The sequence below is a fragment of the Tiliqua scincoides genome, chromosome 4, assembly GCF_035046505.1.
Source record: "Tiliqua scincoides isolate rTilSci1 chromosome 4, rTilSci1.hap2, whole genome shotgun sequence".
Lineage (NCBI taxonomy): Eukaryota > Metazoa > Chordata > Lepidosauria > Squamata > Scincidae > Tiliqua > Tiliqua scincoides.
The window spans coordinates 46,409,116-46,553,294 of record NC_089824.1 but is presented as its reverse complement, the minus strand read 5'-3'; the positions used below and the strand labels follow the sequence as shown (position 1 = coordinate 46,553,294).

General features: G+C 41.9%; 1 protein-coding gene across 2 annotated transcripts; it reads right to left on the bottom strand.

Annotated features, from left to right (window-relative positions):
• Positions 1-34,858: 34,858 nt before the first annotated feature.
• On the bottom strand, positions 34,859-103,002 carry RB1CC1 (RB1 inducible coiled-coil 1). 2 transcript variants are annotated; one of them, XM_066623788.1, is made up of 24 exons: positions 102,801-103,002; positions 91,034-91,155; positions 88,756-88,885; positions 86,325-86,451; positions 86,077-86,247; positions 79,979-80,181; positions 76,379-76,814; positions 75,093-75,263; positions 70,152-70,336; positions 69,447-69,633; positions 68,375-68,456; positions 67,194-67,255; positions 65,795-65,898; positions 64,672-64,801; positions 53,530-55,442; positions 47,668-47,821; positions 45,720-45,828; positions 45,377-45,617; positions 43,577-43,631; positions 41,614-41,661; positions 39,678-39,736; positions 38,156-38,292; positions 37,249-37,319; positions 34,859-35,836 (listed from the first exon to the last, which is right to left on the bottom strand). In XM_066623788.1, exons 3-24 carry the CDS (start codon positions 88,824-88,826, stop codon positions 35,759-35,761), a joined length of 4,794 nt encoding a protein of 1,597 aa, XP_066479885.1. In that variant the 5' UTR covers positions 88,827-88,885; positions 91,034-91,155; positions 102,801-103,002; the 3' UTR covers positions 34,859-35,758. The 2 variants fall into 2 exon arrangements, with proteins under 2 accessions (XP_066479885.1, XP_066479886.1); XM_066623789.1 differs by having other exon boundaries at positions 38,165-38,292.
• Between the last annotated feature and the right edge of the window lie 41,177 nt (positions 103,003-144,179).

The window sequence follows — 144,179 nt, the reverse complement described above, 5'->3', positions numbered from 1 at the left end:
TAAACGTCATGACGCAATGCAGGATTATTTCCAGATTTGAAGGGACTCTTGGCAAATCAACCTTTGATGAGCATCTTCCAAGGCCCCCACACCCTTTACCAGAATTGCGTATCAAACAACTCAGTCACAGTGGAGCTGAGTTACACAAACCATCTTTATATGTTGCAGAATGAATCAGGAGAAGTAACTGGTCCTGGCCACTTCAATTGAGAGACATAAAACAGCAGCAGTACATGGAAAGTGTCTAATGAGCAGTTTCTAGTCAAAGCAGAAGAGAGCACCCCATCAGCTTTTAAACTGGGAACTTAACAGGTAAGCACTTCCCCTACTGATGGGTATGAACCAACTCATGCATACTGTTAGTGTATAGGTCTAGTTCACATGCCTTTATCCTTCCATGGTGGTAATACAGGTTTCTTTCCATTTTGGGAGACCAGCAACAGCATCAACAGCCTTCTGTACAGCTGCTGCTTGTCACAATTTCCACCCACGATGTCCCATGTAGCAATTCTAGATGACAGACTTTGATGGGAGAGGGGGAACATGATGAACTGCAGTCAGCAACCAGAATGCTGCTGCCACCAACTCACTGTGAATAAATTTCTCAGCCACTGCCCAAGAGAGGGGGATAAAGGGGGGTATTTGTACTCAGGCCCAGGGTCAAAAGTGGGGCCCAGATATTTCCTGAGATCTTACATATTCTGATTGCACCCAGATTTGCTGCCTGTATGAGATGCTGGGGGCCCTATGGCAGATGTTGGCTGTTGCTGCCACAAGCCATATGTGCCAGGTCAAAGAATGCATAATAACACTCCTTAACATAGTGTCAAATCTGGGAGGAAACTGACCTACTACAGTAGTTTTTTGGTGTGTAGATCCACTTACTGGAAAGGAGCTCAAGGACACAGTTGAGGGACTACAGCTGCTGCAGAAGTACGTTTTGGTACACACATGACACGTTCCATTCTAGTGTAAACCTAAATACAATGATGCTAATTTTCTGCAATGATTTCCCATATTTAAAATATTTTAGAGAGACTTAGGAGTGTGGGCTGGGCTGGGCTCCACAATGGGAAGCCTGATAGACCTGGACTCCAAAGACTTTTCCAGCTGTCATCACCTGCTCTGTTTTGCCCACTCTCCCTTTGGGAAGGGGCCCTAAAGAAAGTTTGTACCCTCTGCTAAAATTCCCCTTGGAGGCCCTGTAGCCTTCCAGTGTGCCAGACTTGTTTTTGATGTAGGAGACTAGGGACCCAATCCTATCCCACTTTCCAGCACAGGTGCAACCACAATGTAGCCTCGAGGTAAGGGAACAAATGTTCCCATACCTTGAGGAGGCCTCTGTGACTGCTTCCCTAACACAGGAAGCAGTGCATACCCCATTGGCACAGCAGCACTGGCACTGGAAAGTTGGATAGGATTGGGGCCTAGCCTGGCTATCCATTTGTAATTCATTACTGCAGTGCAACACTGATGCACTGGCTTCCACAACATTTAGCTGTTCTCAGTAGCCTTTGTACTAGTAAGTTGTGAGCAAGCTGTTGCTAGTATTTTTCTTTACCTTCTCTTCTCCTTGCTTTGCAACTCATTGCAGCTTGACCAGAATTTGGTAAACAGGCCATCTAAATGGATGATACAACCCATGTGTTGCTTATATCTAGTCTTCCCATATTATCCTTGTTAAAAAATGGCTGCAAAGGAAGGCTCTATAAACATATGAGTTCATAGATCCTATCTATAAACTCATTCACTGAAGTATTCATGGGTACGATCACATTCAAATAAAAAATAAAATATAATACAATACAACCTTGAATTTTACACAGATATTATCCCTTTTATAAAACAATGCCAAATCCTCAGTCTGGCATTTTTTTCCCTAACAGCTGGGATGGAACTGTTTCTATCTTTTGTCCAATCTCACTAATGAGAGAAGGCTATATAGCTGGTGCAGATCTGAATAGACCTATGGGGCAGGCAGGGTTGTTCCCCAGGGAAAGGGCACAAATGTCCTAATGCCAACTCCCCCCCCCCCCAATGGGATACAGTGGACCCTCACTGGTACTACTGTATCACCACACGGGGAATTGGGTAAGCATGGAACCCTAATGGGACGTGAATGGAGAGCACACCATGAAGGTAATATAAGATACTTTGTACGCAAGAGCACTTGGCATCCTTCTGCTTTGGCTGCAGGGGTGTTACAAGAGTTGGAACAACCCCAACAGTTTGCATTAGAAGTAGGCACACCTTTTGAAGCAGTGGGGCAATAAGGCCATAAATATAATCTTCAGGGCTTATTGTATTTTATGTATCTTTGACAATGTCCCTGTTGGAGAAGGAGAAAGAAGTAAGGGAAATGTCAGAATTTAGGTAGGCTAAATCAGAATTTCCTTGATTTGCAAAATCTTATCTAAAGGAGTTATCTGAAGGTGAAGATAACACGAGCCTACAAAATTGAGGGTCAGAAAAGTTTTTCCCAAACTTTATGGTGGTTTGATATGAATTTGGGGTGCCGATTTCAAAAATGGCATCCGTTTTGCCCTATCATGTCTAATTTTGGAGATATAGTATAGCCTCATTAGTGAATGGTTCAAGCAGCTTCCTCATGAGGAAGCCATGGTGTAGCTTGGCTACAAACGGATGCCATTTTTGGAATCAGCACCCCAAATATACCCAGGAATTAGTGTAACATTTAAGGAAGCAAAATGTGTGTTGGCCTGTGTAATTAGGCACCTTTTCATCACCTCCTGAAACAGTTAGGCTGTACTTAATATAGAGAGCTACTCTAAAAACTTGATATGTTTGTATCTAACAGTCACATAAAAAAAAAAAATTATCTCTTCTGCTTCTGCTTCTCCCTGGAGCCATTCATGGAACTTTTTGCATGTGATTTGGAGGGGGAGAGCTTCTCCACCCTATCCCACACTACATCAAATAGTCCCATAACCTTCAAAAATAGCTTGCGGTGGGTGAGGCAAGGAAGCAACAAATTTTGCTTACATAAAGTTCTGCATTTAGTTGTTAGGATTCAACCATACGTTCTACTCAGCCATCATAATGGCTCACAGCTACTTCTCTTTGCTTTTTGAAATAATTACAGTGGAAGGTAATATATAGGAATAAATGTGGCTTTGCCCCCCCTAGAAGAAAGGAAAGGAAAGGGGAAAATGCATTTAAAGGCTGACAGCTCAACCCTATCTAATCCCCCCTGCCCTCCCCTTCTGTAAGGGTAAGTCTTGCCTCACAAACCTTATAGAATTCTTTGAAAAGGTCAACAGGCATGTGGATGTGGGAGAACCCATGGACATTATATATCTGGACTTTCAGAAGGCGTTCGACATGGTCCCTCACCAAAGGCTACTGAAAAAAACTCCATAGTCAGGGAATTAGAGGGCAGGTCCTCTCGTGGACTGAGAACTGGTTGAAGACCAGGAAACAGAGAGTGGGTGTCAATGGGCAATTTTCACAATGCGGAGAGTTGAAAAGCGGTGTGCCCCAAGGATCTGTCCTGGGATCGGTGCTCTTCAACCTGTTCATAAATGACCTGGAGACAGGGTTGAGCAGTGAGGTGGCTAAGTTTGCGGATGACACTAAATTTTTCCGAGTGGTGAAGACCAGAAGTGATTGTGAGGAGCTCCAGAAGGATCTCTCCATACTGGCAGAATGGGCAGCAAAATGGCAGATGTGTTTCAATGTCAGTAAGTATAAAGTCATGCACAATGGGGCAAAAAATCAAAACTTCACATATAGGCTGATGGGTTCTGAGCTGTCTGTAACAGATCAGGAGAGAGATCTTGGGGTGGTGGTGGACAGGTTGATTAAAGTGTCGACTCAATGTGCGACAGCAGTGAAGAAGGCCAATTCTATGCTTGGGATCATTAGAAAAGGTATTGAGAACAAAACAGCTAATATTGTAATGCTGTTGTACAAATCGATAGTAAGGCCACACCTGGAGTATTGCATCCAGTTCTGGTCGCTGCATCTCAAAAAGGACATAGTGGAAATGGAAAAGGTGCAAAAGAGAGCGACTAAGATGATTACTGGGCTGGGGCACCTTCCTTATGAGGAAAGGCTACGGCGTTTGGGCCTCTTCAGCCTAGAAAAGAAGCGCCTTAGGGGGGACATGATTGAGACATACAAAATTATGCAGGGGATGGACAGAGTGGATAAAGAGATGCTCTTTACACTCTCACGTAACACCAGAACGAGGGGACATCCACAAAAATTGAGTTTTGGGAGGGTTAGGACAGACAAAAGAAAATATTTCTTTACTCAGCGTGTGGTTGGTCTGTGGAACTCCTTACCACAGGATGTGGTGATGGCATCTGGCCTGGATGCCTTTAAAAGGGGATTGGACAAGTTTCTGGAGGAAAAATCCATTATGGGTTACAAGCTATGACGTGTATGTGCAACCTCCTGTTTTTAGAAGGGCTATGTCAGAATGCCAGATGCAAGGGAGAGCACCAGGATGTAGGTCTCTTGTTATCTGGTGTGCTCCCTGAGGCATTTGGTGGGCCACTGTGAGATACAGGAAGCTGGACTAGATGGGCCTATGGCCTGATCCAGTGGGGCTGTTTTTATGTTCTTATGTACTGAAGGAGGGTGAATTGGTAGCATCAGCACCTGCCAAATCCTAACCCCCTTCCTGGCCTCAATACCCCCAACCCAAGTCCACGCAGACTTGCACCAGCAGCCCAGACTCTCACGGGTCTGAATAGACTTGGCGATTGGCAGCGGCTTACCCCTTCCCTCAAGGAGGCCTCCAAAGGTCGAAACCTCCCTGTGGGATACAGCAGGTGCACGTTGGCATTACCACATAGGGAATTAGTTAGGATTGGGCTGTTAATTTGTTTTTAAAAAATATACAAGAGATAAGTATCAGATATAGTGTAATAATGCAAGAAGTGACTGTCAGTTGTCATTTGCAAGAGAAGATTAAAGCTTTTGAAAAATATATTACATGGGGAAGTGTCCATGAAGGGCCTTTGTTTGACACATAGTGGTTATTTATTTGCTTATTTATACCCCATTTTATCTTCCTAATGGGCATTCAAAGCAGTTATCCAAAACTGTACATAGCCATAAGGAAACTGTACATGTGAATTGTTCACATGTACCATTACAGCTACTGTAGTGATGCATGCTATGCATGAGCAAAAAACACTGGCCCTGCCCCATCTATATTCCTTTTAAGAAGTCTGTGCTGGTGCATGGCACTGTGTTGCATGGCAATCACCCCACGGGGCTACTTGGATCTGCACCAGCGAAATCTGCACCAGCTGGCGCTGATCTTAGAAGCCCCAGTATCATACTAGGCTGGCCTGGAGGGGGGTTAGAATCTGGCCTAAGTCTCCAAGGTTAGTTCCACACACACCCACGCCCAGCCCTGATCTGCCAACTGGTCTGCCCTCCCCTATCGCAAAACATTCTCGTTCCTCCCTCCCGCCACCCTCTCTGTTTCAGGATTGCAGTCCAAGTTCATCTCGTTATTAGTGTATGCACAGGCAGGAGGTCTGGTCTAGAGGGTAGAGCCTCTGTCTGCCTGAAGATAACATCCACAAGGTCGCCAGTTCGAGGCCACCGACACCGTGCGACCTTGAAGCAGCTGACAAGCTGAAGCCGAGCTATATTCCATCTGCTCTGAGCGTGGGAAGATGGAGGCCAGAATGTGAAGCCAGATCGGAATGAAACACCTGAATGTAGCGGTTCTTGAAAGAAAGAACCTTCTTTCAATTGTAAAAATCCCTATTTAATAAGGGATTTAAATAAGCTTGCCTATGTAAACCGCCTTGAATAAAGTCTTGAATAAAGACCAAGAAAGGTGGTATATAAATACCTGTTGTTGTTGTTATTTTTTTAATTATTATTATGTACAAAATATATGTTGCAATTGTTGTGCTTTTTTTAGTACAAGAGCAAACAGAACAAAAACCAGTAAAAGCCACTGATCCCAGTTGTCCTCTTTTGCAGTGCTAGGGCTGATTTAAAGCAGGGTCCATAAAACACTTGATAAAGCCCCATAGGGCTCCAAACATCTTATGTTCTATGCTTGATATTTTTGTTTTTTTTAATCATAGTAGATGATTAATCCTCACAGTTTAATCATTAGAAATAAATGTATCAATGCACGTTGAGTAATGAATTAGCTTGTGTTGTGGAATTTCTCATGGTCATACTAAAAAAAGCACTATGCTCCATGGTAAGCGCATCAAATGCATCCTTAAGAGGTAATGTCAGCTAGAGTGCCATCCAGAATGAGTCATCATTAGACCATTGCCCCAATCAATTTCAGTGACGTGATGAGCAGTCTAATGCATGAACACAATGTGCACAGGCACCCATCATCATTATCCTTGCCTTCTCCAGTTGTTGAAAGAACAGGTCAGTTGGTAAGCAGCACAGGTAGAAGAGAACATGAGGAAGTGGGAGGCAGAGCTGATCTGCCCCTTGAGTGGCCAGAATGTTCAGGCCAGTCTTACTGACTGTCATGAGCAAAATGCAAGTGTCCAGCCCTCATGGAAAAACAATAAAGTCTTGATGCGCCATAAAGACTTGGAGTTGCAGCTACGGTTCCCCTTCCTCGGATCAAGGACTTTTTTCACCAGAGCAAGGATGCTGTGGATGCTACCCCAACCAGTTTGTTTCTGCTTAAATTTTTATGCATTACAGTTTGTTTTATCAGATGCATCCGATCCTTCCTATTTGGCAGGCATATATACAAAGATGAGAATTTAGAAAGGCAAACAAATGTCAAGGGTGGGATCAACATGTGATTGGGTGGAAGAGGTACACTTGGTCGCCATTATGTGCAGTGATGATTCACCATGACAGTAAGGGCAGAGAAAGCAGTCTCCCTGGCACCGCTATAGCTGGTACAAATTGATCCATGCAGGCAGATCAGTCCAGGGAAGGGGGTTGGATTTGGCATGCAATGCCATCACCAACCCATCCCTCTCCCGGGCCCAATCCACCCATCCCTTGCCCCACCTCCTCCCTGTTCCGCCCTCCCCCACGCTGTTCCACCTCCTGCATCAGTCTAACCTGCTCCAACAAGGGACCAGTGCATCAGCAGTTTGGTGTCCAGCTCTTTACAACTGCTTTTCAGCAGCTGGTGCCAGTGGAATGCATGTTCCACTGGTTCAGCAGTCTGATAGGATCAGGCTGTCAGATTACCTTTTGTTCTACATAGATATTTTATCAATTTAGGAAATCCCTAAAGTGGTTCTAAGGAATAAACTATAATTATTCCAAAACATGAATTGATATTTTCTATAGAAAAGCATTTTCAGAAGGAGCCCATTTTGAGCAGAAAAGAGATGTCAGGGAAGGGTGCACTCAACCTGTTCCCTGCTGGCTGTGTTTCTGCTCTAAATCACCCTCCCAGCTGTTCTACCCTCTGCTGGATTCCAGACATGAGCAAACATATGCTTGGAACTCTATGAAAGAAATAGCAGCAGAGGGAGAGGCCATCTGGAGTAGAAAAATGAATGATAGTGGTGAGCATCCCACTTTGCTAATCAAAACAGGGTCTCTTCAGAAGCTGATTTTCATTACAAGAAGCAGCTACCAAGTCTCTTTCACATGTGTTTTCAACTTTTCCCTTCCAACTGAAATCAGGGGAACATGCTTGGATTTGGAACAAGTATTTACCATTGTAAGTATATACTGCACTTTTAGACTCTGACCCAGTAGTAGTGTCAGCCAGGTCGGTCTCTGGCTCAGGGTCCAGACCCATAAGATGGCACACCTGACCAGGACAAAGCCCCCTTTGCAGCAGTAGTGAACAATAGGCCATCAGGGAACAGATGAGGGACCCTGTGGGGGGCCTAATGCAAGACTTAGCCCCAGAGTCCCCGGCAATCTGGTACCATCACAGATCTACATTCTACTCAACTCCTTCACCTTAACTCTCATTTTAAATGTATTTATTTATTTATTTATTAGATTTGTATTCCGCCTTTCTCCCCGAAGGGCACCCAAGGTGGCTAAATCACTACAGTGCTTTGAAACATGCCTCAAAATGTTCACAGTTTAAACCATCTATTACATGTTTAAACAGTGGCATACGTTACTGATTAGTTTAAGCCATTTATTCTACTGATAAGCATTGACCATCGCTGCTAGGTTATCCAAAAGGATGTGTTTCCATCTGCAGGAACGTTTTCCTTACCAGCCAGACTAATTGAGGAATAAATCCATAGAAATCCAGAGAACTGAGATCAGTTAATCTTTGACTGTCTGCCAAGGTCAAACATATGTCAGGGCCCAAATGATGTTGTTGGAATGACCTAAATCTGTTCTTAGCAAGATACATTGCTAATTAATGGAATATCAACTATTTCTGTGCAGTTGGAGGAATAGAGGGTGGGGGAGCGAGATGAAACAACCACACTGCACAGGAAGGTTGCATTCATTCAAAGGCTACACAATTCATTCTATTCCCCTAACATTTTATGGTTAGGCTTACCAGTGTCAGTGCTAGGTTTCTGGGGGATTGGGGCAAAGACCTGCATTCGGCCTCCCCTATGATATGTTGGACCCCAATAGTTTCACTATGTACTAGTCAAATCTCATTTGGAATACGGTTTTGGGTCACATTTTGACCACTACCACATTTTAAGGGCGGCACTGAAAAACTGAAGAAGGTTCCGGAGGCAACTAAAAGAGGAGGAGATCATCTGGAATCATCTGGAAATGAAGTCCTGTGAGGAATAGCTAAAAGATATTGGTATGTTTAGCCTGGAAAAGGAGTCTAAGGGGAGGTATGATAGTTCTCTTCAAGTATCTGAAGAGCTGGAAAGGACGTTCTTTCAATTCTTTGTAATGGGAGGATTAGAAGCAATTGGTTGAAACTACAGGAAAGTAGATTAAAGCTAGACATGAGAATTTTATAACTGTAAGAGCTGCCCAGCCCTGGAACAGTCTGCATTGTGCAGTTATGGGCTCTTCCTCCCTCCTTGGAGATTTTCAAGTAGAGGCTGGTTGGCCACTGTCAGGGATGGCCAACTGTCAGAGATCCCCCTGTCAGGAACAGGGGCTTTGGACTTGATGACCTCCAAGATCCATTCAGCTCTGACGTTTTATTATTCTACAAAAATATCTAGACATTAAGAACTCCTTTTCTCAGAAAATAATATGAAAATGCAAGCTCCGGTTAAACAAGCAGGTTTTTCAGTCTGGTCCAATAAATGGTTCTGACAATAAAATGAAATAAATATTGTGTGGAAACTCTTTAATTTAAGGCTGTTTGATAGGACCGTTGATTACCGAAGTACATTAAGAAAAAGTGATGGAACACAATGACCCAATAAAGAGTCTCACTCAATAGTCCTTAATCAGAGCCCCCCTCTCCACATGAGCACATTGGGTTCAGGAAAAACAAATGAGGAAAGGTTACTTTTTATACCACATAAAAAGAAAGGGAAAAGAGATCGTTCCTTTAAGTCCTGATAGTAAATCCTAAAACAGAAAGTCTGCCTGGGAGGAACAATTTTATGTTATAACTTTGCAAAGCGAAACTATTCTCACATTTTTAGGAGGACCAAAAATGTTCATCCTTTTCTCTTCAGTGCTCCAACTTCTCCGGAAATCCTCAGTCTCTCTTCCTGTAGTTTTACTCTTTTTTCCCCCAGGCATCAGAATTAGGAATCAATTTGGTCTAATTACATTTGAAATGTTTTGGCATGCTCTTGATTTTTAATGCATGTGAGTTACAGACTGCGTGCAATAAGCCTCACCAACAAATTGGATCCCTGACCCTGTCGCTACCATTATCCATCCGTGCAACCTCAAAAGTGGTCCTTGTGATGCTTCATCATGATCTCATGACGATGATGATCCACAGCAGTTGTTTACAAGCTGAGATGCTCTGCAGCTGAAACTCAAAGTCTTTCACCTAGCTAGCAGAAATAATCAAAAATGGGTACTGAAATTCCATGTGCGTGACCAGAAATTGCTACAAGGTAATTTTGTTATTTTTTCAGATGATTCCAGAACATGATTTGTGATTTTACACTTGCACCACAATTGTCCATGCACCCCCCAATAAACACGCAAGACACAGATATGGGTGAATGGGCCACTTTTATTAAGGTTAGCTACAGAGGGGGGAAAAATGTGAGATCTGCAGACACAAAGAAGGACAGTCCATAGTGCGGAAGTTAACTCACAGAAGGGGCATCAGCTGATTGCCTGATCACCAGGTGGGCATTCCCCCCTTGACTCCAAGCCAGGTCCCAGCCAGGACCATGCAAGCTTATCACTGTCAACCCTGTAAGGGGAAGTTGCAGCCAGACTGCAGAAGCCTGTCCCAAGCCAGAAAGCATTTGAGGCAGTCCGCGCAATCCAGGCCAGAGCCTACCCTCCAGCCCCCTCGTGCTGGTGAGTAATGGGAAGTAGGTTCCTGCCTTGCCTTTGCTAACATCAGGGTGCACACCGAGAGCCACCTTCAAGCTTTCGTGACCCACACTAACCTGAAAGACAAAAGTGATCAGGTGAGTAAAGCAAGAGTTAGACACAAAACCACCCACAGTCTGAGGTATGTGAAAAAAACTGCCTACCCCCAGCCAATTAGGCAGACAGGAAAATTCCTACCCAGGCCCTCAATGGTGGCCAGCCAGGACCAGATAACGGGATGGCCGGCAGGGATCCAAAACTGCAAACAGAATGGTTGAGGGCTAGAAGGCCAGACAGACATGAAAGCCAAGTCATGACTCCACTGCCCACCAATGAATTTAAATTATGAAGTCTTATGCGATGGTGAGACTGGATAAAGTTGTGGTGAGATGCAGTGGGAAATGGGATAGCTTTGTCTGTTATGGACCAAGTGATGCTTGGTTCATACAGTGGTGTAGCTGGCAGGGGGTGGGGGGGCAGTCCGCCCCAGGTACCACCCTTGGGGGTGTAACACCACAAATGCCCCAACATTGCTAACATCGCAGAGGTTACGAATAACCCTGTCATGTTATACCTTTGGATGTGGAATTTCCAGTGGAATGCAATGCAAAAAACCGGATTGAAATATCTCCTTTTCATCAAAAGTTACGGTCAAAAACCTGAAAACCAAAAAAATGCATTGAACCCTATGGAAAATGAAACTGAGCCATATTGTGCGTTTACTTGCGAGTAGGCAAATGTGCCATAGTTCGTCGGAAAGGGCAGGCTGAGCGGAATCCAATGACACCAGAATGGTTCCTATCCAATGAAAGCAGCTCCCCAAAAACACCAAAGAAGGAAGTCCCTCCGTCCAAGCAGACGAATGTATTGAGCCCTATGGAAAGCGAAAGTAAACCACACGGTTGCGTTTATTCATAAGTAAGCAAATGTGCCTTGGCTCCTGGTCAAGTCAGGCAAGAGGAATGCAAGGCTAGTTGCATGGTCCCCATCTGATGAAAGTGGAGCCGCCTTGGGTGCCCTTCGGGGAGAAAAGCGGAATATAAATCAAATAAATAAATAAATAAGTGGCGCTCAACAAATGCTCCAGAAGGCAGCACCCCTCCCCCCCAAAGAATAAAGAGGCTTGAACTGGTAAGGTGGGCACTGGGGAGGGCTGAAAATCTCACTGATTTATCTGTGGGGAGGGTGTTATTGCAGACAGCAACCCCCCCCCCCAAAAAAAAAAGAATGAACCAGAGGCTTGAGCTGGTAAGGTGGGCACTGAGGAGGGCTGAAAATCTCACTGATTTTTTTTTGGGGGGGGGGGTGTTATTGCAGGCAGGCTACAGAGAAAATTCACTTGGTGGAACAGGGCTGGCTTCCCCTTCTTTATCTGTTTTTCTTTAATTTAATTATTTATAATTATTTTATTTTGCTTGATGATGTCACTTCCAGCCATGACATCACTTCCGGTGGGTCATGGACACATTGTCATTCTAAAAAGTGGGTCCCAGTGTTAAAAGTTTGAGAACCACTGCCTTAACTCAAAACAGGCCAATGAGACATCCGGGGGGGGGGGTGACACCCTAGTGACCAAAATTCTGGAAATCGTGGCTTTTAGGAATAATACCATCATGTTATATACCAGGTGTGCCCGAACCCCATCCCTAGGGCCAGTTGCGGCCCTCGGGGACTCCCAATCTGGCCCTCAGGGAGCCCCCAGACTCCAATGAGCCTCTGGCCCTCCAGAGCCTGGTCTGTGGGCACAAAATGACCACCATACCAGTAGCAGTTATCATGGTGTCTGATAGCAAAGAGTCTGGCAGATTGCAGTGGTTACAGTTATTTGGATGCTGACTAGCTGGTAGACTCGAGTCAGTCCCACCGTCAGTTATGTTTCAGTTCTATGGTAGTACTTCTTGCTGGATGGAGGGTTCAGAGCCCTGCTGGCCCAAATGTGAGCAGGTTGCATCTATGGTGGACTGCTGAACGAGCAAGAGGCAAAGAATGGGAAAAGCTGATTGTGTGCAATACTCAGTGAGACAAGATGGTTGGCAAAGGAAGTAGACAGGCCAGAGATAATGCAATTCACAGTGAAGATACAGTCAAGAGAATCATTGCCCAAGGCAATAACTTGGGAGGATCAGTCCAAAAGGGAGGTCAAAGAGGAGGCTGAGGAGAAGAGGAGGGAGGCAGCTGGGTCTGGGAACATCAATGTTGAATTCACCAAGGAGTAAGGTGAGGATGCTGTAGTGAGGAAGAAGGTGAGCCAAGCAGTGTTTGAAATAAGAGGTGAGCAAAGCTGGTGGGAGGTGACGTCGGATGACGCCACATGGATACAGAAAGGAAAATGCAGAATTCTGTATGCAGAATAGGTGACTCTGTAGTTATTTTTAAATAATATTTTAGACCTAAACTAGAAAATATTTCTGATTAATATGGGCTAAATCAAGCTTTTGTGAAACTTTTGATACTGTGCTTTTCAAAAGAGAAAGCAGATGTGGGTGCACATAAACTTTTTTCCCATGTTCCCTTAGAACCACCTGAGCATGTATGAACTTCACTGGTCCATTTTAAGGCACCTGGGGCTTTAAGTCAGGAAAGTTTTTCCCCCCTATTCTTTTTAAATAGTTACTAGACCGTGCATTTCTAAAACTTGCTTTTCAGTTCACTACAGTGCTCTCAGCTGTCCAAGCAACAAATGCTGTAAGATCTGACGTGTTTTGTGGTGAACGGAGATCGGATGTTTATAAGCTGCTAAATAGAGCTTTTTTCCACCTGGGATGATTTGCCAGATTCATGCTGACTAATGGTGTCTTTAAAAAATGATGCAGGTATGTTTATTAGCTTGTATGCACTCTTGGCAATCTAACAGAACGAAGGCAAGCAGCAGAGCAGTTCTGGTGGCCAACCATGATGCTACGAGGAGATCCATTTTTTTGGAAGCTGCCACACATCTGGCATTTGCTAGCTAAACTGAAACTGGGTGCTCACAAGGAGAAAGGAGCCCAGCAGAAGCCACTCGCCAATGGGTTGTCTTTCATCCTGTTTCAAGAAAAGTTCCAATTCAACGGAGGATTTCATTTACACAGGAAAAAATTATATGGTAGAATTCAAATCTATACAAACACTCTCACACTTGAGCAGCCTGATTCTGAAACAAAGGATGCCCCAACTCCTTGTAATGCTTGACATATGCATATTGTCAAAGACAGTGCAGATGTCTACAGTTATGTTTCTTACCCCAGGGCCGGCCCAAGGCCCCCCTGGTGCATAAGACAAAATGCTGCCTCCACTTTAACTGTGTGCCAACCTCTGCTCTTCTTACTCCCTGGACTGGAAAAGGAAAAGGGGGATGGAAAAGGAAGTACAGAGAAGAGTGGTAGGCTAGAGAAGGGCCTGTGAGAGGAAGTTTATCAGGGGATACAAAGGTTTTGGGGACTCCTTTTGGGGGTACAATGATTCTTTTGGGCCCTGACCCTTCTTCATTGGATCATAATTTCTATGAATCACAATATATAAAACTATATTGGCTTACCCAAAATGTGAATACTAGTCTTCACACAATGCATGCAAACATTTTCTGAGATCCCAGGAAATTTCCAGCTCCTGGGATCTTCGGCCCCTTTTTGACCCTGGGTCCAGGTGTGATGTACCCTTTACACCCCACTTTTCATGGGCACTGGTGAGATCAGAAAATGAAAAACCTCAGGAAGTTTTTTGGCCCTCTCCTTTGGTCCCTGGGTCCCCTTTTTGACCCTGGGTCTGGGTACAAGTTACCCCCTCCACCCCCTCTCATGGATCCTGGCAGCGAATGGATGCCTGCCACCGCTGCAGGCTTCAGAAAGCCCTCCAGAAGTGACTGGAGTGCAGCTCCGGTCACCTCTGGAGGGCTTAGGTGGGGCTAAGACTGAGGGACCCACATTGAGCCAGATCTGCGGATATAGAGGCCCACCTGTACTGCAAAAGAATGAAGATCTGAGGGCTGGATATTTTTGTATTGTATTGGCAACCTTCAGTCTCGAAAGACTATGGTAACGTGCTCTGAAAGGTGGTTCTGGCACAGCGTCTAGTGTGGCTGAAAAGGCCAATCCAGGAGTGACAATCCCTTCCACACCGGGAGCAAGTGCAGTCTGTCCCTGGTCTGTCTCCCTGGCTATGGGCCTTCCTTCTTTGCCTCTTAGCCTCAGACTGTTGGCAAAGTGTCTCTTCAAACTGGGAAAGGCCATGCTGCACAGCCTGCCTCCAAGCGGGCCACTCAGAGGCCAGGGTTTCCCACTTGTTGAGGTCCATCCCTAAGGCCTTCAGATCCCTCTTGCAGATGTCCTTGTATCGCAGCTGTGGTCTACCTGTAGGGCACTTTCCTTGCACGAGTTCTCCATAGAGGAGATCCTTTGGGATCCGGCCATCATCCATTCTCACGAGATGACCAAGCCAACGCAGGCGTCTCTGTTTCAGCAGTGAATACATGCTAGGGATTCCAGCACGTTCCAGGACTGTGTTGTTTGGAACTTTGTCCTGCCAGGTGATGCCGAGGATGCGTCGGAGGCAGCGCATGTGGAAAGCGCTCAGTTTCCTCTCCTGTTGTGAGCGAAGAGTCCATGACTCGCTGCAGTACAGAAGTGTACTCAGGACGCAAGCTCTGTAGACCTGGATCTTGGTATGTTCCGTCAGCTTCTTGTTGGACCAGACTCTCTTTGTGAGTCTGGAAAACGTGGTAGCTGCTTTACCGATGCACTTGTTTAGCTCGGTATCGAGAGAATGAGTGTCGGAGATCGTTGAGCCAAGGTACACAAAGTCATGGACAACCTCCAGTTCATGCTCAGAGATTGTAATGCAGGGAGGTGAGTCCACATCCTGAACCATGACCTGTGTTTTCTTCAGGCTGATTGTCAGTCCAAAATCTTGGCAGGCCTTGCTAAAACGATCCATGAGCTGCTGGAGATCTTTGGCAGAGTGGGTAGTGACAGCTGCATCGTCGGCAAAGAGGAAGTCACGCAGACATTTCAGCTGGACTTTGGATTTTGCTCTCAGTCTGGAGAGGTTGAAGAGCTTTCCGTCTGATCTGGTCCGGAGATAGATGCCTTCTGTTGCAGTTCCAAAGGCCTGCTTCAGCAGGACAGCGAAGAAAATCCCAAACAAGGTTGGTGCAAGAACACAGCCCTGCTTCACTCCGCTTCGGATGTCAAAAGGCTGGATATTATTCTCTACTAATATAGTAATTTTAATCTTTAGGCTATGATATTGAACTGTAGGTCTTTCTATGACCGACTGATAGACCTATGAGTCCATGTAGACTTGCTGCAACAAAATCAGAGCCATGGGGCTTATTTTTATAAAATAAGGTTCACTGGGCCTTGGCATTTTGCAGTCAAACATGGGGCATCTTGTTCTATTTATTGTGCATGTAGTAATGATGTGATTAGCACTTCCATTTGCTGCTTTCAAGGCAAACAAATCACGTAAGTAAAATGGTTGATCGCCCACAGATGGCTTGTTGTGTGATGATTTGGCACTTAAAATAAAGCATCCGAAGACTGGCAAAGGCGTGTCAAAATAACGACATTTCAACCTGTATGGTATTTGCTGGACACTTACAAATAACCCAAGGATTCACACATGTGGGCTGGGTTCATAACTCCATGTTTCACTGAGTAACAAACACAGTAGGTAAAACTCATAGATTCAATAGAACAGCAGATTCCACATAACTAGCTACTAAGTGAAGCCTAACTAAAAATTCATTTATGGCCCAATGCAGTGTTAGCCAGTTTGGTGTTGCAGCATCAGCAGCGAGGGAAGAAGACTAGGACTGGACTGTTAAGCTGCAATCCTATCTACACTTTCCTGGGTGAAAGCCCCACCGAACACATTGGGACACACTTCTGAGTCGACATGCATAGGATTGTGCCATTAGGCACATTCAATATACCTAACATAAATGCTGAAAGAATATCATTTTTTTCAGAGGGATTTATGAGCTACATGCATCTTTCACTGTATACAGGGGTTATGTTCTTAGATGCTAGATCGTATATTGAAATTGCATAAATTAAAATTACTTTTCCCATAGCAACCAATGTAATTTGTATACATTAGGGCACGGGTACCCAAACCCTGGCCCTCGGGCCACTTGCCAATCCCCAGGGAGCCCCCAGTCTCCAATGAGCCTCTTGGCCCTCCAGAGACTTGCTGGAACCCATGCTGGCCTGATGCAACTGCTCTCAGCGTGATGGCCAACTGTTCAACCTCTCGCGTGAGCTGTGGTACGAGGTCTCCCTCCACTGCTTGCTGTTTCGTATCTGTGGTGTAGCAGCGGCAGCAAAGGAAAGGCTGGCCTTGCTTCGTACAAGGCATTTTATAGGCCTTGAGCTATTGCAAGACTATCATTCATTCATATAAGTTCCATCTCTAATAGATCATTTATGTAAATTTATTCAAATTTGAAACATAAATTAATTCTTTTTTTCCTGGCCCCCGACACAGTGTCAGAGGGATGATGTGGCCCTCTTGCCAAAAAGTTTGGACACTCACTTTGATCACTGGCAATTACAGAGGGAGGCTACTGGCAGTAGAACAGCAAAGCTGCTGTAGATGGCTGAGATAATTTGTTATCAAATGTCAGATCTCTCAATGTTTTGGAGAAGTAAGATAACAGTGTCTTCTGCATGACTTTCATTTTTTTTTCTTTGCAAGATTTCCCCGTAGCACTGCATAGTGAAGCCCACATTCCTGCTCACTTTTGAGCTATGTTTGCTGTTTATATTGCCTTCATCTAAAAAAACCAAAGCACTCTCAAACTGAGGGCACAATCCTAACCAGGTCTACTCAGAAGTAAGTCCTATTTTGTTCAATGGGGCTTACTGTCAGGAAAATGTGGTTAAGATTGCAGCCTGAGTGCCACTCCGGAGGTGTGGACAAAATAAGCATGGCTTGTGTGTGTGAAATGGCCCAAAGAGGGATGGTTTGGATCAGTGGCGTAGCTAAGGGGGTGCATGGGGTAGCAATTGCACCGGGCATCAAGCTGAGTTTGACACTAGTAACCAAAAATTGTGAAAATCTTGATATGAATGAATACCATCATGTTTTATATCTTTGGAAAGGTAATTTAATCCAAAGTGCAATGAAACAAACGGCACTGGAATATCAGTTTTCTATCAAAAGTTATGGCCAATAAACCAGAAAATGAAAACACAACTGCCTTGTGGAACAAAAAGTGAATTTGCTTAATTCCAAACAGACCTATGAGACTGTTTGTTCTGAGTGCAAATGAGATGTTATTATGATTCAGCATGGAACCAATAACTTCTTATTTATTTACTTAATTAAATTTAATTTTGTCATGCAGGAGGGGGCTACAAAATCTTCTTGGTTGCAAGGTAGATGCCTTAGCTATGCCACTAACTGGGGGGAGGCAGCAGAGCAAGTGGGTGGTGAGCTGCTGGGGGGAGAAGGTGGGTTCCTTCCAATTTTCACTTTTTAAAAAGCCTGGGTGTGATGTTACTTTCGGTTGTGACATCACTTCCGGGGCAACATTTTGAGCTTGGCACCCTGCTACACGATCATTAGCTACGCCACTGGTTTGGATACTCTGATACAAGGTACCAACTTAAACATAAAGGAGCTAGAGTCTCCAGTTATCGAATCTCAGGGAGCTGGTCAACAAAAGATGACTGTCCACAAAAGTGATGCTTATCAGAGAACACTGTGCTGGGAAAGAAGGCTCAGTGATCTGGCTCAGAATAAGACAACTTCATATGTTTGGTGACTGAACTGTCCCTGGTGAGATTAGACAAATCAAAGAGGATGAAATATAGTAGAACCCACACAATCCATCTGCAACAAATCAGACAAGTAAGTCTCTCAGCTGTTTCAAGATTTTCCTTGGCTGTCTTAGATGAAACTCGGAATGATACATGTCAATGAAAATAAACACTTGGCATCTATGTTCTGCTTAATTGTGATGAAATGTCACTGCTTGATAACACAGAGACCAGATAACATTTAATCTAGTAAGTTATAAATGCAGTCTAGTAAATTTATAATCTTTTAAATTTGTTGAAGTGAATCAACAAACCACCAAAACAGAGGTGGTATCTTTTGTTTTGGCCCTTTCTGTTCAAAGTATACATGAACTAAAAAGCTACACCTTGTTGCTGTTCGTCGGTATGCTGTAGAAAACAAAACAAAACTACTTTGTACAAAGTTATCAGTGCCAGAACCTGAAGTATTTCCTTGCAGCCATGCACAGCAATATACAGTAATGTGGCTGATGTTATGCTTTAGATATATTGTTTCCTTTGAAGAATCCCACCTTGATTTAATTTGTACTTTACAATTAGCGTGACTTCTACTCAACAATCAAACTAAAAGTTATATTAGTTGCAAGATGAGCCCTGCTGGTCAAAGGTTTATTTAGCATAGCATCCAGTTGCTGGCCAGATGTCTCTGGGAAGTGCACAAGCCATGGTGCCAACTGGACCCTATTTACCCAAGAAAAAAAGCTTACATTAGAAAGAATAGGAGCATTTCCTTGTTAGTATGAGATGGGCCCTCATTACAAATGGGGGTCACAGTGGATTGTACAGCGAAAGCCCCCCAGATCCCAATATGGATCTGAACCATCTGCATAGGCTACTTGCACAAGAGTTTAGTCTGGTGATTATTGGTAGCCTACTTCGGAGGCACTGTGAGGTTCTTTGGACCACTCATGCATGTCAGCTGTTGGACAGTTCAGAAACTTCCTGCTCAGGTGTTTTTGGGGGACTGTGTTCATCAGATCAGGAACATTCTGGTGGCGTTAGATTCCTCTTGGCTTGCCCTTCACAATAGACCAAGGCATGTCTATCTACTCATGAGTAAACGCATGGTATCACTGTTTCACTTTCCATAGGGTTCACTGCATTTTGATGGTTTGCTATCAGCTTGTCAGTTGCAGCTTTACAACCCACCCACCATCAGGTTGTGACCCACCAAGTGAGCCATGACCCACAGTTTGAGAAACCCTGCTCTAGAAGTATTGCTAATTTCCCCAATTTGGTTCAATTTGATTTACTGTTTGAGTGAGTTATTGCAGAGACTCTGCAGTGACCACTTAGGGAGATTGTGCAGTGCACTGACATTCTATACCTGAGTTACGTGCTCAAGTGTTTATCAATTTGCTGAAGAACATTTCCAGTTCTTTCAAAAGCAAATAAATATTGTGTTGCTCACAAAGCTCTTGAAAAAGCTCTTAGAGAAGGGTAGTTCAGTGGAATACCACATGTCTTTCCTGCAGATAATTGCTGGTTCAATTCCTGACCAGGGCTGTTCCTACAATGAATTAGCATGAAGCAGTCTGCTTCAGGTTGCAGACCGTGGGTCATTCTCAGGGACAGCACAATGGCCTACCGTACCCAGCATCTTCCATTATGGATGGTCTGAAGGCAGTGCCAGGGTCTGGAGCACCTACAGACCAAGCTCAGTTGCTTTCACCACACTTGTGAGTGCATGCTTGCTTGTACCCCCCCAAACCAGATCCCACAGGACCAGACCCCCCCAAAAACACCTGTAAACTAGAAAAAGATGCAGCAAAGACAACATTCTAGCAAGTGTCATTCTTGCAGTCATTTCAGCAATTTGATAGGAAACCTGTACCTGGTGAATTTCCCTTTTTATGGAATTCTGAAAAGTAAAATTCAGGAAGGGCAGGAAGTCTGGTCTAGAGGGTAGAGCCTCTGTTAGCCCAAAGATAACATCAGAAGGTCACCAGTTCGAGGACACCGGCAGCAGCTGAGAATGGCGAAACCTTGAAGCAGCTGACAAGCCCAGCTGAGTGATTCCACCTGCTCTTGGTGTGAGCAAGAAGTGTCTTGGCTGCCCTCCATGTGAGAGATGGAGCTGCTTGCCAGCTTGCCTGGGAGAACTGGAGGCCAGAAGTGAGACCAAACCAGGAAGATCCATTCTGAAATGTTGTTGGTTCTTGAAAGAGAGAACCTCTATGATTGTAAAAATCCCCTTGAGGGATTTAGAAACACCTGCCTACGTGAACCTCCTTGAATAAAGTCAGAGGAGTAATCCGATGACCAGAAAGGCGGTATATAAATACCTAGTTGTTATTATTATTATTATTATTATTATTATTAAAAGAGACCTTTCAAGGCATTGACCAGATAGTCATATACTGGAGGCACAGAGGAAACTGTATACTGCACTAAAATGCCATACCTGAGCACTGTAAATTTGTCTCTTCCAGTTCCACAATTTCTAATCCTGAAACCAGACACTTCCCATGAATTTCCAGATCTTTCTCTTCTGCAGCATTCATGACAACTAGAAACTTTTGTAACTGTCAAGCAATAAGCCTACCTGGCCATATGGTGTATGTCTACAGGTCTCCGAGGGCTCTACCTGTTTGTCTCATTGGCTGCCACAGGATTCATGAGAGTCAATGTGGTTCTCCTCTTCCCCTGTTAACCACTGGGAAGGGAAGAAAGGAGGAAATACTTCAAAACATCTTCCTCCCTTTTCTCCTCAGGGCCAATATCTTCCAGCCTATGATCCTTTCACCTGGAAGCATTATAAGGTGAAAATTTAACAAGGAGAAGGGCTACACCCTGTGGAGAGCTACTACTGATCCAGCTCCCAAGTAAGTCAGGTTGAAGGGAAAGGTGAAGTGAGTTGGGATGAGTTGGGGTGGGGAAACACAGAATAGTGAGCTGTAGCGGGACAGACAGGAGGGTGGGGAAGGGAAAATGGGATGGGCAAGGGCGAGGTGGGGAGAAGAGGCAAACAGACTGGGGGTAGTGAAGTATGCATATACACATGAGAAGGGGATCCCAAACTAGTGCAGTAACTGATAATCATATTTTGGGGCATCAACTTAATGACTACAAGATCATGGGATATCTCCTGTGTTAGCCTAGCTACGACTTGAAGTTTTATAATGTGTGCAAGTTAACTGACTGCTCTTATAATGGCCTGGACTGCAGGTGGTGGAAATGTCAGTGGTTCACCTCCAAATAACATTGGCAGGATCAATGCATGTGCCAATGCCAACTCTAAAGGTCAGAACCCTCCTTATACTGCTGGAGCCCAACAACAGTCTATGTCAATAATTGGCTGTCCAATAATTATAAGAGCAAAGCCCTTGCAAAGCATACTTCAGCATCTGAACACCCATCTCAGACATAGCTGATCATAACACGTTCATTTGCTTTCCTTATCTCTGGTCATTAGCATTTTATTAATATCACTTGGAACTGAATGAATCAATCTCTTCTTGACTTTAATAACTGCCAGGAATTGATTAAAGGAAATTCTTACAAAAGAGAGGAGAAAGACTTTCTATTCAGCAAACGCACAGATACACTATGTCTCCACATCATATCTATTGCTCATTTGGGTTTTGTGCTTTTTTTTTTTTTTAATAGTCCAGTACTTCAGGAAAACAGAGAGCAGATTGGTCTTCCTAATTCATTTGGAGGTGTTGAATAGGATTTAGGGAAGAAAAGAAGCTAATAAGTGTAAAATACTAAGCATTCAGAATAGAGGCAAAAAAAAAAAAAAGGCAGAAAATAGATTAGTGACAAGGAAAAAAATGGCCAAAGAAGTGGGAAAAAATGTGCAAATGGCATGCTCTAAAGTGTCCGCTTAGCACAAAAAGGATCCAGATTTTCAATTGGTCACATGATATAATTAATCTGCGTAATAAAGGATACTATTATGCTGAGATCCCCGGCTGCTGGAGTCTGCTGGGCAAACCCTATTGCTTCAAAGTGGGACGAACCAGCCTATGACTACAAACTGAGAGAGTACCTTCCTGAGATTGTAAAAGATGAGGTTCCAAAGAAACCTGCAGAGATCTCAAAGCAGCCAGCTCTCTCCTGTCCTGGGACAGTAATTTCATTCATGTGTGTATTCTTGGCTAGCCTAGTGGTATGGAGGGCATGTGTGTGAATGAATGAGAATGCAGGTTGCTTAATAAACTCCCCATTCCCTCTGAGCTAATAAGGCAGCTTATTACTCCAGTGTTTCTCAAACTGTGGGTCGGGACCCACTAGGTGGGTCCCCATTCATTTCAATATTTTATTTTTAATACACTAGACTTGATGCTACCATGGCATGTGACTGCATTTGGGGAAATGTTACAGATCTGTACTTTTAACAAGGTACTATGTGTATCTTTTTAACAATGATAGTAAATGGTACTGACTCCTGGGTAAGTGTGGGTAGGATAGCAGCCTAGGATTGTTAAAATTTTCCTGCTTGATGATGTCACTTCCAGTCATGACATCACTTCTGGTGGGTCCTGACAGATTCTCATTCTAAAAAAGTGGGTCCCGGTGCTAAATGTGTGAGAACTACTGTATATAAAGCTCTATTACTTTACTATAATCGATAAAGCATTTTTGAATTGGCATAACTGTCTGGAGAGGAGTTTTCTCCCCAGTTAGTACATCAGATTTTCCTTTTCCTCTCTCCGCTTTTGTAGTGCTGAAGTGGGTGGGCCTGATCAACCTGCCTGCCTCTTCCCTTCGGACAGGCTCTGTTGGGCTTTGGGCTTGTTTTGGCTCTGACGTAACAACCCAAACTACTTTCTGAATAAAGAACAATTCAGATTATTGAATTCAAGGTATTCAGAATACCTTCAGAGACATGATATCAGAAAATAGGCAGTCTTGTTAGGAGCAGGTTATAAGATGTAGTGAGTCTCAAGAAGAGGAATAATTAGAATTTGGGATTATGCCTATAAGCAAGGATGGGCAAGTCACTCCTGTTTTGAAACTGGAAGTGACTCAGGACTGGTGTCTCTCTCTGTTTGTGTGCGCTTCCTTTTTTTTTTTTTCTTTTTTGCCCCAAAGACCTCATGGAGGATCCAGAAGCCAATTTAGACTGATGCAATCCCCCTTCTTTAATTTAGTTAATTTAAATTGTTGACACTAGCAGGGATTAGAATTTATGCCCCTCCCCATCTCTAACCCAGAGCAATTACAGACTGACTTAGTCCACTGGGCCATTCATAAGAACATAAGAACATAAGAACAGCCCCACTGGATCAGGCCATAGGCCCATCTAGTCCAGCTTCCTGTATCTCACAGCGGCCCACCAAATGCCCCAGGGAGCACACCAGATTCAAAGCCCTACTGTCTACCAAAACAAAGGGATATAGCTCCCAAAAGGCAGATATTTCAACAGAACTATTCATAGAGAGGCAGGAAATTCAGCCACAATTAAAAAAACACACAACAGGCTTGGTGTCACCACATAATGGATTGCTCTTCCTATTTAGCAAAGTAATCCCTCTGCTTTTAAATTGATTTCCTGCTTTATGAATTGGTTCCTTTACCTCAGGAGTTGGAAAGCCAATTTGGTGTAAAATCCTTCCTTCATTGAATTGGCCAGTAATTTACTCCTACTAGTGAATCTGATTCCCTGGTAGCTGCATCTGACTCATTTCTTGAAAAGACTCTGCCTTAAGCCAAACAGAGTCCCAAAAAGGCTAACTGCCACCTATTAAGACTTGAGCATGAGTTGAGTCAAAGGGAGCAGGGACTTGGGTCCGACTCAAGTCTTGTCACGTGGCTCTGACATATCCCAGCCTGTAAGAATAAATTGTGTCGGCCTTTTCTTGCAAGGGAACCCATCAAAAAGAGAGCTATGCTGTAAAGTCAATCTATTCATGAAGTCAGATGGGAAAAGGCAACTGGATGCTGCAATTTTAGTTCAAGAGATGCTAGCAGGGGTTTGAGGTGATCTGAGGAATGTAGCTGCAACAAGAGGAGTTTTGTAAGACTGGATCTCGTGGGAAGCATGATGCAAGAGGCAGGCAAGAGTTGGCTGACAGCCAAGAAAAGATCAAGAGCTAACCTAGAAGCTCTTATAGCCATCCTGGGTAACCAGGGATGAATTGAAAGCTGTGAGTAAAACCAACAACTGACAGTTTGCAAGAATTATTCAATTCATTTCCATTATTTTTTTACCTAAGTTTCTTTTATTGTGAATTTCAAGGTTTTCATTTATCCCCTCTTTCAAACAAATAGTTGTTTAAGTTTGGGCAGCAGAGCTTTTGGTGCTTGCTTCCTGGGAGCCACCATTTTCCCCCAGAATGTCCTTGACTGTAGGCATGCATCCAGACATTCTAGATGAAAGACACTGAAGCCACCAGGAGACCACTGCTGAAACTGGCTCTACTCCTGAAGTTCAAACGCCTTGTTGTTTAAAGGAAGACAACAAATGGGAATAACGGATGACAATGAAAATGGATAGTCAGGTCACATTCAGGGTTCTTTACGCTTGTTTGGTAACAAATGAAAAAAATGTATAACTCCTTTCAAGCAAAGAGTTCAAGTATTATTTATTAGATTTGTATTCCGCCTTTCTCCGCGAAGGGCACCCAAGGCGGTGAAGTAGTTAATAAAGTAGTTAACTGTTCAGAGAGATGATGTGTTCATGGCAGTCTTTGGCCATAGTTTGTTTTCTGAACAGTTCATTGACCCTTGTTGCAAGTGAACAAGAGTTTAGGGCCTGAATAGGCATCTGATTGCAATTCTAGGTGGATATTTTCATCTGTGGCTTGTTTTTGTCCACACAGTTGACAGGGTTCCTTTTTCCTGCCCCATCACCGATGATTTCAGCCTTTCCCACCACTTCAAGTGATATTTAGTAGGGAATCCACTGAGGGTGAGGCGTTAGGATTTTCATCTAATCCTACACTTGTGTGACATTATGCTAGAAATCCAGTGTTGCTTGTAGGGAAGGGAACTCACATCTGACAGTTGAGAAACTCTCAGGGGAATAAAATCAAGTCAAGACTCTCTTATGTGTGCATTTGCAACTCTGTTTTATATTTGCTTGTGGGTGGTGTGTGCTTGCTTGCTTTTTTTTTTGCTGCTTCCACAACTTGACTTGTTTCTCAAAAAATGGCTCTTGACAAGAAGTGACAGCCTTCCATTATGACTCACATGCAACTCAAGGCAAGGAGGCAGTGACTCAGTGCTCAACTCGAGATTCGGCATTGTGACTCCAGGACATCCTTGGTTGCTGGTATAGGCATGCCCACGTATCTGTGGGGGTTCTGATCTGGAATCCCATGTGGATACGTGAATCCACGGATATGGGTTCAGAATCTGCTGGGCTCATAAGGACTGAAAATAGCGAAAAAACGCTACTTCTGGTTTCTCTATGAAAACAAGAAATGACATTTTGAATGCTTTAAAAATGGTTTCCTCAGGCTGTCCTATGCCTTATAAGGCATTAAAAATGTCACTTCTGGTGTTCATGGAGAAACCGGAAGTAGCTTTTTTATTTTATTTTTTGCTATTTTTAGTTATTCAGAGCTTAGCCGCAAACAGATGCATGTGGCCTCTGCTGGGCTAAGAAGACCATGAGGAGGAGAGGGGAGCAAATCAGCAGATATGGGATCCATGGATCAGAGGTGTAGCTAGGTCATTTGACACCCGGGGCCCATAAATTTTTGTCACCCCATACGACATAATTAATTATATTATTAATTAATTTATTTATTAACTATCAATTAATTCACATTTTAATACCACCCTTCCTCTAAGCAGCTCAGGGTGGTGTACATGGTTCCTCCCCTTATTTTGTCCTCACAACAATCCTGTGAGGTAGGTGAGACTGAGAGATAGTAATAGTCATGACGTGAAATTAATTATAATAATGGCCAGAAAATAAATGCAGTGAATGTTTCCCCACAAGCAATGGATGAAATTCTGCATCAAATGGTATATAACATGATGGTATTATTCCTAAAAGCCACAATTTCTAGAGTTTTGATCACTAGGGTGGCTCCCCTCCCCCCCCCCCGGATGTCTCCGGGGGGGAAGTGTTTTGAGTTAAGGCAGTGGTTTTGAGTTAAGGCAGTGGTTCTCAAACTTTTAGCACTGGGACCTACTTTTTAGAATCTGTCCAGGACCCACTGGAAGTGATGTCATGGCTGGAAGTGACATCATCAAGAAAAATAAAATTATAAATAATTAAATTAATTAAGGGGAAGCCAGCCCTGTTCCACCAAGTGAATTTTCTCTGTAGCCTGCCTGCAAGAACCCCCCCCCCAAAAAAAAAAAAAATATCAGTGAGGATTTCAGCCCTCCCCAGTGCCCAGTTCAGTGTAAATTCTTATATTTCAAGCATAGCACTATCAGGACCCACCTGGCTTTACAGGTCTTAAAACAAATAAAATGGACCTTACCAGCTGAAGCCTGTTTTATTCTTGGGGGGGGGGGGGGTGCTGCCTTCTGGAGCATTTACTGAGCCCACTTTCATCAGATTGGGAATATGCAGCTAGCCTTGCATTCCCCTTTGCCTGACTCGACCAGGAGCCAAGGCACATTTGCTTACTCATGAGTAAACACAACCTTGTGGCTTACTTTCTCTTTCCATAGGGCTCAATACATTCGTCTGCTTGGAGGGAGGGACTTCCTTCTTGGGTGTTTTTGGGGGGCTGCTTTCATTGGATAGGAACCATTCTGGTGTCATTGGATTCCTCTCAGCCTGCCCTTTCCGATAAACTATGGCAAGTTCGCCTACTCGCAAGTAAACGTGCGATATGGCTCATTTTCCATAGGGTTCCATGCATTTTTTTTTGGTTCAGGTTTTTTGGCCATAACCTTTGATGGAAAAGCGATATTTCAATCTAGATTTTTGCATTGCATTCCGCTGGAAATTCTGCATCCAACGGTATATGGCATAATGGGGTTACTCCTAACCTTCACAATGTTAGCAATGTTGGGGTATTTGTGGTGTTACACCCCCCCAAGGTTGGTACCCGGGGCGGACTGGCCCCCTAGCTACGCTACTGCCATGGATACAGGCCCTCTCCCATATAACTAAAGGAACTGAGGGCCTAATCCTATCCAACTTTCCAGCATTAAGGCAATGCAGCCCCGAAGTATGAAATTATTCTCTTACCTTGAGGAGGCAACTGGAAAGTTGGATAGGATTGGGCCCTGCATCTGTTTACAGCTGTAATATCATTCAGCAACACTGAATATTGTCTTTCATTAACACCATCTGTCATCAGAGTGCCCAAACTGAAAAGAATCAGAACAGGGTTTTTTACCCAAGCGTTCAAAAGAAATCACATGGGCTGAGTGGAGTAGCTGGGAGAAGGGTTTTAGAGTATGTTTTAATTTATTGCCTTCCTATTGGCAACATGTTTAAAAATCTTAAAAATATAAAGCTTGAATAAATATACTTTTTAAATCTTGAAACCCTGTAGAGTGAGTGGTCATCAGCTATGGCTACAAAACAAACAAAATGATTTGTTTATGAATTCATATCTAATTAAGGATACTCTTTTTTCAAGGTGTTAAATTATTTCTCAGTCAGAGGGAAGCAAGGTAATGAATTTAACAGAGTCCATTAGGCCTCTATTTTGCAAAACAAAAACAAAACCCAAAAGAAACCCAATACCTCTGTTCCATCTTTTACCTTAAATAAACCAAGAGATTCCTTTGAATGTCCTAAAATATTCCCCGTAGAGTTTGTTCAGCGTTTGTAGACATTATGCTACTGAAATAGCAGTTTATAAACAGGCTTTTAATTTATACCATTCCTTTGCAGATTTGATAATAATTCTCCTTCAAATAGAATGGAATTTCAGTATGCTATTTTATTTGTGTTGGATCTTATTAAATATATCTTCCACCGGAAAGTATTATGACACATGTGAATGCTTTAACTTAATTAAATTGATGCAACACTTTTGTAAGCCATTTGTAAACTAAAATGTTTTCTTGATTCAAAAGAGTAAGGTCAAATCAGCCGGAACATGAATCATTTCTTTGGACTTTGCACATGTGGATTTTCAAGTAGAAACAGCAGCTGTGGGAAGAGGGTGATGAAAACTGGGAATGTGGCAAGTAGAGGGTTTTTAACCCTTTACCTTATACTCTATTTAGTATTTAGTGAGCCATTTAGTTATTTGATTTTTCTCTGTAAACCGCTTTGTGAACTTTTAGTTGAAAAGCAGTATATAAATACTGTTAATAATGTTAATAGTGTTAATAATAATAATACTATGGTCCCCGTGGAAATCGCCAACACTCCACCCCATCCCTAGAAGGGAAACTGTCATCGGTGCTGAGGGCAGCTTCTATTTTGAGGCACAGATTATTCGTGAGAGGCATTTTCACTGGGATTGTGGTGTGGATGAAGAAAATCTTCCTCCCTCACCCCAAGCCCAGCAGAGTCCTTGGGAGCTGCTGGTCCCAGTTGAAAAGAATAGATTTGTAATGGCCAGTGAGGCACTTACAGTCAATTCTGGTTTAGCCAACATTGCCTTCCCAAGAGAACAAAGATGATCATGTAGAAAACCATGTCTATAGTGTGGATATAAACTTGAAAGTACCTCAGAGGTTAATGTCAAGGTTTACTAGTAAAAATAGATGTACATGCAAAAAGTATTTGTGTTTCGAATGGCAGCTGGTTCTCAGTAGAGAACCTAGTACGAATCTGGTTTGGCTACATTTGGATGTTACTCAATTTCGAGACATAACCACTGTCCTGGCCATGTCAGGGAAGACTTCTTAATGATTGAAAGAGTCCTTCCAGATGGACTACTGGTAGTCCCAACCAGTCATTGCTTTTCAGCTTGCACTCCCCACATGTGAGTCCACACCACAGCCCGGGAGGTACAATGTGTTTTGGGAACACAGTTGGAACACTGACCTTCCTCCCTGAGCCCCTCCTGTTTTTGTTGTGGTCTGTTGCATCCAGATGAAACAGTAGTGTTAACAACCCATGTGGCTATTGTGCTGATGTACGGCTGTCCTCTTTATAAACATATTTTACCTATTCATAAATGTGACAATTTAAGCATGAGAAAAATAAAGGTGGATAATAGATGGGCAATCTCGAGTGAACCCTTTAAATAGCTAACAAAGCACAACAGCTCCTAGATCAGTCTATGCTGATGGGACAAGTACCCCAGTCCTAATTGCCACCGCCCCCTCCCCCACCAGCATAACTAGCATTGCAACACTGGAGAACTCTTTACTGCTGTTATAAAGCAACCTCCACTGACACGCACTGCAGGCTTACCAGGTGCTGACTGTTCAAGGGACACCTGCCTGAGCAGGTAAGTCTTGAGGGAGGTGGGGAAGGGACAGGGGAGTGGGCAAAACAGGACTTGGAAGAGGGTGGAGGGGCCTAGGAGCGGGGCAGGATTGGCAGCAGCAGCATATGCAGAATCCCAAACCCCATCCTTCATGGAGCAATGTGCCAGTGATTGCACTGGTGTAGACTCAAGTTGACCCATATTAGCTACTGGGGCTTACCCCAGGGCAAGGAAATAAATGTTCCCTTATCCTGAGACCACTAGCAACCACAGGATTCAGCGGAAGCCATGCCATCACTGTGGGGGGATTTAGGTAGAATTGGGCTGTCTATAATATCCAGTCTGATATTCATGCTGTGCCATGAAGCACTGACACCTCAATTTACCATTTCTACTCTTCAGGCTGGATTTAAATAAGGTTCAGATACACAAAGATATTAGAGGGAGAAAAAACTGCTGGGTGAATTTTAGAGTGCTCAGGCAAATCTCAAAACAGACGGCATTAGGGGAATGAGTTGCAGATACAAAGGTATTACAGAGGAAGTCGCAACATCTATTCTTAGGTTACTTAAACCTTTCCTTTACAAGATGTCAGGGGGGGAAATGTGGAGAGTCCTCATGTCCATGCCTCTTATTGAATGACCCAAGACAAATGATTCTCAGCAAATGAGTTGAGAAGTGATTGAGATCAGAATTCTGTGTGAAAGGAGATGACATTTACAGCGAGGAACATCTTTTCTACGAGGCTGCTAAGGTTTGCCTCGTAGAATGGTGAGGCAGTAGTCCAGAAATGACAACTAAATAATTCACCATGTGCTTTCTTACAACTGTGAGTCAGGGCATGATGCAGACAAAAAAATCTAGTTGAAAATTGATTGATACAAAAATGAAGAGATAAAGCTAAGTCAATCATAGCTTTACCAAGGTAAATCACTTACCCTCAGGTATCCATCAGTAAAGACTGATAGGGTCATTGTCAAAATGGATAGAAGAACAGGATACTCTATAAAATAACAGGCTATCTTGCCCTATATTTGAATCAACAAAACACTTTAGATCATATAAGAAAAGGGGGCAATTTCCCCTCTCCCTTCCATGTCATCCTGCTGCTAAGGTTTGCCTGATCTTCCGGAATATATTTTTTTAAAACAAGTGCTTTGTTATTAAGAGATACATGTCAATTTTTTTGTTTATTACAAACAATTCAAAACAGTAGTTCATGCATGCAAAGAAAATTTAAAAAGAATGGGGGGGAGTGTAGATATGAATAAACACACACCCAACCAATACCCAATTTTTTCCCCAATAGTGTAAATAGCTGAGCAGTATCTTGGACCGTATTCCAATACGGAACAAATAAACACCATTTTTGTACAAAAATCAATTTAATTGATTTAATTTATGGCGCAATCCTAACCCCTTATGTCAGTGGTTCCCAGCACTGACATAAGGGCAATGCAGCTCTGAGGTAAGGGAACAAACATTCCCTTGCTTTGAGGCCTCCGTGAGTGACACCCAACTGCAGAATGCAGCACATGACCCATTGGCACCGCTATGCCAGTGCTGGAAAACACTGTCATAAGGGGTTAGGATTGCGCCCTTAATCAATTAAGTTATTTTGAACATATGGACTGTCCCAGGTTTGCAACAGTCATTCGTGATCAGTTGGGGCAAATGGGCGTCTCTCCCCCCACTTAGAACTAATTGCTAGTTTCACTATTGCCAAGGAGTGGTCAATTCTAAATCATCTTATGCCACAGAAGCTTTTGAGTCAAGTAAGAAGCAACAGGTTTAAATGGTATCGCTGTTTTGAAACTCGGGTGACACGGTTGCTGCCAAAATAGCTTCTGTGTGGACACGGCTTCACTTGGCAGCCATAGCACATGCAAGCAGTACACACATCCTGACATTATGGCTGTGAAACTGAGCCCTGAAAGTAGTTTCTCTGCAGCAGTCACATCACCAGGGTAACACATACATTCAGAATTATCCTTACTGGAGGATGAAAGACAGACAATATGGAGTTATTCTCAAACAGCATCACAAGACAAAGATCAGATGCCAGAATGACAAGTTTCATACATGATAATTGAAATTTTTCTTGTTTTAAACAAGGGAACTTTGTGGTGCACTATATGGAATCAGTTGCTGTGAGATGGTCAATGGAATTTTCAAGTGCATCATTTCGAGTACAGTCCAAGTTGAAGATCTTAGTCAGAGATAAATCCAATAAAAACATCTAGTACTGCAATGGAAACTCCAAGAACGAACATCACTCAGAAGAATGTGAACTCTTAATCATTCTATTGAGTCAGATATACACATTTTTTTCTCTCAAGAATTTTCCATACGTATTTATTATGAATATTTAAACAGATTACAAAAAGAAAGTATTGCCAGGAACAGATGAGAGAGACTACATCATAAGGCGGCTCTGGAGAATCATCCCCAACACCACACTACTCCTTGATGACAACACAGCAGAGCGAGCCTCCTTGTCAGACCACATAGTCCATGCTGTATTCAGCACAGGTTAGGAGGCAGCTGGAGGTTTCCTCAGGTAAGGGGATCTCTGCCAGCTCACTAGTTGGTGGAGCAGCCTGGTGTAATGATGGCTGGCCTGGGAGAGGGGTTAGGATACGTGATTTGCTGATTTCCTCCCTGGCATGACCTGGCCCCCCTTCTACTCTCCCAGCCCCTGTGCCACTCAGTGCTAAATTCACCTCTGCTGGCTACCCTGTGTCTGCATGCAGTAATCCTACACCAACACTGCTTACCTGCATACGTACCTTATGGCATACTTGTGACACCTTTTGTTGGCACAGTTATTGCTGTGCTGGTGGAGTACCGAGATAGTATTGCACAGCCACTCTCTAAATTGGGAGGGACTGAACAGAAAAGTATGGAGGAGCTTGGTGGGCTGGAACACTAGCTCCACTTCACCTCTTCTTTTTCCAATCTGGGGAGCAGGAGCAGCAGCAGTGGGGTTGGGTAGCCCCCTCAATCTGTTTCTTGAGCTGACTGGTTCAAAGATGGCCTCATGAATGGGCCAACCCTGGAGATTCGGTACTTTACCTCATCTGTTTGAAAAGACTCACCATGAAGCTGCAGAAAAATAGCTATGCAGAAACAGCTCTGCTGGTTAGGGATATCGTCACAAAACAGAGAATGAAAGTGCCACAATCCACATTGGCCTAACCTTAAACAAAATCATCCATGAGAACAACATAAATGAAATCAGCAATGTCATCAACAACAGTATTTCCTCAATTGCATGAAATATATTTTATGATGCAAATATTAAAATATACAATTAATCTACTTGACCAATTGATAACAAGCCATTTAAACATCATTCAGTATCTACAACAAGACCCTAAGTGTACACAATCACAAGCATTGAATAATATATGACTGTAAATCTGAAGGAATCTTTTTGGTGTGTTTTGAATTATGTAGATTTTAAAACATGTCCAAGGGCATCAAAGCATTTTAATATATGTTACATTTTTCAGAAGTCTGATTAGAGTACACTGTCATGACTGACCAAGTAGGTCAGTCATGGTTAATTGATGGAGGCAAATGAAAAGTATGTAAACAAAATTAATGAGGAATGTAAGACATAGGTTTACGGTGAATAACAGAATTACATGTGGATGTCATAAATATGATCCTTTCTTCCTGTGTTCATTGTAATAGACACAGGAATAATCAATCATTTGTAACTTCCCATAATTAATTTTCATTGCATTGGTGTTGCAGGAGGATATTAGCATCACTCAAATGTGATGTCCACCATGTAGTTCTTGGATAGACAGATAACTGGATAGATTTATCTAATTATGCACACATATAGTAATAGCAATTAAATGGAAACATTATTGTACGTGGGAACAAAGGCTGAGATTAAATGAGTTTGTGTTATGAGATAAGGAAGCAGTTATAACATTAAAGAATGAATGACAAAATTTACAGCAAAATCCTACATGCATTTCAGTTCACTGAGCTTGTGCAGTACGACATAAATACACTTCTACATTCTATCGCCATTGTCTACTACTTCTGTCGCAAAAAGCATAATGGTGACAAGGTGATTACTTACTGTTTTAGTTCAAACAAAATAATGGAAAGAACTTATTGTGTAATTTAGTAAACCTTCTCACTGAGGGTGTGCTGTTTATTCAAATTATGAAGATGTAGAGGTAACTGTGTTATGCAGCTGGACGAAACAAGGAAGCAGTACATAGCACTCATACTTCCATAAGCGAACCAGGGTACGATATCCAACAAGTATGTAAACTAAATATTTTTCACATGACTGCTCAAAATCATTACTGAATATGTTAGGGTTTTGTTTGACAGAATTTCCATTATAAATACACACAAAGATTATAAAATGAAACAGATGACAAATATTCCTGAAAAACCAAGGCCATTGTAGGGTGTTTCTATTTTAAAAGTATGACTTAATATTCCTGAAGTTCTTCTGGGAGGCAAGAGTAAGTAAGGAAAAAGTTCTCTTTTCAGGAGCAGCATGTACCAGAAACCTATATGAAAAGCTAAAAGTAATTTGGGTGTAATGTAAAGGAATGGCTTCAAAAATTGTGAAGTGTGCTGACAGGTGATGTGCCCATACTACATGCCTGATTCCACTTCTTCACTTTCCACGTAAATGTATAAATAGGGTTATGTGAGGCTTCAGATGCCCTCCTCCACACAAGTACCCTATCAGAACATACAGAGAACATACAAAAATGGAAGCATACAGTACTCACTTATTCAATTATAAACAATGTTCATGCATATATAATCCAATTACGGCTTGTCGCACTAAGATTTGTGATTATTCTATCTTTGCACGATGATAGGATATGCGACATGTGTTCACCATCATGTATCTCTTACTAATGGCAGTGAAAATGTTTGAGCCTTTTTGCAAGGAGCATAAGGTGGTACATAGAGGGAAATCACATACATGCTCACAAAGTCACAGGAAAAAGTAAATGTGGAATGCTGAATTGCTCCTTAGCCACACAATGACTAGGATTTCTAAACACTTAAAAAACTAAAGCTATCTTTACATCCATTTTCAATGGCTTCTCTACAGAAAAACAGAACAAGTCAGAAAAATACAACTTTAAAAGAAAAATTGTTCCAGCAAAAACACTATTTTTGCCTTGTCTCAAACAATTTATTTGAACCATTTTACCAAGATGTTTTGTGTGCAAACATGAATTATTATTTAAATTATGAGATGAACCATACACTGAAAATTTCAAATGCTTTTTTTCCTGAATACAGGCATTTTTTTATATTCATACAAACTATCGTATACATTTAAATTTAAAATTTACAAGAACAGTCTTGGATAGAACTGCCAAATTATATTGGCATTTAAAAAGCATGCAGACCAGTGAGACATTTACAGGTTCAAATTTTTATTGTTTTAAAATTCTACATGTCTTTTACAATACAATAATTTGTTACTTAAATGACCTTTTTATAGTTAATGTACAATGGATTCTTTTTTTCCTGAACCTCAGCCATGAAATACAGTTTCATCAATATGATTTTTTTTTAAATAGATTAATACAAGACTTCTCTGTGGTTTGGGAAGGTTCAGGCGCTTCATTTATAAATACAACAGCAAAGCAACTCTGATCAATCCTCCACGCGTCTGAAGACTGCAGGTTTACCTATGTCTGATTCATACCAGCCTCGCAAGTTACATTTTTCTTTACTCTCTCTTTTGTATTAAAGGGGTTTTAATGCAATGAAGCAAGTTGCAGTAGTTACCTTTTCATCTACTGAGGCAAACTCATGTGGAAGAAAATTATGATTATCTGCATGCAATGAACACTCCTCTTTAAATAGATGATGAATTTATACATATTATAAAGAATCTGTTAAAGAGTGCAAGTAACTTTGATAATAATTTCACAAAAGGACATATGCTGGTAATAATGGTAGCTAACATTTAACACCTAATATGAACTAATGCATATTTAACAGGCAATTAACATGGCTAGTAAATAAGCCATGATACACAGGATTTGCCCTTTCAGAAATGAACTCATTTGGTCCACACTTCTAAAGTTATCCGGGTAAAAAATTGGAACAGTTAGGTCGGATGTTGTGATGAAATTCTTGTTTCTAAAATGTAACACATTAAAAAGAAAAATATATATATATATATTATATATTGTGGAGCACTGTCATGTGACCTCAGTATAAAAGGATGATGGCCTGCTACTTGGAGTGACATATGAGCACTGAAGGCTAAGCCAGAAAAAATGTGATGAATTGTGATTCCATCATGTGTTATACTTTCTTATTCCACGGCACTGCTTTTACTCTGTAGAATTTTGTACCCAGAGGAACTTTAAATCTGTTTTGGGCCTAAGCAAAACACAAACAAACAAACAAGATTATTTCAAACTATGTATCAGAACTGGTCAGCAAGTTAGGCTAAGAGTGTAATCCTAGAGTGGAGGCTTCTGGGTGTCGCAAGCATGCCATAAAGCATGTTCATGCCACTATAGCAGTCAGGGAGGCCAAGGATGCGTGCTTGCCTCCTTGCACAAGATCCAGCATCAGCAGTGGTTAAGTCTGTGCCGGTAGCGGGTTGCTGGCATGGGGCTTGACAAGAGTGGGCTGATGGGTGGGGCGAGACCAGCCTTTGACATTTAGGCCTGATCCTAATCCCCATCCTGAGCACCCCAGCCTTATGCCGGGTTGCTCAGATCTGTACCAGTGATTTCGCTGGTGTGAATCCAAGTAGCTGAGGTGGCTGGGGCGTTACTCAAGGTAAGGGGACATAAGCCCCCTCACTTTGAGTTGCACCAGGCCCACCTCCAACCCTGTGCTGGATATAGCGCAGGTCAGCCAGCCTGCCTATTCCAGTGCAGGTGAGAATTGGGCTGCAAGCTTTCTAGTCTGCAAAAACTTTTTCAATGGTGGTGGAATTTCACACTCTTACAACACATACTTCTTAGGTAATTGCAGCACGCATACCTTTTGATGACTCTCAATAATGGTAGCACCATAACTCATGCCAGCACTACAACTGCACCTATGACATGAATCAAATCTCCAACACTCTCAGTGGACAATTCTCCTGTTGATGTGCACATGAAATTCATATATATGCATGGAAAATACTGCAATCTGAAAGTACTTTAACAGGTAAAAGTGCTTTTAGACTGCAAAGTTGACCAAGTAATGTTTTACAAAGGAACAGGACTAGGGGTGACAAACTTGAACTCATTTTTATCTATCTAACAATTGTTAACTTTCTTTTGGCCTTGACAAGGGTCCCCTATGCAGACCAGAATCAGCTAAAAACAAATAATCACACAATCAACCTAACATTAAATACATATCCACCCACAGCACTTCAGTGAGTATCTTCACTGAGTACCTCAGTGGCTTGCCTGGCCCTCATAATGCCTTTTAAAGGCATAAAAATGTCACTTCCTGTTTTGTTGAAAAACCTGTAATCGCTTTTTCTGTTCAACAGTCATTCTGAGCCCCCAGAAGCGGCAGGAGGATGCTGCTACAGAGGTAAGAAGAGCCTCCAGAGGCAAGAGGAATACAGCTCCCCTTGTGACTCCAAGCAGTGTATCTGCAGTTTCCAATATTCGTGAGGAGTTCAGGAACAGAACCCCCATGGATACCAGGGCACCACTGTATTTTACTTGAACAGGAATATCTGTAAAGCTAGTATTCAAACAAGAAAAAAAAAAAGATACTGGTATTCTCTTAACAAATTTCAGTGAACCATACTGAAACAGACATTAATCCTCTCTTACCTTTTTTGCCTGACAATATTCTTTTTCCATTACTTTTCCTAACACCCAGGGTCTTCGAGATGTACCTGAAGCTAGAGGGAAGATTTTCATTACTCATGGCACAATGACTACAAAAAGTATTTAAAACAATTCAAACGAAAAAAAACCACCATGCACACAATTGTCCAAGGCCAGCTACCTAGCAGCATCTTCATTTTAACTGTTTTGACCTGAGATCAATCTTAGTGTAAAGGTAGTCCTTAGCGTACACAACAGAAAGCTAATATGTGTCAAAATAAAAAAGGCTTCATACACATGGTGCTATTTGCATGCTACAAGCACACTGCTGTTTTGCTCCTATTGCACACTGACACCATTTTCACAGTTGGCAGATACAGTGTCATAATCTTGCACAACGGAGAAGCCTTTCTAATAATATGAACATGTATATTGTGGCATAATCTTGTGACACTGTGGCATGAAGACTGGTGTGCTCCCATGGTGGGCAGAAGGACAAAATAATCCGGTCAAACTCAGACATGATGGCAGGTGAATCATGGCAGATAGTCTACTTCCAGTTCAGTCACTATGACAACATCACATGAAACATGATTCTTAGGATGCTTTACTACCATGGGCACACATGCATTTAAGTGACACATATTCTTCTTATTCTATGCAGCATTTATATTTTAGGTTAACACGCTGTATAAAAAACATTTTGATTTCTAACACACTGCCATGATACAGAACATTTAATTTGGCCAAAGTTATTCTATAAATTGCAATATAATGTTGATTATTATATTGCTATATATATGTATATATATTACAGTTACAAAAACCTCAGACAACATTAAAATATTTTACTCTTTTCTGAATATTCTAAATTCATTGTAAGGACACACTCGAATATAATGACACTTACCACACTCACCTGGTTTGAGATCCAGTGCAGTGAGAGATTCCGAATGTAAGAAATACAAAGTTGGGCTAACAGTAAATAATACATAGTTGTCATGACGTTCATCCAAAATAATGAGAACCAAATCGCCAACCTGAAAACTGGATAAAAGAACAGGGCTCATTACTACTTAATTGAATTTTCCCTTGAAACACAGAGAAAAAATGGAACTGTATCATTCCTTATATAGTGTAATAAGTATATACAGGGTAACCCAAAAGTAGGTGGACAGTAGGTGGAATAAATGTTATCATTTTCTGTCCACCTACTTTTGGGTCACCCTGTATGTATTTCTTATCTATGCAAGTCAGCCCTCCTTAGTCGTGGGTTTAGGACCTGCTGATTTGACCCAACGTGGGTCAGGAGGGCCTCACTGTACATCCTGGATGCGACCAGAAGACTCTTCCGGTTGCATCGGGAGGGAGGGGTTCTGAGGCATGGGGAGGCTGCATGCAACCTACCCATACCTCAGAAGGCTGCTGGAGCCTTTTGAAAGGCATTTCTGGTTTTTCACTAAGCCAGGCCTCAGGCAGGCCTTCTGAAGTACAAGGAGGCTGTGCGCGACCTTCCCACACCTCAGAACACCTCTGGACATGAAGGCACTTCTGGTTGTGTTTGACTAAAACCTGTGGATAAGCAAATTTGCAGGTCCTCTGATACCCACGACCCACGGATTCACTTATCTGCAAGTTTTAGTATCCATGGGGTGTCCTGGTATGGATCCTTTGTGTATAATCAGGGCCATTATTGAACAGTAATGTCTGTTATAACATGGATCCAGAAGTGCCCTGGCCACAGCTTTCAGGTTTGAAATGAAAAATACTCCCTTCAGGATGGAAAAGGCAACTGCAGAAGCAGGGCATATATACAGCTATGCACACATTATGTTGTATGCATGCACAACCGGTACACAGAGACTGCTGATCTGTATGTATGTACATCACATTATGTTAAAAAATGCGTACAACACTTCACACAATCTGTACTTTATAACCTGAGCAGACTAATCAGGGTTCACTTAATGTACAGTAATTCACAGAAAAACATGCGCCCACATTTAAACATACAATTTAATATGCAAATATTCCTTACATGTGAACATGCAATCCACAAACAATCCTGAATGGTTTAATTCTCAGATCATGACTCCATTGATAAAACAAAGCAAGGCATTTCCATATACTCAAATTTAGTTTTAACGTTAGGAAATTATCTAGGCCAGAACAAACTACAGAGTAGCTTCCGTGACATCATAAAAAAGAAGCAGCATGGGCAAGTCACTCTGTTTGTCCTTTCTACTTTAAGAAATTATATAAACAAGGGGCAGAATATTAACCCACTCAACAGCCTTCAGTTGCATGGTTTTCAAAATGTATTCAAGATTTACTAAAATTATCTACTGCAATAAGAATGAAAAAGACATTCAAATTTATTTTACCAAATTCAACAACATTTTTACTTGACAATTATCAACATTCATACTTACTCTCTGATAGCTATTTTTTCAGAATGCCTAAGAGACACTGAAGACATGCTTTGCGACATCTGTAAAAAGGGGAAAACACGATGATCCTCTAATTCAGGCAAATTGAGATACAATACACTTTAGGCATAGGGCAATTAGGGACAACCTCATATACTAGTGTGAAACATCAGATAAAGATCACCCACCTCTGTTTTTGTACGATTTTTTGGGTCTCCACTAGTAGACCAAAGTTGGTCTGCTTTCAAAAATATTGTTTTGAGTTGATTTATAACCCAGGAAATATGAGGTCTGGGTAATGGGCAAATGATTAAATAAGAGCACTTCATCACACATTTAGTTCATTATTACTGATTTTTAAGCAGTCCCAGGGCTGGCTGAGAAAGCATATGTCACAATGAGTGACACCAGTTTTTCTCGTTGTACATCATACATGCTAGATCACAACTTTATTTACAAACATGAATATGAATTCATATGGACGTTTGTATAAATTTGCACTTTAAAAGCAGAAAAAGCTGTCTTCCAGCCACTCTGACCATCCTGATAGCATGACAAGATGGTTAAAGGATATGAAGGGGCAACCAGTCTATGCTAAACAATTCTGAAATTAACTTCAGGTACTGAGCAGTACTCATAGGGAGCATACAACTGAATGTGTATGCCTTTTTGACACTCCCTCGCCTTTCAGAATCTCTTCTAATCTACAGCATTTAAAGCAAAGTGTCTTCTGTGGGCTTAGTCACAAAGAAAACATGCTCAGAGCAGAAGAGATTGGTTTCTTTACTTCATCAGACACTGAGTGTCCTAAAATAGCTCAGACAACTTAATCAATGGAAAACCAAATTTAAAATCCTTGGGTTCACAGTACAGAACTTCAGTTGAAAGGAGAACATAACTTGTTAGGAACATCTGACATAAATTCAGGATGTTATAGTAACGTAAATGAAAAGAGGAAGCTTTTGTTGATAATATCTTGCAGTGGCTCCGCCTCCTCTGAATGCAGACATGGTTTTGGCTGCTTCCAAAACTAAGCAGTTGTTACAATTACTAACAGAATGAAAAATCTGGATTTTAGTTATGCTTATGTAATGATTAAATTCCTATTTTTCCCTGTGAAACTTGTTTAAGTCATTGCTGAAAGTTCTTTGAAACTATACATCAAGCTCTCAGACCACTTCTTCTAGTTTTGATGGTGTCAAATTTTGCAAAAATGAACTAAATACTGACTTTCTCATAAGAGAATATCAAGTAACCAAGTTTACAGCCCAGTCCTAACCTGTGCTGGCACAGTGATGCTAAGTGGCTCACACAGTTTCCAGCACAGGTTAGCAGCAGGCTGGATATCTCCTCGGGGTAATGGAACATTTATTCCCCTGTGTAAAGACCCAGACTGCCCAATGGGGCTTCTCGGATCTGTGCCAGAGATGTCACTGGCACAAGTCCAAGAAGTCTCGTGTAAGGCCTCCAGGCCCAAGAGGAGATAGGATATTGCAGAAGACTCTGCCACTGATCCCACCCTCCAGACCTGATCTGTCCTCCGCCCCAAAATGCCCCACATCTCCAATGGAACTACAACTGGTAAAGGTTGCTCCCCCTGTATATTGATCAATGCTTTTTTTTTTTTTTAAAAGAGAGACAATGATTGTTGAAATGGCTTATATCATATGGTTTCCTTCCTCCTATGGTAGACATCCTTGTGGAGTCCTTCCACAGGAAGAACAGAAACCTGAGGATACCTGCCTTGATTTTAAAAAATCAACATAACCTAAAGTTTTTACTCTCTTTTGAGTTAAATAGCTTCCCATTGATATGTTTTGTTAGGTATAATATTTAAGTCCTGCAAAGAATGGCTAATGTTGGTAATTGAAGTTACCTTTGAAGTCACTAAATTTTTGCAAATTTTAATCAATCAATATGAATTAACAATTGCACTTACCAATCTTTGATTAAGCCTCTTATTTTCCTCCTCTTTCAACTGCAATGTCTATTAAACAAATTAGCTTCAGTTTTTATTTAAATATGGCTTGATGCATATATATGTAAAATTTCATTATTTTAGATGCAAGAAGTTCAATACACATCTATCTGTGTACACATGCAGAGAATATGGATGTGATCTATAATGTGACAAATATCTATAAGCCTAAGACCGTCAGGTTGGCGTGTGAGTGTGGAATGAATGGTCCATAAAAAGCATTAAGTTAATCTGTGCACAGGCTTTGACAATGTGGAAAATACAAGGATTTGTTTCCCTAACTATCAATATGGGCTGGCTAGGTAACATGTGCAATGGGGCTTAAAAACCAGGCACCTTTTTCTTTTCTTTTATTAGGTTGATCAGCACATAAGCCATACACCTAAAGTCTTAAAATCACATTGAAACAATATTTGGCTACATCCACAACACACTCTTTACAAAGACTACTTAACTGTAGTTTCAATTTTAAGGAGTCAGAAAACAGAAAATTATGCATCCATTTCTTTAAGAATCTATCTCGTACTACAGTATATTTTGGGCACCAGAAAAAAAATATGCAGGGGGGTACCTAATTCAATTAAAGGACAGTCACAATGACACTGCTCAGGAGGTATCCTTTGAACCAGGCACCTTTCTGTATCAACCTATGTAAAGCACATCCAGTGTTGTATGAAAGGCAGTGGCTACCCAGAGTCTAAGGTAGAAGCTTTCCTGAGTCCTATTACTCAGTATCTTTTTGACTGTAGATGGTGAGGATTGAACCGGTGGCATTCTGCAAATAAAGCATGTGCTCTGCAACTGAGTTCTTCTGGTCCTGCCCCCAGTTTCTTAACCATATGTGGAACAGGTAAGATTATTTGATATATTTCCAGTTTTAGAAGGACCCAAGTTAAATAAGTCTAACCATCATAACAGAAAAGGTAGCAGTAAATGGCTATTGTGAAATCTAAGCATCAAACAGGATAAATTCTCAGTCATCCCACTGCAGGGGCACTTACCCTGTGGTGAGGGCTTCCTTGGGAACCGGGCAGTGGGGCAGCTGAAGAATGGGGCTCCAATGCCTGGGGAAAGTGCAGGCTGGCCAGCTAGCTGGGGAGGCAGCAGCCCCAGCCGCTTTGGAGCCTCGAAGTTGCAGGCTGTCACTGCCCGCTCCCCAGGGTCCTCTCAAAGTCAGCCAGACTGACCTCTTACCCCCAAGGGAATTCCAAGGGGCTCGCCCTCAGCAAGCTAGCTCTCTAGGAGAAGCTCTCCAGGGCCTGGGTCACCACCACAAACCCCAAGCAGTCCCCTGCACCCCACCTGTGCTTTGGGAAGCCCCATCCCCATTCTGTGATGATGCTGAGGGGCAGCCCATCCCTTACTGGGGGGTCTTCTCCTGCCTAACCTGCCTAACAGAGGGCGCTCTTCACCATATTACTGGGTTCAGAGACTGAGACACAACTTATGCTGAGCACCATCCTTTCAGGGTCCCTGTGATGGAACAGCCAATGACTGTAAAGTCGTTAACTCAATTAAATCGCATTTCCAAGCCCATCTTCACAGCCCCTTTCCTTCTTCACCTCCCAGGTAAGACAGCAGCCACCCGAACAACACAGGCAATAGCTCCGCTCCCCGGGGCCACCCAAAGGATGGACATCACAAGAGGAAGCAGTGGCAATTTTACGTAACATGACACACTGTCAGTGCAGCAATGCTTAAAAATACATTTGCTAAAGAAAAGACATCGGGACTAATTTGATTTTAAATGTTTTTCTGCCTGGTCATCAGAATAAGCGTGAACTTCCACATAGTTCAGGGTGACCTCTTCCCTTGAGAGAGAGACAGAGTAAGTGTTCCCTATGACGGCAGTACATTTATACATCTAATCACAGACTGCTAATCATAGAAGTACTTCATAAATAAAAAGAGAGGTACTACTCACTTTTTCTAGCATCATTATTCTCTGTTTCTCTTCAGACAACATTTGTACATTCTCACTAAAAAGCAACCACAAATTAACAAGATGTTCAGCTTGATTAAAAATACCCTCTATTTACATACATTTTAACAGATGAATGCATCACTAAAAATGAATGTACTGCATGAATCTTTGCATTTTATGTCCAACTTTACCAATTTTCTATGCATGCAATATATTTTCCACTGGTAGGAGGAAACAAAACAAGTGTCATATCTGGATACATTTGTTATCATGCCCCTTATAAGATGCATGGTATTTAATTCTTCACCACATTGTGAGACTGGGGAATGATGATGGGGGCACTTTCCAAACATCACTAGAACACAGCAGAACTGAAGGCCATTTCACAGACAAAGCTACAGGATAATTTAAAATAATGAAGAAATCATAATGATAAAATCATACTAATCTTCTCGTAGTATTAAAAGTTCATGACAACTGTCAGTTTGAGGAGCTCTCTTTGACAAATGACAAAGAAAGTTGCATTAGATGAGCAGATGTGAATACTATATTGCGTTGCATGTACGTCAAGAACCAGCTCAAATATTGAGAGGTGGAATTTCTGTATGGACAGTGCGCGGAACACCCGAATGTTGCCGCATACAATGTGAATGGTATAATGTGGGATAAGAGAGTATAGCCCTAAGCTCAGTTCTGGCAATCCTTTCATCTAAGAAAGTGATTGAATTGCTACAGAAACTAGCACAATGCAGTGGGTTGTATGAACAAGAGAGAGCCAATGGGTTCACTGCCTCTAATCACATGCTATAACTGAAACTGAAATTAATGGAGCTTCATCATAACTAACTAAACTGAGGGTACAACATAAGTGCTATCAAATATTACAGATAGACACGACACAGACGCAGGTATTGGCTTCTAGGTTTCATGGTCCCTTCAAAATAATGCTAAAATGACTAATCCAAATCCAAATCTATCCAGGGCTGCATGGTGCAGGGATGCTGAAGCAACCTCTGTTGCATCTTGCAGGCTGGCTGGGAACCAGGCAGGCCAGGAGAGGTGCGTAGCAAAAGTTTTTGCTTACCACCTCTTCTGCTCCCTGGTCCCTTAAGGGCCTAACACAGCTCTTTTGCTGGTGTAAAAATTTCCCCTGCTAATTGGGTAAGAGGCACTTTTTCAAGTGGGTGTTCCTTTTTTTAGCAGGGGGAGAGTAACTGGCCCACCTCACCCCAGCACTGTCTGTTCTAGTGGCTGTCTGCTGGTATTCATTTGCATCTTTTTAGATTGTGAGCCCTTTTGGGACAGGGAGCCATTTACATTATTTGATTTTTCTCTGTAAACCGCTTTGTGAACTTTTAGTTGAAAAGCGGTATATAAATACTGTTGGTTGGTTGGTTGGTGTAGAAGTGTTAGGACAAAGAGGGCATGTCAGGCCCAGTACGGGAACATTAGATCTGGTGAATGTCATTGCCAAGGTCCTCTCCTATCCCATCCTCAATTAGCCTCTGGCCTACCCCCATCCACCCCACCACCAACATTCTTGCATTGACAGCTGTTCTGTGCAGCACTGCAGCCAATGCGTGGCCTCCTGGCCACTGCACCGGTGGCAGCTCTGTGCAGAGATCTGCCAGCATATTGTGTGGACAGGATTGGGGTATTAGTATTCTCAATTGGAAGAAAAATTCCAAAACAAAAATGCTTAGTACAAGCAGTCCAATTAAAAGAAAATGCTTTTAAACTCAAGTAACATATTTGTTCACTAACATTCAGGTATACGTAACGCAAAACATTTCTACATACTTTACAGCCATCATGCTGGTTTCCATTGTGGAATCCAGTCTTCCTTCTTCTGCTGTATCTGAGATCAATCGGTCAGTTTCTGTTGCAAAATCAGCTGCACAAGCTCCAGAAGGTTCTGAAGCAGGAGGTAAATAGGTTGAGGGAATAAAGTTACTACTTTTCAGTTTGTTAACTTCTTCTTCAAGTTTTTTCTTCTCTTCAAGTAAACGGGCTCGGTCTTCAGAAAGAGTTTCAATCAGATCTGAGCAACAAAGGGAAACAAAGATTAACACTAAACGTTTAGATGTATTGCGTAACAATTATTTAAATTCAATTTGCCTCAGAAATAAAGTACAGTGCTTACCCTTATCTCTTTCTTGCTGTCGTGATATTGTTTTTAATCTGTCACTAAGTTCATTTATTATGTTTTCTTTTTTCATTTTTTCTCTTGTTAGAACAGTGTTAAAGGTCGTCTGAAGAGACAGAAACAGCATCATTTTAAAGGCAGAAATGCTTAAACACAGAAAAACAGACAAATGCTGTATCCTGCCACTTCCCATCCTGATATGGGCTTGAAAACCTTCATTGTTAGATGTTAGAAATACAAACCAAGAAAGTACCCCAATTCGAGTATTCTTCAAAATTTTCTGGTATATAATTGATCTCTCGCTAAGTATTGTGAGGCACAAGCACTCATAAAACCTCAGACCTCTGAATCAGTGCAACGTAAAGAATGGTTCTTTTCTTGGGTCTTAAATATGAGAGTGCAAGACTAAATAAAAACTGCCAGAGATGTAAGCATTCATCACATCAAATTGGTCAGGAACACGTGACATGCAGATCTTGCAGAAGTGATTTAGAGGCACCATAGAATGTATGCATGCATTTTAATGGGCCTTAAGCACTGTTAACCATAACCTTTTTTAAAGTTTCCTTAAAATTTTTTTAAGTATCTGGCACAACTCAGAAGTGGCTTCCAGGAGTACCAGACTCCCCCTTCCATCTGCAAATGGTCAAATCTGAACGTGTTGCTTACTCTACTGCCACAAACTGAGCCAGCTGCAGGGCATCCACTAAAACTGAGTGATAGGAGAGTTAGGACAGACAAAAGAAAATATTTCTTTACTCAGCGTGTGGTTGGTCTGTGAACTCCTTGCCGCAGGATGACGGCATCTGGCCTAGATGCCTTTAAAATGGGACTGGACAGGTTTTTGGAGGAAACATCCATCACAGGTTACAAGCTACGATGTGTATGTGCAACCTCCTGATTTTAGAAATGGGCTGTGTCAGGTGCAAGGGAGGGCACCAGGATGCAGGTCTGTTGTTATCAGAGTGCTCCCTGGAACATTTGGTGGACCACTGTGAGATACAGGAAGCCGGACTAGATGGGCCTATGGCCTGATCCAGTGGGGCTGTTCTTATGTTCTTAGGGCAGTCTCTGGCACTCTTGGAAGCCATTTCCAGGTTGCACTGGCCCATGACCTGCCTCCCTTGGCCCTGGCTCATGCCAGAATGAATCGCATGAGGAAACACTTCCACAATTCATTTTGAGCATTGGTTCCCAACATTTATGAGCCCGCAGACCACTGAGGCAAAAATTGGAATCGTCATGGAACACATGCAACCCCCTGCACACAAAAGAATACAAATAAATGTGGTAGTCTGTGGTGAAGCACTCAGTAAGACACTGGAAGTACCAGTTGTGGGTGGTCCATTCGCCACCCTCTCTGGTGGTCAATGGGGAAGTGTCTTGCTGAGTGAGTGCTTTTCCACAGATTACCAGAGAGAACTGAGAATGGACTGCCCACACTTGGGAGTTCAGTTGAGTGCCGGCTGCTAGCAATCCATTCTCTGCCCTCGTTGGTTGTCCATGGGGTACTGCTTACTTGGCAAGATGCTGGAAGTGCCAGCTGTGGCTGTGGGTGTCTGTTCTCTGCCCTCTCTGGTGGTCTGTGGGGCAGTACTCCCTCAGTGAGATGCTGAAAGTGATAGTAAGTGACCATTTTTTTTTTCAGTCTTCACAGACCACTTCTTAGGCTCTCATGGACCACAGGTTGGGAACCACTGATTTTGAGGCACATACGGGGGTTTTGGGCCTTGACATGGCCTAGGAGCAGCTTCTGGGACCACTAGAGACTGCCCTTCAGTCCTGCAACCAGTGCGGTTTGCAGTACTAAGGTAAGAAACACTTCAACTTTTAAAAACATTTTTAATGTATTCATGAATTTCAGTATCTGCAGCGGGTCTGGAAACAGATTCCAAGGGACTACTATATCGAATCTGAAATCATGAAACAGTCAATACTGTTCTACCTGCTGTTCTGCAGTGAGTGATGTTCGAATGTTTTGCATTTCCTCATTTTTTCTTTTCTCATGTTCCTCAAGCTGCTCCAAAAACTTCACTTTTTCCTCCTGGAGTTTTTCTTGAAGCTCTGCAACCAAGCTTGATGCAGATGATTCAGATGAACTTCAAAAAAAATATATATCCAGAATTTAATTAGATAGTCCAGTGTGGTTCAATACATCAGACAAAATTCTCAAAATTTTAAGTGTGTGTGTGTAAGAAATGCAAGATTCTGATCATCACTAGCAGCTGACTGTTTTCTATTACTTTCTGTGTCAAGAGAAACTTTTTGTTGGGTTTTTTTTACCCAAACACAAAAGCGTGGGACAAAAATGATTTAAAGGAGAAAGGAACACTCAGGAGAAAAGAAGCACTCAGTAAAAATGCTCCAACTGCCAAGTGTGGATCACTCCACTGAAGAACATTTAGTAGCCGTGCAAGAAACCTGGGTGTACATAGCATAAACAAAAAGGAGCTCAAGAATGCCACATAAAACCCAAATAAAGCTATTAAATTGCAACTCAGGTTTGTCTGCTACAGGACCACAATACCTTTAAGATAAACCCTAACATTGATTTGTTCCTAATGATCAACTTTGCATTTTTCCCTGAAATCTTCATCACATCAAGACCTACAATATGTTGTAATGAAAACCTATGAAGTAATGCATCCAGTATTACTTCACCAATACAAAACTAGGATAAATATTGCTAAAATAGAAGTAGAAACAAGGTTCCTGAAAATTTAGCAGAATGGTATATGTTCCTGGGGAAGTACTGAAGCTGATTTGGTATTTGAGCTATGTGATGGACATAGGCTAATAAACTGAGGCTAAAACCAGACTCAGGTGCTACTGGTCAGCGGAAGGGTCAACTTGCATGTTGATGTTCAGGCTGCTCTGGATGGTCTCAGAGACCAGGTTATAGTATGTGGGTGGGTTCCTGGGTCTGGCCTTACTCTTGGATGAACAGGCAACATCTGTGACAAGGGACACTTTAGCAAATCTTCAACTGGTGCACTTAACTGCACCTCTTTCTGGGAAAGGCAATTTTGGACAGTGAATCACATGACCTAGTCACAGTTGAACGGGATTACTGCAGTAGACTTTACTTGGGACTAGGCTCAAAGAGCATCCAGAGACTTCAGCTGATATAGATATGGCTGCACAGTTTCTGTTTGAGTTTTATAACTTCCATTTTGTACCATCTTCACTGATTGCTAGGATGTTTCAGGCTCAATTCAAGGTGCTGGTTATAATCTTTAAAGCCCTTAATGGTCTAGGACCAAGAATTTCAGGCACCATCTTGTCCCACATAAATCTGCCTGTGCACTTTGGGCAGGGATGATACATGTCTGGGCCTTTTCAGTCACAGCCCCAGGTTGTGGAGTACTCCTCCTTGAGAGCTTTTTGTTATCTGATGAAAACTTTTCTGTTCAGACAGGTGTTTCACAGCTGTATCCCAAGTTAACTTCCTCATAAGCAGGGAAGCTTGGAAGTGATAGCACAACATTCTCGACTTCAGAAATCTGAATGGAATCCTGATTTGGATCTGCACTTTAGCAAACACGTTGTGTGACATGTGGCAAAAAGAGTAAAATATAAAACTGTCAGTATCTCACTGTGCAATCTATTTCACATGCAGTTGTGCAACAGCATATGGAACAGCACAGAATGCAACAGTATTTCTGCCTGTGCTCCTTAACTTAGGACACATACAATCCCATGAGTCATAAGTTACTTGTTATTGTATAAGATACATTGACTAGCATGATTCTTATGTAACAGTGCAGCAATTTTCAATCCTTTTCATCTCATGGCACACTAAGAAGGCGCTAAAATTGTCGAGGCACACCATCAGTTTTTTGAGCACACTACACTGCTGGTCAGGGTTCACATCCCCCAATGGCCCCACTAATATATAAAACTCCCCCAAACTCCCTCGGCACACCTGAAGCTCATTCGTGGCACACCAATGTGCCATGGTACAGTGGTACAAAATTGCTGGAACAGTGAACATGATAATGAATGCCATCTTTCTAACTACAGAGCTAACCAGAAGAAAAATGATCACATAATGGTTTTGACAGGTCATATTGGGGTACAATGTCTACTTTGTTCTACTAGGGAGATGAAATAAGAAAGAAGTTTGATGTTAAAGGACATGCTTCACACTTTGCCTTTCTTGAGCAGTCCCCAAATACCACCATTCATTTCCTGAAAAAATTACATTTGTCACATACAAATATATAGAGAAGCATATTATCCAAGAACGTTGTTTTTAGCAAAATTATCCTTTTAAAAGTCAACATAAAAGTATCTGACAGCTCACTGATGTATAACTTAAGACTGTCCATTAACTGTCCATTACAACAGTTCATATTGCATTTGGTAAAACATTTAAACCTTAATACAAAAATTTCACAGTCCAAGAGCAGCTTAATCCAGAAATTACAGGTTACTCTCATGCAATCTAATTGATTTCAGAAGGACGTTATAAAGAACTTCAAATATTATACAACTTGGCATAACTAAAGCAAATCACATGTTGATGTAGCCATGACTCACAAACTGGCTCGATCCTGATTCTGTTATACTTTCTGTTTACTGTTTATTTTCGATTTTTAAAGTCCTGAATCACTAAAGCTTTGAATCACTGAATCCATACACAACTGCTTGAGACAAAAAGTAAAAGCTCAATTACTTTCTCAATAGCAGTGTTCAGGGAAAAGCATTCTTACAACATTCACAGACATTTTCAATCTGTACATAAAAACTTGTGGCCAGGATTAAAGCTAGGGTGTAAAATCAAGAAAGCTAGAGGCACAATGCAGGGAAAGTTGAAGGTGGGAGGAGGGGGAAAGATAAATCCTGCAGTCCAGAGAGACAGAAAATCTAATCATGATCAGGCCAAAGACTTGACACATTGAGCATTTTCAGAGGATGGCAAGTGATTAATAATGTAGTGAAGGATAATTAATCAGTTCTCCTTAAATATAATGTATCTGTACATATAATACAGATACATTATATACAGATATATATGTACAGATATATATGTACATAATATGTATATTATATACAGATATATACAGTATATATACTGTATACATATACAGATATATATGTACAGATATATATGTACATAATATGTATATTATGTACAGATACATTATATAAAATATAATGTATCTGTACATAAAAACTTGTTGTACATCAAGGCTGTAGCTCTCCAAGTGTTTGCTTTTAGAGGACTGGTTCTTAACCTCTTTTGGGTCATGGATCCCTTTCAGATGAAAGCTGTGGACGCCCTCTCCAGAAAGATAACACCTAAGCATATACGCAATTTTTTTCCCTGCACCCTGTTCATAGACCTCTTGAAGCCCATTCATGGAACCTCTAGGTTAACCTCCAGGTTAAGAACCCCAGTTTAAGAGGATAAAAACTGTAGCTGAACATCTGCAAGGTCCTAGCAAAAATACACTGGTAATCAAGTCTACAAAAATGGTACTGTATTTGTACACAATGACTGATGTACACTGGCCGACTGGGTAGGTAGATGGTTGTGTGCAACACACACATTGTACAAAGATACATTATATTTAAGGAGAACTGATTATCCTTCACTACATTATTAATCACTTGCCATCCTCTGAAAATGCTCAATGTGTCAAGTCTTTGGCCTGATCATGATTAGATTTTCTGTCTCTCTGGACTGCAGGATTTATCTTTCCCCCTCCTCCCACCTTCAACTTTCCCTGCATTGTGCCTCTAGCTTTCTTGATTTTACACCCTAGCTTTAATCCTGGCCACAAAAGCCTCACTCTGAACTACTATAATTCGTGAACTGTTTCAGGGGCTTCATGTCAATGCCAAACTCCAGGTACAATTCAAGTTATGGTGTTGACCTTATCAAGACTTGCATGTCTTGGGACTAGCGTGCTGATGAACAGTCCTCTCTCAAAGGAACCTGTTTGTTCAATTAAGATTGAAAATGGAGGTTTTGCTCTGGGTGTCACCACCTGCCAGATTTAGGCTCTGGGTGTCACCACCACCAGATTTAGGATTTTCAGTGGGGGTGCTCTGCTTTTAGATTGCTTTTATCTGGGATGTGTTGATTCTGCTGTCTTCAGCTGGTGCTGAAAGAACATTTCTTTTCCCCTATGCTTTTAATAGGTAATTTTATTTCAATTCCGGCTAGTTGTAATCACTATTCCGCTTTTAACTGTTTTTGATATGTCAAATTGATTTATAATTCTCTATAAAAGCATTCAGCTGCAAGTCTGGCAAAAAAACCTTTTATTTAAAAATAGTAACAATCTGATAATCACATGGAAGTTTCCCTGAAATCCGTGACAAAAGTGTCCATTACAGAAGTGCCCAAAACGTCATGGGAACTCAGCATTTTTTCTTTTGTGGACTTCATAACCCACTGGTAACTAGCAGAAAATAAGGGTGCCAAAACTAAATCAGTGAGCTTTGTATACTTTCACTCTTATGCCAGACAATCTCTCGTACGTGCTAGGGATACAAGGGCAAGAGAACAGAACACACTCTTCTCCTTGTGAAAATATAGGTATCAGCCTTGGAAATATATATATTTTTCTCCTCAACCAAAAATAGCAACAAATAGATACACTGGTACCTTTTACACATTAGCACCTTTGTTGACACCTTTGAAAAGTGGATCCACTGGATCAATAAGCAAGAATCTTTGGACCAATTCAAGCAGCATACTGGCTTGGAGCCAAACATGCTCTACATGAATGGAAAACATTATCACCTGCACAGGCAGGGACCCTTTTCACTGATTTTCCCTGTCCGCTGCAGCCTGCTGTGTCACATATTGATGCTGATCTGGGGGATGGAGGGAGGTCTCAATCTTCAGCTTTTTTTTTTAGGAAGTACTATGGGCTGCTATACATAGAAAGAATCAATGAAAATTGGGAACCTAACCTTTTGGAGCAGAGGTGCTTTCTGTTCGTGCAACACCCACTTTGGATCCAAGACAGCCCATAGGTAAAACTTGGTTAATTATCAGTTTATAAAAAGTGAGATCACACACCCCTCTTTGCAGATTTACCTAGGTTACCTTATTGGGGTCCATCACAGCTACACAGCTGAATGTGGGTGTAAGAATCAAATTACTGGATTAGTATGGATACTTATGGTTGGAAAGTAAGTAGTAAGAAGAAGTGATAGTTTGTACCTTGTCTTTTAATATCCAGGGATGACCTTCCATTCTCCTAGAAGGTCCTCTGTATGAAATGAGTTTGACATCCTTGTTCTAAGGGCTCCCAGAGGCCTTAGAAGGCATTCTGAAAGCTGGGGGGCAGCCCTCAGAAAGCAAAGGTCAGGGGAGCACAGCTCACCTCCAGAGGGTCCATTTGAGTCCAAACCTGTTGTTTTGGGGACTTACGGATACTGAAATCCGTGAATCCCGAATCCATGGATACAGCAGGCCCACCTGTATTTACATTAGTACCCAAGGGTATGCATCTTAGTGTTCACCTCTGACCCTTTCCCCTGTTGTGTCTTTTGGACACTGCAAGTTGCTTTTTTAAAAAGGTGCCTAAATTTTCAGGAGGTGGGGGAACAAATAAGACATGTATCTATAAAGATAAATCATGTAGGGATGGAGTTATTTGAAGTAGGCCAAAGGTGCAGAAGGTGACTAGGTGAGGACAGTGACTAAGAACTTGGGGACTGGAGACATTTCTCTGTAACCAGAGACTATAACTGCATTTATTCTACTGATTGCAAAAAAAATTATTTCAACCCTGCAGATGTACTTTATTTTCAGTGTAAGTGGGTAACTTAATTTATATAATACCTCTGATTAACTTGCATCTCCAGTTGCTGGATTTTGTCAAGAAGTTCTTTTTCAACAGCTTCCCTCTGCAACTCAAATTCTTTAAGGGCATTTCGCACTGCATCTTCTTTTTCACAGTTGAGCTTCTGGACTAGCAGGTTCCTGTCCTGCTCATGATTAGTAACTAGTAGCTCTTTTTCCTCTTCAAGCTTAATGATAGTGGCTTCATATTTTTTCTGCTGTTCACACAAAGCCAGATTCTCTTCTTTTTGCTTTTCCAAGACACTCATTTCCAGTTCTAGCTTACCTTGCAATTCTGTGATTTGTTCTTCCAACCTTTTTTCTGCTTCTAGGGCTTTTTGATGCAAAGAAGTTACTTTGCTCAACTCAGTTCTAAGAAAGTTTGCTTCCTCCTCATGCCTGTCAATTAATTCTGAAATGCACTGATCTTTCTCCATGGTCATTAAAGTTCTTAGCTCTGCTAAACCCAACTGATACTCATCATTGTTCGCTTGTATTCTATGGTTCAAGTTTTCAATTTCTTTTCTTAGGGTTTCAGTTTCTTTGTCAATAAGGGCTTTTAGATTATCCTGCTGCTGAGTTTTGCTTTCTTCTAAGAGTAGTTTCATTTTGTCTGTTTCTGCTTCTTTCAGTGAAAGCTCAAACTCCAACTTACATCTCAAGTCAGACAGTTCAGAGACTTTGACCTTTAATTCCTTGATCTGTTGTTCTCTTTCTTGGACATCTGCAGCATGAAATACCTGCATTTGTTCAAGTCGGTACTGATTTTCTTTTTTAAATTTCTCTAAACAATCATTTTGCTTGGCCAAGAGTTCTTCAAATTCTTGTGTATGTTTGACATGTAGATTGGATTCTAATTCCTTTAGGTGATCTTGCTCCAAACCCTGAAGTTCTGCCCTCAGACGCTGCATTTTTTCGTCATTTTCAATATGAAGCTTTTTCAAATTTTCTAACACCCTTTCACGTGCCTCCCTCAAATCATTAATTACACAACTCTGATTCTTCATTTGGGATTCCAATTCAAGCAGCTTATGATCTTTTTCAATTTGTAAAGACAAAACAGCTTCCTTTTCGTTCTTTACCTCTGCAAATTCACTGTCTTTCTTGAGTAAAACATCTTCAAGACCTTTTAAGTCAGACTTTAGTTTTGTAATCTTTTTTTTGTTCTCTTTGCTATCTTCAGCTAACGTATTCATTCTACTTTCGTATTCAGTTTTTACAGATTGCAGTTCTTTCTGATGCTTATCTTTTAGTGTTTTTTCGAGAGACAGTTTTACTTTATCTATAATATTCCTTATTTCTATAGAAGTACATTTTAAAGAACTGGAAAAGTCACATTGTTCTTTTTCTACATACGTTCTAAAGTGACAGAGATCTTCTTTGATGTTTCTTAAATTTAACCGAGATTCCTGGGCAACAACTCTACATTTCTCCATATAAATATTTATAGGAGAGTTTTCTAGAGCTTCCTCTTTTGCACACATATTTGTGTCTTGCATCCGCCTACTGTCTATTGCATTGATAACTGAGGAATACAGAGACTCCACCATCATTTCTGGACTTTGGGGATCGCTTATCACATTTGGAGAGGATGGATTTTCTTCTATAATAAACTCATTCACTGCTGACATAAAGTCAGATTCTGGACTTTCTGCCAGTGAGTCCAAGTCTAACGATTCTTGTTTCAGAGCTTGCTCTATGCTTGGATGGGCAATTGTTTCAAAATCAAACGTATGAGCATCAATACTGTCTGGAGATAATTCTTCTAATGGACCAGGGGGACACACAGGAGGGTACAAAGGACCTTGAAGACTAAGTGGTGGTGGAGTTCTAGGAGAGGTAGTGATTGTTCCTGTTGTACTTTCCATCCTTGGTGTAGTGGCAGATTGTGGTGAGGCTTGGCTGTTGGAAGCCTGAAAGTATAACACACAGGGTTAATATACTTTCCTCAGTAACTACCTGTACATACTAGTTCAAAAACATAGTGACCTCAAGCGCAGAGAGTATCATGAGAACTTTCCTTACCCTCTCACAGTATCCATACCTAAAATCTCAGGGTAGCTTCAAAACAGTCTCCTATGTAGCAAAAGGGCCTGGTGTCCGAAGGAAACTGGAAATGCCAGCATACAGAGACCCCTGACCATGATTAAAGCCTAAGCCCTGATTTTAAGACATGCAACATCAAATTTTTAGCATGGCACGACGGATACCCATACTATACAACACATCACAAACCATGTTAAATTCAGAGTCATGGCGGGTATACCAGCACATATATTTAGAATCAGTGTTATATAGGATCAAACTAACCCCTGGGGGCTGGGGATAAGAATAGGCTCTCAGTTTGGCTGTGCTTGTCGTAAGAGGCGACTAAACAGCCACCGGGTAGATGGGACTCGTCAGCCTGGGAAGGCAGCTCATCTGAGAGAAGGAAAACTCTGATCCCAAACCTCCACTGCCTTGTGGCTACATCCAGTTATGGAAACGCGTGTGGCCTCTGGAAACGCGTGTGGCCTCTGGGAACCAAGTGCCTCTGGGAACTAAGTGCCAGGTAAGGCACAAGAGTTTAGCATCTGGGCGAGGAGAAGGCAAGGAGACCTCTGAGTTTTGGAGAAGGAGAGGAGGAGGAGCAGGAGCAGGAGCAGGAGGTAAGTGTACTCATTCTAACGCTTTGTCTTTCTAACTCCCTGTCTTCTAACCTTAACCTTACCTTTAAAGCAACCTTAAATCAAAATTGAAAGTTAGCACCTAAGGGAGGTACATAGGGCTACTCTGAGCAGGAGCAGAGTCCTACTCGTGAGTAAGAGCAGCGTCCTACTCGTGAGTAAGTGCCCAAGGGTCAGGCATTTAAATCAAAGTTGAAAGTTAGCTGCACCTAAGGTAGCACTTAATCGAAGGAAGGGAGGAGGATAAAGTGAAAAGCAGGTTTTCTACTTGTTTAAATTAAACCTATACTTAACCCAGGTTAAACCTAATCTAAGTTGGAACATAACCTAAACAGGTCAGTAAATTGGGACACAGGATCTAGAGAGCAATAAATAATTAAACAAACCCAAATAAAAACTAGCTTGAGGTTACAAAAACAGTCCAGCCTAAGAGAACAGAACTAGGAGGGAAAGGACCTAGGAAGGGCCAATTCCCAACCCAGTAGAGCCCCATTAGGCTAATCCAAGCAGTCCATTCAGGAGCCTGCAGAGTAGGTCACGCCCATCAGCAGCCATTTGCCTTCCTGAGCTTTTGTAAACTCACCTGGGAAGGCCAGCCCCCTTTCAATCAGGAAGGAAGGAGGGGGGAGGAGCCAGCCAGGAGTATAAAGCTAGGCAGGCCATCGCGTGAGGCTCTCTGCAGACGCGTGTGGCCTCTGGGAACTAAGTGCCAGGTAAGGCACAAGAGTTTAGCATCTGGGCGAGTTCAGCAGCAGGGCGAGGAGGCCAGGGCCCCATACACTGCCCTTCCTCTTCCCTTGAGAAGAGGGCTGCTATCCAGTGTAAGGTTTCTAAAAGGACCCCTAAATAAAACAACAACAACAACAAAAAAGCTATGCAGTCAGACAGCCAGCAGCAGGGTGGGGGCTATCCAGTGTTTTGCATCCAGTGCCACATGTATGACTATATGCCTCTGGGGCATAAGTCATGGGTGTGTCCTCGGTGCAAGGAGCTCCAGGCTCTCAGGGAACGCGTCCGCTCCCTTGAAGCCTTGGTGGCCGACCTGGAGAAGCGCAGGCAGCCAGAGGAGGACCGTGGGGAGACTTCCGGGGACGATCAGGCTTCGTCCCAACCTCAGGCGTGCAGCTCCTCGGCTGCCCGGGTGGGAAGTCTCGGGACTGGAGGACGTCATCCTGGAGAGGAGGGAAACAATCCCCTAGGGGGGATCCCTTCTCCAGGGGATGGGCCCGTATCCGAGCGCACTCGGGATACTCCTCGGCGGGAGGGGGGTCGGGGGCTTCTTGTAGTGGGGGATTCGATTATTAGAAACATAGAGAGGGGGGTTTGCGACGGATGTGAGGACCGCATGGTGACTTGCCTGCCTGGTGCGAAGGTTGCGGACATCACTTCTCGTCTAGACAGGCTGGTAGACAGTGCTGGGGGAGAGGTAGCGGCTGTGGTGCATGTCGGCACCAACGACGTGGGCAAGTGTAGCTGGGAGGTCCTGGAGGCCAAATTTAGGCTTTTAGGCAGGAAGCTGAAAGCCAGGACCTCAAATGTAGCGTTCTCTGAAGTGCTACCTGTTCCACGCGCAGGGCCAGCTAGGCAGGCAGAGATCAGGGGTCTCAATGCGTGGATGAGACGGTGGTGTAGGGAGGAGGGGTTTAGATTCGTTAGGCACTGGGGAACGTTTTGGGACAAGCGGGGCCTGTACAAGAGGGACGGGCTCCATTTGAACCAGAATGGAACCAGACTGCTGGCGCATAACATTAAAAAGGTGGCAGAGCAGCTTTTAAACTGATCCCTGGGGGAAGGCCGACAGGAGCCGAGGGGCATCCGGTTCGGGACTCCTCATCCCTATGGGATGAGGATGGGGAGGTTAGAGAACAACAAGACAAAGGCAGGGTAGGAGAAGAAATTGGGAAAGGTAGGGAGATGGGATGTGATAGACAGTTTGGCACACTGAGAGGATGCAGGGACAAAGGAGCGAATAAGCAGCCCATCCTGGGGCATTCCGTGTATAAATGCTTTTATGCGAATGCCCGAAGTCTACGAGCAAAGGTGGGAGAACTGGAATGTCTGGTGACAAGGGAAAATATTGACATAGTGGGCATAACGGAAACCTGGTGGAATGCGGAGAATCAGTGGGATACCGCAATCCCGGGCTATAAACTCTACAGGAGGGACAGGCAGGGGCGTGTTGGAGGTGGGGTGGCCCTTTATGTTAAGAAAGGGATAGAATCCAGCAAAGTAGAGATTGAAGGTGGGTCCGACTCCACCGTAGAATCTCTGTGGGTTAAATTACCAGGCTTGAGCAGCGATGTAATACTGGGGGTGTGCTATCGTCCTCCAGACCAGAAATCTGATGGGGACCTTGAAATGAGGAAACAGATCAGGGAGGTGACAAGGAAGGACAGGGTTGTAATCATGGGGGACTTCAATTATCCTCATATTGACTGGGTCAATTTGTGTTCTGGTCACGATAAGGAAACCGGATTTCTTGACGTGCTAAATGACTGTGGCTTAGATCAGCTAGTCACGGAGCCCACCAGAGGACAGGTGACTCTGGATTTAATTTTGTGCGGTACGCAGGACCTGGTTAGAGATGTAAACGTTACTGAGCCATTGGGGAACAGTGATCATGCTGCGATCCGTTTTGACCTGCACGTTGGGGGAAGAATACCAGGCAAATCTCTAACAAAAACCCTTGACTTCCGACGGGCGGACTTCCCTCAAATGAGGAGGCTGGTTAGAAGGAGGTTGAAAGGGAGGGTAAAAAGAGTCCAATCTCTCCAGAGTGCATGGAGGCTGCTTAAAACAACAGTAATAGAGGCCCAGCAGAGGTGTATACCGCAAAGAAAGAAGGGTTCCACTAAATCCAGGAGGGTGCCCGCATGGCTAACCAGCCAAGTTAGAGAGGCTGTGAAGGGCAAGGAAGCTTCCTTCCGTAAATGGAAGTCTTGCCCTAATGAAGAGAATAAAAAGGAACATAAACTGTGGCAAAAGAAATGTAAGAAGGTGATAGGGGAGGCCAAGCGAGACTATGAGGAACGCATGGCCAGCAACATTAAGGGGAATAATAAAAGCTTCTTCAAATATGTTAGAAGCAGGAAACCCGCCAGAGAAGCGGTTGGCCCTCTGGATGGTGAGGGAGGGAAAGGGGAGATAAAAGGAGACTTAGAGATGGCAGAGAAATTAAATGAGTTCTTTGCATCTGTCTTCACGGCAGAAGACCTCGGGCAGATACCGCTGCCCAAACGGCCCCTCCTAACCGAGGAGTTAAGTCAGATAGAGGTTAAAAGAGAAGATGTTTCAGACCTCATTGATAAATTAAAGATCAATAAGTCACCTTGCCCTGATGGCATACACCCAAGGGTTATTAAGGAATTGAAGAATGAAGTTGCAGATCTCTTGACTAAGGTATGCAACTTGTCCCTCAAAACGGCCACGGTGCCAGAAGATTGGAGGATAGCAAATGTCACGCCTATTTTTAAAAAGGGAAAGAGGGGGGACCCAGGAAACTATAGGCCGGTCAGCCTAACATCTATACCGGGTAAGATGGTGGAATGCCTCATCAAAGATAGGATCTCAAAACACATAGACGAACAGGCCTTGCTGAGGGAGAGTCAGCATGGCTTCTGTAAGGGTAAGTCTTGCCTCACGAACCTTATAGAATTCTTTGAAAAGGTCAACAGGCATGTGGATGCGGGAGAACCCGTGGACATTATATATCTGGACTTTCAGAAGGCGTTTGACACGGTCCCTCACCAAAGGCTACTGAAAAAACTCCACAGTCAGGGAATTAGAGGACAGGTCCTCTCCTGGATTGAGAACTGGTTGGAGGCCAGGAGGCAGAGAGTGGGTGTCAATGGGCAATTTTCACAATGGAGAGAGGTGAAAAGCGGTGTGCCCCAAGGATCTGTCCTGGGACCGGTGCTTTTCAACCTCTTCATAAATGACCTGGAGACAGGGTTGAGCAGTGAAGTGGCTAAGTTTGCAGATGACACCAAACTTTTCCGAGTGGTAAAGACCAGAAGTGATTGTGAGGAGCTCCAGAAGGATCTCTCCAGACTGGCAGAATGGGCAGCAAAATGGCAGATGCGCTTCAATGTCAGTAAGTGTAAAGTCATGCACATTGGGGCAAAAAATCAAAACTTTAGATATAGGCTGATGGGTTCTGAGCTGTCTGTGACAGATCAGGAGAGAGACCTTGGGGTGGTGGTGGACAGGTCGATGAAAGTGTCGACCCAATGTGCGGCAGCAGTGAAGAAGGCCAATTCTATGCTTGGGATCATTAGGAAGGGTATTGAGAACAAAACGGTTAGTATTATAATGCCGTTGTACAAATCTATGGTAAGGCCACACCTGGAGTATTGTGTCCAGTTCTGGTCGCCGCATCTCAAAAAAGACATAGTGGAAATGGAAAAGGTGCAAAAGAGAGCGACTAAGATGATTACGGGGCTGGGGCACCTTCCTTATGAGGAAAGGCTACGGCGTTTGGGCCTCTTCAGCCTAGAAAAGAGACGCTTGAGGGGGGACATGATTGAGACATACAAAATTATGCAGGGGATGGACAGAGTGGATAGGGAGATGCTCTTTACACTCTCACATAATACCAGAACCAGGGGACATCCACTAAAATTGATTGTTGGGCGGGTTAGGACAGACAAAAGAAAATATTTCTTTACTCAGCGCGTGGTCGGTCTGTGGAACTCCTTGCCACAGGATGTGGTGCTGGCGTCTAGCCTAGACGCCTTTAAAAGGGGATTGGACGAGTTTCTGGAGGAAAAATCCATTATGGGGTACAAGCCATGATGTGTATGCGCAACCTCCTGATTTTAGGAATGGGTTAAGTCAGAATGCCAGATGTAGGGGAGAGCACCAGGATGAGGTCTCTTGTTATCTGGTGTGCTCCCTATGGCATTTGGTGGGCCGCTGTGAGATACAGGAAGCTGGACTAGATGGGCCTATGGCCTGATCCAGTGGGGCTGTTCTTATGTTCTTATGTTCTTATGAAAAGGCTTCAGGAGTCAACCTCGAGGCAAAATCCAGAGCCGGAGTCCCTGAGGCAGTTCATGGCTGAACACAGTCACGTTCTGGCAACTCCTGCGATGCCGCTGGAACCAACCGTATTGGCCTCTGCCTTTCCATTGGACCATATCAGCGACGTGGATTTGCTGCATGGGTAACAGCCTATCCTCCATACCTACTTTACCCAGGCTTCGCGCACTGGAGAGGACACTGTTCCAGAACCACCATTCAGAGCGTGACACCATAGTCTTCTGAGACTGAAGGATGCCAACAGGATCAAACTACATGTTACGTTAAACTGCATGCTTTTAAATTTATTTTTAGTTAAATAAGAGCTTGGAAGGAGGGGAGTGATAAGGATTGTGATATATACGAAAAGGATTTTAATCCTTTCATACTGCACTGGGTTCCTGACAAACATCATGCCCCCAAAGCTGCCATTAGTCCTTGGAAGGAACCTTCCACAGATGACAATGAAAACAACTCTCCTGGGGCTAAGACCAGCTTCACAGTAGGGACATGGTTTCTGTTGATACTACAATGCAGCAGAAAAGAGCTGATACCTCCTTCCCACATGCTAGAGGTTGATCCTGATTGCCCTCTCCTTGGTCTCCTCCCCCCTCCACCACTCCAAGGCTAGTACGTACTTTAAACACAACCTCACAGAGCAAAACTGTGTATTTAACGTAACATATAATTGACCCTTAAACTGCAGACCTATGCATAGTTACACATGTGTCAGTTATAACTGAAATCCTATACTGGACCACAGTCCCAAAGTTAAAAATATATATAGTAGGAAATAACTGAGGTATGATCAAATGTTTGCCAGTTAATACCTATAGGAAATGTCCAGTCTCCTTCTGAGAGACAGAAACATGAAGAGCCCTACAAAGATACAATTAGTAAAGCAAAATATTTTTGAAAAGCAAGCTTTTCCCTGGAGTCAAGTCTTTCCATATGTGGCTTCTCTCAGAAGAAGCTATAAAAATAATCAAAGGCCTCCTGATAAGGTGACAAGCACATGGATTCACAACAGATGCGTTAAAAAATATATAAGAAACACTTATGGCTGATATTGGTAAACTTCAGATGTTTTGGAATGAAGTCAGAATAAGTATACCTTCAAAAAAGTCACCATCACAAGTGTCCAAAATTTAAAGTTCAGCAAACTACCTTAAGAAAGAAAAACCAAGTTGGGGTTCTCCAAGGTAAGTGTTCCAACAAGCCCAATGCTTGCGCTCACTTTACAAATAAAAACTATTTCTTTTTAGGATCCATTATTTGGAGACATGTCTATTGATGAGATTTAAATAATTCTATCCATCTTGTTTCTTAATAAAAAAAATTTAGAGTACAGTTGGTTAAGATATAAAAAAACAGAGGTGGTTAACAATAGGTGGTTTGACACCAAGGCATAAAGTAGAGACAATGGACAATTATACCCTGGCCAGACATGAAATGTATTTTTTTTTTTTGAAGTAATGGATATCATTAGTGACCAATATGCAGTTTTACCTGAAGCGGTCAATTCCCAGTTACTTATTATAGAAGACGTACCAGAAGTCATGATCTGGATACAGAAATGGGATTGTATCCAAATCCAAGATGCCATCTCTTGCTCACATGAGAGGGAAGGTTTGTAATTTTTGCTGACTCCCCACTTACCTCTGTAGGTTCCCACATCCCTAAAAATCTACATTAAAATAAAAAATGCATTAAAAAGTCACTTCTGGTTTCTCTGTGAAACCGGAAGTCGAGTTATTTTAATAGCAGAGTTCAATCTGAGTTTGGCAGAGGCTGGAAATGGAGAAGCTCCTCTGGAGGTGAGGAGAGCAGAGTTCCCTTTGTCTCCAGAGGAGGCGTGCGCTGGGGGAGCCTGGTCCCAATCTGCAGATAACTGAATTCGCGGATATGGGGGCCCCCTGTATTATGTTGCAATGAATGGCAGTCCTGAAGATTTCCTATCATGATAAATACAGGTTTTTGCTATTTGAACATTCACTCAAATGAAAGCCTCACCAAAAGCAACTAATTTTAATTCATCTATACATTGCAATACCTTAGGGCAGGGGTGCCCAAACCCCGGCCCGGGGGCCACTTGCGGCCCTTGAGGTCTCTCAATGCGGCCCTCAGGGAGTCCCCTGTCTCCAATGAGCTTCTGGCCCTCCGGAGATTTGCTGAAGCCCACACTGGCCCAACGCAACTTCTCTCAGCATGAGGGCGACTGTTTGACCTCTTGTGTGAGCTGTGGGATAAGAGCTCCCTCCACTGCTTGCTCTTTCACATCTGTGATGCAGCAGCAGCAGCAAAGGAAAGGCCAGCCTTGCTTTGTGCAAGGTCTTTTATAGGCATTGAGCTATTGCAAGACCTTCATTCATTCATATAAGTTAATCTTTAATATATTCATTTATGTAAACTTATGTAAATTTATTTAAATTTTAAATGTAAATTAATTCTTTTTTCCCCCCGGCCCCCGACACAGTGTCAGAGAGCTGATGTGCCCTCCTGTCAAAAACTTTGGACACCCCTGCCTTAGGGGATCACAACACACTCACAGCAGCACCACAAAATGTTCCTAATTATCCCTCCTACCTGTTCCCCCACTGTGGATTTCATGAAATCTCATGAGATTTGGGTGCCACCATCTTGGATCTCATGGGATTTTGTGAAATCCCAGCTGAGTCGGGAAGAAGAAGTTGTGAGGGCATCGTGACCCAGATTAAGTATGGGAACCACTGCTGTAGTTTAAAGTCTTAAGGGAGTATGCACACTGAAGTAAAAATTGATAATATTTCTAAACAGCACTTCAAACTTGCTCTGTAAGCTTGGATTGTTCCCATCAGCATTATATTTTTGCCATGGTAAAGTTAGTTTGGTTTTATCTAATTTGTATCATGTGGCAAGTCTTTCATTTGAATGGACCCACATTTCCTTTTTTTGCTTAAAGAGCCCACAGGGGAAGGGGAAAAAACCTGCATTCCAATCCTTAGGGCACAGTGATCTCACTCCTTCCTCCTTGTGGACTCTAACAAAAAAAGAAATGTGGGGCACTGGGAATGATTCTAGCTTACAGAACAAAGCTAATGGGTGGGTGGATGGTTGCTTTTACACAGTTCAGATTTTACATAAACATGTAATCAATTCAAAATGTGAGGCTTACGCAAGTCAGAAAGTACCTATAATGCTACATCCAATATTATTCCTATTCTTTTTTGCTGCTCTCAGAATTGTGGTCTGTGTCTAAATCAAACAAATATTTCCTTTGGGGAAATGAGGAACCCAAACCAAAAAAGCATGCTTCTCAAACCAAAATGTATAAGGACAAAACCTATATTCATCTCTCTCTCTCTCTCTGCGCATTAGGTTAATTTTACAAATAAATTTACTTTCAAGTAATTCTGCTGCATATTGGCATAAAATATTTCATCTTTTTACATTGGCAACATGCATATTCTGAAAATACCTTTTGTTCATTCAGCAGATCTGTAATTGTCTGTGACATTTCATCATCCAAACTTTGTGCTGCTTTGACCAGGTTATGTAGAGCAAGTACATGCTGGTGGAGAGGTTCGAAATCACAAAGCATGGGAACCCTTTAAATATAATTTAACATGACATATTATTATAAAATATAAAGCAGAGATTATATTTAAACAGTTGTAATGTCTAACACACACATATGCTCAACATGCATATTAGAAGCATAGAATGCAAACAAAATGTTGCAGAGCAAAGGAAAGTTCTGCACACTAAAAACAGCACACACTTCAGCAGAAGCTAGATTGACAGAAAAACCCGATGGATCTGGCCAAAGGACTAAGTCCAGCAATCTCACAGTGGCCCACCAGCTGCCTCTGTGAAGCCCCCATGCAGGAAAAAGAGGCACATTTCTCCCCTTGCTCTTTAGCAGTTGGTTTTTTTTCCTGAATACAGGTTGAGTCTCTGCATCCACTAGGGTTTGTAAAGAACCCACATGGATGCTAAAAAATCACTTTAAAGAAAATCAGTTTTAAAAAACAATGTCCCTTTGCTCAGTGATTTAAAAACAGCCTTGCTGACCTTTGTAATGCAAGACAGAGACATCAGGCAATCATTCTCTCTCCAGATGCTTAGAAAGACTTCACTCTGACCCCTCCCTTCACCCAGAGCATGGAGGTGATGGGTCACTTGCCTCGGAGTGGAGCTATTCTAAGCATGGAGAAAGAATGATTGATGGATTGAAAAAATGACTTTACCCTTTAATTTAAAGGATGCTTCTCATCCTGTAGAGATAAAACTGGGAGGGGGGTGAAAAATCCATGCATAATAAGGTTATACCTGTAGTCTGATGTTATCTGCAAACTTGACTACCTCATTGTTTATCCTAACTCCATATCAACAAGTTCAAAAGCAATGGTCCCAATGCGGATCCTTGAGGGACCCCACTTCTTACTTCCCTGCATTGTTAAAACTGCCCACTTAGTCCTACTCTCTGCTTTCTGTACTTTAACCAATTACTATTCCATCACAGGAAATATTTAAGAAAGCCTCTTTCATTTTATTAGGAGTTGTAAATAATCTGGAATGCATTAATAATTTTGTCTTACCTGAGTAAAGGTTGGACTTCTGAAGGACAAAAGGACTGTAGAAACTGAAGGTCAGATACTGAGATATCTGGAAGTTCGCCATCAAACCTGCGAGGTTTTCGAGTCTGTATGAGAACAAAATTGCACATTTTATACATATGGATAAATATGTAAATGAATGAATACCTGAAGTCCATAAACAGTTGGCCGCAAAATGCTAACATTATAGCATTAATTATCTAACTTGATATCTTACTTTAACATTTTATTTCAGATATTTCCATTTTTTAAAAATATGCACAGAATATTTTATCTTATTTGTGATCCAGAAAATAGAACTTATCATGATTCTGGTTATAAAACTTCATAATGAAATTACTGCTTTGCCTACTGTAGGCAAAGTAATAGTTTATAAAATGAGCAATACTCAGTTTTGAATAAGGACTTTTGAATAGTGGAAATGGTATTTTTAATCTACACTATTTAAAGCATTATAAATTATAGCACCAGAAGGTAGCAATGAACACACCACACTAACAAGATGGTCTATTCGTGATCTATTTTTGACTATTAAGTTATACTGGACAACATGCTTCTGAAATGAAAATAGCTAACTTGTATTAATGTTAATGTTCTGAACACGAAAATGACAATGAAATCTGTCAATTGGCTCTAGTTTAGCAGAAACTAAAGGCATTGGGTACATAGGCGGCAGGAAAGAAGTGGACATTTCCCATGGAAATGGATACCACCATTCTAGGAAATTACTGGTCTCATTTGTGAGCAGGATGTTTAAGAAAGTAGTGATGTCCCAAATCCAGTGTTTCCTGGATGAAATTGATTCTCTGGATCACTTTTGATCTAACTTCCACTAGAGATTTGGGTCTGAAACAGTTTTTGTTGCCCTAACCTAGGAGGAGATTTACACTGCGATTAGACACAAGGAATGTATCTCTGCTGGACTTCTCAGTGAGATATAATTGATGATGGTGTCCTCCTGGATTGCCCTTCCATGACAGGCCTAGAGGGCACTGCTTTGCAACGGATCTCATTATTTCTGGCAAGTAGGTTTCAGAAGGTGGTACTCCTATGTGTGATGTATTCTGGGGTGAGACTAGGAGAAGCAAGGAACTCCGCACAACCCAGAAGTGGGTCTTTAAGTCCTAAAAACAGCTGTAGAGCTTCAAACAGATCGGTTTGGTCACACAAAGGTAGGAAACCCAATTTTGGCACACTTTTCTTGAGTTTAAAGGGTTTTAAAAATCAGATCCCAGTATCTGCAGATTCCAGTAACCGCAGGGGGTTCCGAAACAAAACCCCCACGGATATTGAAGTCCCACCTTTATACTAACTACCTCCAAATGCTTTGGAAAGAACCAAATGTCTTCAATTAAAATAATGAATATAAATAAAGACTCACACAAAAGGATGGAGGCCAGGCATCAAGTCCCCTGAACAAACGATTTCTTAGAAAAGATTTCCCTGTGCAAAGAAACAGTACTTATTTTATCTTTTATATATAAAACACATAAGAACAAGTGTAATAGGACCACATAAAACCATAAGAACAAGTGCATATTTTAAACAAAGTGCTGAAAAGAAATATTTGTATATGAAAAATACAGTTCACGTCTTGAATTGTTGTTGCAAAACCATCTGTTCATACATTTGCAGACAAAGTTCATGTTGTTTGAATTTTTTCCTTAAAGTTTCATCTTTTAGTATGACAAAGAAAAATGTTTCATAAAACAATACAATCAAAATGATAATTCCTCCATAGAAATAGTACTCACCTTAGAAAGTTTTTGAAACAAGTGAAGTTAAGAACAGATTATGTTACAATTTCTGTACCATTTTTAATTCAAAACCCCAACATTAAACCAATATCAGTATTTATAAGCTTACTTAATTTGAATGTACATTCAAAGGTGTAACCCTGCTTACACATTAAGGACACCATCCAGAATCTACCTTAAAAACATACTTATGTGACAGTTGTTACCCAAATGGTTGTTATCTATGTGCAGCCCCTCACTATGTGGATATTTTCAAACCAGTACTGTGGGGCAAGAAGGAAATGTCTGATCAGTGGGATAAAGTATACATTATAGGTCTAGTCCCTGGCACAAATGTTCATGAATGAAGTTGGAGGGGGGGGTTTAGCGGAAAAAGGAGAGAAGAATATTGGATTTGTATATCAAGAAGGAGAAACAAAGATGAATGCTCCCTCACCTTGCCTGTTTTGGCTTCACTATGCAGGCATTTTTCTGCAATCCCAGTTCACATCTGCATGGGAACCAGACTGGGAAAAATATGCCTGGGGCAAGGGATCATATAAAGGGAAGGGTTCCCCCACACATGCCCCCTCATTTTCATGTGTGGCTGGAGCAGATACATGGAGCAGAACAACAACTGCAACTATCACAAGTAATTTGGCCTTAATGGTGATGCACTGAACAAATGATTCACCATGAAGAGTCACCCCACATCACAAACATCTGCATAGAGGCTGTTTTAAACTAACTCTTATCAGAAGTCTGTACAAACAGCACCAAGAATAAGAACATAGTTTACGAAGAAGAAAAAAACTGAAATACTTACTAAATAATTTCCCAAACGATTCCCTTTTCGCCTTTTCAGCATCATAAAGATATTTTCCATCTTTTATTAATGCACCAGCCCACTACAAGAAAAAATATGTGTAAATAAATACTATATAAACATATAGGTACACATAGATCATGTCATAATGTCATAATCTAAAACAATGGCTCCCAACTCGGGGGTCATGACCCTGGGTTTCTCCCAGGGGATCACAGAGGCCCAATTTAATAACACAGATGTGTTTGTGCAACATTTTTTTAAAGTGTTGCATTTTTGCAACATCTTCATGGAACCTTCAAACAGAAAAAAAATGTTTTGAAAAAAATTCAACGTGTTTCCACATGTCTGAAAACAACTGTTGTATCGAGTAACCTATGGTAATTTACATACATTTTTTTTTACAGGTATTGTCCTGGGTGCTAAGTATTAATTACTTTGGAAATCATACAAGAAAATTCAGCTCATCCCAGAAAATCTCAATACACACACACACACACACACACACCCTGGTTTTACTGATCAAAATTTCAAGTCTTTCCATATACTGATTCATCCATGAGTATAACGTGATTTATTTAAAAAGTGTGATTTATTAAAACAATTACATCACTTCCACTCTTATGGGGGCCCTGACAGGTTGTTGTACTTAAAACATGGGTCCCAACACTAAAGAAGTTGGGAACCATTGATCTAGAACAGGGGTGCCCAAACCCCGGCCCTGGGTCCACTTGCGGCCCTCTCAATGCGGCCCTCAGGGAGCCCCCAGTCTCCAATGAGCCTCTGGCCCTCCAGAGGCTGGAGACCACACTGGCCCGAAGCAACTGCTCTCAGTGTGAGGGAGACTGTTTGACCTCTCACATGAGCTGTGGGCTCCCCCCCCGCTTGTTGTTTCATCTTTAATAGATTCATTTATGTAAACTTATGTAAATTTATTCAAATTTTAAATGTAAATTCTTTTTTCCCCCGGCCCCCGACACAACATCAGAGAGATGGTGGCCCTCTTGCCAAAAACTCTGGACACCCCTGATCGAGAAGTTCAACATCCAAATCATGTAGTCAAGTTGCTTACCTCCCTGTAGTGTTTTACAAACATTTTTCTCCTCACAACTTCAACAACAGCCAAACAGTACATCTGAGGGACATTACTAAGTTTCTCTACAATTTTCACTCTTTCTAGCAGCTCTGTTATGAGACGAAGCAAAGCTTGCAGTTTCTCTCCATCCTGGTCTGCATGAAGCATCACAAAGCAGCACCACCTAGGGAGCAGAAAATTTCACTGTAGCATAGTGGACTGATATTAGCCAGAAAAATCCTTTCAGTGTTCCAGTTTGAACTTCTCTTTCTGAAGTGCATATGGATCTGTTTATTTAATTAATAAAAACAGCCATTCATGGTCGCTAATCAATTACGTTCAATAGGTTGTAACCCAATCTTGCTAAATTTTAAAAGAAGAAAATTAATTTCCCTTTTAAGAACAAAATGTTTTACTGGATGCACCACATTGCGCATTTACACACAATAATAGAAAACTACATTCATTTGGAAACTATAATAGACAGGGAAATAAAAATGATAGCCAACATTTAAATGTAAAATATATTGCTCTCACTTTTCTACAGTTGTAAATATCTGAATTAAGACTTTGTGGTATGCCTTAGCGGTTACATTCTTCTCTCCAGATTGTTCAAGCTTATTGAACAATTTTAAACAAGATATACAACAAGTAAATGACAAACACAATGAGAAAAAGTGGTGCTGCAGCAGCATCACTTACTTAAGCCGGACTTGTAGGTTATTTGCAAGTTCTTGTTTGGCAGTAGTACATTTCTGTTTTATATCTAAAAGTTTCCTGTGGTTAGTTAACATAATCATCAATTGATTTGCATGACTCAAGCACAAATCAGGTAACACTGAAGGATCTTTCAAGTTCTCTGCTCTCTTCTGATTAGCCAGAAATCCCTAAAAGAAAATGGAAGTTTTAAAATCACTGATATGTTAATTGGAAATGAACCAAAACATGTTTTCCTATTCTTAAAGCATTGGTCACAATACAAATCTCAGTTCAAAACTTGATTTTCTTGACAGCAGAGATCTGCCCAATTCTAAACAAGAGAACTGATATTAATTACTTGTGTTCTCAAATATAAGATTAGATAAGTCAAGGGGTTCTTAACCCTTTTATGATTACAGACCCCAAATGGATTCCCTAATGTGTCCCCATTATGAGACTCGAAATAATTATCACCAACAGTTCTATTCAGTACCAGTATGCCTTCAAAAGATGTCAATAGCTTGGTTTTACTTTACATATGGATAGCTAGGAACAAAACAACTCAATCCATATTGATAATGGTGATAATTAATAATCGCACAACATTTTTTTCAAATTGTTCAGAGACTGAGTCCTATGCCTCCTTCATCATTTGAATTTCACACCCCCAAGGGGTTACCCTCAGTTAAGAATATATATATTCTTATATATATATAAGCTATATATATATAGCTAAGAAATTATGCAGATCCTCAACCTTGATGGAATTTGTGCACATGACAGGAACTGAACTGAATTCCATAGACTGAAGAAATGCATCAATTCTTGGCCTTATGGCTAAGATCAATTGCAGACTAGATACACACAAATATGCACGATATGCAAGACAGGTTCTCAAATGTCCTGTAGCTGCTACACCATCAAAAAAAGGAAAACAATGCTTTTCAGATCATCTAGTGCTCCAATGCAGAACAATCAAGTGTTCTATCAAATCACAATTTATTTACCAGGCTAAATAAAAGCCTGATGTGCTAAACGTACCCACATGTCTGAGATATTACAATCAACACTTGCCAGACTAGGTGTATATTGTTCTGTCATATAAAATTCCTTTACATTCTCTGCAAAAAAATAGATTTTGCATGATTTCTTGCTATTTTAGTAATTTTTTCTGTGCTACTATATGATTATTGTAAATTGTGTGTATGAATTGCAGCTTTGTTTCCATTACTGGCTTCATTAAACTGCTTTGAACATTCATTCTTTTTAGGAAGATGCACATATTGATTTGGATCCCAAATTTCAGTGGAACACTGCTTCACCCTTGAGAGCTTGTTCTGAGAACAGGAAAGTTGTGCTCACATAGGAAGCCCTTATTCATTCCAACAAAGCAGCAGGGCTCTGCCAAAACTAACAAACCAACCTATAATAAACAAGACTTAATCCAACAATTTTGCAGATCCTACTAAATAATAGTAATCTATTTAGTTTGGGTTGCAACCCAAGTTATTTTTCCACTTGTACGTGAGGTGGCTTGTGCACATGAAACTGACAATGTAAGATTCTTTCATACAGAAATCCTGGCCTTACTTTGCACTTGTGCAACAATGTTATGCAACATGTCACAAATGAAACTGTCAGTACCTTGTTACTGCACAATTTTTTCCCCCACATGCATTTGCACAATGACTTGGGGAACAGCCAAAAATACTTCCTTATTTCCAAATACACTTTCTAAGATGCAACATTTTATTTTTAAGCAAGAGCTTCCAGATTAGTTAACAAAAAATGGAGATACATAAAATACACATGCCAGTAAAAGCAGCAGTACATGCATGAAAACAGCAAGAATAAAATCAATTATCCATTAAAAGCATGAAAGGATAAAACTAGCATTTTGCCTTTATGTATCAAGAAAGTAAAAGTAGGTGAAGAATATCTCTGAAGAGAACATTCCACAATCTGAGCCACCACCAAAATACAGCGCCTAAAACTTTACCCATCCACACCAGAAAGGTAGTTACCACATGGAACAACATTTGAAACCATTTTACATTTGTGGCCTGAAACTGAAAATTCACTTGTACATTTTTCAGTGCACATCAACTGTACGCATCTTAACAGTTTTCCATCGGATTTACTAGTTTAGTAAAAATATGCTTGTTATATACTGCCATCTACTGATCATACCAATCATAAGATCAAACACATATTATAAATAAAAAACATAACATACTGCACACATGTTAATGATATTTCTTTGGAATTATGCACACAGACACTTTTTCAACTTCTATAGGGAAAATTAAAAATAAGACTGAAAATATTTTTAAAAATTAAAATGGAATTGTTCATTGAAATATATTATCTCTCATTTTAAGCTTCTTTCTCTATTTCAGCCATTAATTAAACTCAGATTCAAGTGCAATATTGCATTTGACTAAAAATTAACAGCTTGAAATTATATTCCAAAATTACTTTGGTCAGGATCCAAAGTACAGTATAATTAGCTCTCCATGTCAAAGGTAAAGGCTGCATTTGTAAGAAAACAGCCCCCACATGGCAAACAGTTTCCAATCCAACCTGGAGAGTAGGGACTACCATAAGAGTATGACTAAAATAGTCATTCAGATACCAGTCACCATATTTTTCTATTAGAGTGTTCTTGAACCCCATTGGCGTTGCAAAACCGCAGTTGTGGGGTCGTGGCAACATACAGGAATGAAAAAGGTTGAAGACCACTGGTGTATCCCTTCAGGTACCAGGAGATTATGTCCCAGTCCTGCACAGGTTCTCCACAATAATGCTAAAATAGCTTTCACTAATGCCAGGCTGCATGTTATCTTTTTTTCTGCTCTCTCCAATAAGAATATTTGTTACAGTAAATAGTGCCAGGAGGGCATTACTGGGGTGGAGAGTGGGTGGCAATGAGGTGGGGTGGGCGGATAGTGTCTTGGGACAGGGGCAGAATCTACAGTGGGGTCACCAGTCATTGGTTTGTATTTTTTTTTTTGGGTCATGGCACGAAAACGGTTGAAGACTACAGTTCTATTACAAGTGGTGTCTCTGTATCTGTGGGGGATCCGTTTGCGGACACACACACACACCCTCGCAGATACTAAAAAAACTGTGGATAATGAAATCAGCTGTTTTCTGACCCACTGGAGCTCTGAACACAAATGTTTACATCCAGTGTCGTTTTCTGAGGCCCATGGAGGCTGTGCTCAGCCTTAGAATGACCTCTGGAGATCCTAGAAGGGTACTTCTGGTTTACAGCTGAAAACTGGACACAAGAACATAAGAACAGCCCCGCTGGATCAGGCCATAGGCCCATCTAGTCCAGCTTCCTGTATCTCACAGTGGTCCACTAGGATCTCTGGAGCCCATTCTGAGGGCTGCAGAGTCCACACTTGGCCTCCATGGACCTCAGAAGAGCCTCCAGAGGTGACCGAACACAGCTTCTGTCACCTTCGGAGACTTCAGGCTGGGCCAAATCTGGCTCAATGCAGGTCAAGGGAACCTGTGTTGAACCACATCTGCAGATAGGTAGGTTCAACCTGTACAGGCAGTGGGACTGAATGACTGCTTCATTTGGGGCAGCATTGGTGGTCTGGGCATTGCCCCGACAATGGCTATTGCAAACATACTATAAGGCATGTCACAATGGCTGGAAGTGGAGTAGTGCTGGTGGAGAGGTGCCCAGAAGGACCATGTGGTGATAAGTATCCCATAAAGTAGCCATAAGGCATTATGGAGCAGGGGGGGAGGCAGGGAAAAGGCAAGGCAAAACTGGAATGCAAGAGGCCAGCCTGGGTGGTTCAGGCCCAGGAGACAGTTGAAGGAACATAAGCTGTTAAATTTCTATTTAATTTCTGTTTAACAAGTGTTAAAATTCTCTGTTGTAGAGATGTTTAAACTGCTTACTGTCAGCAGAACTTGACCAGCCCTGTCTCAAGGCAACTCAGAGTGCACCACTTTTTAATATGGACAGATTCCTAACTAAAGGCATTTGTCTTACAATTTAAGTCAAGCAGCTCTTGAACCGGTTTTAGTGGCACATTGTGTTCACACATTTAATCATTGTTTTTCAAGACCATTTTCTGTTCTGTGCAACATATATTGATCTGCAATATACATGAAATATACAGAAACATGTTCTGCAAGACTTCTGCCTTCTAATCTTGATTTATTTTCAACCTTCTTGATTTAAAATTCAGTGTATTAGGTTCTTAAAACTTTAAAAACTCTCTTAGTACAGGCTTACAAGATTCAAGTAGAATTAACTGCTGTTAGTGTAGGTTTAGTTTGCCATCAACTGTACAGTTGTGTTCAACAAGACTTGCTCCCTAGTAAAGCATGTTTAGGATTGCAGTCTTAGAACAGATTCATATAAACAGTTTTCACTGTGTTATATTTTGCATTTATTGTAAGGACATATGTATGGTCCCCATTACTTTATTTGCATTCTTTCTTATGGGAGAAAATTTCCCTGTATTCCTTGTTTCTCTGCAAGTTCAAGCTTTTCATTCCTTAACCCAAATTATAATGGGGACCTCCCTGTACTGTCCAGTCCATATTGTTATAGTGGTATAGTCTAATTATCGCCTCCCATAGGTTCAGTTGAACTATTGTACTAGCAACTGTTATGTAGCTGAAGAATCCATGTTCTGCATCAGAGGTTTGCAAACATCTTCAGATGCATGTTTAACAAAATACATAAATCCAGAAAAGATACAACACAATTACTGACCTGAGTAGATCTAACCAGGAACGTGCCCTATCTTGATTTTAATCTTGTTATTAAGCTTGACTAAACTGACCTAGCTTGATTTTAATTTAGTCAAGCTTAATATCAAGATACTCCAAAAACCATTTCAAAGCAGTCTAGAGAAACAGTGGATAATCTCCTGATCAGATGTATAAAAAATGAAACTGTCATGTTACCTGAGCAAGTTCTTTTTGTTCATTTACCAGTCTGCTACAGCTAGCTATCATCTGATCCAATGCATAAAGCCTGTCCTCAAGTCCCTTAATGGCCTTCATGTTCTGATTATCTAATTTGGCAATAGTTTGTCGACAGTCTGCCAGAAAGGGCTGAATAATCCTTGGATCAAGCTGAAAAGAAAACACACACACACACACACACAAAATATCAGCATGAATAAATTATTTTCATATGAAAATGACCAGAAATTGAAAAATAAATCTCCATATATAACTTTACAAAATCAATTGAATTTTCATCTCAACATTCAGCTAGGATACAGAGGCCTATGCACAGGTCCATGTGTGCGGGGGGGGGGGCAAAAGAAAAAGAACCAATTTTTCTTTCTTGCTGCCATCACTCGGAACATTAAAATGAGACTTCAGAGAGTCTCCCAACACTCAGGCAAGGCTTGGATGTGAGTATAATAGGGCAGCAAGTGCAAAGATGCTTGTACTGAATGCTGGTTATCCCTCCCCTGAATCTGGCCTTTATTTAAAGAGAATATCCCCGAGTATAACTTGCGCCTAGTTAACTTACTAAATATATGAGAGTTGTTCAAGAAAGACTTACTTTCAGAGTGTGATAGTCAATATTCAAGAATAAATATTCCTGTGACATTTGACGTTTCATCAAATACCAAAGATTATCTTTACTATACACCTAACTCGGAATAATCGACATGAAAATCTTAATGTCTCCTGAGTCAGATTCTACACTTTGTCATGCAGCTATAACCAAGCACAAGACTGCCTCTTGGACTGAAAGACTTCTATACAACTGTTTCTATGTTTAGTTAAACCACTGGTGCGTTTAAGTATTCTACATGCTTACTAGAAATGGTTTTCTAGTACTGTGTATGCTTTCCATTCTAAGCTCTGCTAGCAAAAATCATTTTACAGGGTGATGCTGGGGGCCAAATATGGGACCTTCTGCATACATAGTTTATGCTGTATTCCTGAGCTATGCAGTTTCTTCCTTGTTTCCTGTGCTGGAGTCTGGTCTCACCCGTGCCTGATGGGATTTTAGCATAAGAGGAAGCTAGGGTAGGAAGTGGGATCACCCATTTAACCTATTTGAACATTCTAAGGTCTGGGGAAACAGCTTAAGTCTGAAAGGAAGATCAGATTCAAACCCCCAGGTAAGAACACAGGAGAAATATTTTACAAAAAATATCAAGACAGAACACCACAGTTCAAAATATTGGAACAGAAGGATCATGAAATTTTTAGAAGTATTAACTTACCCTACTCATTGAATCAAAACATTTTCTAACCAAGGATTCAACATCATTAGGTCTATCTTGAACATTTATCCAATCTAAAAGGGAAACATTGAAAGAAGGCAGATCACTCTCTTTAAGCTCCACTGAAGTTTCGCTGTTCTGGGCTGATGAATTTTGACCGGTTTCCCTATTTTCATTTATTTTTTCGGAAGCTGTGCCATCTGAAGTTGAGTGTTCTACTGATTTGCAAAATGATGCTAACAGTGATTGGTTATTCACTTTAAGCATGTCCGGAGAAAGAACCACTTCAGATGACTTTTCATTCTCAGTGTCTTCACTTTCTGTCCCTCCCTGTTCAGCAGAAGAATCTAGTCGTTCTAAACATTCCCTATAACTATGTCTTGTTAGGCACTCCAGCAGCGGGATCTTGGCCATTATAGAGACAGCAGCCCCTAAGCTTGGAACAAGAGAAAAAAAATAAACCAAAAATTTATAAGTATAAAGAAAAACTACAGTAGCATACATAATAATAAATTATCTTAGACATCCTTGGGTACCCATATATTTCCATATTATATACACATATTACACTACAGTGTTTTTTTAAACTTAACCTAACAATTTTACATACAAAACTGAAACACTGTTTATCAAATAATTTGATCATTTGTAATGTGAATTTACAGAACTGACTAAAAATGAGATAATCCAAATCCTAAGTAATATTTGAACAAGTACACAGGATGTAAATTCTGTCTCTGCAGTAGTTGCCCAATGCACAGCTAAAACAAGAGGCAGCTATAAAACAATTTGGTTTTTTTCAGTTGCAGAGTTCATAGGGTGAATTAGAAATAAATTTTTCTTTTAATTAGTCATCACATGTCACAGACCAGGTTTAACTCTCAAAGCAGTGCTCAGATTATTTGGAGGCAAAGGTGGGATACAAATAAATATATAAACAAACAAATTAACGTGCTGTGCTCAACAGCTTGCTCAAAAGAAGCTTTGAAATGTTCTACTTTGCTTTAAATGACAAGCAGCCCAATCCAGTGTGAACATTAGTTCCCTGACCCCATTTGAACTTCAGAGCACTGATGGGTTTGCTTGGATCTGCACTAGCTACTGAGCAGGCACAGAACCGAGGAGACCATGTCAGGCTCTGTGGCCCGAGAGGACGACAGGATTTGGCAACAGTCTCTGCCGTAATCCCTGCCCCTCTCCTGGGCCCGATCTGCCCTCTGGCCCTCCCACCTTACACCCAGTTTAGCCCCCTTCCCAAAAAGCTTTCTGCCGCCTGGCAGGAACACTAACTAGGATCCTGCTGGTGCAAGCTCCAGTGCCAACGGGCGTGGGCCTTGCTGCTACTGGCAGGCTGCCTTATGGCACTTTTGCAGCACCCAGCTCAGGCGCAGCAAGTACAGTGCTGGAGACCATAGGATTGGGCACTAATTTTATACATTATATACATAAATATATTAAGGCACTCACAAAAGGAATAGCATAAATAGCGCATAATGTAAAGATTTGCTAAAAATGCAACCAACAATCACTTGAATGGAAAAAACATATTTTTAAAAGGTATTTAGTTTTAAATGGGAAAACATAGGAAAGACGACTTATACCACTTAGGGCACAATCCTAACCAGGTCTACTCAGAAGTAAGTCCTATTTTGTTCAATTGGGCTTACTCTCAGGAAAGTGTGGTTAGGATTGCAGCCTTAACTGCAGAATTAAATCTGAGTACAGGTGGGCCTCCATATCCATGGATCCGTTATCTGCGGTTTCAATTACCTGCAGATCCCCCTCCCTGCACATTCATTAACATTCTTTAAAGGCTTACTTAAGTGTTTCTTGCTTTATACAGGGTGCTATACGTATTCAAGCTTATAGTGCAAAGAGAGCAGGCTGCCGGCGGCCTGAATGCCTGACAAAACTAGACTTAACCAGTGGTGTCACTAGGGGGTACAGTCTGCACCGGATGACACGCACGGGGGGTGATGCGCACTGAGGGGGGTGACATGCTAAAATCACAGTGCTTAGGAGTAACCCCATCATATTATATACCGTTGGATGCAGAATTTCGAGTGGAATGCAATGCAATAAACCAGAGTGAAATTTCTCTTTTCTATCAAAAGTTATGGTCAAAAAACTGGAGAACAAAAAATGCATTGATCCCTATGGAAAGTGAGCCGTATCGTGCGTTTACTTGCGAGTAGGCGAACCTGCCTTAGTCCGTCAGAAAGGGCAGGCTGAGAGGAATCCAATGACACCAGAATGGTCCTGATTCAATGAATGCAGCCTCCAAAAACAGCTGAGAAGCAAGTCCCTCCCCTCCAAGCAGATGAATGTATTGAGCCCTATGGAAAGCGAAACTAAGCCTCACGGTCGAATTTACTCGCAAGTAATGGCAAACATACCTTGGCTGGTGTGGAAGATTAGGTGAAGGAGAGTGCAAGGCTACCAGAATGGTCCTGATCCTATGAACCTGGAGCTAAACAAGTGCTCCAGAAGGCAACCTCCTCCCCCCCACTAAAAAGGATCAAAACAGAGGCCTCAGCTGATAAGGTGAACCTTTTTGAAACTTGCAAAGCCAGGTGGATCCTGACAGTGATCTGGTTTAAACAGAAGTTCTTAAATTGAATTGGGCACTGGGTAGGGCTGAAAACCTTACTGGTTTCGGAGGGAGGGGTGTTACTGCAGGCAGGCTACAGAGGAAATTCACTTGGTGGAACAGGGCTGGCTTCTGCTTATTTAATTACTTGTTTTACTTTAATTATTTATACTTATTTTAAATTGCCTGATGTCACTTCCACCATGACATCACTTTTGGTGGATCTTGCACAGATTGTCATTCTGAAAAGTGGGTCCCAGTGCTAAAAGTTTGAGAACTGCTGCAATAAGGTGTTAGTAAGTTGACACAGGAGTGTGTGTGACACCACTAGTGACCAAAATTACTAAAATCACCATTTGGAGGAATAATACCAGCATGTTATAGATCAGTCAATGCGTAATTTCATGCAGAATGTGTTATCTCTTTGTTCTATCAAAAAGTACAGCCAAAAAACCAGTGGGGGTGGAGTGATGGTACATCACCACGTCCACCTCCTTGGGTGTTGCCCCGCCCACTGCATGGGAGGTGACTTGCTGGCATCTCGCACCAGGTGACACGAACCCTAGTGACACCACTGGACCTAACTCTAAACAGGAAACAGCCTGCTCTCTTTGTGTTATAAGCTTGAATGCTTATAGCTCCCTGTTTAAAGCAAGAAACACGTACATATGCCTTTAAAGAATGTTAATGGGTGTGTGGACGAAGCGTGCGTGGGGCCCGCTATTAATACAGGCATTCCCTTTATCTACAGTTTCCATAACCAAGGGAGGTCCTGGAATAGATTCCCTGGAGATACGGGGGCACACCTGTAATGCAACTGGCATCATTTATCATTGGCATCATTTATTACTGTTCTTTATTATTTTAACTAGAACAAAAAGCCTACAAAACCCAACTGTCGTTGGGTTTAATAAAATTTACTATAACATATGAAGACATAACACCTTAGTTTTGAGTGAAGCAACTATGTAGAGGTAGCATCTTTCTGAGGAGTTTAATGGCAAACCTACTGTGTAAGTTTCAGCTTAATATCATCTATGGACTGCAGGTAACTTGAATATGCATTTTCAAACTTGTAAAGCAGCTTTTGGTAAGAATATGTGCAATCTTCCAAATTTGCCATTATGGCAGCCCAGCCTTGGTGCTGAAGATGCTCATCATGGACCAGACCTTCACAGAAGGAACAAAGTTTCTTGGCAATCTCATACATTTCCTGTACAAAAACAACACTGTAAATTACATATATGCATGAGTTATCCCTCCAGGCATCCACATTTACACTGCAACATTGATGCAAAAGGCCTAATTTTCCAAGAGATTCAATCGGGAAGTCTGAACTCATTTAATATTTACTGATGGGAAAATGTGATTTTTAGGAGACTTTGTACAACAAGTACACAATGAAGAACATACAAAAAAAATTGAATGAAGATAAACAATTTATTGAGGGACATTATTTTAGAAAGTCCAGGAGAGAAAGCATGTGAAATATAAACCACTTCAAAGATTCCTTGAATTTGATAATCTGTGTTCAAATGTAATAAAAGTTATTCAAGACAGATACAAAATAGACAAGACATTCATAGTGTTATGCATGCATGTTGATCTTTTTAAAGTGTGTGTGTTTGCAGAGAATGATCTATTTGTGATCTCTAGTGCTTTAAGTCCTTCCAACCTTCCTGTGGACGTCTTACTATGTAAGAAAATATTAGAAATGTTTGCTCATACCAGCAATTCTAGGACCTATCTAGTTGCAAATAAATTCTGCTTCACATAGAACTCAAAAGAATCCTTTGTTTAAAAACAATTTATAGCCAATGAACATTTTTTTTAAAGCAGTGAAGAGGAGAAAACCTCTGATAAGCACAGTGCCAGAAGACTACATGCTTGCACACTACAAGCTCCACTACATTTATTAAGCTTTCGAAGATACTTGCCCCACTGTAAAAATCTTAGATGAACAATGTCCCTTTAGAAAACATTTCTACATATAGGAATCTGAAACATGAAAATCAATTGAGAGCACAGTTTAAAAAATTACTTTTTTCTGCCTGTCCTCTGCTACTCTGTAGCACATGAGCAATGATGAGCCAGGTAATCAATGAGATGAAAGGTGAGATATAAATCAGAAAAACAGCAAGATTTAACCTGATGCAACAAAACATTTTATGCATAACCACTGTCTTGTCTGTTTTGCTGGCAACCTCTGATAAACTGATTTCATTCAGAGAAAGAAAGCATCCTTCATCTTGCAGATGAGATGATTCTGACAAGAGTTTTGAGTCTAACTGGCACAAGGTTCAAGACAAACAAAAGAAAGTACAGTACTCCCTCGGTATCTGAACGGGTTCAGTTCCACCCCCACCCCCGGTAAATATCAATATCTGTGGATACTAGAATCCCTTTAAAAATGTTTAAAACAGTAAGAAAATAGCCTTCCAAACCTTTGCACCACAAAATCATGCTGTTTGCAGGGCAGTCTTCTGCACTCCAAGAACCCAATCTGGGGTGAAATGTGGCCAAGGGAGGGGGTCACGTGACCCAGAAGTGGCTTCCAACAGTGCAGGCGACTGCCCTGCAAATGGCATGATTTTGCAGCGTGAAGGCAAAGCAGACTATTTGCTTACTGATTTTTACTTTTAAGAATGTTTTTAAAAGTGGGCCCCAGTATCTGCAGATAATGTGGGTCCAACGTACTTTTTCATACAGTAAATACTTAAAAAAATTGATTGCCACATGCCCTATTAGGATGCTCAGTGTTAAAAGAAAAGAGTCACGCAGAATAAACTGCCATGTTCAGATGCAGTAAACATCTGAAGAAGAAACAAAGAGAACTGCTATTTCCATCATATGCTGCTTAAGTTTTTCTGAAGTACCTGCCTGACAACTTGGACTAGGCAGATTTTTGAATTGATGCAAAAAGTTCAACATTTCCCAGTGTCACAGGTTTTATCCACTCAAATAGAGAATGTGAATTCTATACTGGCTCTGAATTTGCAGATGTTTGACTTACAGCTGGCTTCAGTATGCCCTCTGTGGTGCTTTTGTGCAGGTGCAATAGCACTGGGCCGGCAACAGCCAGCTGTTTCAAGATACACATGTTCTGACCTCCAGACAAACCTCTAGAACAGAACCGGAACGCATGCTGGGGACTTAGGAGTACTGCTATGTGCAATCTTATTTACACTTTCCTGGAGTAAGCTCCACCAAACACAATGAGGTTAACTCAGCAGACATGCTCAGTTCCTCAATTCTGCAATCACATAAAACTCTTGTACTGTTCACAAAACCCTGGCATATGCCAGTACTATAAACAGCATAGTTCTTGTGTACATATGATATATTTTTTAAGTATCATTATTGCAAATTTTATGGTGGGCGTCCATTCAAAGAAGAGGAAAATTAGTTAGAACATAAGAACAGCCCCAATGGATCAGGCCATAGGCCCATCTAGTCCTGCTTCCTTTATCTCACAGCGACCCACCAAATGCCCCAGGGAGCACACCAGATAACAAGAGACCTGTATCCTGTTGCCCTCCCTTGCACTGGCATTCGGATATAGCCCATTTCTAAAATTAGGAGGTTGCATCATGGCTTGTAACCCATCATGAATTTTTCCTCCAGAAACTTGTCCAATCCCCTTCTAAAGGCATCCAGGCCAGATGCCATCACCACATCCTGTGGCAAGGAGTTCCACAGACCAACCACACGCTGAGTAAAGAAATATTTTCTTTTGTCTGTCCTAACTCTCCCAACACTCAATTTTAGTGGATGTCCCCTGGTTCTGGTGCTATATGAAAGTGTAAAGAGCATCTCTCTATCCACTCTGTCCATCCCCTGCATAATTTTGTATTTCTCAATCATGTCCCCCCTCATGGCGCCTCTTTTCTAGGCTGAAGAGGCCCAAATGCCGTAGCCTTTTCTCATAAGGAAGGTGCCCCAGCCCAGTAATCATCTTAGTCGCTCTCTTTTGCACCTTTTCCATTTCCACTATGTCCTTTTTGAGATGTGGTGACCAGAACTGGACACGATACTCCAGGTGTGGCCTTACCATCGATTTGTACAATGGCATTATAATATTGGCCGTTTTGTTCTCAATATCTTTTCTAATGATCCCAACCATAGAATTGGCCTTCTTTACTGCTGCCGCACATTGGGTCGACACTTTCATCGACCTGTCCACCACCACCCCAAGATTTCTCTCCTTATCTGTCACAGACAGCTCATAACCCATTAGCCTATATGCGAAGTTTTGATTTTTTGCCCCAATGTGCATGACTTTATACTTACTTACATTCAAACGCATCTGACATTTTGCTGCCCATTCTGCCAGTTTGGAGAGATCCTTCTGCAGCTCCTCACAATCACTTCTGGTCTTCACCACTCGGAAAAGTTTGGTGTCGTCTGCAAACTTTGGCACCTCACTGCTCACCCCTGTCTCACTGCTAAACCTCATTTATGAAGAGGTTGAAAAGCACCGGTCCCAGGGCAGATCCTTGGGGCACAATGCTTTTCACCTCTCTCCATTGTAAAAACTGACCATTGGCACCCACTCTCTGTTTCCTGGTCTTCAACCAGGTTTCAATCCAGGAGAGGACCTGCCCTCTAATTCCCTGACTGTGGAGTTTTTTCAGTAGCCTTTGGTGAGGGACCGTGTCTAATGCCTTCCGAAAGTCCAGATATATAATGTCCACGGGTTCTCCCATATCCACATGCCTGTTGACCTTTTCAAAGAATTCTAAAAGATTTGTGAGGCAAGACTTACCCTTACAGAAGCCATGCTGATTCTCCCTCAGCAAGGCCTGTTAGTCTATGTGTTTTGAGATTCTATCTTTGATGAGGCATTCCACCATCTTACCCGGTATAGATGTTAGGCTGACCGGCCTATAGTTTCCCGAGTCCCCCCTCTTTCCCTTTTTAAAGATTGGTATGACATTTGCTATCCTCCAATCCTCTGGCACCATGGCTGTTTTGAGGGACAAGTTGCATATTTTAGTCATGAGATCAGCAACTTCATTCTTTAATTCCTTAATAACTCTTGGATGGATGCCATCAGGGCCCGGTGACTTATTGATCTTTAATTTATCAATGAGGTCTGAAACATCTTCTCTTTCAACCTCTATCTGACTTAATTCCTTGGTCAGGAGGGGCCATTCGGGCAGCGGTATTTGCCTGAGGTCTTCTGCCGTGAAGACAGATGCAAATAACTCATTTAATTTCTCTGCCACCTCTAACAACAAAAACAACAACAGTATTTATATACCGCTTTTCAACAAAAAGTTCACAAAGCGGTTTACAGAGAAAATCAAATATCTAATGGCTCCCTGTCCCAAAAGGGCTCACAATCTAAAAAGATGCAACACCAGCAGACAGCCACTAGAACAGACAGTGCTGGGGTGAAGTGGGCCAGTTACTCTCCCCCTGCTAAATAAAAGAGGAGCACCCACTTGAAAAAGCGCCTCTTAACCAGTTAGCAGGGGTTAAGTCTCCTTTTATCTCTAAGTCTCCTTTTATCTCCCCCTTACCTCCCTCACCATCCAGAGGGCCAACCGCTTCTCTGGTGGTTCCTAAAAATTCCACTACATTCTTAAAAGGTAAATGGAACTTCAATGAGCCAGTGCATATGCAGTCTTCACTGGTTACTATTAGGGTTATAAGGGCCCAATTCTATCCAATTTTCCAGGGCCGGTACTGCTGTGTCAGAGGGGTTTGCACTGCTTTCTGTGTTGGAAAGGCAGTCACAGAGGCCTCCTCAAGATATGGGAACATTTGTTACCTTACCTCAGGGCTGCATTGCAGCTGCACCAGAGCTGGAAAGTTGGATAGGATTGGGCCCTAAGACAGGAACAGTCTATGATCACAAACACACTTCCCTACCTTCTTCCCACCCACCACACCCACAGGTCCTCCTTTCCGATATGCCTAGTTTGACTTTCCTCCCCATTTTATCCTGGATTGGTTTAGCAGAAATTAAACCTTTTTACACAAGCCAAAGGCACTTTGAAAGTAGTTTTCAAAAGCTGAATTAAATCAGGTCTATGAAAAGAAATGAGTGAACCCCACAGACTAAAAAAAGTCATTAATCATTAGTTAATAATGATCTGCACCAATCCTCAGGTGATAAAGGGATATGAGTGACTAATCATTATATGCCCTCTGATGCCAGAGTGTTTGCAAAATTGAAGGGTGGTGGGTCTATATTCTACAACTTCCTTTGACTAGTAATTAAGTAATGGTTATATGCCATGATCATAAAAAGTGAATACAATAATAAAACCAATTAAAGATTCTTTTATTATAGCTTGCCACAAACTGCAGAAATACAGTTTCCATATATAAACTATAAAAGTCTTTCAACTAAGTACCACACAGTCTGCTTAACTTCCAATTCCTTTAGACTTTTTTCCCCACCTCCCTCAGGGCAGAGGTTAACACCACCACAATGGAGCAGTTCAGGATTATAGTGCAATGCAACAATAGGTTCCTCCTTCCCCCACACACACAAAAGCAAAGACAGGAATTTCCCATTGTTGAGAAGAGTTACTGTAATATTTTCTTTAGGTCCTTAACATTCCCTTAAGGTTGTGGAATCTCAAGAGACCATTTGGGGATGTTCTTCCAATGTATAAACGTATTTCTGCATAGCTCTAGGGAAGACATACCTAGAACAGAGAAATAACTTCCTTATCTTGGGGTGACCCTGCTTCAACCACGTGCGCTTCCTACTAGCAGATACTAGCCAAACTGGCATTTTCTTTATTTATTTTAAAGAATGTACTTAAGAATAAGGAAATACTACTTTGAAGGGAAGTTCTGAGACAGTATGAATTACTTCATATCACCAATCACATTTGCCACCTTTGTATTGCCTTATTCCTCATTATAACAATCTAGTTGATATTCTGGACGTTTTCCCAGTACATCAAAACCCAGAGGATTAGTAGTTTTATTCCCAGAGGATTAGTTTTTATTCCCACAAAATGAAACTAAACAGAAGAAGTAAAACACTAGTTACAACAATCTGTCATGCTAGTTTCTTTTTGGGAGGATTGCACTGAGTATTCAATGTTTCAATATAGTCCAATTGTTAAAGATTTAAATCGCTTACCACAGCAAGTTGTGTCCGTGACGCTACTGTGTGAAAAACTGCAGGCATCATGAGAGATTCTTCAACTTTTAACTCCATCTCATTTTCTGCTGAAAATGTGGTTTTGGGAATAGCTGGAGGACGTTCACATAAGATCATTTCTTTGTTGAAGAGAAAAATTGGGTTTGTGTCCTGTGTCAAAATAAAACTTGTATTATTTACTTTTCTTTTTTGGAAATGAACAAATGGAAACAGAAGTGGATATTTACCGTTCCAGCACTATAGCTACAGACTTTTCTGTCAGGTGCCATGCACTCGCCTCCATTGACAACCAGTACCTGGTGTTGAATAGCAATCTTGTACTTGGTTTGGATTGCCTGTTTAAGGTCTGCCACACTGAGCAAAATGATAAAAATATATCAGTAGGTTTCACTGATCTTTAAGAGCTATACAAAATAACTTTATAAAAATGGCATCTACTCTACTTGACTAAAAACTACACTCTAATTATTAAAGTATGACAATGTCAAACCAGTTAGCTAAATTCTAATTCTCTACACTAGAAAGCATGAAGTCTGCCACATGCCTGTAACAAAAAACAATTGCTCCTATCAAGAAAAAGAGTGGCAAAGCATAATTTCACCTTGCCTACCCACTTGCCCTGTCATTCTACCCAAAGGGTTACCCCAATTTAAAGACTGGACTGCCATCACCAATTGCTCCTATTGCAATGACTATTCCAGAAACATGGTATAATCTCTTGATTTCCCTGCCTTAAAGAGCTACTATCTTGAACAGGTAAAATCTAGGCCCAAGTCTGAATCCATGTTGAGAGTTGCAACTGCTTCTTTTCAGCTGGTGGGAAAAGAGATAATAAGCTTGAGAAAGAAATATGCTATCGGTTTCTAAGTAACTGGGTGGGGAAGGGGGGCAGGTAGTCTATCAGAGCAGAGCAATTCTCCATGGCTCAAGGATGCACTCATCAAGGAAGACTCTTTATAGCTTTGTAGTTTCTGGTTGGGAGGGGTAGGAGCTTCACAACAGAAGCCTGCTAGCCAGCTCTTCTAAAAGTTTTGGACCATCCTGGTTAGCTGTCTGAAGGGTAATTAACATAAGGGGATAAAAAGGGACCCTGAGAGGGTATGGTGTGTCTCCGTAGTGAGTCTTGGGTGTCACCCTGCCTGCTGTTTCTTTGGCTCTGCTCTCCATCATGGGTTTGTGGCCCAACAGGTAACCTGGGAGCAGTTTGTTCTCCAGTGGTCAGAGGACCCAGGTAAGAAATAGATATGTAGAAAAGTGTAGTCAGAAACCTAGCTTTGTTATTTTAGAACTGACACATTTCTGGAAATCTGTACCTCTTGTAATTGCTGCCTTGAGTTTAAAATGTGTAACCTTAGTTTTTAATAAATCAAAATATATTTTACAGGCCTGAGTTTGGTCTTGTGTACTGGGAACAAGAGTCAGCTATCCAGCCTAGCTGCTTGGTTGAACTACCAAGAAAAGTGTAAGTTACAGTCCAGAGCCTTGAGGCCTGGGTCCCTGAATTGTATGGAGCCCCAGGGCCTGCAAGGGCTGGTGCAAACCTGTAGAGCAGGGCTTTTCAAACTGGGGTGTCGCCAACACCTCAGCCTGAGGGCCCTGGCCTCTGCCCCCTTAAGGGGTGGGGCAGGAGGAGGCAGTGATGTGATCCCCAGGACTGTGTCACTAAGGGGGCTGCAAGGACTAGGATGTACTCACTAGTCCCTGCAGCAGCCTCCCAGGGGTGCGGGGAGCCTTGCGTGACCCTCCACAGGGCTACCCAGCGTTCTAACAGTGAAAGTGCAGCGAATGTGTTCCATTTCCAGTTTTGTGGAGGTGGAGTGCAATCGCTGCGCTTTCACTTTTAACAGGCCAGGGAGCCCTGCAGACGGTTGCGCAGGGCTCCCCGCACCCACGGGGCACTGTTGCAGAGACTGGTGAGTGCATTCCAGTCCTTGCAGCCCCCTTAGCGACGCAATCCTGAGGATCGCGTTGCTGCCGCCCCTGCAAGAACTTACAGGCTCTGAAACGCTCCCTGAGCATATTCAGGCACTGGCATCCCTAAGGCACTGGCATATTCAGAATGGTGGCAGTCCTATCAAGATTCAGTACTCAGTAATTTGGTTTAATTGGCTGTGCCTTGCTGTCTTAAAGTACGTTGTTCCCTCCTGAGATTGCAAGGAATGGAAGAATAGGAACTAAGAACTGTAGGCTTGACACTTAAGCTGAGATTTAGACCCCTTAGGTGCCTGGCCTACCTAAGAACCTAAATTGGGCATGAAGACCCCCTGGACTGCTAGAAGTTGAGATAGCAGGGCTTAAAAATGAAAGACAGCAAGCTTAAAAATGGAGAAAGGACTGGGTGCCTGGAGTGTAACCCTATCCTTATTTCCACAGCTACTGGCAGAGAAGAAATAACTTCAAAGATTTAGGAAAAGGGTTTTAGCAAAGCTTACAGTACTATGCATACAGTACTATGAACCTAAGGGTGCACTTTTGAAGTTTTATAAATTTACCATGCACCACAGAAAAACTATAGTATCACACCTATAGGGGTATTCTAATATTGCTGAAATTCTCACTTCCTGACATGCATGTTCTGTAATTTGGACATAAAGGATCAGTTATGCTAGGATCAGTCTAGCAACACTCCTTACAAAAGATCAGAACTGATTCTCTTACTTCTGCACTGCAAGTTCTGTGTCAAAGGTAAAGGTTGTTCCAGTGTTGACCAGAAATACATATAACTTCATGGTGATTTCTTTAGGTCCCTGAAGTTTCTGTCTCCAACTCTGTGAGTAGTATTTAGGACCTGCAAAGAAAGCCAATTATTTGTTCCACAAACACAAATAAATCACTGGCAACTTAAGGGCCATCAATAAAGGACCAAAACCTAAGGCGAAATGGAGACCTTCTGTTCAGGGACTAGGAGACCTAGAAGTCCAATTATGCACTAGCCCTGTAACAATCACAGCCTGTGGAGATAGCAAAGCTTGATGATATGAGTGGTAATTCTTACCAGGAGTTACAGATTTACCAAATTACATCCTGTGGGCTGGGGAAGCATTAGAAAGACTGATCTCAGTGACCACCTTGCATCCAGCAACTAGTATGCAGCAGCAGAGCCTAAGATATTACTGTATTACCGGCCTAACCAGTCTCTCCTAATCTGCTCTCTCACATGAGAGAGCTTTTCTGCACATAAGGAGCTGTTCAGAGGGTGGAAGCTAGGTGGGAGGGTTAGATACAAGGCCCAATGTGTGCGCTATCTTTGGTGGTTGATGTAGACTGAAAACAGTTGCATAGCTGACTTTATGTACCTTTCTGTGTGCATGAAAGAAGTGACATCCATGCACAGGGCCAAGAGCTAGAATGTGCCCTAACATATCTATCGATTCAAGCAGTACTGTCTGAAATATTTATAAATTAGACAGAATTTTCAAACAAACATAACTAAAAGGAATAATAACTTTGCATACAGACAGTACTCCTGACTGCCAAATATTTCTCACACACTGGTTCACCAATCCTTATATCAATGCTGTTAATCCCATACTGGAGAAAGGAGCTGAAAGGCTGAGAGGCCATGAATTGCTTAAGCTTATGCATGTTTATTCAGAAGTAAGCCACTGTGTTCAATGGGGCTTACTCCCAGGAAATCGTGCACAAGATTGCAGCCTGAATTCATGACGGAAAACTGTGATCTTCACAGTTCACTCTTAGCTGCCATTGCTGACGTAACAACATATATGACATGTTGCCCAAGTTTAATTTTCAAAATGCAACGTTTTCTTCCCTTGTAAGCTTACGGGTATCAAGAAGCAAAAGATGCTATCATAGTATGAAGGTTATACTGGGACCAAGGAGGACCAGAGTCAAATCACCACTCAGCCATTAAGCACGCAGGGCAACCTTGGGTCTACCACTGTCTTTCAGCCAAAAAGGGAAGGGGAAAGACAACAGATGCCCCTGAGATTTTTGGAAGAAAAGCAAGATTAAAAAAATTATCTCTAGCTTGAACAGGCCATTAAATATTGTTAAAAATTAATACAGGCACAGTAAAGCACTTGAATGAACTCTACTTATTCTGATGCTTTCCTTACAACTGGCTCTACTGCTGAAAAATCTTTGCTGGTTTCAGAGAAGCTTCTTAAGTATTGGGTAAATCAATCATCAGATTGAAAGCACGACACTACCACTCCAGCCTCTGGAAGGAGAAACATTCAGCATGAGCGTGATGGGGTAGAAAGATTGAGAAGAAAGAATGGAGAGTCTCCTCCCTCTGCACCACAAAATATTCTACGAATCACTTGCTACATTCCATTTCTTATAACTATATAACTTTAGCATCAATTTACCTAGGTGTTCAGTCTATTCTTCACATTAATAACGAACTGATTGAAAGCAGCACATAAAAAAATCTTAAATATTAAATGCAAATTGAATTTGTACATTCAATATTAACTACTGAATACTTTATTCAATATTCCATATATATATTCAATAGTCTGAATATTAACTATTAAGTATAACTGAATGTTTATATTTGTAGCAAAGTAGATGCTTTAATTTTTTGTGATAAAACAATTTAAAACTGCTAATATAAACCAATAGCAAATGCCACATCATTTCCACAAATGCACCCTTCTGACCTGATCCTAAGAGAAAAATAACACTATTCATTTTATCAGAGTAAAAAAGTATTTCCTTTGCCACAGAGCATTGTGTAATTCTTCATATTAGGTAAGAATACTGGAGTAATTTGGTCAGAGGTGCCTATCTGCCAAAGTACTTAGGAAGGATGCACCCCCCCCCATACACACACAGTATAAGAACACCAGTGTAAACTCTATGATAAAGGCAGAAACTAACCCCAAATCTTAATCTAAAGAGACTTGCTCTGAACCACAGGTTGAAATTTTTATTTGAAATCCCTGCTCTCCAGGGGACAAAAAGTTACCTTCAGGCACTGCATGGATGTACCACTGTCTTCAGAAGCCGCTGGATTGTAAAACCACTTCTTTTCCTCATTTGACTTTGGCAAGAGAATAAAACTTCAATTAAGCACAGAGCATCAAAGAGCTGTGAGTGGAAAAAAAGCCAAAATTGAGTTATGATTACCTGTGCAGCAGGAAGCTAGTTAATGAAGATGCCAATCTACATGACAACACTGCACTTCTGAACTATGACTACAGCACATTTGTGTAGTTGGTGTACTTCATCTTACGTGGAACAAGAATTACCACAGTTCCTAACCATAAGGGTTTACATTAAGAGACAATTCTTGATGAGAAGAGAGATTGTAGGGGGACTACCAAATACTAAAACTAAAAATATCTTTTTCATTATTCCAATACTGTGAGAGCAAGACAATAACTTTACTAAAACTGAAAACTCAGCCTTGCAAATAAGTCCATGAAAGAGCGCACCTGTCTACAAATGCTACTCATTTGCTAGCAACAGACTTCCTAAAAGAACCAACTCTTCTCCAATTTACTTGCTATCTGAAAGGTTGCACCATTTGCAACCAGAGAGACATTTACAAGATGTGATCAAAGTATACTGCCATTTATCCAGTGATGTCCTTTGTACATAATTATAATGAATCACTCACAGCACTCTAGTGAGATAAATCTCTAGGTCCATGAAGTTGGCCATCCAAAAGTGGCCAAAAGACTACAAAAGGAGAGTAGGGAAAGCAAAGGAAGATCTTCATTAAAATAGAAGTTGAGAGAGCTGCATGTATATCTAAATGGTGAAGAAATGATAGCATCAAGCATGGCTGATTAAACCAAAGTGTGTGAGTGGGAAAATACAGACTACTACAGAGACCATCAACAAGGATATTTGGAAAGTGCTGAAGAATTTTCTGATTCCCTAAATTGACTGGAATCCAAATTTCACATGTTTGTATTATGAGTAATCCAAATTAAGTTTTGTTAGATGACTGTTTAAGTAATTAGAACTAGACTGAGCATAAGTGATTTTTTTGTCATTATATCGATATAAAAAAAAAGTTCTGCATGAATGAACTTCCTATAGACAATCAACTGAAAAAGGTCAATTACAATTTTGAAACTACCCAATTTGAATTATATCATATCTATTCATAATTCTAATTAATTCCATGAAAATAAATTTTTGGAAATTGACTTTTTTTCTGCAGAAGACATACAGTGGAAATCTTGAAGTTACCTCTTAGTGCACACCCTGAAATCAGCGCAGGAACCCACTTCCTACTCTTCAGTTGCTCAACAGGACAAGGTGCTGGCTGAGTAGCCCTTAGCCTGGATCGCTTGGCCTGCCTCAAATGGTTTGGGGCAGGTTTGTGAGGTCCTAAGTGTTTGACTGTGATAAGCTCATGTGTCCCTGGCAAGGTGGCGTGGCTTGAAGTCAAGGTGAGAATGCCCAGATGGGGTTTTGCTATCATCTGACACCCCTTTTTGTGTCAATTTTTTTGTGTCAATTTTTGTGACACCCCTTTTAGTACAAATTGCCTCTGTACTACAGCCTGTGTTTCTTAATTGCTGCAGGTCTCACCTTTCCCTCTCTGTATCTGTTAATAAAAGTGGCCCATTCACCCAAATCTTTGAATCATGGGGTCTCTGGAGGGTGAAAGAGCACACACTGCTTTAGTTAAATAAAATAATTTAAATGACTGTGATAGTGGTTGTCATTGCAGAGTAACAAACCAATTCTACAGTTTTCCCCGCCATTGCATGCAGCCGCACCAAAGCAACTGTACTGCATGTTATGGTGGGGGAGCGTGATTGGGATGCTTGGGGGGGGGGGTAAGGGAAATTATTTTCTCTCCTGATCCATAAACCTCCTGATCACCAAAGCAACTTAGCTGGCATCGACCTAAGGAGACAAAGAAAGCATGGCAGTTCACTATGGAGGAGATAGCATTTTGCACAAGTCACCTGTGCTGGGTACCACTCCTTCATGCCTCCATCACACAATTAGTACTTCCCCAATACTTCTTGTTATACCCGCCCTCCCAGTTCTGTTCACCTTGCCGACTTTCTGGAGTCATGCAGGGCCTCTGCAACATCTCTGATGACAATCCAGAAGTGCAATTCTCTGCACACTTCCATAACATATTTTATGATGCTGTAAAGTATGCGCCACTGCTGGAATTGTAGCTCCAGTAACCATTGTATAGCTAGGACTGGCTCATTTGTGAGGCCAGGTGAAATAACTGCACCAGGCAGTTGACTGGGAGGGGTAGTGGTGCAGTTATTTCACCTGGCCTCACAAATGAGCCAGTCCTAGCTATACAATGGTTACCGTCAGGTTACTTCAAGGTATTTATCACAGCACTGGAAACGGTACAGAAAAAGTTAGTCAGGGGTTGGAACCTCTTTCCCATGATGACAAGCTATCGAGGTCTTTCATGCAGGAAACATACAAATAAACTGGTAGAAGGACATGACAGAGGTGTACAAAGGTAAGTATGGCAGAGAGCGCTGTCTTTCCCTCATAATACTAAAATTTCATGCTCAACAGGAAGTAGAAGCATTTCCTACGCAGAGAATACAGTAAGAGTCTATTGTATGGGGAGATCAAACACTCCCAACCCCAAATGAGCTTTCAAAATGTACCAGAAAATGCAGTATGGAGCACATTCTGCTTTCCTGATGACTATCAAGCACTCTACACCAACCAGTGTTAGGGCTAGCCAAATATTCATGATGCATTATTTCTTGGAGAATCAAAGCTAACAGAGTTTAGGTGGATTTGACTGCCACCTTTTGACCTTAAACAACATGCAGTATATAACATGTAAGAACCAGTAATAATCCTATGTTTTTAACAAAATACAGTCCTGCTACTGCAAAACACAACAGCAGGCATTCATCAGTTACTCTGCCTGTCTGCTCCCACAAAACCAAAGGCAGGTGGCTTTTGAATAACTAAATGTTCTAATACAGAAGACAGGGAGAGTACTGGTTTACCAGTAACATCTTCCCAACAGGTGATTCATCAAATATAAACAAGAGGAAAGCTACCAAATAAATGCACTCTAAGTGGGGAGTGGAGAACCTGGTTGAGGTAAGCAAAATGGACTATCAAAATGGACAACTTCACTCAAGCATTCTCAATGAGCACGCAAGTCACTGGCAATGCCTGCTGTAGCTGTCGTCCATCACTATCACAGAGTTTCTCTCACCTTCACAAGATAAAGGCAGGCATTAAACATGGACAGAGTCAACAACATTTCCTACCTTGAAATGGTAATACCATGAAAAGCACAGTGTCTACAGCAACAATTAGAGAGAAGCAAGTTGTTCCTATGTAGAGTTGCACATTTGTGTTCTTGGAGGGTTCCAAAGCTGTTCAACAGACAAAGGTAACATGAAACTTCACGCAGTGTGATGGTAAAATTTCATTGAAATTTCACTGAAATTGTTCAATGAAAGCCATGACCCTTTCAGCTGTTTGTGCCTGTTTTCATGATGGCTGGCAGATGGAAACTGTCATCCCCCCCACACATACACTTGTATTATTCACCTCAAATGTCTTTATGATGAGAGACACAACGGTCAAGAGGACACCAAGTTCTCCATCACTGTACCTCAACAGGGCTAAGAGCCTGCATCTTGTCCATAGCCTTGCTACTTGAATGCCAGAGCAGATGCCAATGTTCACTGTCTTTTTAACCCTCTCTATGATTACTCATGGCATGATACACCAATTAGTAAGACAGCATGAAATGGAAGGTAAACAAAGGAGGAATCCAATGCTAAAACAAACACCAGCACATTTGGCAAGCAACCATATTAACATGATGGGGCACAGCTTAATCAGGTGAAGAGGTTGGACATAATTATAGCTATCCTAGCACACTGAATTAGTCATACCTGAATGAGGTCATTCAGAGTAAGCACGGTACATCTGTCTCTAGGGGGGTGTGCGCGCACATTTTTTTTCCTCAGCTCTTTCCTCTCAATTATCTTGGCCAGGGATTCAATCTAAGATTACTTGTGTACTAAGCATGTGCCATTTCCACTGAGCCACAAAGTGCCCCTTTCAGTACTCTGCTGTAGTGTTGGGAGTCCTGCTCCCATAAATGAACTTAAGAAAGTTGGGGCCCCTGGGTTCAAAGGGCCCAACACAAATCTCTCTTGTTTGTCTCCACAGCTTTGTGACTAAGGTACAATACTGCTCTCTGTGGAAGGCCCAGGTTCTAGCTCCCTCTGCCTCTCCCTTTTTAATCTAAAAATGTTGCCAGCAAGACACTCAAAAGATGGACATTTTGTTATGGACACATCACTCATAACTCCTAGGTGCTGCACCTAAATTTCTCTTTTCTACCCCCTCCTCCCCATTATAATACTTTTTCTAAGTAAGACTACAGGTTTGCCGCCTTTGCATTTCTAGTGCTCATCCTTTCTTGAACATGTCTGTCTCTACCCTGTTCCTTGGAAAGGACACATCAAAACATATGTATGCAATAATGCTCACATGGTTTTGAATCTCACTGTAGATTTCACAGAACATTCTCCTAGAGGGTCCATAAACTGTTAGTTCTATGTGGTGGCCTTCCAACCATGGGCCATAGTATCAATCAACTGCTGGAATGGGAACAGCAGTCCTTTATTTCCAATATGTCACTGCCAGTTCTTCAGGCAAAATAGTTCTTGCTGAATGTGACTGGCGCTGTGGACTGCCTGGAAATTCAACCTCTGTTTCAGGGAGCCTATCAGTTTAGCTCTTTCCACTGTCTATGAGACAGGCATGCTTGGCGAAGAACTGTAAGCTCTTTCTGGCAGCAAACTTGGGCATTATGTAAGTAACTGCTTTTATGATATAACCACAGTATTTCTGCCACGCAATATGCTGATTGGCACCTCTCATGCATGGCTAGCATAGGAGCATCATTACAAGTAACTGTGTGATTGATGAGTGGCAAGAGCTGCTAAGTTGCTGTGGAACTGGTCACCAATGTTACACTGCCCCTTTTCCTCTATTGCTATTAGAGTGCTTTTGACGCTACTGCTAGGGCACATAGGATCCTGTGGTCTGCAGCAGCAATGTCAAAAAGCACCAGGAGCCACGTACCCAACATGGTGAGGTAAGAAACTCTAAGAGCATGAGGGAGTCTGGGGGATGAAGCATCCTGGCAACAAAGTACCAATATAAATGGAAAGCAAATAGGGAAGTTAAGCATCTGTGTAAGGAGAAGGCAAACACTAGTGAATGGAAACACCATTTATAACTACTAGGTGTCGGAGTTTATTATTAATTATTTATCTGAGGTTTAAACAAGGGCACAGAAAGCAAGAGCATTGTCAGGAGTGGAATCCTGGGAAGGTAATGCTGTACAAAACATATAGCTTTCCAGCTCTGCTGTAGCAGTTAAGACTGAATTGGCAGCAGTAAAACTCAGCCAAACACCCAGACTAATTCAAACCCTAGTGCACACATAAAAACTGACAACTGTCACAGTGCAGACTTAATTAGAAAAAGTCAAGTTTATAAACTTCTCTTTTAAACTTCTTCAGTCAAGTTTAACTTCTGAAGTTAAACTTTCACTTACAACTTAGTCAAGAGCAGTGTTTCCCAACCTCTGGAGCTCTGACCCCCTTCCCAAGCAGGCACATGCATTTTTATTTTGGGACACTACCTCCTTAAGGAGGGTAGCCACCCAACCAGAAATCCATAGCTGCCATTAGTATGGCACATCCAGATTTTGCTGCTGCCACTGCCACCACCAAACACTTGTAAGTAAAACCCCGCTTTTTTACTTACCTGTGTTTAGAGGCAGCAGCAAAACAGAGATGTGCCGCACTAGTGGCAGTTATAGGTCCCTAGTCTGGTCACTACCCTCCTTAAGGGGGTAGCATCCCAAAATAAAAATGAACATGTCTGCTTGGGGGGGGGTCACAACCCCCAGGTTGGGAAACACTGCTCTAGATCTATGATCAAGACTAGACTAAAAAGCTATAGGTTTTACTCTGAGCCCAGATTACAATCAGAGTGCAGAATTAAGAAAAAGTGATAAACTAAAAGTTTATTCCTTTTCTTTAAAGGAAAAGACCTTACTTTTCATTTCCTGATTATTAATACTGCCATTCCCCCCCTTTGATTCACACACACACTGTACACCTTGCTGAAAATAAATCAGCAGTTTCCCTTTCCAGAGTCTCACACTTCCCTAATATTCATGAAGTGAGGACAGGCTGGTGCAGTCCAGAACCTGAGTCATAACCCCATCTTTTAAATGAGGCCCTCTTAGTCTAATTTGCCACATGAGGGATGAAGCATTGAGAGGAAGCAAACAGGGAAGTTAAGCAAGTTAAGTAGCAGGGTGAAGAGGCCAGGACATCAACAGGGCCACTCCTCAAAACCAAATCCAAGAAACCAAATGCAAAGACAGACTTAATTTTCCAAATAAATAAGCCATAAACCCTTCTAAAGAAAGCAAAAAAACACAAAAAACTACTTATGAAAGTAAAAAGTCAGTGGGGTGGCTAGGTGGGTGATTTCTAGTGTATCACATATATGTATAACTATTTGCATGTTAGGCAAAAGTGGTAGGCATGTCCTTGGTACTACAAGCTGACGGCTCTCTGGAAACAAGTTTGCTCCCCTGAAGTCAAGGTAGTTCCCCTGCAGTAGATGAGCAAGTTGGAGGATATGTAAATGAGAACTTCAGAAACATGCTCCACTCCTACTCCACTCCTGGACTAAGAGTTCTGATGATGATAGGGAGAGTGAGAGTCTCAGGGAAGAACATTATAATTCTGAAGGGACCCATTCTGCAGAGGATGAACTCAAATCCTCTTGTGTGGAGGACAGTCCTCTGAAATGGGGGGCTCCTAGTAGCGGATGAGTCAACTATTAGAAACAGAGAGAGACTGGTTTGTGATGGGTGAATAGGCCACATCGTGACCAGCATGATTGCTGCGAAGGTTGCAAACATCATGCATTGTCAGGCTGGTTGATAGTCCTGGAAAGCAGGTAGGGGCCATGGCCTATGTTAGCACCCATAATGACAGTGAAATGAAATTGAAAAGTTCTGGAAACTATATACCTAGATGTTTAAAGCCAGGATCACCAAGGTTGCCTTTTCAGAAATGCCACCTGTTACACATATAGGCTCAACTTAATAGGCTCACTGTGTGGATGGAATGGTAGTATTCAAAGGCGGGATTGATTTGTTAATCACTAGAAAATGTTTCAAGAAAAACAAAATCTATACAGAAGAGATGGGCTCCATCTGAACAGAAATGGAAGCAGACTGCACTGTAGCCTCTGGGGGGAAACCAGTCCCTGGAGGAAAACAGCTGACAGGAGCTGGACAGCATCCCATCTGAGCCAATCTAAAGGATGATGGCATAAATAATATCATCAGAAAGAGGACAAAATTTTGGTGAAAGAATAGGACAAGACAGCTAGTCAAAGAGAGAAAAGGGTACAGGGGAAAGGAACATGCCAACAACAACTGGAATGTTTATATGTGAAGTGTTTACCGGTGGTGCCTTGGAATCCACAGGGGATCCGTTCCCAGATGCCCCGCAGATACTGAAATCCACAAAGCTGTGGACCTGCCCACCTGCAGTCTTCCAAATGTCACATAAGCTGGGCTCCAGTTACATTCAGAAGGCCGGGGAAGCTGTGCGCGGCCTCCTGAACTCTCAGGAGGCCTTCTGAGGCCCCTGGAAGGCCAAAAAAAGTCAGCATTTCTGGTTTTCTGCCAAAAACAGAAGTGCTGATTTTCGGCCTTCCAGAGGACTTAAGAAGGGCCTCCAAACATAACTGGAGCATAGCTCCAGTTACGTGTGGAGGACAGCAGTGAGGAGATCTGCGGATTTGGGACCTGTGGTGAGGTAATGTATATGCACGTACCACCTGCATATGCACGTACCAGAAGACTTCAAGTCAAAATGGGAGAGCTGGAGTGCTTAGTCGCAAAAGAGAACAAATATAGATGTCATAAAGAAAACCTGGTAGAACAGAAAGAAGCAATGAGACACAGTTATCCCAGGATAAAAACCTTACAGAAAGGACTGGGAGGAGTATAAAGGATATGGTGTAGCTCAGTTTGTCAAAAGGGGTGTAGAATCCAATTAGAAAAAATGGGACTAGACTCCACTACAGAATCATTGTAGATGAAACCATCAGGTCCAAATAATGATTTAGTACTAGGGACATTCCTTCGAGATCAAAATGATGAGGATGATCTTGACTTGGAGAAAGAAATCAGGGAGCTATCCAAAGGAAAAAGTGTTGCAGTAATGGGTGACTTCAATTATCTTCACATAGATTGAGTACACTCATGTTCAGGCTACAACAAAGAGTTTTCTTCTTTGTCACACACAATACTAGAATGATTCAATGAAACTGAATTTATGAGAGATTTAGGATGGACAAAAGGAGTTGTTCCTTCACACAGTGTATAACTAGTCCGTGAAATAAACTGGCAGAAAATTGGTGACCAACACCAACTTTAGAAAGGAATTGGATAAATTTCATGGCAGATGAATCCATCAACAGCTACTGGTTCTCATATCTATGTGCCACCTCCAGGTTCAGCAGTAGTATACTTGCTGAAGTATAATGAAAGAAGTATAATGAAGAGTAAAATGAAAGAAGTATGCTTAGTATACTTCTAGTAGTAGTATACAGCAAGTAGTATACTTGCTGAAATATAATGAAGAGTATAATGAAAGAAGTACGCTTTCCTATTCTGCTTGTGCGCTCGTCTACTCCTGTGCAGGTATGTGTCCTAGGTTTTCGTATGATGTATTTTACATGGTCTTTCCCAGTTTTATAAAGGACATGACTATACAGCAGTAATGAAAACTTCAAGAACAGCTGGAAAAATCGCAGGCACCTTATCAACCAGGCACCAAATCATTTGCAAATACAGTGGTGCCTCGCAAGACGAATGCCTCGCACACCAAAAAACTCGCAAGACGAAAGCATGTACTGTATGTATGCCTTTAAAGAGCACTTAATAAACACTTTGTAAACCAAATTTGACTTTGTTCTGACTTTTTTTGCCCATAGGAACGCATTAATTAAATTTCAATGCATTCCTATGGGAAACCACGCTTCGCACTACGAAATTTTCGCAATACGAAACGACTTGCGGAATGAATTAATTTCGTCTTGCGAGGCACCACTGTAACTTATTTTGTTAGCCTAGCACAGAACAGGTACCTAAGGTACAAAGAGAGCAGGGATTGTTGGAAATCACACACTTTGTACATGAACAGAATGCATTGCTTTTTCTACAATGTCCTTAGGATTAAACTCATTTAAAAATGAGCTGCTCAATTTATATAACCAAAAAATAAGTCAGTAATGAACTCCCCCATAAACATCTCAAGCAAAACTTCAGCATTTGTCTTTCCTCTAAGTATCTGTTAGTATACCTGGAAAACGCATGCACTACTACTGCAACTACTGTGCTACAGGTAATTATGTAATTACTGTATACTGGGCTGGCCAAACCATAGCTGAGGAGCAACATTTGGCTCTCTGACATATAATGTGGGGCTCTTGGAAATATGCTGGCTAAGCTGCTTTTTGCATTACAATTAATATACAGGTTGTGCCTTGTTATCCACTGGGGTTCCGTTTCTGAGCCCTCAAAAGACAAAAAAAAAATCAGTGAATACCAAATCAGTGGAAAAATAGCTTTAAAGATCCACTTCCAGGTTTCTTGCTCCTCTATTGTTGCCCCAGAATGCATTGGTATAGACACTATACTGCATTCAGCCACTAGATGGGGTGAATAATGGAATCTAGTGGAATGAAATTTAATTATTTAACACCATGAAAATGGGAAGTTGGATTTGGGTGCTTCTTCCCTGTTACAAGGCATTTAAAAGTGAACCTCAGTATCAACAGTGAGTCAGATCAGTGGATACCGAGGTCCCACCTGTAAAGGATAAATAAGAAATTTTCAAGCCTTATAATTATTTACCGAGTATAAATTGAGAGTCCAAGATTAAAATGTAAGTTTAATGTTCATGGGGAGTAAATATATTCAAGAATTTAAATGCTTCTTAATATTGTGGCTCTCAAACATCTCTCTTGCAACTGTCAATCTGAAGTTTATAGTATGCAGGTCTGGCATTAAGCAATTTTGCCACCCATGCTGTATACTATATTAAGAAAACCCTATGGCAAAGCTTTGTATACAATAGTAATTGTACCACATTCTTGCTTTTTTAATTCTGAAAATCAACAGTTGCGTTTTTTTAAAATTTAACACTTTAATATTGCATAAACAGGGAAACAGACGAGAAGAGAGATAGGGTGAAATATAACCACTAATCTCTGAAAAATATTGTGCATGTTACATTAACACAATGTGCATATCACAGTGACACAATTAAAGGAAGAGACTTTTCCAGGAAGTTTTACGTAAAGGTTTCCTAAATATGAAGTTGAGTTTAACTCATGGTAACATAGCTTGACATAGCTGTCAAGCATAGGAGAGTGTGTAAAAAAAGAACTCATTTGAACTACACACACTGTATATGAGTAGTTCAAAAAATAAACTCAATCCTGAAAATTATTTTGAAAGGTGAAAGGCAAAGACAGACATGTATCTCAAAAAATTGAGTTGAAAATTAAGGACACAAAGAAAAAGGCGCAGACAAGGCTCTACCACAGTCAGTGTCAGAAGTTAGGTGAGTCTTAAAAATAAAAAAATCTCCCACTGAGTTCACTCTAATATGATCTACTTTTCTGCAGAAGAATAATAAAAATCTGCAAAGTCCATAGCTATGGTACAATCATAACAGTTACGACAGGTCAGTTTTGTAATACGATCTGCATACTCATACAAACCACTTTCCGTCCTCCCTTTAACCAGAAGGTGCTGTAGGCAGGGCTGGTGGAAGTGCGAATGGGCTGAGTCATTCCCCTAGGAATGAACTTTAGGGAGAGCTGAGCACTGGCAAAGAACTGAGGCTGCAATTCTACACACTTTCCTGAGAGTAAGCCTAACTGACAACAGTGGGATTTGCTTCTGAGCAGGCAGGCATAGGATTGGGCTCTGAGCTGCTGAAACCGGAGAAGGTCCACACAACCATGGCAGCTTGTTTTTGTTCTGAGACACCTGTCTCAATCTGGCCTTGAAACCCAACAAAGACCCTTGTGGCACCTTTAAAAACACCCCACGCTTACTGTGGGACAAACTTTTGAAGACTCCAGCAACTGCAACAGATGGATCCGACCAAGCGGTCTTACCACCAGGGAAGGCTTTTGCTACAGTTACAGCACGATCCTATGCAGGTCTACTCAGGAGTCAGTTCCCTTGCATTCCACGGGGTTTATTCCCAGGAAAACGTGTCCAGGACAGCAGTCCTAACCGGTTAGTCTTTAAAGTGCTAAGAGTCTTCCCTCCCCCCCCCGTGCTACTCCAGATTCACGCAACCCTATGCGTGACTACTCAGAAGTAAGTGCCACTATGTTCAACGGGGCTTCCTCCCAGGAAAACGCGTCCAGGACTGCACTGCAGCCAGGTGCTCCTCCAGGTGCTCGCAGAGCCTCCCTCCCTGAGCCCTGCAGCGACACTCCGGCTGAGGGCACGGCGTGTGTACTCGGGAGCAGGGGCCGCTGCGCTCCCCGGGAAGCGTGCACAGGAGGGCGGCCCAGGAGGCGACCCCGCCCGGTGGGAGCCTCCAGCCCCTCCCCGCGGAGCCTGCGTGACTCCCCCCGCGCGCAGCGTCCCCGCGGCCGAGCCCGGCTCCTCCACTCACCCGCCAGAGGCAACAGCTGGGCGGCCCCGCGCACCATCCCGTGCCGGCGGCCGGGAAGCTCCTCCTCCTTTCTCGCCGCGGCTCCACAGGGCGGCCTCCTCGGGGGGGCGGGGAGCGCCAGGCGGCGACGGAGGCACAGCCTGAGGGGATTCCGGGCGCTCCTCGGGCCCCGCAGCCCGCACCGCCGCTGTTTGTTATTGTCGTCACTCTCTTCCGGCGCAGAGCATGCTGGGTAAGGCCAGGACCGGAAGAGCGGGGGAGGGAGAAACCATAGAGAGGAGGAGTCAGGTGGGCGGTTAGAGCGTCGCCGCGGCCTCCTAGCCTGAGCCTGTGCATGCTTACTCAGAAGTAAGCCCCACTGCACTCAACGGGGCTACTCTCAGGAAAGCGTGCGTGCAATTGCAGCCAGAGTCCGCCCAGGAGCCGGGCAGCACAGGGTCTGTGGAACTCCTTGCCACGGGATGTGGTGATGGCGCCTGGCCTGGATGCCTCTAAAGGGGGATTGGACTGATTTCTGGAGGAAAAGTCCATCACAGGTTACAAACTGTGATGGGTGTGCGCACGTAATTAGCCTGTGGAACTCCTTGCCAAAGGATGCAGTGATGGCGCCTGGCCTGGTTGCCTTTGAAAGGGGATTGCACCGATTTCTGGAGGAAAAGTCCATCATGGGTTGCAGGCTGTGATGGGTTTGTGCAACCTCCCGATCTTAGAAGTAGGCTACTTAAGAAGGCCAGGTACGAGAGAGGGTATCTGGATGCAGGTCTCCTGTTATCTTGGATGCTCCCTGAGGCCTCTGTGAGATACAGGAAGCTGGACTAGATCGGCCTTTGCCCTGATCCAGTGAGGCTCCAGCGGGGCCTGATCCAGCGGGGCCCTTATGTTCTTATATACTGTAGTATGAATTCCTGTAACCCCCTGGTATATATTCCCCCTGACAGCAGGGCCTGATCCAGTGGGGCTCTTTTGTCTGCAATCCTATCCACACTTATCTGGGAGTAAGCCCCCTTGACTATCATTATTAAAAGTATATACATGGTAGCCTGTTAAAAGTACAGATCTGTAACATTTCCCCAGGTACAATCACCAATGTCCCCAAATGCAGGTGGCCTCAAGCCTGATGTATTTAAAATAAAATGCACATTGAAATGCATGGGAACCCACCAGAAATTGGCTCATGACCCACCTAGTGCATCCTGACCCACAGTTTGATAAACACTGCTGTACACAGTAAGTCCCAATGATCATTGAATTGAATTGAATTTAGTTCTGAGTAGGCATACATAGGCTTGCACTATCTGTATTGTTCACGCAGGCTGATGGTTGATCTCCAGGGTTTGAGAGAGGAATTTTTTCTGTCCTGCCTGGGGATGCCTATAGGGCTTGAACTGAGGACCTCCGGCATGGAAAGCAGATGCTCCACCACTGAGCCACGGCCATTTCTAGAGGAAAAGGAAAGACTTACAATATGTTATTTTTATTGAAATAGCCACAGGCTGCATTGCAAGACAGCATACATTTTTTAATGCAGCAAGTTAAAATCATAAGACAGCAAACAAGAATTCTGAGATCACCATGAACATGTTGGGCAGCCCAATCCAATGCTGCCTGAGTGCCAGCACTGCAGCCCTAGCGGAGATGCTGGGTGTTGAAAACATGCCTCTCAGAGGCAAAGCAGTGTTGGCAGGGAGGCCTGCACTGCTCCTCCACCACCGCCGCCACTGCTGAAGCTCTGGCTGCCACCTGAGCTCAGGTAAGTGTCAAGTGGTGTGGCGTGTGAGCGTGTCCAGGTGCTGTGCAGGCATGTGTTTTTGTTTTTCCTGGTGCATGCACATCACACTTGTGTATGTGTGTGCATGGTTTGCCAACAAAAGTAATAGCATTATGTATCTGTGAGTGACAGCACATGTGTTTGTGTGTGAGAGAAGGGAGCATCAAGGGGAGAACATTCTCCATACTCCTGCTGTCTTAGCTTTTTTCCACACTGATTTCTCACAGATCCTCACCTGTCCATCTCATTTTCCAACTCCAGATGTGATATTTTGGTGGAGTAGTAGTACATGGTAAGACTCTCAGCTATATTATTGTCGCACAGTCTTTTCTCATACTCACAGTACCACTATACAAACAATCATGGATCGTGTACAAGCATTACAGTGTTATCTATACTGGGAGCTGCTGTCTTGGGTTATACCTGAATTTGGCTTGTGTGTTCTATCTTCTTCTTCTTGTTTTTCTTCCAGGGTTGCCTTTGTGTCTGCAAAGAATGTTGCTTACCTTCTGCTACAATAGAAAACTTGGGCCGCCGCCTGTCCCTGTTTTTGCCTTAAGACTGATCCATCATGTTCCCATTGCTAATAGGAAGAACAACATGTCCAGAGGCATCTTAAATGAGGGCAATAAGATGTGTATGTGACTCAAGCGCATGATTGATCTAGGCAATGAAGGAGATAAACAGATGTGCCTGGGCATCAGTTGTCAATTGTGAGAGTGAAACAAAGGTTCCCTTATAATCCTCAGTGTTTGCAGCACATACATTTTCTACAAGCCGGCCATGTGTATTGAGTCAATTTGTTTTCTGCATGACTGTGGAGCAATTGTTAAGCACTCCACCAGCAGTAAACAAATGTTCAGGGAGCATACAATGGAGTCCCTGGTGAGATTTGTTTGTTTGTTTTGCTGTTGCCAAATGGAGTCTGTTTGCTGACACAATCAACAGAGAAGAAATCATGGCCATGACAATCATGTCCTTGCATGTTTTTTGCTGCTGCTTGCCAATTTTATCCAATTTTTTAAATCCCATTTTCTATTTTGTATAAAATATTGAGGAAAGAAAAACTCTTTGCTTCATTCTTGGGGGGGGGGGGGGAGCCTGCTAGCCTCTGTTTCCAGGCTCTTTAAAAAACAAACAAAGTTAATGAATAGGTAGTTGCTTTGCCACTTCAACCATATACAGGGTCAGATGTCCCCTTGCCATTCCTGATGAATCATCACCTCTATCAATCAAATCTTGACTGAAGATGGGTTGTCTACCTCTTTGAGACTAGCACAACTAGTGCAGCTGTGATAGTGGACAAGAGTTGCTCAAACTAGACAAGAAGCATGATACTTGGCTCAAATGCAAGGGTTTTCAAATTGATCAGAACTCAAATTTGGCCTCATTTGGCACTGGTGACTATTTTTCAAAATGGCTTCTTATCTGATTCGTGAGTTTCAAATAGTTTATTACAAAAACTTCCAGAGGTAGAAGTGAAAAGTAAAGTGATCGTCCCTAATATAACATCAGGCTGTAATAAAATGTAAAATAGCATACGTGCATTTTGTTTATGTATTTTTTGCAAGAATGCACTACCTCTTCTGATTTCATCAGTGCCCTTGAATGTCTGAAGCTTTATATATATATATATATATATATATATATATATATATATATATATATATATATATTGCCTTTGCTTTATTTAAATTGACCAAAAGCCACATTGAGAGCCTCCTGACTGGAGGTGTAAAGGTGTAAAGCAGGCTAAAAATCCCTTAACCCATTTTTGCCTGGCCTACAGGTGTCCACATTTGGTCCCTTGTTGTGCATATGCAATATTGGGTAGAAGTGGCTTAATGAAAGAAAACACTTGTATGCCAACAGTGCCTTGAACATCACCATGCATTGTTTTGGCAAGCATGGTTTCCATTACGCATTGTATTGCTTTCACTGTCAATTAGTTCATGGCAAGAATCTGATACTTATGGAGGAGTAATGCAGTGTGGTTTCTATCCCATGTTACTCTGATAGTTATTTATTTATTTATTGGGTTCATATTCTGATATTCACTGGGTGTCTCCAAAGCAGTTCACCATATTGATTCAATTCAGTAAATGTATTAATACTGCATACTAAAACAAAGAACAGGAGACATCTGATGAGACTGCCTCCCCTCTCTATCATTTCTGCCTCACAGGACGTCTAAGCTGGTCTTAGGTGACCCTCTGCAGGAGAAGGGATGGTCCAGCTGAAACAGGAGGATGCATCTGATGTCTTTACTCTTTGTTTTTCCCCCACCACTGATTGCCTCTGTATGTGACCTGCCTGATAGATGGCTTGCGTGACATACTGACCTTTCATAAAGCATCTGCCATCATTGGAATGTGTTTGACTGACCTCCTCTGTAAAAGCACTTTCCTCTCTTCATTCACTGACATGAATTTAATGAGGTGGTTGTACTTCAGTTGTCTGAAGATGTTTAGACAGATGTTGTCTAAGCATTGCTTGAGCTCCCTGCCTTCCATCACTGAAAGTAAGTCAGTGTGCCTGTGAAAATTATAGAGTAATGACTTATACTCATTGACTTTTCCTATTCCAGGAAATGATGCCATGTCAACACCAAAAAATGTACTGCAAAGCATCTATAGCTTCATCTTTCTCCTCACCAGAAGGAGAAGGACATGTATTGTAGACAAACTCTTTTATAACATGTTGGTGATTTTGATAACCACAAACCGTAACACTTTAAAATCACCACTAGAGGGCACTTCAAACCATAAATTGCATTTTGAACTAGTTTTTTTAATAACAATTTGTGGAGATAATATAAAAGACAGGATGTACTGCCATTTTTCTTATGTTATAAAGTCATGAAGTTGAAACTTGTTGAATTTTGTTTTCTTTTATACAGATTCAAATAAAAAAAATACTACTACAGTCTAACATTTCAATCATAAATACAGTAATTAAAAGCTAGTTCCATGGAAACCACTGAGACCTGCAAATGACCCATTATAGTCAGTCACCATCAGAAATATCTTCTGTTGTAAGTTGCTTTTTTTTCTTGATCCAGAGCCTAAGCTCTATATCAGGGGTCTCCAAACCCCGGCCCGGGGGCCAGATGCGGCCCACAGCAAGTCTCTATCCGGCCTGCAGCCAGACTCTTGTCCCCTGAAAGCCTCTGGCCCACTCAGCTGAACACAACCAGAGCTGTGGTGTTCTGAGGGCCAGAGATGTTGAATGACTGAGCCCATTCATTCATTTATTCACTCATCTAAGTTCCATCTCTTATTTATTTAAATTTTGTATTTAAATTTTTTTTTCTGGCCTTCAACACCATGCCAGATATTTGATGCAGCCCTCTGGCCAAAATGTTTGGAGACCCCTGCTCTATATCATGGTTTGTTCATGATATAAAATTTGCAAATGTGTAATGATTGAAAGTTTGACAGGCTGGAGTAGTTAGCACAATCCTTTTGTTGTGTCCCTGCATGAGAGAACTTACAAAAGTACTGTGTGTTCAACTGATGTCCCCTTTCAATTTACCCAACTATAGGTGTGTGCCACTTAACAAACATTTGCTTAACAACATATTACATATATGACGGTGGTCAAAGCACAATAAAGATGCTCTTATTGAGGCAATTGAATCTCCCATAGCCTGCAGCAGAGTGCCTGTTTACACAACAGAAAGGCTCTTAATGCACAGAAGAGGCAATCCATCTCTAATAGCCTGTGCAGCCAGCTAATGTCTGGCAGGGAGTGTCTGTTGACACAACAAAGAAAATTGATTGGACTGAATGTTCACTTAATGACCTAACTGCATAACAATGGGGATCAGAGAACCATCATTAAGTGGCTCACACCTGTATCCAGGTGTGATATCCAGGGGTATCACCTGTATCCAGGTGATACAGGAAAGCCAGGGTGGTGTAGTGGTTTGGGAGGTGGACTTAGACCTGTAAGATGCAGGTTCAAGTCCCCCCTCAGTCACAAAGCTTCCTGGGTGACCTTGGGCCAGTCACTTTCTCTCAGCCTCACCTACCTCACAGGGTTGTTGTGAGGACAAAAGGAGGGGAGCAGCTGTGTACGGTGCAAGGTACCCTGGCCTATCCATTTACACATATACTGTAAGCATATAACAGAGGATATGGGCCAGTGGTTCTCAAACCAGAGGTTATAACCCATGTGAGGGTCACATGGATTTTCCTGAGGTTCATGGTTGGTAAACAGTGTTCCTTGCAAGCTGCATGGCTGGAATTGGAGCCTTGTGCAGCTTCCCTCTCTGCACTTTGCAATGAGTATGACTTCGTCACCAGATCATCACTGTTGCTCCCAGATCATCACTGATGCTCCATCATCACTGTTGCTGTTCTTATTATTGTTTATTATTAACATGTACCCAACTCCATGGGTCACCAGACTGAAAGAATAACTGTACATAGGGTTGCAGTAAAAGAATGTTTGGGAAACACTGATACAGACAAACAGTTCTTTCTCTGCTGTGGGGTCAGCTACATGGAAAAGGAAGTGTGTCATTTTGATCAGTGCTGTACTACATATGAAGAATAGAACACCTGCCCTTTTTTGTTTTGTTAGAAACAACACAAAGCAAGTTAAGGGAACTGTAAACCCCTCAGTGGTGACACCATTGTGCAAGGCCCTCAGGCCCTTTGCTTTTAGGGGCCTCATGCATGCACACAAGACTTTCCTTCCCCCCCCCACTAGTGAGGTGGATGAGGGACAAGGCAATGACTTCCCTCTCCCTCCTCCACCCCCCTTCAGCTTCCCTTCACTCATTACATACCTCCATTGTTATCTGCAGCAGTAGCAGCAGCTTGGATGGGCAAGTGGACAAGCTGCTGTAACAGAGGAGAAAAAACTGCCTGCAAGATTATCATGGGGACAGTTCTTCCACATCTATCCGGCCCAAATGGCACCTTAACTCTCCACTCTCAGCTCACTCTTCTAGTGGGGAAGCTGGGATTTAGTGAGAAAAAGGTACTCTCTTTGTTGCCGTTACTCAGTTCAGACAGAAAGAGGCTGCCTTAGGAACCCCCCTCTCTCAGGTTAACGCTTCAATCCAGGAGTTTCCCATAGGGCAGTGGTTCCCAAACTATGAACTGTGGCTCCCCCGGGAGCCACAGAAACCAGCAGGGAGAACTGCAGAATCCTTGCAAAAAAACCTGCCCTATACAATGTATAGGATTGTAGCCTCAATGGGAAGCTGTGGCCAGTGGCCCAGTAGGTCAAGGGAGCCATCAGTCCAAAAAATTTGGGAACCACTGCCTTAGGGGATAAAACAGTAATGGAACATAGCAGTTTGGAAGACATGGCAACACACTCCCTCCTGATTGAACTTAGCCCAGACAAATAAACTTGTTCATTATAAAGCTAGAAAAACAATAAGTGGATGTGAAAAGTTATGGGATTAAAAAAAGGCACAGATCAAATATCAAATAGGCACTAAAAGGGGGATTGTTGGTAGAGGTGAATAACTGCCTTCCTTTTCGAAGATGTCCTCCCCGATCACACCTGCTGCTTTTGTAGAGAGGAACAGCAACTGTATTTTAAGCCATTTCTGTCCAATGTTGCATATATGCAACAAGGACCAAATGTGTACACCTGTGAGCTGGACAAATATGGGTTAAACCAAATGTGGACCTCCTTGAAGACCTCATAAGAAGTGGAAAAGTGTACAAATGCCTAGATGGATGAATAAATTAAAAGGTAAAAGACAAGCTGAAACAAAAACAAAGCCTTAATGCAGCTAACCTGGGTCCGTTCCCTCCTCTAGTTATGCCTGTTGTTTCAGGATCTGGTCCCTATTCTCACATGGTGAATGGAAGTACCCTTTGCAAAGCAACTGGTGCAATCAATAATGGACCAGGGCAACTCACCGAAACATCCTTAAGTGTGACCTGAAAAACCTAGAGTTGATGATATGGTTGGTCCATTCATTTCTATGGCTTGCAACCACCTGGGCATCCGTACATGCCCTTTGACTTAGTCTGATGGGCTTGGATCCCCAGTCAACTGCATCAGGCCAATCTCAACAGGTGGGTCTATAGTTCTTGGAGAAACTAGATGAAGAAGACAATGAATCCACAAAACAACCTATCTGCTTGGCCATATGGTCTTTCTGCCATAGTGTGGATTTTAAAGAGCTTCAGGGCTATGGCTACAGGATGCCTTTATAGGATCCAGAGTATTGCAGAAGCTTTGGGGGGGGGGGCTGAAAAGCTCCAAAATAAGAAAACATGCAAACATTAGGAGAAAATGAAGAATTTTTACTACAAGAACAAATTCAAAACATTGCTCAAGCAGCCTGAAGCCCAGTAGACCAATTAAAAGTCAACTAGTTGTATTAAACAGCAGTGGGTAAGTCTAAAAGCTTTCAGGAATAACATTGAGATGTTTTTCCAGCATCCCTGTACTGAATGGAAACACAGTTATTTCCATTTTGTATTTCAAGAAAACAGTTACAAGACTTGTTTAAGAAACACCTGAAATCTGTAGATCTGATTCCCAGTGCCATAAAAGCACAAATAATGGATTCCTGAACTTCTGCATTCTGCCATGATTTAACCTTCCAGCAACAACATTAACGTTTGTGCACGGAGGAGAAGAGGTTCACTCCGAAAAGAACTTAATGATCCATGACAGGTTAATTCGTTCTGTCTTCTGGCAGCCGTGTCTCCTGAGATCTGTAAGAGGAACTGGAGAGCAACCAGGCCACAGTGGCTAGTGTTTATCAGCCTCCTTGCTCTTTGCTTCATCATTTTACTGGGGAAACTGGGAATTAACCAAGGAAAGGTAGGCTTCGCTGCCACCACCCACAGCTAAGGAACCCAGAAAGAAAAAAAGCCACCACCTTGAGAAAAGTCTTCCTTTCAGGTAAACAGGCAGACCCCAAACCCACAGTTCTTTTTTGCACCAAATAGTAGAGGAATATGGGTGATTAGGTAGATGAGGCAGCATACTTCCTCCCAAGTGAGCTGAGATCAGGCAGATACATCATAGAAGTAAGAGTTTTAGGGTGCAATCCTAACCCCTTATGCCAGTGCTTTCCAGCACTGACATAAGAGCAATGCAGCTCCAAGGTAAGGGAACAAACATTCCCTTACTTTGAGGAGTCCTCCATGAGTGACACCCAACTGCAGGATGCAGCACATGTCCCATTGGCACCACTATGCTAGTGCTGGAAAGCACTGACATAAAGGGTTAGGATTCTGTCCTTATTTAAACATTTTAAAAAAGTGAAACAATAGAGGAGAATGCAAGGGACAAAAACAAGGCACTGATCAACTAACAAGAGGAGGGACAGCAAAGATACTAAAAGGCAAACAGAAAATTAAAAAAAAAACAACAAAAAACCCAGTGCAATTTCTCCAGGTAGTTTCCTTAACCCACTTACTTCCACTGGCCTAGTCCTACCACCCATACCTGCAGCTAGGTCAGCCTCTGAGATAGGTCAGATGCTTCCAACACTGAACCGAGGCAAATGGGCAAGTGGGAGGCTCCCATTTTTAAAATCATCTGTGGGAGTTAAAACAGGTTTCAACTGCAGGATTGGCTAGGGCGGGGGAAGCATCACTTGAGTTCCTGAATTTCCTGCTTTGGGAAATCAAGTGGCTTTCACTGTTCAATAAGCTGGCTCAAAGCCAGTCTCTTTGTTTGCCAGTCAGTTGGGAAAGAAGAAGATAGTCAACAATCAGCAATAACAAGGGTAATTAGATTGTCAGCTCTTTTGGGACAGGGAGCCACTTAGAACCCAATCCTGGGCTTGGCGCTGCAGCTTTGTGCCACCGCATACTGTTGAAAATGTGCCATAAAGCACATCTGCAACACCACCAGGCTATCACCCGTGCTGGGCTAGCGCTGGGCTAGTGCAGGGTGGGTGCCCAGCCTCCACCGCTCGGCGGTTTCACAGACTGCCGAGCCATAGCACAGTAAGCAGGGCCAGGGAGAGGAGGCGTTCCGGGGAGGGGGGAGGCGTGGAGAGGGCAGAGAAAGGGCAGGCGGGAGGCATGTCAGGGCAAGGGAGGGAGGTGGGTCCCTTGGAGCTCCGCTCCACCAGATCCAAGACGTTCATGTGGGGCTCGGCGCCCTACATGAATGCCTTTACCACTGACCTTTTGGTCGGCGGTAAAGTGAGTAGCCCCATTGTGGGGCTGCTTCCCTTACCCGGGAGAAAAGGATGAAAATAATATGAGGTTGAAGAGGATGAAAATAGCTCAAGGCACACAGCTGTCTGTTCTTTTACTTACTAGTTAATTACTAGTTGGTCCCCGCCTAAGATGTCGTTATGTATTAATGAATAATGTGTGCTGAAACAAGCAGGGTGGTTTTTTTTAATTTGACCAATATTAATTTTTTCAATATTCAGATGCTTTAAATGTAATTCAAGCATTTTTGGACTGTATCTAATGTGTTAATCACCACTGGGATAACCACTGCTGGTTGTTGGTTCAGGCAAAAACTCTTAAAATCTTCTACCCAGGCTGCTTGCAAGCTAAGGCACAAAAACTCAGACCCAAAGGTTAAGAACAAAGGCAGTTTACTTACAATCTGATGCAGAGTTATCAAACATTTCTCACATCAAGGTTCTTAAAACTAGAAGACCAGGAACCCTAAAAAGCTGCCCCTGGATGCATGCAAGTATGCTAAAACAATAGTTAAAACAGAGATTAAAATACACTCTCCTGTTCTACTAAAGTCAGCAAACAAGAAGCTATATATACATAAGGAAGAATCAGCAAGGGGACACACCCTTTAAAAAGACCATTAAAGGGACCACATAGAATTTCAACATTAAAGAACCAGATACTCAACTAATAACCACTACTCAGTGTTGTTATTCCCCAACACTGGTTTGCGCCATAGTCTTTGGATTTCAATTTTTAAGTCCTGATATTTACTGATTTTTTTCATGTTCTTTTTCATCAGTCTTACTATCACCAGATATTACAGTAGTAGTAGTAGTAGTAGTAGTAGTAGTAGTAGTAGTAGTACATCTGGGTTGACTCAACAGCATTTTCAGGCTTTGGGGTGCTAGGAAAGTCCAAAACAGGAGGAAAAATAGACAAAAAAAATACAGAAAATATCAAGGATTTTCACCACAATATGTATATGGGACCAGAAAGCACTTCAGGCTGCAATACCATGTCAGAATTCTTTAGTCCTACTGGGGAGTAAACAGCTGACCTTACTGCTGACCAGTCCTTTCCAACCTTCCATCATGGATGTAGTCATACCAATGGGGGGGGGGGATACACTGCATTATATGGTGGGAGGCAGTCATGGAGGCTTCCACATGGTAAGGGAATCTTTGTTTCCTTACCTTGGGGCTGCATTGCAGCTGCACCGGACCTGGAAAGTTGGATAGGTCGGGCCCTGAGTACATTGATGTCAGGTAGCCAAAGGCAAAAATTCAGCTTGTTGTTCTCCACTATACAGTAGAAAATGAAAAGCCTCCAGTATACTTATTTTGTCCATTACTCCAGTCATATGCTGATGCAGTGCCACTTATATAATTCAAGCTGCACTTTCTAAAAGTGAAGTAACAACCAATATGTTATAATTCCCTGTATAATTTTCAGTGAAATATAAGTGCAAGAACAACTACAGAATTTCTAGATGTGTCATCTATTTGTGCAGAGCTAATAAGAAAAATCCACAAATTTGAGGTGTGCATTTCACGCAGAACAAATACGATGTGAGTCAAGGCTCACCATGTTGTATATTACAACAGAGATACAAACAGAGGATGCACAAATCCATTACACATCCTCTCTTCCTGTCATGCTCTCAGCATAGGGGGGCTAATTACACTAGCCTTTGCATTTTGCTAGTGGCAAAAAAGCAGCATGGACTGTGATAAGATAAAAGCCTGCACATGTTACAGCTTGCTGACCAAGCAATCTCTCACAATGGTGGGGGAATATATTTGTAATTGCTCTTCACATGTTTGCTCACATGGCAGTGCAGGTCAGCTTCTGTTTGACCTGTTGTGTTTGTTATGGAGTCCCCTGGAGTTGGTCCCCTGGAAAAATTCATTACGGGGTACAAGCCATGATGAGTATGTGCAACCTCCTGATTTTAGAAATGGGCTATGTCAGAATGCCAGATACAAGGGAGGGCACCAGGATGAGGTCTCTTGTTATCTGGTGTGCTCCCTGGGGCATTTGGTGGGCCGCTGTGAGATACAGGAAGCTGGACTAGATGGGCCTATGGCCTGATCCAGTGGGGCTGTTCTTATGTTCTTATGTCACAGACTAGCAGTCCATAACAGAACTGACATGGGTCAGGAAGGGTTCTCAAAAAGGAGAGGACAGCACAGCAGTCTGTTTGTTGTTCATTGGCAGAGACAAAACCTCAGCAATAAACTCCGGGGTTTGTTAAGACCATTCTTCTAGTCTCATTTTAAAGAGTTTTTGGCACTCTATTACATGTCCCTACTGTGTGGTAAAGTGGTGGCAGTGGATGCTATCTAACAAAGAAAGGAGATGGAGCCTCCTGTTGCTGGGCAGGCATGGCTCGGTTTTCCTTGGGAAGGTTTCCAGTCAAAGAACAGCACAAGGAAGGGATTAAAAATGCATTATCTTTGATTGACAGCTTTTCTTAATTAATGTCCCGAGGATATCCAGGGAGGGTCCAATCCCATCCAACTTTCCAGCACCGATGCAGCTGCAATGCAGCTCTTCCTTAAGGAGGCCTCCATGACTGCCCCCTCACCACAGAATGCAGCACATACCCCATTGGCACGGCTGCATTGGTGCTGGAATGTTAGATAGGATTGGGCTCACAATCTTCTCCAATGACAGCTAAAGTCACAATAACTTTTAAGGCAGATCACTTTGATTCCTTTGAAACTACCCTCACCGGTGAATTTAATTGGAAGGCATTAATCTCAGGTGTTTTGCTATGCTCTGTGATACTGTTCATTACATGGCGTAATTCACTGTTCTCCTGCCATCGCAATGCAGTACAATCAACTCCTGGTTGAAGCAGTTTAGATGGATAAATTACTCCCCGTTTGGCAAACGTGTCTGAGTGCCGCTTAAGCTCGCCACGCTGCCACTGAAAAACGCACACACTTTGGGTCGCAAAGGAGGTGAGGTCATGAATAATGCATGTGATTGGGCCACATGCGCTAGCCCCACTTCCAGCACTTGAGGATTGATGAGCACTTTGATTGGCTCCTTTCTTCCTTCTCATTACGATGCTGTCAATGACTCAGATCTCTGTAATGGATGTTGTATCACTTGAGAACCAATGTTTCGTCTCAACCCCCCCCCCCTTTTACAGGCAGTTATTTTGAAAGATTGAAACAATATTATCATTATCTTGTTTTTGAGTAATACAATTACCTGAAACCACAGGGGAGATGGCTTCTGGAGGAAAACTTTGACACTATCCAGGTTAGACCCTGTTTTAAGGATTATGTTGTAATGGTGATAGCTGGAAAGGGGGTTAACTTCTTAAGCCCAAACTGTGCATAAAGGTAGTCCAATCCAACACAACTTCCTGCACGGTGATGTTTCCTGCTGGGGACGGGGGTTCGGCACCTGGAGGAGTAAGGAATCATTTGGGTAAGGGTAGGGAATATTTGGATAAGGGAACATTATCCCTTTCACCCCTGGGTAAGAGAAGATTTTTTCCCTTGCCCCAGAGTAAGCCTTGCTGGGCTCTATAGTTTGCATAAGCCCACATGGACCTGGGTTGGGGGGGGGGGCTGAGGCTGGGAAGGGAGTTAGACAGTGGACACTGCTGCTGCCCAACTGCCCCCTTCCCAGTCCTGATCCTCCTCTTTTCCTGCCCCTGTTGTTGCTCCCCCCTTCATATGCGTATTTGCGAATACAAGGAGCAGAATCACTGAGGGTTGAAAGGTCCCCAGTCACAAAGGAGTTCTTATCTGTGTACAGACACCTTTCTCACATACAGCTGAATGTGTGGAAACCAGAGGGCATGTTTTTGGACAGACAGAGTTTGCTTCCCCTTCCGTGCATTCAGTGGACATGTGACATGGAGCTATTGAACAGAGCTACTTTCTTGAAGGAAGCTGATATAATAACTAATACAACACAGGGTTTCTTCTACTGAGACATAGCAGCAAACCCTGTAATCCCCACTCTTCCTTATCAGGAATACAGACTGGGGCTTTTCAGCCGGCTTTTCAGCTGGCTTAGCTCCTTTCCCTTCAGTGCCCTGCTTAGGAGGCTTCAAACCTAGGAAGACAATTTTATGCCCTGTTAAAAGAGAGCAGAACACTTGACAGAACAAAGCAGAACTTTGAAAGTTAAAACATTTAATTTAAATGTTAAAAGTCTTCTGGGAATTTGGGAAAAAAAATTGCTTTGAATGGGCAGTCTATGACAAACTGGCACTGTGGCTGCCATTGTTTCCCCCAAGGTGAATGAGCTAATGTATGCTCAGAGCTTCAGATGTGCTGACTTGAAATTTGCTAATGCTAAACAGAAAGTTCTGATGGCTTAGAGCCCAATCCTAAATAGTGCACACCGGCTCACCGCCAGTGCGCACTGTCGCAAGTGTGCCATAAAGCACATGGCCCAGCGCTGGAGCTAGCCCAGCGCCAGCTAGCACTTGGCTAGCGCTGGTGGAAAGCCCAAACTGCTGGGCAGCGGAGAGGTAGGTAGGAGTGTGGGGGGTGGGAGAGGTGGGGAGGAGGTGCCTAGAGCTGCTGTAGAATTGAGTAGTCCCATTGTGGAACTATTACTCGGAGGAAGGGGATGAATGTCCCCTTCTCCTGATGAGGCGGTGGCAGCTGCCTGGGGTTCACTGGATGCCACAACAGTTATTTTTGCTGCCGCAGCAGCCCCACACTCCGGGCAGCTCAGGATTGAACTACTTGAGAAGGAAATCAAAGCGGTTTGACATACTGGTGTCAGAGCACACACTGATGGCAGGTCATCAATTGGAAAGTAAACAACAGCGCACTCAATGCATGTCTACTCAAAAGTGTGTTCCCTTTTGTGGCAGATGAAACAAAGCTGCTTTGTGAGATGAAAAGTCATTCATTTTCCTTACTAGTTATAAAAAAAAGCAAACTGTGACATTTATTTTTGCCAGGCTACACTTGAAAATATATACACAGTAATATATTGCCTTTCTTGCCTAGTGGATCATCTCTGCTTCCAACTTGACAAATCATGACTTCCACAATTCAATATATAGTAGTACTTTTTGCTGAGACCATCACAAAACCATAAGATATTTAAGAGGGCATAGTTTTAATTTCCCTGGGCCCACATTGCTTCTCTTTCGAGGGACTGTAGCTTGAGATTTTGAAAATGTTATATCCGATAAATGAACCATACAAAGAAATTTAATTACATACATGTAAGAGTCAGCAAAAAATGCTTTATGATCCTAAAAGATATTCTAGTTTATACCATAATATTTTTAGAGATGAACAAGATCAACTCATAATGGCATTGGTATTGTAAAAATAAATTCAGGGCACGATCCTATGCTTAAGGATTCTATGCTTCGTGAAAACCAGAAATGCCTGGAAGAAGGCTCCAACAGGCATTCTGAGTTCAAACATGGCTTTCCCATGATTCAGAAGACCTCTCGGACATGACCTCTGGTTGTGTCTGGGAAGTCCTCTGTGGGTTCTCCAGATGCAGGTTTGGAACATCCATGGATAATCCATGGATGAAGAGGACCCACTGTATCTGCAATATATGCACATAGCAGGGATGGCCAATTTTGTTCTTCCTGCTTTATCCCCTATGTAGGCCTCTAGGCCTCAAAACTTGCTCTGGACCTAGAATCTCTGAGCGTGAGCGAAGTTCTGGCATAATCCAAGCTAGACAGATGAGTCAAAGGGCTTGTGTTTTCAGGCTGCTTTGCTCACCAAGCCTGCATTCCAAGTTGACATTTCCTTGCCAAGTAGTTGGCCTTATCAATAAAGCAGTCCAACTGCACTTGAGTTCTGTGCACCTGTTGTTCTAGTTTTCTCTTGATTACTAGGCTCATTAGTGGTCCTATCCACATTATTCCTACATCTCATGTAACCTACCTAAGGTTTGGAAGTAAACCACCCATGTACACATAGCAAGTGGCTCTGTTCTGCCCTTTGAACTGGGCTCTATGATAGTGTGTGTGTGTGACTTCATGGCTGCCTGTTCTAGAGCTTGGGAGCACTTAAAATATAGAACTCCTCATCAGTAACTCTTGGTTCTCTCGTGTCATTTCCTTGCCATCCAAAAAACCTGAAAGCCCATGACCAAGGCAATACAACCTTGCTTATCAAATGCTACACCAGAGAGTCCCTCAGCTTTCAAGACCAGCTTTGTCAGGGACATAGGGGTCCCTGCACTTCAGTGGGAAGGAAGGCCACAAGAAAATCACTGGTGCGGAGCCCCACAGATTAGCTTGAGGGTCCCAGCTGTTACATTTGGGGGGGGGGGAAGATTTATCTTTGGAGTATAAAACCAATGTTAGTATGTAGCCTTTTAGTGACTGCAATAGAAAGACAAAATACAAAATATATTTATTACTTGTTATTACAATAATTTATGTACCAATTTTCAGCAAAAAGATCCCCAAAATGGTTAACATAGCACAAAAAAATGAGGGGAAAGTGGTTTCCACCTTCAAAGGGGCTTATAATCTTTCTAAAAAGACACAAGACAGACAGATAAAAGACACAAGACATCAACAAACAGCCACTGGAAAAGAATCCGAAGGCTTTGTGGGATGAGAAATGTAGCACTGGTGTAGGGATATACTCTCTTAGAATTCCCAGAGCATTCAACAGAGAGAATAGAAGGTTATCTTGTGTAGGGTAAATGTCGCACATTTCTACAGAAATGCCAGTTGGCTTCATAAAATATATCACATTACAGATATTGTATTTGAAACATTCTGTCATACAGTTACTGCGACAGCAGTTGAAAGGTTTTTTTGTTTGTTTTTTTGCATTAGGAGAGGCATGTATGTGTGTGAGAGAGAAAGATGCCTAGGAGAGGGGGAAGGAGGGAGATGCAGGCAGTCAGGTCTTTTTCTCTGACGCATTCAGGTTTCAGACTGAAGAAAATGATCAGGAGCCTCTGAAAAGACATACTGTTGATTTTTATCAGTGTGTCTTTATTTACCCCGTGTTTTCAGTGGTTCATTTTAGTTGCTGTTCATTTATCCTGTTTCCATGAAAATTGGTCCCAACAGCTTGTCAGCTGAACTGCCGAACTTCTGTACCATGCTGACACAATTTCAGAACATTTCTTCTTTCAGGCAACATCTTCTGCAACACCCACACAGGTTTATGAGAGTAAAGCTAAGCTTTGTCGTTAGCTGTACATCCAGAATCCTAATATTTCACATTGAGCCTCTGGTCAGCAGTCAAGCTTTCTAAAAGATGGTGTGGTAAATACATGATCTTTCTTTCTTTCTTTCTTTCTTTCTTTCTTTCTTTCTTTCTTTCTTTCTTTCTTTCTTTCTTTCTTTCTTTCACCCCTGCTGAACAGAAAACCATGATTCCCATGCAGTAAACATACATTTCAGGTTACAGGGAATAGCTGTGGGATTTAGCATGCTGTCATAAAGCCACACAGTAATGAGAATCTGGCTTTTGTATCATATTTAAATTACGACTAGATATTGAATTGACATGTTGGCATCCTTTAGTATCGGAAGACTATGGTATCGCGCTCTGAATGGTGGCTCTGGAACAGTGTCCTCTCCAGTATGCGAAGCCTGGGTAAAGTAGGTATGGAGGATAGGCTGTTACCCATGCAGCAAATCCCCCCTCTCCACGTCACTGAAATGGTCCAATGGAAAGGCAGAAGCCAATACGGTTGGTTCCAGCGGTGTCGCAGGAGTTGCCAGAACGTGACTGTGTTCAGCCATGAACTGCCTCAGGGACTCCGGCTCCTGATTTTGTCTCGAGGTTGACTCCTGAAGCCTTTTCCTTAACTGGATGTAGCCACAAGGCAGTGGAGGTTTGGGATCAGAGTTTTCCTTCTCTCAGATGAGCTGCCTTCCCAGGCTAATGAGTCCCATCTACCCGGTGGCTGTTTAGTCGCCTCTTACGACAAGTACAGCCAAACTGAGGGCCTATTCTTATCCCCAGCCCCCAGGGGAATAAGATATTGAATTATTCACCAGAATAGTGAATAGGTTGGAATGGCAGGTCAGAAGTGAAAGAATCCATTGACAATCCACTAGTAAGACTTCTGTTCACAGTAGTCTACAAGCTTACCAATAATTGTGATGAGATATGGGAGGCCAAGAAATCACACATCTTTTCTAAAATAAAGATGGAGTGCAAATGAAGAAGGAGTAATGAAAATACTTATTCTTTTTCCACTCAGCCTTTAGCATGACTCCTGGTTTATTTTCCCTATCTCCAGAAACAAACAGCACAATCCTAGACTTGCCTACTCAGAAGTAGACCCCATTTATGGCCCAATCCATTAATCCATTTATGGCCCATTAATTAAAGGATTACACTGGCTGAACATGCGTTCTGCCAGCATTACCTCCTTTATGGTCACCGCAAAAGCAACTAGGCCAGTGCACACAGGCTGGCTACTGCCACAAGTGGCAAGCAGCCAACTCCATGTGCCAATGGACACCAGGAATGAACCAGCATAGAGAGTTGGAGGGAGACAGGGAAGGAGTTTAGCAGGGTGGGGGATGGGTGGAATTGACTGGTGAAAGGTGCAGGGAGGGGGTGGGCAAATCAGGCCCAGAAGGGGCAGGCGGATCAGGTCCAGAGGGTGCAGGATCTGTGGTGGCGGATGCACACCTCAAATTCCCACCCCTTTCCCGGCCCTGATCCGCCTTCATGGATCAATGCAGACTTGCACCAATGATCAAGTTTCAGGTTCAAGTTGAACCATAGTGAATGCTGGGGATTACCCTGAGGCAAGGGGACAAATGTTTCCTTATCTTGAGAAGACCTCCAGCAACAAAAACATTGCTGTGTGGGGAGTTTGATAGGATTGGGTTTTTTGTTCAATAGTCCATACTCCCAGCTGTTTGGCAACCTTCAGTCTCGAAAGACTATGGTATAAGCCTACAGCACCCGGTATTCCCAGGCAGTCTCCCATCCAAGTACTAACCAGACCTGACCCTGCTTAGCTTCTGAGATCAGACGAGATTGGGCATGTGCAGGGTAACTCCCAGCTAAGTGTGTGCAAACTGCAGCCAATTCATGTAACTGCATTCTTCCTTTGTTGTCTCTGCCTCTGTATTATCAAGAAACTGTTGTCAATGAGGAGGCTGAAGGCAAGCAATTTATTTAACAAAGATAGCTACATACTGTGATATGCATAAAGTCAATCTGTTGAGATTAAACAAGGAGGGGTCTTGTGGCACCTAACCAATTTATTTCAGTGAAAGCTTTCAAAGGCTACAGTTCCACTTCGGTAGTCTACAAAAGCTGATGGTGAAAAAAATGGACTCGTCTTCAGGGTGCCGTAAGACTTGTTGTTTTTGCTGCTACAGCCTGAAATGGCTACCCTTAAAAATTTTTTAGATATAAGCATCTCCCTAAGTATGGATGGGCTATGAAAATGTTTTTCTTGACAGAAAGCACAGATTATGGAGTGATCAGAACAACAACAAAAGCAACTGGCAAACAAAAGTACAACTTTTCCAAACTTTTCACATTGAGGCAAACATTCCAAAAGGAATTTCACATTTCCAAAAGTCAAACTTTTCCATAATAAATGTTGTTCTGAGACCTAAAGGCTGCAATCCTATGCACACTTACCTGGAAATAAGCCCTATTGAACTAAGTGGAGCTTACATCTTGATTATTATTGTTAACAGCCCATTCCTATCTGCCAACTTCTGCCAGCAAAATATTCTGCCAGTGGAAGCACCAGGATCCAGGTGGAAGTGTCTGGATCCTGGTGTCTTTTGTGTGATGTTGTTGCACTCATTGACTCTGCCAGCAAGCGTAATAAGCCTGGCAGCCATCTGTGCAGGCCGGTTGAAAGGCTTCTGTCCACCAGCACAAGGTGAGTTGACAGTGAGGCAGGCATTGGATGGGGGAGGGAGGAAGAAATGTTTGGGAACATTTCTAGGTGACAGGAGAGAGGAACCAGGAGTGGGGAGGAGGCAGGAGGGATAGATCCGGCAGCAATGGCGCATACCGGATTTTATCCCCTCCTTTTCAAACCTCCCAGCCTCTTTGTTCTTCTAACATAGGCCACCAAAATAGGTGCCCTAAGTCTGAGGAGACCCATTGGCCTAAGGATACCCATTGGCAAGTCCAAAAATGTTTATACTTAACTCTTGCAGGCTGTTTGATCACCTCCACCCCACCATATGATGCAGTGCATGCCTTTTTTTGGTGCTCATGCATCAGCGGGGAGGTTTGGATATTATTGGGGCCTAAGAGTATAGTATAAATATACTGCTTTTCAACAAAAAAGTGATTCACAAAGCAGCGTACCTAGCAAAATAAAGAAAGAAATGCACAGGATTGCACTGTAAATCAATTTAGAAATGGCTTTGTCATCTGCAGCCAGGAAGAATGTCTGACAATAACATTGCACCAGCCTTTCCTGTTCTTCTTTAAAGTCCTAAAATTGTATTTTATTCTTTATGTTTGTATGGCCTTTTTTTTCCTATGCAGTAATTTCTGAGCCTCCTGCCCTCTTCAACAGCAAATGGACATAGTCTGAGATATGCAACTCTGAAGTACTGTACACAGCAGTACGGAGGAGCTGCTCTTATTATTGTTATTAATAACATTTATATACTGCTTTTCAACACACCACTGAACTCTTACTCTTTTCTGCATACAGATGCAGAAAAGATGGTGCTAAAAAGGCAGGTGCTAAAAAGTCTGCACACCAGGTGGTTTTACATAGCAAAATGAACCAATTAATGGGAAAAAAAAAACTGATTCCGTGCCTCAAAAGGACTCATGATCTTTTTTTTAATTAAAAAAATAAACAGGAGATACATCTGCAAAGATCCATTGAATATGTCATTTTGGGATGGATGGATGGAGACAATTGCTTTTCCCTGTTAAATATAAAGGACATTCATTGTCCACTGAAAGCTGTATCTTTCCAGAAACCAGTGCTCCCAAATGTTGGAGATCCTGTGTGATGGAGGGGATTCCTGACACCATTCTCCTAATTCTTTAGGGCTTTATGGGACCAAATGCCACTAGATTGAAAGTTTGGTTGGCTGTTTGATATAGCATGTATGTCCCAAAAAAGATTCCTAGTGCTTTATTGTGAATCAAACCTGTAATCCTGGTTGCAATCTAGAAGAAGCTAAATATTTATTGGGTAAAGCACAGTAACCTGCAGTTTTCTGAAACTTTCCCCATTCTTCTGAAGAATATCATGTTGTGTGCATGTTTTCCTACAAACCAGTGTTCTATGTCCAGCACCACATACTGAGCAGATTAATCTATATTCTTTCAATTAATCTGTTGATTAAATTTGCATATAGGTAAAAGCAATTCTTCTGAAGCAAGAAGTATAACTTTGTTTTTAAATTGTGCATGCAATTACTATAGTGGCAGGTATCATCTTCGAAAATGCACTCTCTCATATGTAAGAGAAAAAGGGGCACTAGAAATCATTCTAGAAAATCTCCTATTTAATCAACTGGGGACTCTCAGTTGATTGAAAGTTTTGTGCATTAACTGATTAAATATCTCAGCCCTAATGAAAACTGTTCCAAGTTAATGAAGTCTCTCTTGATGTGCTAGTCAAAGTGAACAGGAAAAAAAACTGCTATTAAATACATTTTAGCAGACATTGGAAAAGGCTGATCTCATTTTTGTCAGTGTGATTTCGGCAGCCAGTGAGCTAGCATTCCATCAGCGCTAACTGCCTTATGGCAGTTTGTACAACACATTCTAGAAGTGTGCAGAGTTGCATGCTGCAAGGCCAACCAATCAAGGTAAGATGGTGGAGAAGATGGGGAAGGGCAGAGGAAAGGTGGGCAGAATGGGGAAGAGACAGGATGGCAGTGGAACCACTGATATCTCCCTTCTGAGTCTTGATCCACATTCCTGAGCCCACTTAGATCTGCACCAGCAACGTACTTACCCGGAGGAAACTTCCAGGGTCTGAAACTTCCCTGTGGGATGCATGTGCCCCATTGCACAGCTGCATCAGGGCGGGGGGAGGAGGAGTTCGGTAGGCTGAGCTGTTAGTTGAAATTAAACTTAAATCTTATTCTGATTTTATAATTCGCATGTACTCTGTATTTGGTGGATAATGTATTGTTTTTATAATTACATTTTTGTTCATTTGCATTTAGAAAATAAACTACAACTGCAATTATAAGTAATCCATTAACAGAACAATTAGAGTTATCCATTAAGATATATTAAATTATGTTTAAACATGCTTCATCTTAATTCTTTGAACACCATGTCTCTAAGAGACCAATTTTTAACCAGCCCTAATGTGGTACGTAACTCTTCAAAATCAATTGGATTGAATCCATATAGAGGTGGAATGTTGGTGTTTGCAAACAAATGTTCTTTGAGCTTCTGTGTAAACTAGAAAAAGCTTCTATGGTAGAAAGAAATCTGTATCTATTGATACAAGGTGTTATCAGTAGAAGTTTAGCAGGGATGCTTACCTGAAATGTAAACAGCATGGTTTTTGATCTCTCTCTCTGAATGTTCAACTTGAGTCTCACAAGCATTTGGCTGGGATTGGGCAGCCTGCCACAAGATGTTCTCTTAGAATAATGTTGATACTTTTGAATGCAAGCACAGTGAATGAATAGCCTTTGTTTTCAGAGCACAGAAAAAAAAATTTCCTTGGTACTTTTAAAAATGCAGTTTGAAATTCGGCTTGAAGTTTTAATATTGTTTTAAGCTCAGAGATTGTATATATAGGCATATGTAGTTAGCTATATAATATTATTAGAGCAACAGGCTGTACACACACATGCTGGAACAGTATTATACACCAAAACCAGTTTGGCACACATAGGTGTAACTAACAATATAACATATTATTTTAAGTGAGTTGTAGTGGTAGTCTAACAGCATTTAAAGCTAGTTCCGGTCCACACAAAATCACTTCCAGGATCATAGGTTAAATCCTCACAGAAAATCATCTCGCAGCAATTTTTAGATGAACACACACACATCGTGATGTCAATAGCAAGTATGTTGCCTTACGAAGGCCACAGTAAATCATACGAGTTAGGGGTGTGGTCATTTTGAGCAGGATTGCAAGTGTAGTACCCATCGACAACCTGCACAAATCTGTATGATGGATATATGAGATGGCCTATTATAAAACAACGGATGTTTTGAACCCACCAATGAATTGTTTCCAAAGAGAAATGTATGTGTCTCAAGGAGGGAACCCCAGATTGTAATAAAAGTCAGCTGAAGGGGGCGTTACATGCTTCTCTTCTTCCCACTTCTGGTGCAAGCAGTCTCCTTTGGGGTTTCTCTTCTCCCCATTTCTGATGCACACAGTCTCCTTTGGAGATGTGGATGGATTTACAATCTTTTGCTGATGGATTTACAATAAAAGCCTGGATTTGATCACTGTTGTCTACTGAGTTTGCTTTGGTACCTGGGATTACAGTGCAACATCTAGGATCCCTTGTAACATCTTGGTTTTTGCACCTTGCAACATCTATCACAGATACGGATTTCGCTCAAGGTGCACTCAGAAACTCTCGTCAAAGCAAATCAGTCACATAAAATATACAAATGAATTTTTTTTATTATCATTCTAGAATCTAGACCAGTGGTTCTCACACATTTAGCACCAGGACCCACTATTTAGAATGAGAATCTGTCAGGAACCACCAGAAGTGATGTCATCACCGCAAGTGACATCATCAGGCAGGAAAAATTTTAACAGTCCTAGGCTGCAATCCTACCCACACCCAGGAGTAAGTCCCATTTACTATCATTGTTAAAAGAGTATACATAGTAGCTTGTTAAAAGTACAGGTCTGTAACATTTCCCCAAATGCAGTCACATACCAGTCTAATATATTAAAAATAAAATATTGAAATGAATGGGGACCCACCTAAAGTTGGCTCACAACCCACCTAGTGGGTCCCTACCCACAGTTTGAGAAACACTGATCTAGACAATATGTTTAGAATCCATCAGTAAGCAAATATTAAGATTGTATTTTATTGTTGTTGTGGTTCACTCGTTAAGTCGTGGCCGACTCTTCGTAACCCCATGGACCACAGTTCAGCTCAGCCCCATGGACCAGGCCCCCTGTCTACCACTAACTTCCGGAGTTTGTCCACATTTTTGTTATTATCTAGTATTAAATAATAAACTTATCCTCTTCAGTAGTTCACGTTTCATAAAGACCACATCTTCTTCAGGACGTAAATTTCATAGACTTCTGGGCACTCGAGAAGAGTTACGGTTTTCTCCTCATGCCAGAAAATAAGATCCTGTCACAAAATAATAAAGCATATGACAGTTGTAGCTACAATAAGCCTTCTCTTTTATTTCCCACTGATCTAGATCATACTTTGCAATGCCTGTCAAGGTGCTATAGCAGAAAGCTCTTTGTGTCAGCCAACAGGTTATGTCAGAAAAAAACAACAACTTCATGATGGAGTCAAATTTTCATGAGTTTTCATGTTGATTTTTGTTGTATTCAATACAGAAGGACCTTTTATCAAACAGTTAAGCAAGCATCAGAAAAATAAAAATCATTTCTTTGTGTTTCATCTAAGTCCTTGTAGGGTCCCACCCCTGGAGGGGCTTGGAGCAGGCTTGTTCCACCCCCAGGGAGGCCTCAGATTGGCTGGAGAAAGAGGGGGTTCCAGCATCCTTGTCCTCCTCCCTAGCAGAGCTGCCAAACCTGGCCTAGGAGCTGTTCACCTCACAGCTCCCTGCTTCACACTGACTGCCTCTCATCCCTGGCTTCCCTGTTTTATGGAGTAAGCCCGCCCCCTTTGGCCCCTCCCCTTCCTCCAGGTGGGGCAGAAAAGGCTTTTCCTGTTACTTGCTTGTTTCCTTCAGTGTTACCTGTTTGCCTCGCCAGCCTCCCCTGTCTGGTTGGGGTGAGCCAACCTTCTTTGCCCCCATCAAGGGCAGGGAAGCCTCCCCACCCTGGACATTGGGTGCCTGCTCCAGGGTAAGTTGGGGTTCAGGGCATCGGGTCTGTACATTGCTGCGCCTTGTCAGGTGTGACAGCCGTGGATGGCCGCCCCAAACGCTGCAAATCTTGGAGCTCTGCCAAACCGCCTTCTAATGTCCTCACCCTCTGTGCCCAGCGACTAACCATACTTCTGTCGACTGCAGATTCTCCATAAACTGTACACAAACGTTTGTGAATGTTCCCAACAGTTTCTTTCTCCGCAGTGAGAAATTCAATGACGACACGCTGCTTGTAACGTACATCACTTACAGACGCCATTTCGAAACACTGCTGCAGCTACGCTATCTGTCTGAAGAAACCAAAAATTTGTGCGCGCACTCCTGAAAATTCAAATAATGTATATCTAAAGTTTCGCATTCGTACCATTACTGTAGGCTGAGAAAAAAAATGTGGTGCATTACTTTCTGGGCGACCCTCATACTTTCTGGGCGACCCTCGTATTTAGTAAGCAAAAGTCAAACTAATGATTAAGAAACTCAGCTGGCAATCACTTCTTGCATAGCAGTTGAAGTATTTCACAGGTCAGTGTGCCTCTAAATATCACCCAAAATGAAATACAAATGTCAATATATTGACTTGCTAAAACTTCAAAAGAACACTCCCTAGTATTTACTCTAACTTTTTTTGTGCTAAGTTACTGATGTCCTTTAATTTTAATGGCCAAATTCTGTTCACACTCTGGAAGATGGAACATGCCAGATGAGCCACTCATACAATGTTGAACTCCCCCCGCCCCACCATTTGGGACAAGGTGGGGTTCAGGGTGGGATAGTGACATTGTCTTTTTAAAATAAATGCACGTAAATATATTTCTTAAGAAACCTTAAGGCATGTTTGATGTTTCTCACCCAAACTTTATCTCTGAGTACGTTTCCACTTTCCACACAAACAGTGCACCTCATGACAGCTGTCTTTCAGATGCTGTAGTTGAATTGTACACCTCTTAACCTAGACAATCTCCCAGCATCTGTGTCCATGGCTGCTTGTCAGCATCATTAATGTGTACACACCACCTTGTCCAGACAGTGGGATGTAATAGGCCCTCAGATAATATTGAGTCCAATTCAATCAAATGGATAGTACATTTTCCTTCTGCAACAGCAGTATTGACTGTATTTGATTCCTGACTTGTAAATGCCTGGCTTCTGACTTCTGGTACCCATATTTTGCTCTACAACTGTCTGTGTCCTGGCAATGATAGTATCTCCCCCAAAGTCACGTGCACCTTTCCAATTCAGCTCAAACCATGTCCTAAAATTGTAGCCAACAAAACTGGTCTGTTTATTAAGGTTAACTGAGGTGGCTGTCATACATGGTTGCTTGGTGGAGGGTGCTCACCACCTGCATCTGGTGCTCCTCCTCGCCCCCTCCCTGGATTTGAAAAAGAAGACAATAGGGCAGAAGAAATGGGGAGAGAAAGAGAGGGGAGAAGATTTCCTTCCACCATTAAGAGGGATGTGGTGGGCTAAAGTAGTGAGGAGGACAAGCAGCAGAGGGCTCTACCTTTGATGGGGAAAGGCTCAGTGCAGAGGAGGTGGAATTTGGCATTCACCAGCAGGACTTGAACTGACCCTCATGACCAAATAAGGGATTCTCCTCTGTTTGAAAAGTAGTGACAGTAATCTGGCTAAATGAAGGATTGCTTCTGTCACTGAAAACAGAACTGGGTGACCCATCGAAGCAGAAGGCATATTTTTTTTACCTCAGTTTCAAATGGTTATAGGTATCACCCCCCATCCATCAATGTACACATTTGATATTTCTCACATTTGTCCTTTGAGAAGTGCCCATAAACAAAAATAATACCTAACATGAATGAATCAGAGATTTGGCAATTATATATAAAAGTCAGTATTGTATCAGACAAGATCAATAAGAAGAAAGTGAAATAATATGTTTGTGATGCTTTTCTGTGGAGTGGTGTCTGATGGCTTATCTTTCCTTGTTGTAATCTGCTCAAATTTTTTTTTTTTTATGCTATAGAAGCATTTCATATTGAACAACTCAATCAGGAGCAACCTAAAATCATTTACTGTAAATTGCCTGATGACAAGCAAGTCCACAGTAAGCAACTGGAGCAACTTCTATTTATTTTTTAATATCCTTCTTTAATGGGAACATGTTTTGTAAAGTAAAATAATCAGGCATCTTCTCTGACTAACATGTATGTTCCAGACAATGGAAATGCTTCATTACTACACAGCTAACTACTTTTGAGCACAAAAAAGTGTTTCCTAAACAATTAATTACACGGGAAAATGCATTTCAGATTATATCTGAGTTGATCCGTTGCGGCTGCTGGGGCTTACACAGGCAAGGGAGCAAGGGTCCCGTTACCCCTGAGGAGACTGCTAGCAGCCAAAATTCCCCCTCGGGATGCAGTGCAGTGCCGGCACTACTGCATTGCTGTGCATGAATGGGCAGCCCAGTTCTTTCCCCGGTAGCGCTGCAGGGTGCAACAGTGCTAAAATGGTGACAGCTATATTCAGTGGACCCACTGGGGCCACTGGAGGTCTCCTTGAGGAAGGGGACTTCCCTTCCCCTGAGGAAAGCCCTTGCAATGGGGCTTCTTAAGTCTGTGCCATCTATTTTGCTAGTGCAGATGAGAGAACCTCCATGTCAGGCTTTTCAGCCCAAAACAGAATATAGGATCTGGTGGAGCAGGGCTTCACGAGTCCCACTCCCTGCCCAGGCTGCCCCCTGTTCAGCACTGACCCTAGAGGACCATTTAGCTCGCTGTTGTTATTCAAAACAGCCAGTTTTGTTGGCATCCTTCAGCCTCGGAAGACTATGGTATCGCACTCTGAATAGTGGCTCTGGAACAGAGTGTCCTCTCCAGTGTGCGAAGCCTGGGTAAAGTAGATATGGAGGATAGACTGTTACGCATGCAGCAAATCCCCTCTCTCCAAGTCGCTGGAATGGTCCAATGGAAAGGCAGAAGCCAATACGGTTGGTTCCAGCAGCGTCACAGGAGTTGCCAGAATGTGACTGTGTTCAGCCATGAACTGCCTCAGGAACTCCGGATTTTGCCTCGAGGTTGACTCCTGAAGCCTTTCCCATAACTGGATGTAGCCACAAGGCAGTGGAGGTTTGGGTCATTTATTTATTTATTTAACTATAATAAACATAAAATAGAAAAACAAATACATACATAAACAAAATTCCAATAAAGCAGCACGAGCGAAGCCAAAACATTCCCATACTTATAATCCAAATACATAATTAACAAATGTTAATCTATATCACTAATACTTCAAAATCAATCTTCAAATCCAAAATACCTCAAATCTCCATCCTCTCTCTGATTCAAAAAATCAATAACTGGACTCCAATTCTTCAAAAAGGTTTCTGTTGAATTCTCCCTAAGCAAAATTGTTAATTTATCCATCTCCGCATAATCCATAAGTCTTATCCACCATTCCTCCACCGAAGGTATATTCATAGTCTTCCAATTTTGAGCATAAAGTATTCTGGCAGCGCTTATCATATACAAAAATAAAACTTCATTTTTTCTTTCCACATACTCATCTGTCATACCTAATAAAAATACTTCTGGCTTCAATTGTATATTTGTTTTTAAGATCAACTGTATCTGTGCATGAATTTGTGACCAATATTTTTTAACTTTTGAACACGTCCACCACATGTGGTAAAATGTTCCCTCTTGTTTCTTACATTTCCAACAACTATTGGACATAGTTTCATACATTTTAGCTAATTTACTTGGTGTCACATACCAACGATAGATCATCATATATATATTTTCCTTAATGCTAACACTCAAAGTAAATTTTGTCTGTTTTATCCATAATTTCTCCCATCTGTCCATTGAAAGTTCATAACCCACATTTTTTGCCCACTGGATCATTCATTCTTTAACCTGTTCATCTTCTGTTTCAAACTTCAAAAGCAATTTATATATATTAGATATTATCTGCTCATCTGATCTTAATTGTTTCTCCAATATTGTCTCTCCCTCTTCAAAACCATATAATTTTTTTATCAATTTTAAATCTTTCTAATAATTGTAAATACATAAACCATTGGCAGTCAAGACCCTCTACAATCAATTCCTCTCTAGACTTCAAAATACATTGACCTTGATTACATTTCAATAAGTTCTTATACAATAACCATTTATCTCTTGGTACAGTTCCCAAACCAAAATGTGCTTCTTGTGGTGAAGTTAAGAGTGGAATTTTGTTGTAAAACCTTTTCTTATAACGATTCCATATCTTCCACAGTGCATGTCTAACATAATGATTCTTGAATTCCATATTCACTTTCAACTTATCATACCAAAGATATCCATGCCAACCAAATCTTAAATCATATCCTTCTAACTTCAACAATTTTTTGTTTTGCAACAATATCCATTCTTTAAGCCACAGAAAGCAACATGATGCATAATAAGTCTTCAGATCAGGCAGTCCTAAACCTCCTCTTTCTTTTGCATCTTGCAAAATCTTAAGTTTCACTCTTGGTTTTTTCTCTTGCCATATAAAACCTGTCACATCTTTCTGCCACTCTTTAAAAGGTTTATCAGAAAGTAATATTGGTATATTCTGGAAGAGAAAAAGCATTTTTGGTAGTACATTCATTTTAATTACAGATATTCTTCCCAAAAAAGATAATTTCAACCTTTCCCATCTTGCAAAATCTTTTTTAATTTCACCCCAAACTTTAACATAATTATTTTGAAATAACATACAATTCGTGTTTGTCAAAATAATACCTAAATACTTAATCTTCTTCTCCACTTTGAACCCAGTCTTATTCATCAACTTTGATTGATCTTGTTCATTCATATTTTTAGATAAAATTTTAGTTTTCTGTTTATTTATCTTAAATCCTGCTAATGATTCAAACTTCTTCAACTTAACCATCAACAACTCTATGTCTTTTAAAGGTTTTTCTAAAATCAAAACCATATCATCTGCAAATGCTCTTAATTTAAAGCATTCATCTTTAATCTTTGCACCATGTAGTCTTTCATCTTGTCTAATATCTCTACACAACACTTCTAGGGCAAGTATAAATAAAAGTGGCGACAATGGACATCCTTGTTGTGTTCCCTTTTGAATCTCAAACACTGTTGATAGTTCTCCATTTACCGCTACCTGTACAGTTTGTGATGTATAAATTGACTTTAACCATTGTATAAAGTTCCCTCCAAAGTTCATCTTCTCTAAGACAGCAATCAAGAAAGTCCAACTCAAATTGTCAAATGCCTTCTCAAAGTCCAAAAAAATCAATGCTAATTGTTTCTCTATCCTTTTATCATAATATTCCAGCAAATCCAATACTATTCTAATATTATCACTCATGTGTCTTTTCGGTAAAAAACCACATTGATCTTCATGTATAAGATTTTGTAATATCTTCTTCATTCTGTTCGCTAAAATTGCTGTAAATATTTTACAATCATTATTCAACAAGGAAATAGGTCTGTAATTTTTTATATCCATCAAATCCTGTCCTTCTTTAGGAATCAAAGTTATATTTGCTGCTTTCCATGAATCTGGCATTTTCCCAATCTGCAAAATATCATTCATTGTGTTAAGCAATGGTAAACTTACTTCTTCTTCTAAACATTTATAGAATCTACCTGTTAAACCATCTGGACCCAGAGCTTTATCTATATTAATCTTCTTTATTGCCTCTACAACTTCACACAGACTTATTCTATTATTTAAGATTTCCCTTTGTTCTTCAGACATTTCTGGTAAATTTTGTTTATCCAAGAAGTTCTTTACTTCTACTTGATCTATTTTTTGACTTTTGTATAAATTAGCATAATAATTTGTAATTATTTTTTTTATATCCTCCTGATCTGTATACATTTTTCCCGCCTCCTGCAATTTTAAAATTACTCTTTTCTCTCTCTGCTTCCTCAATTTGTAGGCCAATCATTTCCCTGGTTTATTGGCATGCTCAAAATATCTTTGTTTCACAAACTTTAATTTAATTTCCATTTGATTCACCATCATCAAAGATCATTGATGCTGTAAATCTTTTATTTGTTGTACTATTTTTTAATCTCCTGGGACTTCTATTAACTCATATTCCTTCTTTTTAATTTCCTCCTCAATTTTCTGAAACTTAGTCTCTCTTTTTTCCATTCTATACTTTTCTGAATAAAGTATCCTCTCATAAAAGCTTTACTAGCGTCCCAAACTATCCTCATTTCTGTTCCCTTATTTAAATTCAAATTAAAAAATTCCCTTAATTTCTGCTTAGCATCCTTTATTATAACCTCTTTTTGTAACAACAATTCATTCAATCTCCATCTATATGTTGTAGGTTTCTTCTTAATAGTCATAGTTATTGGATTATGATCTGAAAGAGTCTTTGATAGAATTTCTGTTTTAGAAGTTTTTATTGCAATATCTTTCGTCACCCAGAACATATCTGTTCTTGAAAATGATCTGTGTCTTTCTGAATAATAAGTAAACTCTTTTATATTTCCATTCATTTGTCGCCAAATATCTACAACCCCTAAAGCTTCTACCAAATCAAAAAAAGTTTTTGGTAATTTCCCTTGAGAAATCTTAATCTCCTTCTCAGATTTTTTGTCCCTTTGTGGTGACACAACTGCATTCCAATCTCCCATCAAACAATAACTTGAATATGAGTAATTTAAGAGTACATCCAATAATTGCCTAAAAAAAACTCCTCTTTCTTGATTTGGAGCATACAAACCCAAAAGTAAAGTTCTTACTCCAGAAATTATAACTTCCACAGCCAACCACCTGCCTTTTTCATCTGCAAACACAAGTTTTGGTTTTAAATAATCTTTAACATACATAACCACACCATTTTTCTTCTTTGAATTTGTTGAAAAAAATTCTTGTCCTAACTTTCTCTGTATTAAATAATTTGTATGACCTTTTTTAATATGCATCTCTAAAAGGCAAATCACATCTTTTTTAAGTTTCTTCAAATAATAAAATATTTTTTTCCTCTTATTTGGAACATTAGCTCCATTAATGTTCCAAGATAAAAACTTATACTCCATAGCTAATCTGAACTAATTATTTGAAAGTCTATTTGGGCTTGTTGCATATCCTTTAGATTTTCCTGTTCTCTTCTTTCTCCTCCTCCTTCGAATTCCTTCATAAAATCTTTAGCTTTCTGAACTGAATCTATTCTAAATAGATTTAGACTTCTAAATCCTCAAATTTTGTCTCATGAACTTTTATTCTATCATTTATCCCTTTTATCTTTGTCTCTGTTTCTTCCCACATTTTATCCCAACGTGACATGTTTGTTTGCATCTGTAAATTCATCTCCTGCATTTCTTGATGTAATATTTCGAATCTCCCATCCATCCCTTCTATTTTTTTCTGCAAACAATTTTCCATCTTCATTAGTAAATCTTGAATAGCTTCCAGATTCAACTCTTTCCCCGATGATCTTGGTGGGGATTTCTCTTTATGTATCTGTTTCAACGTATTACATCTCCTGGTGGACATTTTCCCTTTAAAAATCTCAGTCTATCACAATCCGCAGGTAATGATCTTAAATCTCCACAGGTGTTCCAATCTGTAACACTTCACAAGTAATTATCTTAATTTGCCACCAGATATCTGTATACTCCTTTATACAGAAAGCTCAGCAAGCAGCCTTCTAGTTTAATTCTATGATTAATGTTGGTAACTTAAACAAAGTATTGCAACCATAACAAACTTCTCACTTCCCAGAAGAGATGGTAAACACAACTGATATGCTCAGGGAGAGAAGAAAAAAAACTTTTTCAACACAACAAAAAAAAAGAGACTGTCCTTCTTCTGTCCCACACACAGCAGAGTTCTATAAGAAAAAAAAACTCCAAAGCAATAAACTGCAAAAGTGTTTTATAAAAACTCTTCTCTTCTCTTCTCGACAGTTTCGATCCCAGCTTGAAAATCCACCTGACTGGGCATTTAATTCTTAGTCCTTTAATTATTTCTTATCTCGTTAATGTTGGTCCTTCTTTATCTTTCAAATCCAAATATTTCTTGCTCTTTCCCAACTCTGTTCTCCTCTATGTGCCCCAGAAAAATAAAGCTGTAGCAAGGGGGGGTCAGGCCTACACTTACGTCCGTGGCTGAGCTCGATAGTGTCCAACTCCTTTGCTCTAAAACTGTTTTACACCCAGAGCCTTCGCCCCAGGAAGACAAAACAGGAACGTTTTGGAGTTAATTATGGTCAATCTCACGCCAAGACCCCTTTCAATCCAGGGGTGTTTAAATTAAATCCACAGACGTATCTGCTGATAAGCAGAGCTTCCAGCAGCCGTTAGCCCGCCATGCCTCCCTAACCCGGCAGTGGAGGTTTGGGATCAGAGTTTTCCTTTTCTCAGATGAGCTGCCTTCCCAGGCTAACGAGTCCCATCTACCCGGTGGCTGTTTAGTTGCCTCTTACGACAAGTACAGCCAAACTGAGGGCCTATTCTTATCCCCCAGCCCCCAGGGGTATCAAAACAGCCAGGTGTAAAGGAACACTAAGGCTTAGCCCAAGGCTAAGAGTCAGGGAGAGAATCAGAAAAGGGGGGTTGGCAAACCCACTCACAGATTCACAAGCAACAGCTCAAACCAAAGACAGAAACATAGTTGTTGCCTGAAGGAGCAAAAATTAGAGAAACAAGCATGGATTGTTGATTCAGGATGCTCCTCCCACACATGTTCAAGCCATAGATTTTTCCAAGAATTGGACACCAGCACAGGAGGTCAGATTACTATAGCTGATGGAAAGAAAACTGAAATTCATGGAAAAGTAAAAGTACAGCTGAATTGTGTGGCAGATGATCTGATAAATGAAGTCACAGCACATGAAGTTACATATTCTCCTGATATAAGTGGCAACATGCTTAGTGTATCAGCATTAACCAAACATGGATACACAGTTAACTTCATGCAGGACAGCTGTACCGTAACAAGCAAGTGATGGTTCTTTTAATGGCTCAAGGCTCTGAGCAAGATGGAGTTTATTTTCTAGATTTGCTCCAGGAAGAAGAACAGCTGATGTATGCCAAACAAACTTGTACCAATGATTGTCTGAACTTGTGGCACCGCAGGCTGGGACATAACTGTAGTCCTAGACTTGCAAAATAGGAACCTTGCAAAAGGAATAAAGGTAAAACACTATGAAAACCATCCATACAGATGTGTATGCTGCATCAAAGCCAAGGCAGTCAGTCCATCCTTTCCAAAGAGGACTGAACAGCGTAGCACCAAAGTTCTGGAAATTGTACACAGTGATTTAATTGGCGCAATGCCCAGTCCCTCACTAGGGAACTATGGATATGTACAAACATTTGTGGATGATTTTTCGAGATATACAGTGCTTTATCTACTAAGAGAGAAGAGTGAAGTTCCTGAGATGCTCAGAAAATACCTAGCTATGGTGAAGAACAGATTTGGAAGGAATCCTGGTGCATTACAGATGAACAATGGTGGTGAGTACACCTCACAGCACACAAAGTCACTTTTAGAAAGCCAAGGAATCAAACATAAATTGACTGTCCCATACACTCCACAACAAAATTCCATTGCAGAATGCAAAAACAGAAGCCTCTTGGAAATGGCTAGATGCATGCTAACTGATGCAGAGCTACCCACAAATTTTTGGAGTGAAGCAATAGTCACAGCCAAATATTTGCAAAACAGACTACCCACTAAGGATGTTTTAGACAACAAAACCCCTTTTGAGCTGTGGCATGGCAGAGTACCAGACATGAAGCATCTTCATGTGTTCGGCTGCAAAGTCTATACTTATGTTCCAAAGGAGAAAAGATCCAAGCTAGACCTCAGAGCTGAAGAAGGATATCCTCTTCATAGGATATGCTCCAGGCACAAAAGGTTACAAAGTTATGGACATGCACACCGGAAAGGTGACCACTAGGCATGGTCTATACTTTGCTGAGAATGAGAGAGCTGGCAAAGGTAAAAGGTTCATTGATGGTCTATCACAGACAGATGGGGAACTCATTTATGTACCAGTTTACTGTAACAGCATACCAGGACCCTCATCGCCAGAGTATGAGACCAGTGCAGCAGCAGAAGGGGAGAATGATGGGGAAGAGGAACTGTTGGAGCCAGAAATTGCCACAGGAGCAGACCAGGCTCCCGCAGAACCCAGACGTTCATCCTGAGAGAACAAAGGCATACCACCTCCACGATTTGGACTGACCTACCTCGCAAGGTTGTTGCCAGAACGCGAACCAGAATCCTGGGAAGAAGTGGAAGCAATGCCTGCAGATGAATCAAGTAAGTGGAAAAGAGCTGCACAAGAAGAGATAGATGTACTACACAAAAACAAAACATGGAAATTAACCAAATTACCACCAAGTAAAAAGGCAATAGAATGCAAATGGGTCTTTAAGGCCAAAACAACTGTACAAGGGCAAATAGAGCGCTACAAAGCAAGACTAGTAGCCAATTAGTAGTCTACACTGACTCAGATTGGGGAGAAGACATTGCTGAACGAAAGTCAACCAGTGGACATTTGGCTCTGTATGGGGGTGGAGCAATAAGCTGGGCAAGCAGGAAACAAACCTCTGTTGGTCTTTCTTCCACAGAGGCCGAATACATATCTGCATCAGAAACATGCAGAGAAGTAATGTGGCTTTGTCAATTGTTATGTGATTTGGGAATAGATGAACAAAAGCCAATCCAAGTGTTTGAAAACAGCCAGAGTTGTATCAGATTGGCACAATCAAAAAGCCAAAATGCACGCACAAAGCACATAGATATCAGAAATCACTTTGTGCGTGATATATCAAGAAAGGACTTGTCAGGATGGACTACTGCAGTCAACTGCAGATGAATCAAGTAAGTGGAAAAGAGCTGCACAAGAAGAGATGGATGCACTACACAAAAACAAAACATGGAAATTAACCAAGTTACCACCAAGTAAAAAGGCAATAGAATGCAAATGGGTCTTTAAGGCCAAAACAACTGTACAAGGGCAAATAGAGCGCTACAAAGCAAGACTAGTAGCCAATTAGTAGTCTACACTGACTCAGATTGGGGAGAAGACAGAGCTGAACGAAAGTCAACCAGTGGACATTTGGCTCTGTATGGGGGTGAAGCAATAAGCTGGGCAAGCAGGAAACAAACCTCTGTTGGTCTTTCTTCCACAGAGGCCGAATACACATCTGCATCAGAAACATGCAGAGAAGTAATGTGGCTTTGTCAATTGTTAAGTGATTTGGGAATAGATGAACAAAAGCCAATCCAAGTGTTTGAAAACAGCCAGAGTTGTATCAGATTGGCACAATCAGAAAGCCAAAATGCACGCACAAAGCACATAGATCTCAGAAATCACTTTGTGCATGATATATCAAGAAAGGACTTGTCAGGATGGGCTACTGTCCAACCCAAGAAATGATAGCAGACATCCTGACTAAGCCACTACGTAGCAAGAAATAAATTCCAGAGTCTACGAGAAAGTATGAATCTGCTAGACTCGTGCATCCAGAGTTGAGAAGGGGTATTGGAGTTGATGCAACTCCATCTGCTGTCCAGAGGGGGCAGGATGCTGTCCAGAAGGGGTCAAACTATGGCCCAGTGACTCTACTCTTTTTTATCTGTTCTCTCTGTGATCTTTGTGGGAGTGTGGCCCTAACCCTTTATCCTTCCCTTCTCCTCTGAGTACTTCCTCTCTTGGCCTCTGACCACTGACCTGTTAAGATGGCACACAGCAGGGCTCTGATGCCTACGCCATCTTGAGCACATGGCATGCAGGGCGAGGCAGCTCTAGGGCCTTGCTATCTCTAAGTAATAGCTGAACCTCTGATCCTAATTAGATGCTGTACATATACACTCAGTGGAGCTAAGTAAACAACTTCTTTTTGCAGCTTTAACAAGCCATTGCCTCTTTGTCTTTTTTCATTGAATTGCAGTCAGCCGGGTGAGGGAAGTTTCCTGGGGTGATATCCAAAAGGGGGTGTTCGCTGCTTAAGCTACTCTACTTCCCCCCCCAAAGAGAAAACTATTTTTAATTTCCTCCAACACATAGAACTGGGCCTTTAGTTAGGACTGGGTTGTAAGTTTCTTTTGGCCTTGTGCTGAATGCCAGTGATGACTCCTGAGAGACAATGAAAAAGAGCCTGAAGTTTCTTTCTTTATTTTGTCATTATTTGTAAAGAACCATTGCTTTACGGTGCTCACAACACACACACCTAGAAAGTTCAAATTCACATGCCATGTGCAACTTTTCAATAATAATCATTTAGAGGACAATGTTACATTTTTAACCCAGTATGACATGGCAGTATTCTTGCTCTTATTTTTCATTTCACTTTTAGAAATGGGAACTGCAACTGGGAAAGGATGATAAATCTCTGCCGCATGTTCTGAGCTGTTTTCCCTTAGGTGTGCTATTTACTGATCCACGTTATTAGTTTTGTGTCTGTGAATGGCATGGCAAGAGACAATGAAAATGTATTTTAATCTGAAACCTCTGTTTCTCAAGAAGCTTTTGCAACATTGGAAAGACAAAGATTGTTGAGACACTGTCTCAGGGCCATTGCTCAGCAGTCGAACACATGCTTGCCTGCAAGAAGTCCCAGGTGTCATTCTTAAATGACACACACACACACACACACACACATGCCTGTTTGATGTCAATACAAGAACAATCATTCTATATCAGAACAGCCTATTATGGCCGAATGAATCATTATTAACGAATCTAAACTTTAACCCCTGAATGCAATATGTGATTCCGATAACACAGGCCAACACACATTTTGCTTCCTTAAATGTTACACCAATTCCTGGGTATATTTGGGGTGCTGATTCCAAAAATGGCATCCGTTTTGCCCTATCACGTCTAGTTTTGGAGACATAGTATTTCTCATGAGGAAGCCTACAACATGGCTTCCTCATAAGGAAGCTGCTTGAACCATTCACTAATGAGGTTATACTATATCTACAAAACTAGACGTGATAGGGCAGAACGGATTCATATCAAACCACCATAAAGTTTGGGGAAAACTTTTCTGACCCTCAATTTTGTAGGCCTGTGTAATTTTTGCTCTCCATGAACCTTTACGGTAAACTCATTGAGTGGAAAAAATAAGTCTTAGAGGAACAAAGAGATAACCCCCAAATTCTTGCAGGCAACTATGTGCCACATGGCAAATGACTAGTGTGGACTCCATGTGAGGGGAGTTGCCAGGCATCTCCATGACTCCACCTTCTAAAAAAACATGCAGCTATGATCACAGACAGACTCCCAGTTGGGTGAAAGGGCGTTAATGTGATCCCAGGTTGCTGTGGCAGCAGTACCTGCCTCACATTCATGCACCACAGTGGCATGTTGCGTGTGCACTTTTGACGTGATCCAGTGGTGTAGCAAGTCACACTGGAAACCAGGGCAAAGTTAAAAATTATGCCCCCCATGTCTTACCTGGAAGTGATAGCACTTCCAGGTGTGACATCACACCCATGGTTTGTTTTTTTTAATTGAAAAATTAAAAAATGCACAGCCTCCCTCCACTCACACCCTCCTCCTGCTTACCCCCGCCCAAGAGGCACAAGCGGCAACTGGAGTCTCTAGTTGCTTTCTTTCCTTGATCCACCACCTCTCCCTACCCCCAGCCTCCTCCTGCTTACCTCCCATCCCCTTTGGTCCCCCCCCCCAGCCCCTGGAGCAAGGGGAGCAAGCGACCAGAGGCTGTGATCTCTGCTGCCCCCTTGCAAAAAGTGCCGGAAAAAATGGCACTCTTTGCAAGAGGCATAAGCAGTTATTGCGGGGGGGGGGGATGCAATTGTGCAGGCGGGCGGCCAGACTCTTGATCCCAGGCAGCCTGCAAACCAGTGCAGTTGCTACCCGTACACCACCACTGACGTGATCTGAGGGTGTGGGGAATCCCACACAGTGGAGGATGTGGTCCTTCTCAGTACTATCCTGGAGAGCTTCACACTGCCTTATACTGAGTCAGACCATTGATTCATCGATCTCAGGGCCACACTTCAGGTCACATTTAGTGTGCATGTTTGGTTCCTCCTCCTCCTTAAATAGTGGGGGGGTCAAGTTTTGGGAAATTGTGCACTTTAGCACTTTGCCCCTGGGCAGTTTCACCCCAAATCGGATGCCCTTATGTGTGTTTTTTAAAAAGTGAATTGAATTGAACCCAGTAACAGACCTGGCCCAGATGTACTGCTTCAGGGCACTCCAGAGGCCTCAGAAGGTTTTTGGAACAGTCCTGAATGCCACATAGGGCTTTGCTTGTCTGTGGAACCACTCCACAGGGGAAGCAGAGGCAACACAGTGGGTGGAGGTGGCAATGACAGTGGTAGCAGTGCAGTAGATGTGGTGGTGCCGCCCCCCAGAAGGCGCACAGGCATGGCGCCTGGGGTTTTTGCCCCTCCCACCGCCCCTCCAGGCCTGCCACTGATTGTACCTTTGCTTATTTCTTACATTTTAGCCCACCGTTCCTCCAAGGAGCTCTCAAGTCAGCACAAATGGATGCTTCCCCCAATTCTGCCCTCTTAACCACCCTGTGAGACTGGGGAGGCTGAGAGAAAATGATCACCACAAGGTTACCCACTGATCTACACAACTGAAATTTGAACCCCTCTCTCCACAGACTAACCATCTACTACATTCTCACTGGCTATCTCTAGAGCAGGGGTGTCAAATTCATTTCAGGCAGAGGGCCAAATAGCATTCATGATGCCTGCTGAGGGCTGAAAGTGATGTCATTAGGCAGGAAGTGATGTCATTAAACAGTTCATGACCAAAAATAAGCACTTTTTCTGACTTGGGAATTCATAGAGAAAATATACATATCTTGATCACATTAAAGATATGGGAGAGCTCAATTTTCAAGTGGTCTTCCCTTTCAGCAGTAACACCTCAGCATGGCTCAGCAGCTGAGAGCCTGAGGGCCGGATAAAAAGATTCTGCGGGGCACATCCGGCCCCCGGGCCTTATGTTTGACGCCCCTGTTCTAGAGGAATTGGCTGATAGCGCCTTTGATTTATGTGGGAAACTCTTGGTTGGTGGTTTATTTAGTAACAGAACTGAAAGTGAAGTCAGTGTGCTATGCCAATGTTGAATATACTTATTTTAAGCTACAGCGAAATGTATGCCATTTAAACTTTTGAAGGTGGCATCTTCTGCCAATAAAGACAAGTAAATATCACAAGCAAGACCCTAATAATTTCAAGGAAAGAAGGCAGCCAGCATGATCTCTTTATAGCCACCATTTATATCTTCCTCAGTAGGTTAGCAATTCTAGTTAATTTGCTCCTGTCTCTTGGAGACCCTAGAGATTTTTAAAAAAATTGTTTATCTGTTTTCCTCCTCCACAAGGCATCCTGCTGCTTCAGAGTGATATTTCTGAAAAAAAATCAACCCATGATTTATAGGTCAGTTTATTTTATTATCTCCAGTGATGCACTCTCTTGTTAATCAAATACCAACAATTTTACAGTGTTCAGGTATCCAACCATTGCCTGTGTATGAGAGCTCCAAGGGAGCAGATATTCCAGAGATATCAGATACAATCAGGATTTCTATTTGACATGGAGAGAAAAACAAGCTAAATATAAACTAGGAGCAATAATGTCCAACTAGATCTGTTACCAGGTGCCATTTTAAATAGAAATATTCTGCGTGCATTTTGGGGTAAAGTCTCCTGTTGCCATGTGAGGTAGCATTATAAACATTTTATAATGTTTCCAGGGTCTAGTATGTGAAACACGATTATGTAACCTTGCTTTTATGATTGATTGATTGATTGATTTTATTTGCATTGAATCCTGCTTCATTCTCAGAAGAGGCTCAAGGCAGATTACAAGAGAACAACAATACAGTCATTTTAAAAAAACCATTGCAAACAGAACCCACAAAGCAAACAAATATAATGGCCTGTAATGTGTGCTCCCCCACCCCCGCTCTGGCTCCCGCCATGGTGGTAGTTCAACATTGCAGGGATTTGGGAAGGACATGACAGGGTTGCCCTGGGGTCAAAACGGGGTGGAAAGGATAGACTCAATGAGACCAAGTGTTGTTTTGGTTGGGTTTATTATGGATTTGCTTACAGTTTCATAGGGGTCCTTCAACGTCCCTTTGTTGTAACAGGCTGTCTGGGCTTCTCAGACTTCCTCCTCGTAGTCCTTTAAGTGGATCACCTCTGTCTTGATGAACATGGCCCTGATTTGGGGCTCTTCTTTGCTTGGCCAAAGTGCCCCAGTTAAGGCTCAAGGTAAGGTCCAGAGGCTACAAAAGCATGAAAGTAGATGGGGGGGGGGGCTGGTGACAAGGGATGTACTACTGCCCTATAGCCCCTTCCCAGAGACCAGCTGTAGCCAGGGAGTAGTTGCCTTTCTTCCTAAACCTATCCCTTCCTCCAGTTGTGGATTCTTTTGATTTTGTTCCTCCCTCTTTCTTCTCCCTCCCCAAGAAGACTTTGCCCTTCTATGTACCCTTCCTCCTCCCTGTCCTCCCTGTCTGGTGACTGATATGTCCTGCTCCCTTGCCCCCCTCAATGAGTTGGCTTCCTAGGAC

Bases quoted from the DNA above. Each gene is read 5' to 3' on its own strand.
- RB1CC1 (XM_066623788.1), bottom strand. From the start codon at position 88,826: ATGAAGTTATATGTATTTCTGGTCAACACTGGAACAACCTTTACCTTT. The intron at 69,634-70,151 runs GTAAGTGATGCT...TCTGCTCCCTAG, and splicing joins AACCTACAAGTCCGGCTTAA to GTGGTGCTGCTTTGTGATGC. The intron at 47,822-53,529 runs GTATTATATAAA...TTTTTTTTGAAG, and splicing joins GAGATGCAAGTTAATCAGAG to TTCATCTGAATCATCTGCAT.